We start from the raw sequence: 140052 nt of genomic DNA, 5'->3' as shown, positions 1-140052 counted from the left end.
ATGACAATTCTTTGGATTCAGCTGGTGCATGTGCAATACTCTTTGTGTATGCTTCAATAATCTTTATTTTCTGCAGTAGTGTATTTTCTGTCACCAATTTCCCTCCAGTTTTTTAATTTACTAACTGTTTTATCAATTTCATCATGATTTATGTTAATAATGAGATAAGGAACTAAAAAGATCCATGTCATTTCAAATTTATCTTTAAATGTTGTCATTTGTGAATATTGTTGTGGACCATTTCTCATAGCATCAAAACCCATAACTGCAACAAACAGTTATTATATTTTATAATAATCATATTCAAGATAATTTTATTTTTGATTGTTATTATATGTCAATAATATGGAAACAATATTGATGATTCATTGAAATAACAAATGATAAAATGAATGAAAGACTTACTTGATCTTTGATGGTTTTTCCATGTGGCGCAGCTACGTCACCAATATACAAAATTTTTCAATGAATTTACATACCCACATTTATGTATGGTAGTAACATGAGATTTATATTTTATTTTACAAATAACCACCACATTAATGTGGTGATGAAAATCATGGAAATATGCGTAGAAGCATTTTCACTCGTTTCGACTACCTTTTTTTTCTGTGTATTTTTGGCATACAATAGAAAAAAATAAACAAAATAATAAATTTTGATATTTCAATGGACACACCCAATACATTATAAATAAACAGAAAATCATCTTACAATATAATAAACATTAATGTATTTTAAAATCATAATAACAAATAGAAACAAATATTTATAAATTAAAAACCTTCCAATTATTTTGGAGAAAGAAATTTTAATATTTAATTTTATTTTACAATTTTACTAATTAAAGATACTTTATATAATAAAGAAAAGATTTTTTATAATAAAAAGATAATAACCATGATAATAAACCGTGTATAAATAAAGCTGAGGTCAAACTAAATTAGAAATTATAAACTGTATTAAATCACGTATACAACTTTACAATGAAATACAACAATTTGAAAAATGAAATTTAATAAATTCAACTGTAAATTAATACTACAAAAAATAACAACATTACATATATTAATTTAACTTCAGCACAATATTAAATATATATCGTAATATACCAATCCGTGGACCGAAATTAAATGTTAATCAATGTCATTAATATTTAATAAATATTGTTAAATATAAACTTGATAAATTATCATTAAAACAGAACATTTATTTAATTTAAAACAAAATAATCTAAATGTTGTTTTCAAATTTATTTAATTTAATTAAAATTGAAAATATTTTAGTATTATTATAACACTAATGTTTATATGACAAATCATTGCGTTTGCATAAAAGTTTAAAATTATATATATGAAAAAAAAAAAAAAAAAAAAAAAAATGATTATTATTAATTTTATAAAAGTGGATCGAGTTGATCACTATCTTCAGTGGCATTCATGTGGTTTTGTTCGACAATGAATATTTTGGCACTTTGACCTTCAGTTGGGGCTTGGTAAAAAAATATGTATCCTTCTTGGTTTATCATAAATTCAGAAAACAATAACTTTTCTTCATGACTAAAATCAATTGTCCATGGACGCTGAAATTAATTAAATATTTTTTTTTTAGTTACTACATAATTTTTTATACTTGAATATTAAATCATTTTATTATAATTAAAAATTTCAAACTTACATGGTGCCATAAATATGTATTAAAATTTAGTAAATTCAAGTAAGTTTCAGGCCGTAAGTTTTCTCTTTGGATATAATATTCATAAAACAAGTATGAGTTTACAAGAGTTATTTCAGATATTCTGTGTCTTTGACACATTTGTGCACCTGCAATTATAGTTAGAACATTAATTAATTAATATTTAATATTTCCGTTGACATTGAAGTGTCAGCATTTATAATAATAATTCAAAATAAAAATTATTCATACTTACAAGTCGTTAAAGAACGATCATCATTGCAATTGATATTAGCAATTTTAAAAAGTTTTCTGATAATAATTTTCGAGTTCATTTTGTAATTACGGTTGTATTGAAAATAATTACTATTTTTTTAATTGGATAATAATTAAAAACTAATTATAATATAACTTTAAACAATTTCACAATGTGGCCCAAGTGGTTAAGATATACTTTTAACTGAACTTTATCCTATATAATAATCCGATATATTAATCGATAGCACTACAAAGCGTCGAAAGTTATAGAACTAGAAACAGCAGAAAGACAACTTGCTATGAAGAAATCCTATTTATATATTTGAAATTACAATGTAGCAGTGCTGACACTACGAACATGTGAAATAAACCATAGCCAAGAAATTCTTCATAGTAAGTTTCCAATTTATACGTTAATACGTTTAAATGCCGTTCTTGATTGTTTATCAAATATTACTTTTATTCCATGTTCAGCACGTTTAATATCTATTCTTTTGTACCACCAATATTACTATGTGAATCAAATGATGATACAACTATTTTTGTTGCTGTATTTTTTTCAATTTCATTTAAACGTGACAGTTGTTTACCAAGTATTCAACGAACTTTTTGTATTGTTATATCTTTTTTACCTTGGTTGGATTTTTAAATAACATATCAATTATATAAATGATACTAATAAATAAATAATAATATTTTAATCAGCGTTGATGATACTCATGTTACTCGGTCTCTCGTCTTTAAATCAATTCAATCAATTATAATTATTGCAAAAAATACCCTTTTTTTTTTTTTTTTTAAATTTTTTTTAAAAAAAAACAGCGTCATCTATAACGACAGCATACATACAATCGCATACAAAAATTTGGCAAGCAGTCATTAGATAGTGAAAAATGGATTATTATATGAAAAAAAAAAAAATATGTTTAATCCACCCCTTAAAACTTTATACTATATAAATTTATACTTTTAGGGTAGAAGGATGAAAAAATTTTAAAAAGATTGTTATTGAAATAAAATTATATTTCGAAAATTTTATAAATTATATATCAAATTGCAGAATAATAATAATGTATTGATTTCATGCACAAAAAAATTATTGAAGTTCCATATTTCTTATGAAATATATATTAAAAAAATTGAGTAAACAATTTTTTTTTTTTATTTTAAGTTTATTGTTGAATTTCTTTTACAAAAATTTTTGATGATTTGATGAAAGATTTTATACGGAGATTTTAATAAAAATATTTTTAACAAAACAAAATTTAATTTACACGTCTGCAGACAGAATATTATGAATATAATAATTTTTTTTGTTTAAATAAAATTACACTGAGCGGAAAAATATTGTCGTTTATTTTAAATTAATTTCTAAAAAGTATTTTTGCTTTTTTTATCAATCACTAGTACAGAAATTTTCCTATATATAAAAATTATTCTTTGCTCTATAGAGTTTTAAAAGAACCTTTTTTCAGCCCGGGATAAAAAATCAACCATAGAAGTTAACCGGTGAGACGTTAAATTGCTTCTATGTTTAAGCAGTAAATAGGCCAGTTTCTATGGTTAAGACGTTACTCAAAAAAAAAAAACGCTTGACCATAGAAAAAAAAAAAAAAAAATAGATATAAGCGTTAATTTCTATGGTTTAGCTACTGCTTTTTATACGAATATATATAGAATTTATCGCGTCTGGAGATGCCTTCTTCTTTACATAAATTTATTTCTGTTCTGGTTTGATCCTACAATTTTCTGATTACTAAATCTATACCCTAACGCACGAAGCCCCTTTGACATGTGAAATAAGTTTGAAATTTTGTTCACATAAGCTACAAAGTGATCCATACAAATATAATTTATTTGGAAAATTAAAAAATAGTTCCACTATTGTTATTTTATTAATTGACAGTAGATTATTTGTCAATAGCGTTTCAATCAATTATGTCAAATGTACACGGAGAGAAAAATATATGAAATTTTCATATACAGTATATGAAAGTTGCACCAAATCTGCTCGTATATGAGAATTTCATATATAGTATATGAAAATTTCGTATACTAGCATATGAATACACAAAAAAAATTGAATTTTACGTTTTCAAATCTAGTACATGAAAATTAAAAACCGTATATGAAAATTTCATATGCAGTATACGAGAATTTCATATACGGTATACGAATTTTTCATATACTGCATATGAAAAATTCTATTAGTACAATATATATTAGAAAACAATTAATTTTTCAAATTTAAATTATTTGGGATGGTCTAAATTTATCAAATTTTTTTTCATTTGTCTACTATTTTTATTATTTGTTCCCAATAACTATTAAATTATAATTTTATTACAATATTTCAATAGAATCAACTCATGTAACAGCTAAACTAAGTCTAATATGTTTTCAATAGTAATGGGACTAGTTACTAAATACATTATGACAAGATATAATTCCATATTTTTCAGAAATAAGCCTCAAATATTGACTAGAATAGCAAAATAGACGGAAAAAATATACAATTTCTCTTTACAAAGTTTTTCTTAATCTATACGGGATATGTCACCGAGTAGTGTTTTTTAAATGGATTGATCAAATATTTTAAAGGAGAACAGATTTCAAATATGCCTCTTTCAAGAAGTACCCAAGCTTTTTGCAATGGATAATTGAGTTGAAAACTAAAATTTATACTGCTTTTCTTTTTAATTGTTTTTATGTTTGAACCCTAAATATTGTAAAATGACTCGTCAAAGTACAGTCAATTGCTTTCTAATAATAAACTAATAATCATCAAATTGTTAATTATAAATAATTAATAATAAGGAATATTATAGTACTATCTTGACGTCATTATGGAAGTCTTAAGGTGAATGAGTTTAAAAAACAAAAACTAGCCATTCTACTAAAAGCCAATATATTTTTTTTTTTTTCGTTTTGATATGTGCGTCGAGATTTTCATTTTATTTTTCCCCTTTTTCTTCTCATTTTTCTTTATCAATCAATTTAAAAAAAAAAAGAAAAAAACAATTCTGTAATTAAAATCATGTCCAAAATCTGAGTAAGAATATTCACACATTATCAATGAATAATTTTTTTTTTTTTATTAATTAATAATTATTAACAAAATTATCAAAATTAAAATAAAAAAATTATAAGCAATAATATATATGATAATTATTTCGAAACTTGAAGTATCTAAAAAATTTATTTTTCTTTTTTTTGATATTATATTTATTATTGTTTTCTTATTCGAGCAGAAAAACATTTTGATTATTAATTTTATTATCACTATTATTATTTTAGCTCGGTGTAAAAAACATTCTATAGAAATTTACATCTCAAATTTAAAACAATTTCTTATATTTTATTTAATTTATTTTTTGGTTGATCTTTTTATATAATTAATTCTAAAAATTTTTTCTAATCAATTTTTTCTGGCTAGTATAGTGTGCTTGAATTGACTGAAGGAAAATTATATTCACATCCTTCTCTTTTTAAATTTATAATAATTTTTTTAACTATGAATTCTAGTCATTGAATAAAATTTTTTTCAATCTGATATTTTTGCTTTAAGCCGTTTGATATTGCCAATAAAATGAAGATTAAGTTGTTTAAAAATTTTATTATTAATATTTTTTAAAAGAATTAATCATCACTAAAAATTGTTTATTTTTTTTTATAAATATTTTATTTTCCCTTCAAACCCATGTTTGTTATTGTTTCTATTGTTTAACTATTTATATAATATAATAATTGTATTTTTTTTTTAATGAATTTTAATGCCAATCAATTGAACTCTCATTAAAACTTAAATATTATCGTTTTAAAAATTATTATTATCATATTTTTAATCATTAAAAATTCAGTTGAACTTTTATTATATTTGGATAAAGTATTTTAAAAATAATGAAAAGCTTTTAAAACATACAAATATATACATGACAATGAAGAAACTTTTCAATGTTAAGAAAAACTTGTCATCGAGTTTATACACAATGATTGTGGATTAAATTATTTAGACGTTTCAAAACATCATATTAATTTTCATTTTGAGAAAAATACTAGCTTAAGTGTTTTAAAAGAGACTGAAAATTTTAATTTAGTTTCACATTAATTGTATTATCTAGATACGAATGATTTTTGTATGGAAATGAATATTAGTGAAGATACTGAAAAATTATAGACGACAGAGAAAAAGCTAATGGTGATGTTATTATCATCAATCAAATTTAAAAGAAGAAATAACTCTTTTGTTGTTAAACTATATGACAATTAATTATTACCTCGAGTCAAGGTCACTGAACTTATCGATGATTTGAATTAATTGATAAAACTTGTAGTTAATGGTTTACACACTCAAGTTAATTAACTTTAATTAACTTGAGTAAATTTAAGAAAGTCAACAAATTTTAATGCTTCAAATAATTATTAATCGCATGATGATATTTTTACAAGTTATGATTATTTTTTGAGCAAATTTAAAACTGAGCAGCGAGCTTTTAAATATTTTAAAAATCTTGATACTTTAATTGTACAGGAATCTACGTCTCTACCTGGGTGAGAGATATAAATTTGACAAAGAGAATGATATAATCATTTACAAGAATGTACCAGTTACTGCACAAGTTATTTCAATAAGTGAAACGCTTCAAAGATTTTTTGAAATACCAGGACTTTTTGCAAAAGCATTAAAACATTTAAATTAACTGAAAAACATCACTGAAAATATTATTTCTAATTTTGTACAAGGTTCTTTGTGGAATTGAAATGAAATTCAATAAAAAGCAAATCCAATTTTTATTGTATATATCATACGACGATTATTAAACAATTAATCCACTAGGATCGCATAGAACTATATTGAAATGGTGTGCTGTTCATTTTAAAATAGCTTGTTTGCCTAAAGAGTTACAGTACAAATTAAGAAACATTTTTCTTTTAACGTTATTTCATTTATTAGACAAAAATACTACGAAGTATGGTATATATAATTATAATTTTGACCAAATTATTAATGAATTAGAAAGGTTAGATAAAGAAGGTATTCATGTTCGTATTTCTATTCTATTTATTGAAATATTTGTAATAAAATTATAATTTAATAGTTATTTAACAAATTATAAAAAATGGTAGACAAATGAAAAAAAATTAAATGAATTTATACCATCCTATATAATTTAAATTTAAAAAATTAATTGTTTTTTGATATATATTGTACTAATAGAATTTTCCATATGCAGTATATGAAATTCTCATATGCAGTATATGAAATTCTTATATACTGCATATGAAATTTTCATATACAGTATATGAATTTTTCATATATTAGCTTTGAGCTGAAAAATTCAGAGTATATGATTTTTTCATATGTAGTATATGAAATTTCCATATACAGTATATGAAATTCTCATATACCAGCAGATTTGGTGCAACTTTCATATACTGTATATGAAAATTTCATATATTTTTCTCTCCGTGTATAAATTAACAATCTTGATTTATTCTTCAGCAATATTTTCCATAAGTATATACAATTTATTATGACAGAAATTATTTTAGATTACGAATTCATTTATTTGGCTATCAACGTTTGCCAGAATTAATTAGTTGAATACACGGAGAAAAAAAAAAGGTAAATTTTACGTTTTCCGAGATAAAACTAGTGACAAATTACAAATTCGAATTTGTGTTTATTTTTATATTTATGACTAACTTAAAACTAAATAACATTTTATACATAGTTTTATAACAAGAATACTTTTTACATGTATGTTATTTAAGAAATGATTAATTTTTATTTCAATAATATTTGTTGAGGTAATTTATACTTGTCCCAAGGACTTTTAGTAAATCTAACACATGTGTTTTTTAGTATATCTGGAAGGTTAGTTTTTTCTGTATAAAATTTTTTAGTTAATTCTTTGATATAATCTTTGATTAATAATGTATTTGTATTTTCATGTAATATTTTTATTTTTGTGTAATTGTCTACGTTTAGTATCATTCTTAAGCTTTTATTTTGAATGCGTTGTAATTTATTGTAGTTGGTAGTGGATGTATTGCTCCACACTGGTGCTGCATACACCATAATGGGTCTTATGCATGTGTTGTATATTATTTTTTTATTATTTTCAGTGACATAACTATTTTTGTTTATGAGTGGATAAAGTATAGCGATAGCTGCACTGGTTTTTTTGACTATGCTATTGATATGATATGAAAAATTTAATTTTGTATCAAGAGTAAGGCCTAGATATTTAGCTTTGTTTGTTTTATTTATTTCTTCTTTAAATAATTTCAGTTCAGTTTTACTCTTTTTATTTTTGTGTGTGAAAATGACTAGTTCTGTTTTATTAACATTTATTTTTATTTTCCAGTTATCATAATAAGTTTCAAGTTTGAGTATATGTTTTTGTATGTTGAGTAATAGAATATCCTTGCTCCCTGATGAAGCATATATGGCTGTATCATCAGCAAACAAGGCTAAGTTAGTTTCAGGATGTTTAGGAATGTCGTTTATATATAGCAAAAAGAGTTTGGGTCCAAGTATGGATCCTTGTGGTACTCCAGCTGCTATATTTCTGAATGAACTATTTGCATTATTAATTGAGACTGTAAATTGTCGGTTTGATAAATAATTGTTTATAAATCTGGTTAAGTAATGTGGAGTATTTAATTGGTCAAGTTTATAAATGAGGGCTCTTCTCCTGCATTGGTGTCAAAAGCTTTTTCAATGTCCAGGAGAAGAAGACCCGTGCTTTTATTAATATTAAATTGTGTTGAGATGTGGTCAGTGAGTCGAGTAAGTTGTTGTGTTGTATTATGGTATTTTCTGAAGCCAAACTGCTCTGGTATAATAATATTGTTTTTAATTAGATGGTTATTTAGTCTATTGTTTATTATTATTTCTAGGACTTTACCTAGAGTAGGGAGAAGGCTGATTGGTCTGTAATTTTGAGGTAAATTTGGATTTTTGCCAGGTTTTTTAAATGGAAGAATTTTAGCTTTCTTCCATTGATTTGGAAAGTAAGAATTTTTTAGACATGCATTAAAAATATAGATAATTTGAGCTAAAGCTTTTTTTGATAAATTTTTTAAAATAATATTTTGAATACCATCAAGCCCAGGGGCTTTTTTAGGTTTGAGTTGTTTTAATTTTTCTTTAATTTCTTCAGCTGTGACAAGTTTAATTGAATTTATGTCTATTGGTTTATGTTTTATTAATTTATATTTTAGATTAACTAAATTTTCAGTCTTATCATTACTCAAGTTCTCTGTTAAGTGATGTACTTTTTCAAAGACCTCAGCTATTGCTTCGGCTTTGTCTACATTATCTATGGCTATATGCCATTGTGGCCATGTAAATTTGGGATAGTGTTATCTTTGTTTTTTCTAATTTTTATAGCATTCCAGAGTGTATTATCTTTGGTGCTAAGTGTTTCTAATTTATTTTTTAAAATATTATTTTTCAAGATGCTTATTTCAGTCTTAATTTGTATGTTTAAATTATTTTTTATTATTTTATACCCTATTTTTCTTGTTCTTTGGAATTTTTTGTTAACACTATTTCTAATTTTAATTAATTTTGTTATGTAATCTGGTAATTTATCTAGTGTATGATCTATTTTTGATTTTTTAATTGATTTATTAATCGCTGTTTGAATGTTAGCAGTTAAAAGAGTGATAGTATTTTCTATATCTTCCATATTGCTTATTTTGTTATTTATTTTGATGTCTGATTCTAAACTGTTTCTAAATTTTTTCCAGTCAGCTGTTTTGTAATTTAGTCTTTTTATTGTTTGTATTTACAAGTTTAAATAGTACAAATTTGTGGTCTGAGTCCAGCTTGTTGACCACCTCTGTATCTATTGATGAGTTTATGTTTTTAATCAAGGCTATATCTATTACTGAGGGTCTAGTACTGTTGCTAGGATATAGTGTGAAGTTATCAGGATATGCTATTGAGATGGAGTTGTGGTTTATGAAGTCGTAAAGTGCTTTGCCACTTGGATTATTGTTGTAGCAATGCCAAGATGTGTGTTTGGCGTTGAGATCCCCTGCTATTATTACTTTGTTATTTAATTTTAATAGTTTATTTATTTCATCAATGTTTAGTTTAATTTGTGGAGGTGAATAAAGTGAAATAATTAATGTGTTATTGACTGTAATACCATGTGCTTCTAATTGAGTATTTCCCTGGTGAAAATATTTCTCCGCGATTTTTCCTGAATTTCTCCGCGATTACTCCGAATTTCTCCGCATTTACTCCGAATTTGTCCGTGATTACTCCGAATTTCTCCCAAATTGACCCATGCTGAGAAATGAGTGGAGAAAGGTATCAAAATTTTTTTCCGAATTTTCTCCGAATCGACTTGGGTGGAGAAACGTTCGGAAATATTTTTCCACGATGAGAATACGCGGAGAAACATGTGAAAAAAAAAATTTACCGCGGAGAAATTTTTTACGAATTTTCTCCGAATCGATTTGGGCGGAGAAACGTTCGGAAATATTTTTCCGCGATAAGGGTATGCGGAGAAACGTGTGAAAAAAAAAAAAATTATCACAGAGAAATTCTTCCGAAATCAACGACGAGGAGAAATTTTTCCACTTATTTTCCCACATTCATCAATTTGATGAAACGATCACGGGAGTTTTGTAGACCAAGTACCTCAGGTATATCAACTTTTTGAAAGTGTCTTCGAATTTTCATTTTTAAAAAATGAACATCCTCATGCTTTGCGTTATGTGACAATTGATAATTAGTCATTTTTTTAGGGAAAAATTGAAGATTAAAAAAGTTGGTAAAAAATTAAACAAATGGTGGAGAAAGTTGGAGAAAGGGTGGAGAGATTCGTCCGCCATTTCTCCAACCGTGTAAAAAAATAATTTTACTGCTGAGAAATTTTTTCTAAAATCAACGAAGAGGAGAAATTTTTCTTTCGTTTCTCCGAATCAACTTGGGTAAGGGAACATTCGGAAATATTTCTCCGCAAAAAAAAACACACGCAGAGAAACATGTGAAAAAAATAATTTTACCGCGGGGAAATTCTTCCGAAATCAACGACGAGGAGAAAATTTTTCCACTCATTTCTCCGCATGGGTCAATTTGGGAGAAATTCGGAGTAACCGTGGAGAAATTCGGAGTAATCACGGAGAAATTCGGAAAAATTCGGAGAAATATTTTCACCAGGGTTAATGGGAATTCTTGATGTATAATTCCTTTTTTGACTAGTATAGCTACCCCTCCACCCTTATTGTTACCTGGTCTGTCTTTACGATACATTGTATAATTATTTATATAGCATTTATCTTTATTTATAAGTTTAGTTTCATTGATAAGTAAAATATCTATTTTATATTTGTGTAGAAAATATGGCAGTTCTTGTTTTTTATTTGTAATGCCATTGGCATTCCAGTGTGCTATGATAATGTTTTCTTTATTATGGGTTTTGTGTTCCATGTTGTTGATATGCTTTTGATATGGCTTGAGTTTGTGCTATTAAGTCATTTTCATTATTAATTTCTTTCAATTGTGAATTTAACGTTGTTAAAAAGGAAGTTAATTTGTTAATGTCGCATAATGAGTTTAAAAGTTTGATTTGTTCAAGTAAATTGTTGATATTATTGATATCTCTTACCAAGGTTTCTGGTATATTATTATCAACAATTTACTGATGTGTGCTGTTGTTGATACTGTTGTACATGTGTTGGTTGAACTAATGTTGGTCGACTGAAGCCTGATGGTGTTCTTGTTGATGGTGAAAGTGGTGGATACTGCGTTGATTCGATATTAAATTGCGTTGTGTTTGTTTTTTACTTTGGTAGAATGCTGATCTTTTTTCTCTTGCTTCTTTAACTTTTTCAAGATGTTTCAAGTAGACTTTGCATAGACGATAGTTGGCTGGATGAGCTTCTTGGCAGTTGACACAGTATGCTGGTGTTTTTGTGTCTTTCTTGGTACAGTCCTTGGTTTCGTGTTTACCTGGACATTTTAAGCATCTTGGTATGTTGTTGCAATTTTTGGCTCCGTGACCAAATAGTTGACATCTGTAGCATTGGGTGATCTTTCTTGGATTTTTGAAAGGTTCCCATTTGATGATAATATTAAGTATATCTTTGATTTTGTATACGTTTTTGATTTCAGTAGAAGCATCAAAGTGTGCTAAGAAAGTTACTGATAGTGTTGAATTTTGTTTATTTGATGGTTGTATTTTTTTGATGGTATTTGGACCAAGTTTGTTGGTTAAGTTATTTAGTATTGATGTTGTGTCTAGATTTGGTAAACCCTTGATTACTAGTAGAACGTCTTTTTCATTTTTATTTGTATATGTATGATATGGACATTTTAGTTCTATTAGTAGATTAATTATTTTTGCATGAGTATTCATGCTTTCTGGAAGAATTGTTACTGTTGTTGGTGAAACTTTGAGTTTGGTTTCTTTTGCATTATTATTGATGAAATCGAAAATGGATTTAGCACCTGAGTTTGTATCAGTGAAGTTTTCTTGTTTGATCACTATTGGTGGTATCTTTTGTTTTTTATTTATATTATTATTTTCCTGAGTATTACGGAAGCCGGGTAGTGCCACCATGTACGTATGCGAGTATGCATGTACGTATGCACGTATGCATGTACGTATGCATGTATACATGTACGTATTTGCACATGTGTGTGTACATGTTCGTCTACATGTCCGTTTACATGTTCGTTTACATGTAATCGAACATGTAATTGAACATGTAATCGAACATGTAAATATTAAGCCGCGTTTTTATAAATATAATGTATAGCAGCGCGAGAGAGACTAAAGGGAGGCTATTTTAAATGTATATTCGCAAAAAAATTAAAAAAAATACAATGGCAAGTCAAGTTCGTTTATTTTATTTTTGAAGTGAAACTTCTTTACGGAGGGTAGCAAAAAAATTCGAGGCCCTGCTAGCGTTACGCGCTCGCGTTTACTCTCTGACACACGCTCGCGTTTACTCTCTGTCACACGTACGGAAGCCGGGTAGTGCCACCATGTACGTATGCGAGTATGCATGTATACATGTACGTATTTGCACATGTGTGTGTACATGTTCGTCTACATGTCCGTTTACATGTTCGTTTACATGTATATGCACATGTAATCGAACATGTGATCGAACAAGTAAATATTAAGCCGCGTTTTTATAAATATGATATATAGCTTAAATGTATATTGGCAAAAAAATTAAAAAAAATACAATGGCAAGTCAAGTTTGTTTATTTTATTTTTTATTTATTCAATTAATGTAAATTGCAATAAAATTTGTGTATATTATTTTTCAAATATCAATATTTTTTTTAGTATATAGTATTTTTTTTTTTATCTAATGACATTTTAAATTTAAATAAACATTACATTTTAGTTTTTTTTTTCAATATATTCAAAAGGATCAGACGAATTTTGATATTGCTTGTTATTTATATAAAAAAAGAAATTAATAAATAAACTGTTGAGTTTATTCTTTTGTTGACATTTTTCACCTCACATTTAAATTTATGTCATTAGATAAAAAAATATTGATATTTGAAAAATAATATACACAAATTTTATTGCAATTTACATTAATTAAATAAATAAAAAATAAAATAAACAAACCTGATCTGCCATGTATTTTTTAATTTTTTTGCCAATATACATTTAAATAGCCTCTTTTCGTCTCTCTCACTCTCTGCTATATATCATATTTATAAAAACGCGGCTTAATATTTACTTGTTCGATTACATGTTCGATTACATGTGCATATACATGTAAACAAACATGTAAACGAACATGTAAACGGACATGTAGACGAACATGTACACACACATGTGCAAATACGTACATGTATACATGCATACGTACATGCATACTCGCATACGTACATGGTGGCACTACCCGGCTTCCGTAGTTTTGTGTCTTTTAACGTTGTTGTTGTTAATATCATCCTTTTCAGTACTACTTTCTGATGTTTCTTTCTTTTTATTTTTAACTGTGCACCAAGGACCTTCCATCCTGGTGCTTGGTTGCTAATCGAGCTGATTTTATTTTAGATTTCAACTTTGATGTTCACTGTGTGAAGGTTGGAATCGAACTCCATGATCCGATTTAAAAAATATATAGATTGATAACGTTTAAAAAGTGACATTCCGTGTATGAAAAATTTCACCATTTAGATTTCGCAAATTGTACACTGAAAAAAAAAACTTCTGTCAGATAGAAGTTTTCTTCTTGCAAAAAAATGGATTTGGATTAAGAAAAAGTTGATTTGGATTTTCGAGATCAAATCATAAAAAACTTCTTGAATCATGAAAAAAACGTCTTGGATCAAAACAAATTGTTCATGTTTTTAGAAGTATACTTCTTGGATTATGAACAAAAGTGTCTCGGTCCAAGGCAAATTGTTCATGTTTTAAGAAGTATACTTCTTGGATTATGGATAAATGTGTCTTGGATCGAGACGAACTGTTCATGTTTTTAGAAGTATGCTTCTTGGATTATGGATAAATGTGTCTTGGACCGAGACAAACTGTTCATGTTTTTAGAAGTATACTTCTTGGATTATGAACAAAAGTGTCTCGGTCCAAGGCAAATTGTTCATGTTTTAAGAAGTATACTTCTTGGATTATGGATAAATGTGTCTTGGATCGAGACGAACTGTTCATGTTTTTAGAAGTATGCTTCTTGGATTATGGATAAATGTGTCTTGGACCGAGACAAACTGTTCATGTTTTTAGAAGTATACTTCTTGGATTATGAACAAATGCGTCTTGGACCGAGACAAACTGTTCATGTTTTTAGAAGTATACTTTTTGGATTATGGATAAATGTGTCTTGGATCGAGACGAACTGTTCATGTTTTTAGAAGTATGCTTCTTGGATTATGGATAAATGTGTCTTGGACCGAGACAAACTGTTCATGTTTTTAGAAGTATGCTTCGATTATGAACAAAGTGTCTCGGTTCAAGACATATTGTTCATGTTTTAGAAGTATTCTTCTTGAATTATGAATCGATATGTCTCGGTTCGCAATATTGTTTTTATTTATGAACATTTATTCTCAATAGGATTGAAAATTTTTCAATTACAAACTTGTAATTTGTAATTTTTTTTTTCCTGCAATTTTTATTTTATAATTTTTTCCTACAATTTCCTAACGGGACCCGAACCTATGACCGTAAAACCTATCTAATCTAAACCTGTGCCTTAGCTCGCTTAACCACGGGCGCGATATGGAAACGGAAAGTTATTTGTATTACTTTAGTGACAAGATATTTTTTTTAAAATTTATTATACAAATGAACTGAAACTACACGTATATATATATTTAATTAATTATTAAATTACTATAATATCATTCTTTTGTTATATCGAAACATTTTATGTTTTCCAAATAATTGTTAAACATATAAATAACATTTTATCATTATTATTATTTAAGAATATAAACAACAATAATATGATAGTTAGAATTATTGAAAGATTTAAGATTTACTGACTGTAAAGAAAAACTAAATTATAATCGAAAATTGAAAAAAAATGTATTATTTTTTTTTTAAGTTTTATATCAGTACATTCTAAAAATAAATTAAATCAAATAAATGTTAAATTTAATTTATTAAAATACAAAATGTGTCAATATTGAATCGACTCAAAATACTAGCATTTAAATTGTTTATATTCTTAAATAATAATAATGATAAAATGTTATCTAAATGTTTAATAAAATTTAGAAAACATAAAATAATACAATAGTACACTAAAGTAATACAAATTGATACGTGGTAGTTTTAGTTCATTTGTTCATGTAATAAATTTGAAAAAAAAAAAAATATCTTGTCACTAAAGTAATACAAATAACTTCCCGTTTCCATATCGCGCCCGTGGTTAAGCGAGCTAAGGCACAGGTTTAGATTAGATAGGTTTTATTTATCATAGGTTCGGGGCCCGCGTTAGGTAAAAAAAAAAAAAAATTGTAGGAAAAAAAATTATAAAATAAAAGATGCAGGAAAAAAAAAATTACAAATTACAAGTTTGTAATTGAAAAATTTTTTTTATTTTCAATCCTATTGAGAATAAATGTTCATAAATAAAAACAATATTGCCTTGAACCGAGACATATCGATTCATAATTCAAGAAGAATACTTCTAAAAACATGAACAATATGTCTTGAACCGAGACACTTTTGTTCATAATCCAAGAAGCATACTTCTAAAAACATGAACAGTTTGTCTCGGTCCAAGACACATTTATCCATAATCCAAGAAGCATACTTCTAAAAACATGAACAGTTCGTCTCGATCCAAGACACATTTATCCATAATCCAAGAAGTATACTTCTAAAAACATGAACAGTTTGTCTCGGTCCAAGACGCATTTGTTCATAATCCAAGAAGTATACTTCTAAAAACATGAACAATTTGTTTTGAACCAAGACGTTTTTTTCATGATTCAAGAAGTTTTTTATGATTTGGATTAAGAAGTCTTTGTCTCAATCCAAATCAACTTTTTCTTAATCCAAATCCATTTTTTTGCAAGAAGAAAACTTCTATTATTAAGAACTTTTTGTCTTAAAAATAGAAAAAATTTTTTTCAGTGCACGAGTCAAAATTACTGACATTATTATTGAAGTGAAAAAATTATTAAAACTGGAAGCTATACTAATATTTGAAATCAGTTAACTAATGAAATATCAAAAACTGATTCTCTATGGAAAAAAAATTTATAATTTATATATTTTTTGACGTATATCTGAATTACTCAATTACAAAAAATAAAATAAATCATTTCCGTGCTGGGGGCAATAACTTCTGAATTTATTAACAATATTCATGACAATTGGTTTATTCACCACTGGACAAATTCGAAACTAAACAACGTGCTTTTGAATTTCGTAAATATATATATTTTCCTCGTAATGATTCCGTTTAAATTAGTCCATCAGAAAAAGGACCATGTTTTTATTTGGTATACATTGTATATCATATTAAAAATAGAAAATAAAATTTGTATTGATTTAAAAAAAACAATTGATATTGAATGAGATGAAATTAAATGAGATTTTGTCAGGTAATGCAGTTATTACGTACGTAATAACTTTAAACAATCAGAAAAATTTTATACCTAAGCTGTAATTATACATGTATAAAATGTATAGTTTTTCGATGAATATTTTTTATTTTAAAAAGTAAATAAAAAATATATATTTTTTATATTTGATTTAAAAATTTATCGAATCCCATATATTATTAACATTGTTTTTTCTGAATATTAATATTTATTGAATTTTATCTTCATTATATTATTTAACTAATAGAAAACATTTCAAATATTGAATATAAATTTTTTTTTTTCAATAAACTATAATGTTTTACTTTGTTAAAATATTTTTTTATTTTTTAATTAATTTTTTTTTAAAAAAAGCATAAATTTACTATACTGTATGGTAAAAGATACTATAAGTACAGTTAAATTTACTATATACCAGTATAGTAAATCTGTATAAAATTTTTTTTTTGTTTTACTATACCGGTATAGTTTTAATTACCATACCAGTATAGTAACCTTAACTCTACTTTCTAGTAAATCTAATTATACTTTTGCCGCTGTCCAACTTTACTATAAGTATAGTAAATTTAATCATAAAGCATAGTAATAAAGACTATAAATTTTTTTCCGTGTATTATGATGAAAATTTTTATAGGATGTTAACAACAAGGTGACAAATATATAAGTGTGACTTATAGGATTTTTTTGTACGTGGCAGCAAACACAACCTTTATTTTTCGTAAGTAACGCAATTTTTTCTCACTATAGAAAAAATGAATACCTTGAATAAACTACAAAATTATTTAAATTAATTTTTTTTATTTTTCAGAGTTTAGAAAAATTCCCAGATCTTTACAGATTGACAATGCGTTACTGCAATCTCGACAATATGATTGAAGACATGTACATATCAAAAAAATCAACACTTGATCATCTCGATATTAGAGGCTCTTGGGTGGAGAATAAACCGTGGCCAGTGTTTAATCGACTCGTAAATTTGAAACATATAGACTTACCAGCTATATAGCTTATAATTCTGACATACTCGGAGATGGGGCATTTTGCAAATTGGATCGATCAGAGCCTATAATATTTCACCTGAAAACTGGGTAAACCTTGGAAATTTAGTTCTTTTCGGTATTGGTTGGGAAATTTCTGATGCCTTTGCAACCAAGATGGTAGATTATTGCAAGAAATTAAAATATTTAGATTGCAAAAATATTAATAATCACACTATTATAAAAAAACTGACAAAATTACAAAATCTCGAATGTTTAAAATTGCATGATTGGATTTTTTATTCGGCAGAAACAATAACTGCAATTTCAACCAATTGTAAAAAACTCAAACGGTTAGAAATAGTTTGTAGTGGCATAAATTATGTAAATGGTGTTGCAGATGCGCATGTTTTTAATGAATTATCAAAATTGCAATATCTTGAATATTTAGATTTGTCAAGATTGGAAATTGATCCTTCTATAAATAGTATACAACTTCAAGATGTTACTATTATTCGTATTGCTGATAATTGTAAAAATCTGAAATATTTAAATATCGGAGGATGCATAAGTCTTACTGAAGATGCTTTTAATGCTTTAACAAAATTAAAAAATTTAAAAGAATTAACGGTAGACCACAATACTGCTGTTACAAACAATTTCATTGGAAAATTAAAAGGATTAAAATTTTTTAGTTGTGTGGGTTGCTCGAAACTCGCTGAAGCTTCAGAATATGCACCACCATACTATGGTATCATTCAATTGATAAAAAATTGTCCATATCTGGAGCAACTTGTTCTTGGTTCCATTGATAATAATGAAGCACTTAAGAAGATTATTACTGATGCTGATTCAGCAATTAAAAATCGTTCAAATTCTACTATTTTCAAATTGTATATCCGGATTCCGCAACAGATTTTTAAATCTCTTGAGATTAAAATTAATTCTCGAAAATTGCTGATTATTAATCAGTGATTAATATCTGCTAAATTAATTAATCAGTTGCTAAGTAATTGATTCATCGTCATGAAACGAAACGTCATTGGATTAAATATTTAAATTCAAATAATCTTATAATCAATACTTGCTCTTATTTACATTTTATATTCTTATTTTTATATTGCTATTTTAAGTTTACTATTAAAAATATTTGTCATAAAAATTTACGAATGAAAAAATCAATCATTTTAAACAATTTATTTTATATATCGACTTTAATTTTGAAAAATTACTATGTATGCAAATAGAAAATCGAAAGAGTTATCAGTTCGAATTTAATCATATATAACCATTTAACATAACTAAATTTGTAATTTAAATATAAAAAATAAAAATAAAAACTAAATTGATAAAAAATAAAAAAATAGATACTTTTTTCTAATTACCAATTTGTTTATATAAATTACAAAAGGCATTATTTACATTATTTATGTAATTCAAATTCAAATAATTATTACTAAATAAGTTACGCCATTTTTTCCCTAGAAAAACAGCGTCATCTAACGACAGCATACAAAAATTTATTTCCGCCATCTTAAGTTGATTCTCCTCTCTCTTCATGTCAATAAAAAAAAAATATTTATATTCTCTCTCGTCTCTCTTAAAAAAAAGAGTTTACAAAACACATTATTTGTTTCTTTTTTTCCATTGTTAAATTGTTTTTTGTGCAGAGTGTTAATTATCCAAAGTGCAACATTTATTTTACACATTAAATCAATTACAATTATAAACAATTAATTATTGTGTATGTTTACGAATATCTACGATAACTTGGCAACAATACAATTGCATTTTAAGAGTATACGTGTCATCTCCAACATATGTGTGCATATATCCTATTTACACATTGACAAAAACACATAAATTATTAGAACAATAAATAACAACAATAACCATTGTTTATACCAAGTAAACCGATTCACCAAAATAACATAATTTAGTGATGTTTTTGTTTACTCATTTATCTGTTTTCTGTGCAAACAATATGTACGCCTAAAAAATGTCATCAAAATTTAATATTTTAAAAGTTTGAAATAATTAAAAATCATGAAAATATAATCATTATTATAATGCTACATACAAATATGTTTGCAAAAAAATATAACAAAAATTACATTACCATTTTGAGTAATTAATTATGACAAAAATATATTGAAATAATGACGAAAAGAAAAAAAAGTAAATAAAATACATTACTGTTTTTAATTTACAAACTTTTTATTTTTTTTCTTTTAAATTATAAATAAATATATTTTCTAAATTAATAATGATGTTAAAATTATTAATTATGACGTTAAAGTCAAATAAAAATATAGAAAATCATTATAATGATTTATTTTATTGGAAAAAAACAAAATTGATTGAAAAAAAATGTTGATGGATAAATAATACAAGAGAAAAATAGAGGATAATTTGTTAATTTGATAGTAAAAAAAAAAAATTAAATAATTGAATGATAAAAATAAATTATATTAATGAATAAAAAATATATTGTTGATGATACTGAAAGTCCGCAAAAGGAGGCAACCTCTCATATGAGAAGTTTCATTAATGTCATTACGGATTTTAATGAACAATGAACCATTCGGGTAGCGGTAAACGTCAGGCGAAGGTTTTGGAAGATAATTATTGGGATTGCAGTGTCTGCACGTATAGAAATACAGCAGAAGCATTCAAGTGTCTAATGTGTGACGTCCGCAAAGGTACCTCAACGCGGAAACCCCGCATGAATCCGCAGCTAGTAGCACAACAGGTAAAAAAATCAAATGCCAAATTTAATGATTTAATTATTAATGTAAATTAATTATTTATTACAGGCTGCTCAACAGCAATATGTACCACATTTAAAACCAGGTAAAAAAGAAACTGGTAGTGGTAGCAGTACAACAAGCTCTGGAAATAATAATATTGGACGTGATAAAGAAAGAAAAGTGGATAAACCAAGACGTAAAAATCGTCATCCACCAAGACTTAAAAATATTGATCGTAGTACTGCTGAAACAAATGAAGTTACTGTCAATAATGTCACTGTTATCATTACTGAATATAAACCTAAAATTAAAAAGAATTCTGATCAATCTGGTTTATCAAGTAGTGCATCATCAGAAAATGGCAGTCAACATGATTCAAATCAAGATTCTCGTAGTCTTGATTTAAGTGCTGATGTTTGAATTAATCTTATACATTTTTCCTTTTTTTAATTATAATTTTAATCAATTTATTATTTAATTTAATCATGACTGAATATGACTTAAATATATATTATAATGTCATAATTATTATTAATAATTTAAGTCAATATTTGTATGAATGTTTTTTAGAAATTTAGATTTTATTTAATTGTCAATCATGCAGTTTTTTAATTCGTTTGTTTAGACATTATTTTGGAATTTTTATAATGGGTTTTTGATGATTTTTTTTTTGAACAATGTTGATTGAATGCGCACACCGGTGAAAAATTAATTTTAATTAATATATATACAAATTAAAATTCCAACTAGATTAGTTAATTTTTTTTATTTTTATTTTTTTTGTATACTAATAATTATTGTCAATGCGTATTTGTAATTTATATAATGTTTGAATTATCTGTAAATTATTATCGTGAGTGATAAAAATTAATAATGAATATCGTAATTTTGTAAATAATATTACTTGTCAATTTAAGATTTAATTATTTCATTGATAATTAAAAAAGTAAATGACGACTTTTTTTTTTTTCTTTTTTGTTTATTTTTTATCAATTAAATAATAACATATTTTTTCCATGAATAATTATAACAAATAAATGGGTTTTTAAATAAATAAAAAAAAACATAAAAATAATGTTTTATTGATATTACTTTTATTTATTTTTATTTAAAAGAACTTAATGATTAACATCGATCCTTGAATCTTTCAGCAACTGTAAAAAAAAAAAAATGAAAAACATAAATAATTGATAAATAAAATGTATAAAAATAAGTAAATAAATAAAAACTTACTAATTTCAGTTTCAAATAAATTCCAAACTTTAAAATTATGTGATTTATTATCACCACCAGCAGCAATGATAAATGGACTATCTGGTGATGATGATAAACACTGAAGTTTACCCAAATTTGTTTGATTTTCCCAAACAAGTTGTAGATTATCTGGTTGTATTGCATCCCAAACTTTAACAACACCATCATCAGAACATGTTACAAGAAAACCAGTACAAGTTGAACTCAATGATAAACCAGTTATTTCTTTTTCATGTGCTGATATTTGCCATACATGTTTACCTTGACGTGAATCAATACACTCAAGTATACCATTACTAGTACTAATAAAAAAATAATTTGGATCAAAATGATTCCATAATACACGTTCAACTTCACCACTTGTTTCCCATGATTTAAATGTATCATCAACACGACAATCATATAATCTTGTTATTTTATCTGCTGAACCAGTTAATAATTGATGAGTTTCATTTGGATGCCATTTTATTGATTGTACTTTATCAGTAAATTGATCAAGTTTTGTACTTGGTAAACATGTATCTAAATCCCATAATAATACTGTATTATCAACAGAACCACTTGCTAATACATGACAATAATTTTTATTCCATGCAATATCTAATACAGCATCTTTATGTCCAATTTGTTTAATATTTTTCTTTTTTTTAGCTTTTGAACCAAGTTTAAATACAGGCTCAAAACAATCAATTAAATCTAAATCCCATACTTGTATTATTGGTGTCATATCACCAATTGCACAAAAATTAGCTGGTTTTTCTTGTGATTGATCATATGATAACCACTCAATACACAATGGAAATGATGGTAAAAAAAAATCATGATGACAATAAAATGATCCTTCTTTTTCATTGTATACAAATACTTCTAATATACTTGCATCACCATCAACATGTCCAACAACAACAAGATTATCATCTGGTTTTATAATATCATCATCTTTTTCAGAATCTTCATCTTCATCATCACCAACTGTTACAAATGGATCTTTACCATCTGAATTTATTATTGCAAGACCACTTACACTACAATGAATGTCTCCAGCTTTAAAAAAATTATTAAATTAATATTTATTATCATATTTTTTATTTATAAATATAGTTTATTAAATTTTTTATACCTTCATTGTCGTAGTTGTCGAAATCATACTCATCTGTATCCATTTTTGTTGATGATGAAGATTGATTTTGATTATTGTTAGAACTTGCTGATGCTGATGGTTCATTATCATCAATTTTATCATCATCATTATCATTATCATCATCACCTTCACCTTCATCATTTTCAAGGATTCTATAAATGAAAAAAGAATATGTATATAAACCATTTTATTTATTTAATAAACAAGTACAACTTACTGTAAATCTGACTGTGTTTGTTTAATAATTCCCTCCAATTCTTCAGGAGTCAATTGGACCTAAATAAAAATTAATAAATTTATTATTATAACCTGTATAATTTGCATGAATAAACCAGATGTAATTAAATAATATTTTTAATTTAATTACCTTCTCAGGAACTGCTGCTGCAACTCCTTTTTTGACCCATGTCATACAGGGTATAACATTCATTTTTAACTCTTTTATTTATAATTTATTTAAGATCAAAATTTATGATAACAATTGCTCAAGTTTAATTTTAATTATTATGAACAGGTTATGTTTTATTGAACACGTGCAAACCGTGCAAATGTCATCAAAGGGGGTGGTAAAAAATTTATGAGCTGGGAGAAGAATGGGAGTTAAAAATTTGATACAACGAAAAGTCCCTATAAAAAAACCAAATGATATTCGAAACAATTTAAAATATTTTCAAACAAAAAGACCAAAATTAAATACAATTGAAGAAGTAAAAAAATTTAAAGCTAAGAATTTCAGAGATATCAACAGACAACAAGATGATCCATGAAGACTAGAGTCTAGACAAACTGTCTCAATCTTTTTGGCTTAATCTCTAGTCTTCTTGGATCTATCACCATGATCTCCATTAAAATTATTATGTATGCAAATAAATTTTAAACAATTTTGTATTATATTATTTTTAAAATCTTAATTTTTTATTATTCCATATGTTACATAGTTAAAATTAATAATTAATTCAGCTTGAACTTTAGACTTCCATTGATTTCGATTCTTGTCTTTCTTGTTCACTTTGCCATTGAACCTGTAGAAATAAAAAAATAATTAATTAATATTAATATTATATAAATAAAAATAAAAAATAAATGAAAATGAATATATACCTTTTGTTTGTGTTGTTTAACAGCATCGTTACATTTTTCCATAACCATTTGTTCAGTAAGAACACCATCTGCTGAAGCATATGCAGCTGCTTGCCAAGCAACACCAAGTTTTGATAATTCTCTTCCAGACATACCTTCAGTCATTGATGCCATTTTACTACAAAGAGCACTATAATCAAATTGATCAACTTTAAGCCTTTTATGTCCTTCAGTTGCTGGTTTAAGAACAAATTTCTCAAAATATAATCTAATAAGACGTTCTCTTTCTTGAAGACCAGGTAATTCAAATTGTACCATTTCATCAAGACGATCATTAACAGCCCAATCAAATTGTTCTGGTGTATTTGATGCAAGTACAAGCATAAATTTATTACTTTGTTCACCAGTTCTATATAAAAATGCATTAAGCATTGCTCTAAGATCTTCTGATATATGTTCACTAGAACGTTTTCTTAAAAATGCATCAGCTTCATCAATAAATAATAATAAACCTTTTCTTGATGTTGATGACCAATCAAATACTTTATGTATTGCTGTAACACCATCACGTCCTAATGGTGTTAAATCACCACCAGTTAATATTGCATAATCCATACCAGAATGTTGAGCAAGTTTTTTAGCAAACATTGTTTTACCAGTACCTGGTGGACCATACATTAATATATTTCTAAACATTCCATAATTATGTTTTGTATTTTTAGTTGCAATTGCAATATCACGAAGTTTTTCTTCAAGTTTTGGTGATAATACAACACCACTTAATGCATCACCTGATTTTTCACGTAATTTTTTAACTGTTTTTATTGGATTACGAATTATATCAAGAGCTGAAAAACGTGATGTTTCACGTACCAATGATGGTTTACCTAATCTTGCTTCAATATATCTTGCTGTAATACCTGTTGAACCTTTTGCAGCATATACACCAAGTGCAACTAATGATAAACCACCAGCAGCAGCTAATATTTTATCCCAATCTTGTAATAATGATGTCATACCAGTACCAATAATAGCACCAGTTGTTTTTATTGATTCCATAACTGTTGTTCTATGTTCAGCAGCTTTTAAACTTATTTTTTCTAACATTAAATCTTTATTTTCTCTTTCAACTTTAGCTTTAGCTATATATTTTGCTTGCATTTTTTGTTCATCATTTTTACGTTGTAATTCAGCTTGATATTCCATTGTTGATTTTCTTAATGCTTCTTGTTTAGCAATAGATGCTTCTTGTTGTTTCATTATTTCTTCATTTGATTTTTGTTGTGCAGCTAATTGATCTTGATAACGTTTTCTTGTTAATTGATCTTGATATTGTGAATTATCTTTTTTAATTCTAGCTTCTTCTGCAAGTATTTTTCTTCTTTCTTCACCTTCAATTCTTTTACCTTCTGCTTTAGCTTGTTCAATTCGTACTTCCATATCTTTAACAAGATTTGCTGCTTCATGTTGTTTTGTTATTTCTTGTAATTTTGTTATTTCCAAAAGTTCCTTTGCATGAGCTATAAATTCATCAAACAAAAATCAATTAATTAATCATCATTGTTACATCATTTTTATCATACAATCACATGCTCCTTATCATCTGATTCTAACCTCAAATTTATTACATGTATTATGTAATACTATATAATAACTATTAAAAAATTTAATAAATTTATATAAAAAAATTATCATTAATTCTTACGTGATTGTTCAATTTTTTTAACAGCTTCTGCTGCACGTATAAATGCTTCTGCATTAAATCCAACAGTTGCATTGACATTTTTAGCAGAATCAGAATCTTTGGTGTCATTTTGATTCATTGATTCATTTAAAATTGATGAAAAATCCTCAGGAGTTTGTGGTTTATAACGTGAACCCAAAAACCACGACATTTTTACTCAACAATTGTCTATCAACAATATCAATTTAAATCAAGTCAAAGTTTTTTAATCTAATCAATATTTGCAAGCTAAAAAAATCAAAAATTTATTCAATTAATTGGCAATCAATTACAACAGAATTTATACTTTTAAAAAATTCTAATTATTAGAGTATCGAAATACTTACGTGTGTGCCTTTTTTTTTTTTGTGCAAATATATTGTCTTTAATTATTAATTAATTCTTATTAATTACTCCACATTTACATCTAACTTCTAAGTATCTAACCAAGCCGGCAATTTTCTCATGCAGTCCATGTTAGCATGGTAGAAATCAGAAATGGTAGAAATCATGGAGGTGTATAAGGAGGGTAATCTCTCGAATTTCACTGAAGCTCACAGAATGGAGCAAGTCAGTACGTTTTCTGCCAACTGAAAAATTTATTATAACGAGTGTCCACAAGTCACATGTTGTTTTGTTTAATATTTTTTTTTTATTTATCTCAGTTGATACTATTCTTTTCTGTAAAAAATAATTCAACTCAATATACATTATTTATTTAACAAATAAAATTAAAAAACAATTTATTTTTAATAAACCATAACACCAAAAGGACAAGCAGTGTCTAAGAAAAAGACACTAAAAAAATAATTATGTATATTTGATATATTTCATGATAGTGACAACTATTCTTTGGCTTCATCTTTTTTTTTTGATACTGTTTTCATTTTGGTATTTTTTTATGATAATGAATTACTTTAATGTTAAATAAATAATTTTTATTAAAAAGATCATTCAAATAAATTTTATTTCAATTAGGTACATGTGATGCAAATGTTGACATAAAATAATAATATAGTGGTAAGTATTGAAAAAAAAAAAATGTTTTATGATGACATTAATGGATATGAACCAGGAAAACCAAGTTTTTTAAGAATTATTTGAGGTAAGAAAAAAGACAAAAAACACCAAAAGGTTGAAATTTTGTATGGTGCTGATTGGTGATGGAAAAATCATGTTGATGGATCTCTTTAGGATTATTTAAAAAATAATTTATATCACAATTATTTTTAATAATATATAAATAAATAATTAATAAATATCATTGTTTACAGATTGAAAAAAGAGAACGTGTACATTTTTATTTATTTATGCTAGATGTACATAGTAAAATTCATCAAGTTAAAAAAACAATAAAACGTGTTTATAGTAGTACAAAACTTCAACCATTTGATCCAATACCAGTTCTATATTATTATTGAAAAATAATGGCAATATTATATGTTTTGATGTTGTTGCTGATAAAACGATATTGAAACCATTATTTACTGAATTATTTGATAGTGTAATGTGCAATTATTGGCGCATGTTGTTACAACAAATTAATACAGCTCCTGATGATTTATACGAAAGTGGATTACAAAGAGGAAATTTTTATTCCATTTTATACAAGTGTTAAAAATTATTGTTTAATTGTATCACTTGATTCAGGAATTATTTAAAGATTAAAATTGGACAAGGTAAATTGCATGTTATTTTATCAAAATACAAGACCCAGATGATTCAGTTGGAAAATGGAAAATGTACTATTAGACCAAAAGTTAAGGAATTGATGTGACCAAAGAAATTATTTGGTAAGCAGCATTAATTTTCTTAGCCATTTTACTTGTACACTGCTTGCCCTTGGTATTTTTTATTAAGATATATTGCTATAATTTTGTTGTTTTACTAAATAATAAATACCCAAAGACAAGCAGTGGCCAAGGAAAAAATAAGGAAATATTAATGCTGTATCAATTAGCATGGCTACATTAATTCCTTTGCTCGATACTTTCTTTGGCCACTGTTTGTCAATTGGAATTTTTCTCATTTATTTAACAAATGAAATTGAATTAATACATTATAATATAATTAAAATACCAATTGAAAGCAGTGGCCAAAAAATAACTAACTATAAGGAATTGATGAAGCCACCACATAATTCCTTTTGCTGCATATTTCTTAGCTTGTCTTTTCTTTAGCCTCCTGCTTGTGCTTGGTATTTTTTTATTAAAATACCAGCAATATCATTTACCTATGATTATCAAAATATTAAATTTAATATTTTTAATTCATCATGATTTTATAACTTAATTTTGTCTTGTCTGCAAATTTATCAAAACATAAAAGCCATTATTTTTAATAATCATATCAGCAACTGGTAATTATTGGATCAAATGGTTAAAGTTTTTGTACTACTATAAACACGTTTTATTGTTTTTCAACAATGAATTTTACTATGTACATCTAGCATAAATAAATAAAAATGTACACGTTCTCTTTTTTCAATCTGTAAACAATGATATTTATTAATTATTTATTTATATTATTATTAAAATAATTGTGATATAAATTATGTTACAACAATCCTAAAAGAGATCCATCAACATGATTTTCCATCACCAACAGCACCATACAAATATTAACCCTTTGCATTTTTTTGTCTTTTTTCTTTACCAAATAATTCCTCTAAAAAACTTGGTTTTCCTGGTTCATATCCATTAATGTCATCATGAACATTTTTGTTTTTTTTTTTTTTCAATACTTCAATTGGACTATATTATTATTTTTTATGTCAACATTTGCATCACATATAGTACCTAATTGAAATAAAATTTATTTAAATGATCTTTTTTAATAAAAAATTATTTATTTAACATTAAAGTAATTCATTATATTTAAAAAATACCAAATTGAAAACAGTAGCTAAAAAAAAATATGAATCTAAAAATTGATGTGATTATAAAAAAAATTATATGGTAAGCAACATTAATTCATAAGCTTTATCTTTTTTCTTAGACACTTATGAAATTAAAATAAATTGCTTTTAATTTTACTTGTTAAATAAATGTATTATGTAGTTGTATTATTTTTACATAATGAAGGGAATACTTTTAGCAATAAACTAAAAAATATAAACAGAAACAACATGTACTTTAAACACTCGTCCACTAAAATCATCACCAAGCAGAAAAATGTAATGATTGCTTGCCCATTCCGTGAGCTTCAACAGCTCCCTATGCCAATACACAGTGTGACGTCACAGATTACCCTCCTTGTGAAACTCCATGGTAGAAATATATTTCTAGTACATTTGTACATATATTTCTACCATGATGTAACTTAAAGTTTTTTTTACACCACACACACACACACACACACACACTCAAGGGCAATGTCCACTGTAAAATTACAAATCTTTTTTACCAACTGAAAAATTTTTTTTATTATAAAAACACAGACACACACACACACACGTGCAAAAAAAAAAATCCAACATTGGAAAAAGAATAACAATATTTTTTAATATATTTATCTCTCGTCTGATACTATTTTTTATTAAAGTGAGCAAATTAATATTATTTTTAATTAATAAAAATATAAATTTGCAATATATAAATTGTGTCATTCAGCATAAATAATAATATTGTTATAAATTAATTGTATATATCAAGTGATAATACAAAAAAATAAAAAATAAACAATGGCAGGTATATTTGATATTGAATTGCATGATGGTGACAACGCGGTTCAGGATGATGATTCTGATGATGATGTTATTGATACTGCAAATGCTGATTATGACACATCACCAAATGTAAATGATGTATTGGTAACTGAAGATTGTGAACAAGTACAATTAAGTGAGCAAAATGTTAATCCAGGCAAGGAAAAAGTTGGTCCAAAAGATTTTGAATTATGCAAAATTCTTGGTGAAGGTGGTTATGGAAAAGTATTTCAGGTAATTTATCCTTTTTTATTAAAATATAAACTAATTGTATTTATTTATTTTTTTGAGGATTATTATTAACTTATTGGGGTTATTTAACATTGTTGAAAATTAATTCAACTACGTAGCATGATTTTGATGATTGATCAAAAAATAAAATGGTGCAGACACTCATTAATGATAATAATTAAAAATAGAATTAAAATTGTGTTATCTTGAGTTGATTGGTGAAGTAGAAATCATCGTATGATGTTCTATTTAACTATTTAAAAATATAATATTTTATTCAATGCTAATGAGACGTAGAATATTGCAAAATTAATAATCAAATTCTTCAAGTCATGAATTAATTTAAATTGGTAATATTAAAATTAACAATTTTCAAACTATATATGTTGTATAAAAAATGAAAAAAATTATAATCATTTATATTATCGCGTCTATTTTAAATTTGTACATTTGAACTTTTAGATTATTAATTAAATGTATGAAAAAATTATTGTTAAATGAAATAATGAAATAATTATGTATTCTTTTTGTTGTTTTGATTTGAATAAAAAAAAAAAAAAAAAAACAGGTACGTAAAGTTACTGGAAGTGATAAAGGTAGTATATTTGCTATGAAAGTATTGTGCAAAGCATCAATAATACGTAATCAAAAAGACACAGCACATACAAAAGCTGAACGTAATATATTGGAAGCAGTTAAACATCCATTTATTGTTAATTTAATATATGCATTTCAAACTGGTGGTAAATTATATTTAATATTGGAATATTTATGTGGTGGTGAATTATTTACATATCTTGATCGTGAAGGTATATTTCTTGAGGATACAGCATGTTTTTATTTATCTGAAATAATACTTGCATTACAACATCTTCATAAACTTGGTATAATATATCGTGATTTAAAACCAGAAAATGTATTACTTGATCGTGAAGGACATGTTAAATTAACTGATTTTGGTTTATGTAAAGAACATATTAATGAGGATACAGTAACACATACATTTTGTGGTACAATTGAATATATGGCACCAGAAATATTAACACGTAGTGGACATGGTAAAGCTGTTGATTGGTGGTCACTTGGTGCATTATTTTATGATATGTTAAATGGTACACCACCATTTACTGCTGAAGATCGTAAAAAAACAATTGAAAAAATATTAAAAGGTAAATTAGCATTACCACAATTTTTATCACCAGATGCTAGAGATCTTGTTAGAAAATTATTAAAAAGACAAGTTGCACAAAGACTTGGTTCTGGTATTGATGATGCTGAACAAATTATAAATCATAAATTTTTTAAACATATTAATTGGCAAGATGTTATATCTAAAAAACTTGAACCACCATTTAAACCATCATTAATAAGTCCAGATGATACATCACAATTTGATGAACAATTTACAAGAACAGTACCTGTTGATTCACCAGTTGAAAGTAATTTAAGTGAATCAGCTAATATGATTTTTCAGGTAATTTAAAATATAAATATTATCAAGCTATCATTTTCAACATTTTTCATTAATTTTATCAACAGGGATTTACTTATGTTGCACCAAGTTTATTAGAAGAATTATATAGTCAATCAAAAGCTGGTAATTCACGTTCACCAAGACGTCATTATTCTGGCTCAAGTCGTAGTCGTAAAAGTTTTTCACCAAGAAGAGTACCACAAACTCAACAACAACCTCAACAACAACAACAACAACAACTTAGGTATTTTAATTAATAAATAATATTTATTAATAATAAATTAACTTTAATTATTTTCATGTGATAAATATTTATTATTTAAGATCTCCAATTGATCAATCTAGCCAACACAACAATATGATGGATGTTGTTAATTTATCTGACCAACAATAACCAGATTCATCTGACGATGGCTAATAATAATTTTGCCAAATGAAAATTTATTAACATATTATTATTTAAATCATAATAATCAGCTTTTTTTTTTTAGTTCAATTTAATTTACGCAGTTGATAAACAAACAAATACAAAATCATCAGAATAAAAAATAGTCAAGTTGTTTATTCGAATGCATTATTATTTTTGTGAGAATCATTTAATGGGAAATTATTTTATAAAATTAAATTTGTTTAATAGATAAACAATAGAAAAATAGTAAAGAAAAATAAAAGGCTCAAATTAATATTAACTTTTTTTTATATTTAAAAAATGTTTTTCATTTTTTTTTTTTTCTTTGAGTCTTTGATTTTATTTTAAAACAGTACTTGTGCAAATTGCCCACAGTGTTCATCACAAAAATAAATAAATTGTATCTTTTTTTAATGAAAAGATAAACTAAAAAAAAAATAATAAATAAGTCGAGTTAATATTAGAAAAAAAATAATATCTGTTTTGCAATTATGATAGATTAAGAATTGAAAATTTTTAGCTAAAATAATAATAATAAATTGTGCCCAATTTAATTGTTGCAGTGAAAATAATTAATAATTATTATATGCTCATAAATAATGTAAATAGAATGAAATTTTAACGAAACAAAACATTTTTAATAATAAAAAAACGAAAAAAAAAAAAATCAATAAACAAAAATGTATTTTAAATAAAATCGAAATATTTTACAAAATTAAAATATATATCACGATTAAATAAAAAATGTCAAGTTTATTTAACTATTTTTTTTTTTTTCACGATTATTGCTTAACTGGTTGATTAAAAAAAAAAAAAAATTTACGTCATCATTTACGTTTATCACACTTTTTTCTTTTTTTTTTTTTTTCATATATTTATCATTTTTATTTCCGGGTTTTTTTTTCATTGATAAAACCTAATTATTACACAATTATAACAATAGTTATTTATTTATTTTTAATCAATATACAAACGCTTTTTTTAATCTTCAAATTTATTTAACCATTGTAATAAATAATTTTGGGTTTTTAATATTTTTCTTTTATAGTATATATTTGTAAAATGAATAAATAATTTAAAAATGTTTTAAATTTCAATGGGATATTTTAAAAAATTATTATTTATCATTAAAATATAAATTAAGTAAACAAAAAATTTATATTTTTTTGTTTTTTGTATGCATTTTGATGATGAGTTTTATGATTTTATTAATTTTTCTTTTTCTCTCTCTCGTTTTTTTTTTTTTTCGAAATCATTCACACTTGTGAATTTATAGGAAGATTACTCATCATATTATTTATAATTATATATTTTAAATTGTATTTCTTGTTCATTCATTACTTTGATAAATAATTAATACACTATCGGTGTGTTTTGTATTTTATTATTATTTTTTTTCTTCATATTTTCATTTTGTGCGATTAAATTTTTATTTTCTTCTCTCTTAATTTTTTCCATCAATATTATTATTAACTAATTTATTTATTATATATATTTTTTAATTTGTTTTATTTATTATATAATATTTATCATTTTTTTTTAATTGTTGATGTATTTTTTTTATTTTTTTTTAAATGTCTCAGTCCGTGTATATTTTGTGGCTTTTTTTTATTTATTAATTTTTCTATTTGCTAGACCACTTTACTGCACATACAGCTATATATAATCAACGACATTACGCTAAACGTGTATTTTCTATTTTTTTAAGTTTCATTTATTTTTAATTTACTTGTCTATTTTTATTTAATTTAAATGACGAGACTCTGTGACAACGCATTTTAAATTAAATTCTAAAATTCTAATTTCTATACAACACAACGCTAAACGTCTTACAAAGTGATGGGATAAATATTTATTAAATATTTTTGTTTCATTTAATAATATTATTTACTCGTGTGTATATAATTTTTTTATTTTCCAACGTTATAGATTTACCTAATATATAATTTTAAAACAAAAAAAAAATAAAATAAAAATACTCAATATTTCCCTGAATAAATTTTTGAAAATATTAAATAAATAAATTAAAATAAATACAATTATTTTTTTAATCTCTGATATCTTGAGCAATAATTGTCATAATTGAAATAAAAAAAAAAAATAAAATTCAAGAGAGCAATTGATAAATGAAAAAACAAAAAACAAAAAAAAACCAAATAATCATTTTTACCTATTAAAAAATAAAATGTAAAAATACTAAAATAATTATTTTAATATTAAATATAAATAAAAAATACATATATATACATGAAATTAATTTTACTCTCTCAAAAAATAATAATAAAAATAAAAATATAAATTAAAAATCAAACTACCATTATTATTTTTCGACATCATGTGTAAATTTATAATCACATAATTATTTTTAGTACGTGTATATATATTTTTTTTTTGTTATCTAATTATATATTTTTATGTTTAAATTATATTTTTTGCTAAATAATTTAATTTTTCTTCAATATTTCGTTATTATTATTATTTTTTTTTCTTCATTTTCAAAGTTGGTATAAAAAAATTTGCTGCTGCTGTCGCTGCTGCGGGGCAGTGGGACTGGAGTATAACGAATCTGTTTTAATATATATTAATATTTAAATTATTATTCATTTTTCGATATAATATTTATATTAATTATCGAAAATTATTAATTTCCATCATCATTTGGATATTGAATTTTGTTCTAATTTTCATTTTCTAATTATTTATTCTCACTCGTTTTATATTGTTTTTTTTTTTCAATTCTTTCTCTATTTATTTCTTCATCTTTTTATTGTTTATTAATTGATTATTTTGTGGGCTAATTTCCATTTGTTGATCGTTGAATTGGTGGTATAACAGCTTCACGTTCAGTGCCATATATTTTACCAGCTTTTATTGCCATATTACCAAGCATTTCAGTTGAATTTTTATGTGCTGATCTCAATGACAATGCCCATTCTTTTAAACTTATTTCATCCTTTAAAAAAAAAAACAAGTAAAAATAATATAATACAAGTATTTAATTAAAAAGTTTATTAGTAAACTTACTGGATTTGTTAAAACAATTTTAGCATCTCTTGTTCGTACAACAATACATTGTTCTCCTTTAACATGTTGTAAATCAGCTCCAACTTCTTCAACCTTTAGAAAAAAATAATAATTAAATATTATTATCTTTAGAAAATAATATGTATATTAATTTTTAAAAAATTACTTGATCAAGAAAAACAAGTTCAGTTTTTGTTGCTGATTCAGGATGAAGTTCCAATCTATTTGGATAAAGTTTAGCATATCTTGTTTGCCATGCACTTGCAAATGGACCACCAAGTTTTTTAATATAACCATGAAGTATACAATCAGAGCCTAAAAAAAAATATAAAGCTATATAAATATAATGCTTAATAAAAAAAAAAAAGAAAATACAAAATACCTTTTTCATCAGCATCAAAACGTGATTTTTGTTTAGCTTTTTTTTTATTTTCCATTTTATCAGCTTCATTATTAATTGTTTCAAATACAGTTTCAGCAACTTCACCTTGCCATCTTTCAGATATAACTAATGGAAAATTTTTATAAAGATCCTGATCAGCATCAGTTAATTTAATACCCTTTGTATCTTCTTCATCAAATGAACCAATATCAAATGCATCAGCAGCATTAACTTCACCACGTGGTGGTATTAATGGTGGTGTATATTTTTGTAAATAAACTTGTTGCCAATCAATACCACTAAAAAATGGATGTTCTTTAAGTTCATCAGCACCACCACCACGACAACCAAGTCTATTATTAATATCACGTTGTAATAAATTTTCTAATAATAAACGTAATTCACGTGAAAATGATTCTGGTAATTCAACATTCATTGTTAATGTCATTCTATCAATTTCATGTTTATCTTTTGTTTTATGTTGTCTAAATGGACTATGTCCTTTTAATAATTTATATAACATACAACCAAATGAAAACCAATCAGCACTTGAATCATATGCTGTACCTTTACTTAATACTTCTGGTGCCATATAACCATGTGTACCAACACTTGCATGTGGTTTTTTTTTTGAAAAATCACAAGCAAGACCAAGATCAGATATTCTAACATGTCCATGTTCATCTAATAATATATTTGCTGGTTTTAAATCACGATAAACAATATAACGTCTATGCATATGTTCTAATCCAAGTATAACTTCAGCAGCATAAAATTTCATTTCTGGTTCATTAAATACACCATGTTGACTTAAATGATAATGTAAATCACCACCATTCATTAAATCCAATATAAAACATAATTTATCTGGTGTATGAAATGCATATGTCATACAAACTATAAATGGACAATCAACACCAGTACTAACAAGTGATAACATTATTCTTTCATTTAGTGCTAATGTTTCACCTTGTTTCATTTTAATACGTTTTTTATCTAAACATTTCATTGCATACATTTTACCAGTATCTGCTTTACGACAACCATACACTTCACCAAAACCACCTCTTCCAATAATACGATGTACACTAAAGTCATTCATTGTCAACTAAAAAAAAAATTAATACAGTTTTTTAAATTAATAAATTAATCTACTTATGCAATATGTATTTTTAAAATTCAATAATAAATAAGCTTATCAAATTATTGATTTATTAAATATCATTGTGTATTATAAATTCAATTATTTTATTTAAAAAAATAAACTCGATTCTTTTGAATTATATAGGATTGTAAAGAAAGGAAAAAAAAGCATTTTCCATTGAATTTACTGGATGTATTGTTTAAATTTACCTGAATGTTCAGCTCGAGATTTTTCCACTGACAGAAACGTGTATACTTTTCACTGTAATAATAAAAATAAATAAATAAACCATGAAACATTTGTTAGGGTTTCAATCGATAGATTGGAGTAGAAGAAAGAAAAAAAAAAAGACAAAAAAAAACTGATTGATTTCAATTTTAAAAGGCTTTTATAGCAGAGAAAAAATGTCATTGTTATTTTTTAATAATAATTTAAGTATTGAATTTAAAAAATTTGAATGCTTAAATATTCAACAATGATTGTCAGATAATTATATTAATTTATACTTGAAAATAAATTCTTAGGAATGTATATTTAAATTGTATTATGAAAATATTAAAACAATAAATAGTTACCTCTCAAGAAACTTTCTGAATGGTTCACCCCTCAAGTGATTGAATATTTCTTCAATATAAGGCTGTAATTAAAAATAAACTAGGTTATATATAAACCAATATTTATTTAATTTAAATAATATATTTTTACCTCAAATAGATTAACTGGAACTTCATTTTTCATGAGATATTTGTGAACATGTGAGACTGCATCTGTTGAGTATTCCTAAAAAACAAAATAATAATTATTTTTAATTAAAAATTTTATGTAAAATATTATTTATTTTATGTAGAAATATGAAGAAAAATTAAAAATAATTACATGTGAATGTGCCAAGAGTTCTTTCATTATAAAGTTGTCGTAAATTTCTCTAGCAAGTTTTCGTCTCTCCTCGGGGCACTCAAGTTTCTCGTATGATTTTACCTAAAAGAAAAAAGTTTTATTTAAAATATAACATAAATAAAAATATTATAAATATATTTTTTTAATTTTTTTTTTAAATAAATGTTTACCTCTTCGTAAAATCGAAGTTGAGGAATTGGCTCTTCTGCAACAGTCTCACAAAAATCTTTGAATAAAAGGTAGCCTAGCATTTGATGAAATATTTTATCGAAATTAACTTCATTTTTTTTCTCCAAGTATTTGTGCATTACACTTCTAACACTGTAACAAAATAATAATAATTATATAAATATTTATCGATCAATTTATAGATATTTTAATGAAAAAAATAGTTGAGAAAAAAAATTAAAAGCTTTTTTTTTATCTACTCTCTTTTTTTGTGTAAAAAAAAGTAAAAAAAAAAAATATATCTGATACTCGGTTGGTGAAAATCACTTACTCGATAAGAACTTATTATTACATCAAAGTTTTTCATTTTATTTTTTATCATCAACCCAACTTTTACCCACTTTTATCCATTTTTTCTTTTTTTTTTTTTTTTTTCGATATATTCTGTTGAACAAATTTTTTTCCCTTTTGTTTATTTTATTTTTTATTTATTTTTTTTTCTCTAGATTGTTATTTCTCCTCTCTCATATATATAAATTTTTTTTTTTCTTATTTTATCAACAAACACGCTCAAAAGAATTTATCGAAAAAGCAAAAAACGAAAAATCAAAATTAACATAAATCTAATTTTAAAAATAAAAATTCAGGAAGTTTATTTTCCATTAATTAAATTTTATTCTATATAAATATATAAATTTTTATTCAGGTCATTTAATCAATTAAAATGTAATTTAAAATTGATTAATTATCCCAGTCTAATTGAGTGTCTAATCATCAAGCAGGTAATTTAACACAAACGAAATAAAAAAGTATATAGAAAAAAAATCAATTAACATGGTGTTAAAAATTTCTCTAGCATGTATTGATTAAATAAAAATAAAACTAGTTTAATATAAAAACTATAATATATATTTAAAATAATAAATGAAGCAAATTAAAAATCCTGAAGGACAAGGCCTAGATAAACGTCATCCAACAAAAAAACTGAGGCAGAGAAAAAAAAAAAAAAATATAGTTAACTTTGAACACACGCTCATTGATAATAAGCTTTCATCATGGTAGACTTATGATAATGCGATCACAATATATAATAATAATGACAATAAAAGTATAGTTGGATTATAGCATAATAAAATTTTAAAAAATAAAAAAAATAGCTCATCATTTGAATGCTTTTAAACACACACACATATTTTATTTATGTATACTATTATGACTATTAATAGGTAATGTATATACATACTGACACAAATGATCAAGCTATTTTATATTTTATCTACAAACTGCTGGTCAAGTTTGTTATAATATTATTCTTTTTGTTAAATATAACACGTGGCCTTTTAATGAAATAAATAGTAATTTTTTTAAAAATATTAGCTAAAAGCTTAATTTAGTTTAAATAATTTTAGTAAAATAGTTAATTAAATATTAATTTATAATAATTAAATATTAGCTTTATTTTGACTATATTTTTTTTTTTTTTGTTATTGCAATATTTATTTATTTGTTTACTTGTATTTTTTTTTATTTTTTCGAATGCGTCGTATTTTAATGACGTACATTGTGAATTTTAGTTGTGAATTGCAGTCAAGCGAGACTAAAATTGTAAAACCATTTTTATATTTAATCTTTAATGCGCAATCAAGTGTAATTTATTAATTTTATTATTATTTATAAATTAATGATGAAATTATTATAAATAATAAAGAAAAAGTAAATTATTATTATCTTGTGATTTTTTTTGCGCTGTTAATTTGATGGAAAAGTTGTCATATTATTTTTTTGTTAATTAAAATTTTTTTTTTTTTAAAAAAACTGATGTTTTTTAAATAATTATATATACATTGAATTTGGTTTTGCGCAATTGCCAAGGCCGAGGCCAATATACACAACTATCTCTCTTTGAAAAATTCGAAAAAAAAAAATCATGAAAAAGAAATAAAATTATGACGTCAAAACCAGTATGATTGAAAAAATAAATAAATTGTTAATAAATCTTGAGCATGAAAATTAAATATTATTTATTGATTAATTAATTAAATATTTGACGTTTTTTTTATATAAATAATTGAGTAAAATGAGCTTAAATTTTTTACGTTATCCAGACAGAAAAATTATGTTGCATTGCAATAAGAGTCAAATCTATTTTCGAAATGAAATAACATACATGACAGAGTCAAAAACTAGTTGCTGTAAAAAAAAGGTAATAATAATACACAAGCAGAATTATAAATTGTATATAAATAATAATTAAATTTACCAGAAAAAAATATAAATCATTTTTTATTTCTACAATATGTAGAGAAGAAAAAACGTTGATGATTTTATTTGCTTGTTTAAGATTTAAGCTTGTTGGATTTAATATAATTTATGCTTATTTTTATTAAAAACTTATTGTATTTTCTTAATAAAGAAATTTTGTTTTTATAAAATATCGTTGAACATAAACCACAGTGGCAATAACCCCGTCGACAATATCGATTTATCTTTCAACCATTTTACTGTTTCTTCCTTCATTTTATCCACAAAATATCAAGAAAAAAAAAACAATATAAATTAATTAATTAAAGAAAATTTATAAGGAATATTTTATTTAAAATAATCTTTAAAGATTGATTAAAAGTTAAAATTATTTCTTCATCATCAAGTTTAAAATAGACTATTTAAATCCTCCAGGGATTTCGAGCCCTTTAAACTTTTTTTTTTTTTTTCGAATTATTTTCTATAGATATGCTTTTTTTTTTTTTTATAAATGATAGTTGAATATTTAAAAAAGTGTTTTAAAGAGAACCAAGACGACTTGCATAGAAAGAGGCTCATTAAAATGCAGCTTTAAAGCGATGAGATTGAAAAAAATAAAAAATTGAAGAATTGAAATGGAGCAATAAATAATCTCTTTTTTCCTTTCAATTTAAAATGAAAAAGACGAATAAAAAAAAAAATAATAATAATTGATGTTATAACAAGAGCTAAAAAAATATATATTTTGATAAAAAAATTTAATAGATTTTTTATATTATCTATTGAACAATCGAAATCGAAATAATAGAAATAATTTCGAAATAAAAAAACTGCAATGAAATTTTTGCGCTTGCGTAATAAATATAGTCCTGTGGGACAACTCCTAGTCATTGATAACAAATTTTTCTTTCTCTCTCGTTGAGACAATATTTACTCTTTTCTTAAAAAAAAAAAAAATCGAGAAAAGTTCTATTTTTTATCGTAAAAAAAAAGTGATATTTGAATAAATTTATTTTAAAATAAATAAGTCAATAAATTCAATGTTGACTTTGATGAATATAAATCTAATATATTCATGAATTAATAAATGATTTATGTGAGAAAATTATTTCTCTTTTTTTTTTTTTTAATGAAAAAAATAACAACAATATTATCTGTCTTTGTTATGAGGAAGTCATCGTAACTGAATCTTTGACTTTGCGTCAAAAGATCGATGAACCCAATTCCTCTGTTTGTAAACAAAACGTAAATATATATATTTTTTTTTTTATAATTATTACTAATTTTCTTTGTATTTATATTTTTATTAATAATTTATTTAATTAATTTATCTTATTTTTATAAACAAGCTGATATTCGAAAAAAAATTATTCAACTAAAAGATGAGAAATTTTTACTCCAAAAAATCGAAAAAATTCAAATGAATTGTTGTTTCGATTTTTTTAAGTTATTAATATATTAATGAGATATTAAAATTAATTATTTATTTAACATGATTCACATGAGCTTTGTGAATCGCTAAAAATCATGGAAAAAATTACATGACTCATGTGAGTCATAGTAAATGACAAAAAGTGATTCAAAAAATTATTCGAAAATAAAAGAATAAACTTATCAATGAATCAGTCAATAAATATAATAAATAAATATTATTTTTTAATTTTTTTTTTTCACCTTAAATCATACAACTCATCAGATAAATTTATTGAAAAATAATCAACTCGTAAATTAATAATTTTATGACTCAAAAGAATTATTACCACAAAAAAAAAAAAGCGAAAATAAATTTTCGATTTCTCTTTCGAAATGATCTACAAAAAATAAACAAAAAATTTTGTAAATTTATAAAAAATATTATAGTTTAATAAACAAAGAATAAAAAAAAATTAATTACAACAATTTTGTTTATAATAAATTAATTAGATTAAAAAAAAAAAAAAAAAAAATTTATTTATAATTCTTTTTATCTCGTTTGACCCAGAAATAAATTAAAAAAAAAAATTTATTTTTATAATTAACATAGTTGTTTACCTGGGATCTGGAAGTACAATTTTTTTACTTGCTCGTGCAGCAGGTGTGCACTTGCTCTTTTCCATGGCCATGAGGTAGCTAACATCCGCGAGGACAGCCTCGAGGTCGGCCATTTTTGCAAAATAATATCTTAAATTTTTTTTTTAATAATAAATAATATATTTAATTTATAATTCAATCTATCCCCACTTTCAACACTAAATAAATATATTTATAATTAATTAAAAATAAACAACAATTGCTAAATCAACAATGACACATTATCCTTCAAAAAAATTTATATATTAATAACATAATAAAATAATAATAAACAATTAAATATCCTCATGTATTTTTATGACATATATTATTTTTATCCCAATGACATCCCAAAACTTTAAACATTTTTTACTCTATTTTTTTTTTTTTATATCAATATTATCAATATTGACATGTTATTTATCACACAACACAATTATTTGTTTGCTTGTCATTTTTATTTTCACTTAAACAAAAAATATATATATTATTTTTTTTCTTTTTTCACCAACAAAAACACACTTTTCCTTTTTTTTTTTTTTGCTCTTTTTTTTGATAAACAAAATGTCGGATATTGTTGAGTTATTGAATTTGCCAAATTATTGATAAAAAAAAAAAATATACTTGTTATTGTGTGTTGAACAAATTATGTATTTTATTTTTTTGTTATTTTTTAATAATTTGGAGCACAAGTGATGGTACTTGGCCTCTACCGATGGCTTGACTCCCCTCGCACAGTCCTTGGGTGAAATTTTTTTTTATTTTTTAATTTCTTATTATTATTATTTTTTTTTTTTATCAGTGTTTATGTATTCGCAGTTAGAAACTACTGCGAAGTGTTCGATTCGCTGATTGGCCAAAGACTGTGTGTGTAATTCAAGAAAGTGGGAGGAAATTTTATTTTTTTTATTGTGACCTTTCAATGACATTGTATCGACAGTCGGTAGGGTAGGACACTTGAAAAAGAGGCAAAATTTTTGAATGAAAATAACTGAACAAAAAAAAAAAACAAGTTTTTTTTAGTTGTAATCAGTTAGCCGACAATTGACGGGCCGACATAAAACTAATGATTGTAAATAATTGTAATCGATTTGTACTTCAATGTAATGTATTTGTAATTATTTGTAACCCCCCTCATTAATTGTAAATTGTAATTAATTGATTAAAATTCTATGTTGCACTTAGCCGACAAATTATAAGGAACAGCTGTAAAAATTAATTTATGATTGTATTTTATAGGAAATCATTTGTACATTCCAAATATATATTTGTAATGTTTGTCCGAGGTCAACATTTTTTTTAATTAATTGAATGAACATTTAAAATTAATTGCCTAATTAATGAACATATTTTTTTTATAAAATTAAATACAAAAAAAATTGATATATTTTTTTAGAAAATTTATTTTACAATTAATTTTTATATTTTTGTTATTTAATTTTTTTTTTAAATACCGCTTTCAAATTTCAATCTGCCATAAATACTTATTTTTTATATCGACGTATGGATATATAAAAAAAAAAAAAAAAAAGCGGGAATTTATAGTTTTTTTTCTTGAAAATTAAAATAAATTAAATACTTGTTAGTTGTCAATAACCAAGGGTTAATCTTTAAATTGTTTATTTATTTATTCTTTAAATAAAATCAAAAATTAAATATAATTTTAATTGAAAACAGTTATGAATTTTTTGTTTTTTTTTTTAATCTATACTATGAATATAGTCAGTTATCAATAAAGTTTGTCAATTATCTACTTTTTTTAATAAACAAATATTAATTTTAAAATATGGCGATTCATATTGTTTTTTATCAGCTACGAATGAAACACTTAAAGTCATATATTGTTTTCGATTTCTTGATACTTCTGCTGCTTTTTTGATAAATTCAACAGTTACACTTGTGTTCAGAACAAACAATGCTTCTAGCTTTGGTGAATTTTCGAGAACTTCCATGGCTACATTATCAGTAGTTTTACTGCTGCGTGGTAACATTAATCTAGTCAAGTTTTTGAGCAATTTGATTGATGAAGAATCAATGCTGTCATTGAAGCCGGAAAAACAGAGATGTGTTAAGTTATTCATCTTTGAAATGGCTACTATACCATCATTAGTTATCCATTCGCAATTTATTTTGAGCGTTGTTAATTGCTCCAAGGTATTGGCAACAGTATACAAAGTATCATCTGAAACTTTGTATCTCAACAAATCCAATGTAGTTATACTCATTAACTGATTTGGCTCAATAACATCTTTGTTTATGTAATGATCATAAGAAATAACTTCTAGTGTGCGATTATTTCTCAGATACTTTTCTAACTTCGGGAACATTTCAATACCACCAAATTCAAATCTTTTCAGAGCCTTTAGTTGACGAAGCACCTGCAGAAGAAAATATTCATAAGTATGTGCGTATAAAATAAAAAGAATATTTTCTTCAATTTTTTTTTTTGTAATAGATATAAAGTTTAACTTACATAAATGGTGTCCGCTGGAAATCTACAGGGTAAATATGGAAGAAATCTATCTGTACAGGGTTCGTCAGTTTCCCAATTGAACAGAGTCAGATCAGTCAATGTATCAGCAAGCGATTCCAATGCATGTACTAACTCATTAAGCTTAGCGTGGTGTTTTAGATGATTTTGAAATATAACTGTTAATACCTTGAGCTTAGATAGACGTGAAAATGATTTCCAATATAGCCTATGGTTATCATAGGTAAATCTCAATCGAAGTTCCACGAGGTTTGGACAATATTCATTAATAACCGACACTATGTCACTATGACCATAAGCTGTCAAGTCTAATTGTGTTAAATAACGACCACATTTATTAAGCAATGAGTTCAAAAAGCTTAATTTTCCATCGGGTGTTGTAAATTTCTTCAAACAATTTGGATACTCAGCTCGTTCCCAGTGAGTGAGTTGAAGTTTTTTGACTCTACCCCAAGAATAATCAAGGACTCTATTCCATTTTTGACATACTACGAAATAAATAAATAATACAAACATATTAATTATTATAATTAAATTATTTTATTAATCAATTAATTGATATTGTACGTATCACATACCCACTGCAATTTTAGGTCTTTCCCATGCTGGCACATACATGAATATTTCAGCAAGACAATCGTCGTTAACACAGTCAATTTTTATACTTCTAGCGTGGTCAATTATTATATTTTCGGCGTATGAATGATCATGATGCTGATAGTATATCTAAAAAGAATAATGAATATTTATATTTTACAACAGAAATTTAATAATGAATCTACAAGCAGGGGTGGGCATGTATAGAACAATGTTTTAAACTCCCTAGTAGAAATAATCTCTCCAGATTTTCTCCGGATTTTTTTTGAAAAAAATTTTATTAACAACTGCATGGCTCCTCGGATAATAAATAATGATAAGTAGATAATTTTTTTTTAAGAAAGTCGTAAGTTTATTTGAATTAATGAAAGCAGGATTCGTACTTTAAGAATATTCAAAAAAAAATAATTTACTGCAGAATTTAAATTTACAATACTTTGTTATTGTTACTCAAGTACAATCAAAAATATTCATTGTCAAAGGCACCATGCATCTGTGTATATAATCATTTTTGAGTAAATTTTTTTTTTTTTGTTATTCTCGAGTAAAAAAAAAAAAAAAATGAAAGCGCAAATAAACTACCGAGCCTTAATATACATCAAATAGAGGTAACCTCATCCCTCGCAAATTTTCAAAATTTATTTAAAATATGATGGTGACGATAGAAGTTAATGATTTTTATAATTTAACATTATATAGTATCAAGCTTTATTTTAAAAAAAAAACCGAATTATTTAGTAGTTCAATTTTTAATAATTAAATAAATTTTTCAACTGTGCGTTTTTAGGACAGAAAAAATTTCATCTCTCTCATACTTTTTTATTACTCGTTATATCTCTCTCTCTCCTTCTTTATATTTTATCAATATCTTTTGTTTCTTTGATGACTTTGAAAATATTTTATATATACAAAACAAATGAGTAAATGTGTCAAAGTTACAAAACAATAATTTTGAGGCTGGATCTATTAAATTTGATATGACCAAATGACTTCGCGAAAAGATGTGATATCACAACAAAAACAAGTTATTTTCTACAAAATTTATATCAAGTTTTTTCAGATATCATTATAATTTAAAGTATTTAATTTAGATATGACACTAAAATTCAAAAGAAAGAAATATATGTTTTTGACGCATATAATTAAGTCTAAAATATATTTCTTTCTTGAATTTTAATGTCATATCTAAATAAATACTTATATATTTATTCAAGCTACTCAACTCTTTATAAGAAAAACTGTTAAAATACTCAAATACTCACATTATGCCCATCCTTGTATACAAGCATGTTTTGACTGCAGTTGTACTCCCAGTTCACCTTATTTTCTTTTTTGTTATAGGAAGGTGTTGACATTTCACTTGTAACTTTATATTTTTTAGAAAAAAGATTTCGCGACTCTGGTTTACGTTTTCTTTTAAACTCACTCATATTTGATAACATGAAAATTTGGTATTCACTGCTATATCAAGTTTTGGTTTAATATTTTTTTTTATCTTAAAATATTATACTTCTGATATATAATACTTTTAAAAAACAGAAACTTGGAAAAAAGTTCCCCCGTCGGGATTCGAACCCGAGTATTTTGCTTTCGGAGCAAATGTCTTTACCTATGTACGTGTCGACTCAAGTTGCTGCATCTTTTATCAGTGTACTCGCGCATGCGCAAGTTCTAATTAACAGGGGGATGAATAGTACAATGGTTTTTAAATAATATTTAAAAAAATAAAAATTATTGAACAATGACAAACGAAAAATAATGATGTACAAACGATTTGCTATCGATTAAGCATCTTATTACTATAAAAATATCAGCCATTTGAAAATTATAAATTGTCGGCTATCTGGCAACTCCAAATATTCATTAATTAATTAAAATTAATGAGGGGGTTGACAAACAAAACTAAATATATTACAATCATCTACAATCCAAGTACAATCAGCTGCAATTATTGTTTTTTTGTCGGCCCATTACTTGTCGGCTAACTGTTCATAAACCAGTGCAAGTTCAGTGTTTTCAGTCGATAATGTGATGGTAAAAGCGAAAATACAGTCGACTTAGAAATCTTTTTTACCTACTACAAAAATAATCTCATGGTATAGAATATAAATATTTTTAATTGTTTTTAGATAATTTCAAGGCTGATTGTTAATGTTAAAATATCCATTGCGTTTTTGGAAATTCTTCGAGGTGTTTTACAAGGCTCCAGTAGTAAATTTGAGTCCTGGAGAATAGACTCCAGGGGAATATCTTCAACGAAAAATCTAAAAAGTGTCAAGTAATTAATTTTGTTAATTAAAAAAAAATAGATTATTAAATTTATTTTTTATGGAAATTACTGGAGAGTAAGATTTTTTGTTTCTGGAGAATATTCTCTAAATATTTCAATTTCAAAAGTTATTTTACTTAGACCTGGAAATACTCCAAATTCTGGTTGAATTTTTAAAAATTTATTTTTCATGTTTTCTTTGATTTTCCAGTGATAAAAAATATCAATTTCACTTGTATTTGATAGCGTAAATGACACTAAATTTTGATCATTTAAAAATACAATTTTTAAATCTTCAAAATTTTCATTTTCATCATTTGATAAATTATCAGATAAATTATTTTCAAAATATATAAAATTTGAATTAAAGAAAATTCCATCTCCAAGTATTTCAAATTCTTTAATTTTTTTATTTTCACATATTATTAAAAATTTTTCGCCATGAAAACCAGATAAAACTGGAGTGAATTTCGCATTTAAAATAACTGATTGATTTTTTTTAATATCAAAATTTGTTGGATTGATTTTAAAACAACTGAGAATTAATTCATTTTCATCAAAAATATCCTTTGAAAAAAAAAGATTTAAATATTACCACGGTTTAATTAACTTTTTTATTTTTACTTACATTATTTTCTTTGGAGTACCAATCATCTTCACTGATTAACTGAAAATTTCCAGGACCACCGTAATTAATTAATCGCAATTTAACATGAATTTCTTCACCAATAAAACACATTTTACAATCCAGTTCATCAAAAATTGTCGTGTCAGCACGTGAAACATTTTTCTCCAATTTCAAATCTAATTTTTCATCATCTTTTTGATTGAATAAATGATTATTTATTGGAAATTCAATATTATCTTTAATAATTTCAGCTAAAAAATAAATATTATTAAAAATTTTTCAAATATTTTTAATTTTATTTTTCATACCAGTCAACTGTGGTGGCTCTCTGAATGCAAATAATTTAATAATTATTGATTTACCATTTTCAACATTAAGTATCAAACCCTCAATAAAATTATTAACTTTATTTGTTTTAAATTTAATTGTCAATATAGCATGCATACCAGGTGCTAAATTTTCTCTTTCAAATATTCCTTTAGCTGTTGATAACTCCATCAAAAAAAATGATTTATCAAGACATTTTTTAAATCCATATCTTGCAACATTATTGCTAATATTTTTAATAATAATTCGTGATTTATATTCTTTATTTAATTCATAATTTTTAAATTCAATTTTCATTGGTTTTACTGATAATATATTTTTTAAATTTATTAATTTCATTGATCTACTATTATTATTTATTTTTCTAACACCTGATATATTTTTATCAACAAAAAATAATGTATTTTTTTTAATTAAAGATTCTTTAACACCTAAAGTATCAATTGATAAATTATTTCTTGTTAAAAAATAATATTTATCAGCATTTTCATCATTGTAAAAATTTTCAATATCATTAATTTCATCAATATTTGATTGATAAATCTTAAATTCCTGTTAAATCATCAATTTAATTAATAAATTAATTTTTTAATTTTAAATTTTTACCTTTGTCTTTAAAAATAATTCATCAAATGTTAAAAATTTCATGTATTTTTCAAGCAAATCATTGATTAAATCTTCAATATTTAATAAATCAATCCAATTAGTTTCCATAACCAGCCAAAAAAAAAAATAAATGATGTTCAATTATTAAATAAAAACAAACAAATATTATTAATTGAAATAATAATTAAATAAATAGACAATATATATATTTATTTTCTTCATATATTTAAATGTTTTGTGTAAGAATTATTGGACTCGTACATTATTTTGTATAGATCCGCACCCCGCTCTTATTATTATCTATTAATTTAACTTTCAATTAAAATTAATCATCCTATTATGAATATTCATTAATTTTCTTAATATTCTTTTTAATTTTAACGTTTACAAATTCACCATTTAGGATGCATTTGTCACTTGGTGAAGAAATAATTAATTTACCAATTAAACACATTAAAGATTTATTTTTACTTTAGTAAAAACACTAATTTAATATCAAGCTACATGTATTTTTATTTTTAATAATATATTTAAATTAAAATGTTTATTTTCTACATAATTCAAATAGTCAAATATCGTTGTTAATTTAATGAAGAATTTTTTTTTTTTAAATTCTTTTTATCAACGTGGCTTCATACCGTGTTTAATGTAAATTATTTAATCGCTTGATTAATGCCAATTATCATCGTTTTGAACCAGCTGAATATGGGAATGAATTGATAATTTTTTTGTTAATTAATTTTTTGCAATAAATTTTTTTTTAAACGAAGACAATAATATATTATATATGATTTTTATATATAAATATGCAACTGGTCTTTTGTATAATAATTTCAAAATGAAAAATAATAAAAAAGAAAAAAAATAAAAAAGATTATTGATACACTTAGAAATACAGTTTTGCTTAATGATTATATTGATAATTTTTTTTTCGTTATTTTTTAATTATTTTCGTGCTTATGCATTGTGTATTTTATTTTTTTTTTTTTCCTTCATTTATATTATATTTTTAAAACTGTTATTTTAACATCTGCTAATGATAATCAAACTGTTTTTTTTTTTTACTATTTATCAAAGTGATAAATATTAAATAAAAATATTTAAAAAAAAAAAAAAAAAAATTGATATATTATCGTCTTTACACATTGATGATATATAAGAACGTCTAAAATACATATTTTTTTTTTTTTTTTTCTTTTTAATAATATATTTTCTATAAACTATAGATTGTGAGAATTTTAAATTTTTCGTTAATCATTTGATCATAGATGTCATAATTTGTCTTCGATATTTTTTAAAATTTTCAATCTTTTTTTTTTTTTAGTTAATTATTCATATTTTGTTTTTTGTTTTTTTTTACAAGAGATCTGATAAATTGGTACCTGCACAGCCGGTAGTGTTCAGACCATCTTCTTAATTTTTTTTTTTTTTTTATGTTATTCTGTAGGGCGCTGGAGCATTCTTACATATATACAATATCAATGAATTTTTTTAGTTTTTTTTTTGTTTCTTTTTATTAAATTTTTTTCATCTTATTATTTTAAATTTTATTTTTCGTCAAATCTGTAAGTTTTAGTAGAATTATTTATTTACGCTTTCATTGCTAGTTGAATATTCACTTGTCAAGTTCGAGTGCAGCATACTGTTCTTCATCAACTTCAGTCATCATGAGATTGCCATCAGGAAGAAGAAGGACAACTCTCCTCGTGCCACCTTTTTGTTTAAAAATAAAAATAAATAAATTAATAATCAAACATACATATAATATTATTTAAAAATGAAAAAATATAAATTAATTACCAGGTGTTGGTTCATCAGCTTGTACAACTTGTGCAACAACTTGTGCTTGACTATCAGAATCTTCTTGTCCAGATGCAGCTGAATCCATAATTGACATAACCATTTGTTGTTCATTGTTACTATCTTCACCTTCTTTAACATAAAATTGTGATTGTAAACCACCTTGTCCATCTGGTATTAATTGTGCAACAGCTTCAGCAACAGCATGATCAAGTGTCAATACACCACCTTCAACTTGTTGATCAGTTGTTACATAAACACATTGTTGTTCACCATCAGCACCATGTGCAACAAGTACTGTTTGTCCATCTGGTGCTTGTCCAGCTACTTGATAAACAACACCATCTTCACCAGTTATTGTTACTAAATTTGATCCATCATCAACAATATTTGTATTATTATCGTCATTTGTTTTTTCAATATCTGTTGTTTTTTCATTATTTATATTATTATCAGTATCATCATTTGTAACTGTTGACGTTGATGTTGTTGTCGTTGATGCTGCTGTCGTTGTTATCGTTGCTGATGTTAATGCTACATCTGTTGCTGTTGTTATTGTTGTATCTTCTGATGTTATTGTTGGTGTTGTTACTGTTGTGTCAATTGTTTTATTAATTGTATCATTTATTGTTGTATTTGTATCTGTAATATTACATGAAGATGTGATTGTTGTTGGTAGCGTTGGTAATATACTTGTTTCTTCTGTTATTGATGTTGTTGGTGTTTCTAATGTTGTTGTTGTTGCTGTTGTTGTTGTGGCTGTTGCTGATGTTGTTATTGTTGTATCATCAAGACATGGTAAACCTTGTTCAACATTAATTTCCATTGGTGTTTGTTCTTGTATTGTATTATTTGTTGTTTGTACAACAGTACCAGATGTACCACCAGGTGACATTTCAACTCTCATAATACCACCCTCACTAATACCATCTAATGATGGCATTACAATTTCAGCAGTTGTTGATGATTGCATTGTTGTTGTTGTTGTTGTTGATGTATCCATTGGTGTTGAATCAAGTGTTGGTAATGATAATGATACTGTTGGTGTTGTTGATAACGCTAAGTTTGATGATGTTGTTATTACATCAGTTGTTTGTATTGACATTGGTGTACTAATTGTTATAGGTATTGTTGTTGTTTGTGCTGATTCTTGTGTTGTAACAATAATTGGTTCTGATGTATCCATTGGTTCACCATCTGGACCAATAATACGTCCAGTTAATGGACACAATGAATATTCTGGTTGTGGACTTTCAGATTGTGGTGGTTGACAATTATCTTCAATAATTGTTGTTGTTGTTGATGTTGTCGTTGTTGTTGTTTGTGATGATTCAATATCATCACTTTCATCCTCAGAACCACCAACTTCATGAAATTCCATATGTATACCATCACCTTCAACAATTTTTGTTTCTTTTTGTTTTGGTAGAGTTGTTGTTTGTGGTGTTGTTGATGGTCTACCACGTACTCTTGATTGTAATGGAGTTTTAACTGTTGCTGTTGTTGCTGTTGTTGTACCAACACGTGGTGATAATGTTGTTTTACTTGAATTTGCTGCAGCTTCAGCTTGTATTTTTTTTTTAGCCATTAATATTTTTTGTTGTGGTGATATTATACTTTGTTGTGTTGATGATGTTGGTGTTTTTTGTTGTGCTATTTTTTGTATTTGTTTTGTTTGCATTGGTGATACAACTGATGAATTTGATGCTGTTGTTGTTGTCATTATTTGTTGTTTAACAATTTGTCCTTGTGGTGATGATGATACTGTTAATTTTTGACGTAATTGTTGTCCACCAGCTGTTTGTGTTGGTGATGATTGTGGTGAATTTGTTGATATAATACGTTTTTGTACCATTTGTTGTTGTCGTTGTTGTTGTAGCTGCATTGTTTGTTGTTGTTTTGAAATTGGTGTACGTACTGTTTGTGTACGTGTACCAAGTACAGATGTTGGTGTTTGTCCACGTACATTTGTACGTGGTAATAATTGTGGTGTTCTTTGTACTTGTCCAGTTGTTTGTTGTCTTATTGTTGGTGTTGTTGACATACGTGGTTGCACTTGACCTGGTACTGTTGTGACAATTTGTAATTGTTGTACTTGTTGTTGCTGCTGCTGTTGTTGTTGTTGTTGTAGTTGATGTTCTGGTTTTGGTTGTATTTTAACGGGTTCATTTTTTTGTACTATACCAACAACACGATGTTGTTGTTGTTGTTGTTGTAATGTTGGTGTTAATTGTTGTATTTTTGGTTGACCAGGTTTAGCAACAACTTTCATTTGTGTTACAACTTGTGTACCATCTGATTTTGATACAACTTTAACTGGTGTCATTGAAGTTGTTGATGTTGACATACCAATAACTTGTTTTCTAACAACTCCTGTACCATCACGATTTTGTACCATAAGTACACCACCAACACCAACACCACCACTACCACCACTACCACCACTAGTAATATTATTTTGTGAATTTTTAACATTCATTTTATTACCAGTTGGTGATGCTGATTCAAATTTAAGCATACCGTCTCTTTTATGCATCATATAAACACCAGATGCTAATTGTGGTATTTTATTACCATCAAGTTTAACACCTTTTGAATTTGTAACCATAACTGGTGATTGTTGTATTTTAGTTGTATCAATTGTTTGTTGTACACCACTTGATGTATTTATTAAATGTGATAAATCAGTTGTTGTAACCATTGTTGTTGCTGTCGTTGTTTTATTATTATTACTATTATTATTATTTGAACCATTTGATTGTACATTTGTTGCACGATTAAATGCACGTTGTATAACATCACTACGTCCACCAACCATACTTCTATCATCCATATCTGATTCACCAGTCCAATCTTCATCACTACATGCTTCAACTTTAACTTTTTTATGCATAACAGCATCCTCATCATCACTATCAGTATTATCAATACTACGTTTACCAGATAATTCATTTTCTTCTTCTTTCATTGAACCACACCATTGTTTAACTTGATCCATTGCTTTTGTTTTACTATTACGTGGTGGACGTCCTGGTGTTGTTGCTGTTGATGGTCCTGGTTTATTAATTGGTTCTTGTTTTATAGTTGCTGTTGCTGTTGATGTTGATGATGATGATCCTGCTTGTTGTGCTTGACGTACAACTTTTTTACCTTGTTGTACTTGTTGTCCTTGTTGTGCTAATAGTGCTTCTTTTAATGCTTTTGCTTCTTTTTGTTTAGCTAAATTTCTATCAAATTCTTCAAGTAAATATTTACATTTATAAACACAATCAGTTGATTCCCATGTATTAAAATCTTGATGAATACCTTCCCATTTTATCTGATATTCAGCAATACGTTTTTTAGTATTAAAACGTTTAGCCATTATTTTTTCAACTGGAAATTCTTCAGTATTTTCTGGTTCATTTTCACCAGGTGGTTTACCAGGTTTATATCTTGGTACAATACAACATCTTGGTCTTACAAATGGTCCAGATTTTTTAACTTGTTTTTGTTGTGGTTGTTGTTGTTGTGGTTGTTGTTGTTGTTGTTCATTTTGTTGTTTATTATGTATAACTTTTTGATTTGTTGGTACTAATGGTGGTGGTTCAATTTTATTTTCTTTTTTAACATCAACAATTTCATTTTGTCCATTACGCATTACTTTACGCATCACCATTGTTGTTTGTTTAGGTGTTTCATTTGTTGATGATAATGGTGATGATGTTTGTGAATTTATAATACGTGGTGAATCTGGTATTTTAGCATTACTTAATTTTGTAAATGTTTGTATTGTTTTACCAGCTGATATCCATGATTCACGTATATTTGATGCCATTTTACACCATTTTTGATATAATTCCCATGATTCTGTTTGTGCTGCTTCACGATCTGGATTTTCTTTACGTATTTGTGAATCTTTCCACAATAAAAATGCCCATACTTGGGCTTTTTGTTCATTCTATAAAATACATTAGAAAAAAAATTAATATTAACAAATAAAAATAAAGCATTTTAAAACAAATTAAATAATCAATAATATTTACATTTCCATTGTCACGAAAATTTGATGCATTTGAACAAACTCCAGCGACATTTTTGTGTTCAAGAAATTCTTCAACAAAATGTGATACAGTATGACAATTTCCACATACAAGAACATCAAGTCGTCCTATAGCATCTTGAGCTGTTTTAATTGTACTTGGATCAATTGATATAGCTTTCTGGCCATCCTGGCCTTCCATTTTAATTTATTTTAATGTCCCTTATTGGACCTGTAACATTTAACAATAAAATTTACATTAAACAATATTACAAACAAATGAACAATAACCATCAAAAGAAAAAAAAAAAAAAGAAAGCGTGGTACTCAAAATTTTACATTTAATCAAACTTTTTTGTTTAGAAAATTCTTGAGAAAAAATATTTTTCAACAATCACTTTTGTCAACTAATTAATCACTCTTATTAATTATTTATTTCTATTTTTTTTTTTAATTTTATTTATAAATATAAATCAACTAATATTGGCACCGGTCAGACAAAACATTTTTGGTTGTAAAATTCACCGTAACTGGCTACTATGATGGAACACCTTTTTTTTTTTTTTTTCAGCTTTTGTTGCTTGTTTAATTATTTATTTACTTATTTGAATAAACAAAACATACCTATGCAAAACAAAAAAAAAAATACTGTTAATGTATATGTGTTGTGATAATCTTTTATTATTATTTATTTTTTTTTTTTTTACTTTTTTTTATTTCACTATTTTGTATGCTGCCGCTACCGAGCGTAGAAGCCGCCGCTGCCGTTTTTTTTTTTTTTTTTTTTTTAATTTTATGGTCTCTCTTCTCTCCTCTCTCTCAAATGCAAAATACTGCGCGAATCAAAAACGGCACTCTGCCAACAATCAGCACCCCCCAAAATTCATTAAATATAAAAAAAAAAAATAAAAAATTTTTATAAATATATTGCCTTAAATGCAACTTAAAACACACACATACACAATATTAATATAAAAAAGAAACAAAATGGCGATTTACCTTGTGATTAATTTTGATATTTATTATTAATAAATAATATTAATTTGTTATAAATTTAAAATAAAATTATCAAATTTTTTTTCAATAGGTATACTGTTTTAAAATTTGTATTTTAGTAATTTTGTAATTTTCAAATGATATTTATGATGATTAATATTTACCCGGGAATGTTCCGGTGTTAATTTGGATGCCCAAAATGCAATGGTGGTTGTGTTAAAATCACACAATAATGTTAACGCGCAGAGCGTCTGTTGTCACTCGCGCAATATGCGTCACATGGGAATTTTTATTGTAAAATAAAATGGCGATTTGATTGGCTACACCTGGCGTCTATTTTCCACCATCTTTTTCACATTTTATTATTTATTATTTATTTATTAAACAATCACTATATTATTTTATTAAATAACCAATTAAAATAATTATTATTTATTTTTATTTATTTAATTTTCATAATTATTTTATTAACTTTTTTCTTATTTTTTAAATTAAAAATTTACAATTTAAACACGTGTCTGCTCATAAATTTATTTTTAAAATTAATAATAATAATTTTATAATATAAATAATTTTTTAATTAAATTATTATAATTTATAATTTTTAATTTATATTTTTAACTATAATAAATATTTTTTTTTTTTATTATTAACTTTTAAATTGCCCGGCGAATTAACCGGAAATGCCTAGAGATTTTTCCATGTAAATTAATTATAAATAATTATAAATTAATTACAATAATAAAAATTGCTTGTAATTAAAATAAAATAATTGATATTTGTATTTTATTTTTGAATATATATTTAATAATTATTATCTATTTTTTTTTTTTCGATTTTCTATTGCAATTATGGCGGCCATTTTGATACCTCAATGTTTTGAAATTTCGACTGTTGATATTGTTATTTTTTATCAAAAAAAAAAACAAAAAAAAACCGTTTTAATGTTAACCTAGCAAAATGAATTGATATATTTATAATTTAATTATATTTTAATGTTGTTGTTTATAGCCTGTTAGAAAAAATGATTAATGCAAATCCAATAACAAATGTACATGTCGAAAAACTTGGTAATTACTATGCTCCAATGACTCCAATTATTTAAACAATTATCAGTCAATGTTTACACATTTATTTATTAAAATTTAATATGTAATTTCAGGTCATAAATTAAATGAAATTCGTTCACGAGCTTTGGACAATATAATATCAAAACTTGATCATGGTTTTGGTTGCAGTTGTGAAGCTGTAAAACGTGAGTTATTCAATAAATTATTTACCTGGTTTACTTTTGATACAGTTCCTCATCAAGACAAAGTTCTTGACCTGATAAAACGTCTAATAATTAATAATTTTATAAATATTGAATCATATGGTAAACAACGTTTTCAAAATGAAATTGATGTATTACGTTCAAAGCTAAAACCAATTTGGCATGAAAAACTTGATCAAATTGAAGAATCAGCAATTAAACAAAGACCAAATAATCAAACATACAGAATAGAATCAACAGTTAATCAAAAACAACAACAACAAACTACCAATTATGATCAAGATAATTTCGAAACTATGCAAAATGATTATCAAGATAATTATCATCATCAACCTGATGACAATGATCTAACAATAAATTTAGAAGACACAATAACAACAGAACCAGGTACACCAATATCAAAAAGTACAGATGGTGCAATAAAATGGCTTGTAATGCCTTGGCAACCATTAGTAACATCAGACATTGGTGTACTATCAACAGTTGAAGAAGCACTTAAAAATCAACAAGATAAAAATATAATAATTCATACATGTCAATTAATAAGTGATGTTATGCTACAAGATTTTCCAGCAGAAGTATTTCTTCAACGACCAACAATAATAACAATACTACAAAATATAATAAATATATCAAATAAAAAAAATGATAAACAACTTATTATAACAGTATTACGTGTTGTATTAAAATTAACAAGATCATTAAGATATCGTATTTATTATTATTGTGAACCAAGTATTGCAAATAAACGTCAACGTGTACTTGGTGGTTTATTAGATAGTTGTTGTTCATCAACATCATCAACATCAGCATCAACATCAACAAGACCAACAGAAAATATTGATAATAGAAAAAATAATTTTAATAATTATCAGCATAGTCAAACAACAGATAGAAGTCAAAGTTTTGATACAACTGATGATTCAATATTACAGTTACAACAAATATTATTACCTGGTTATTGTATTGAAACAATGGGTTATATATTAAAATTATTAATACAACAAGATGATAATTATCGACAACTTGAAATAACAAAATTAATCATGGATGTATTATTTGAACTTGTTGAGTTGCTGAATGTCATACTGATGCCATCAATATGGCTATGTAATAATGAATTGTCAATGAAAATACATCATGATTTAAAAACACTTATGATATTGTATGCTGATGTACTTGAAATATATAGAAATTATTGTACAATTGATTATTTAAAAATAACATATTTATATACACTGAGTTTAGTTATGAAAATGTTGAGCTCATTGGTACCACTTGAAATTGCTGATTTTGTATTACCTAAAAAGCTAAAGCTTGAACTAACATTGACAATAATTGATGCAACAATATATTTAAATTATCCAAATTTTCATTTAAATATACAAAATTATACTAGAAAATTTAATGATAATGATGAAATTGAATTATTAAAGCTATTTGATGAAACAAAAGTTATAACAAAGTCAATGAAATCAGCAATATTAATACTCAAAAATGATGATACAATTATTGATAAAAATATAATTAAAATAATGTATAATTCAAAACGTTCAATAATATATCATAAAAATTTTGCTATAATTAAAAAATATTTTTATTATTTTTCAATTATTAATGATGATATTGATGATGATGATAAAAGTTTGATAAATAAGCTATTACTTTATTTATTGGCAAATTCAGATGATGATATTAGATATGAAAGTTACAAAGAATGTCTTAAAATTATATCATTAATATTAGGATTAGAATTACCAGTAAATAATAAAGATTGGAAATCAATATCATGCTTATTTGATTCAAAAATATTAACTGAAATAATATGTCATGGTTTAAATGATGATGTTGAAAATATAAAAAATATTGCACAAGATATAATGATTCTGCTGTTAAAAGGTAAATTACAAATGGGTAATAATGGTTGGATGAATTTTTTAAATTCATTACTACCAATAATATCATTATTACAATGTCATGCTGATAATATTACAATACTTGGTAAATGTATTTTAAAAATGTTTGATCCAGATATATCAGAAGAATTAAATATTGAATTACTTGATGTATTAAAATGTAATATTAGATTTTTATATTCATCAAATGATAAAATAAGAGATGAAGCTATTTATCGTTTAATTTATCTTCTTGGTATTGATAAAAATTCAAGTCAAAAATTACCAAAATTATTAACGCTACATGGTTTACCATTATCATCAATATTTATAATAAATACACCATCATTTATTTATAAATTTATTGGTAATTATCAAGAAAATAATTTACTATCTTTATTAGATATGTTAAAATATGATAATATTGAACCAAGTACTAAAAAATCAGCAATTGTACAAATTAATGTTATGCTAACAGATAAAAAATTACATAAATTATTTTTATCAAACAATGGATTAAGTATAATATTAACAATATTTGATAAATGTTTAATTGATAATAATTATGATTATCATACTGATACAGTTATTCCAATTATTGGTATTATTAAATTGTTATTGCTATCAACGAATATTATAATACATGATTTATCAATGCGTATTGATGTATTATTTAATATATTAAGAACAATATTTTTATATCCAAATAATGATGTTGTTAAAAATGATGTTAGTCAGGTGTTATTTATATTATTATACAGTGAATTTATTATGAAAAATTTTGATAATGAAAAAGGCTCACCATCATTACCAGCAATTATTATAAATAATATGTTGCCACCATTTATTTGTAAAACACATTGGAAATTAAGTCCTAATAATACGAAAAATATAGACTTTATTAAAATTAGTTCGAATCAATTGTCGATGGAATTTATACGTCAATATTGGATATGGGAATGGTACAATGGTGATGATGTATTATGGACTGATTTTGATATTATAAATAAACAAAATATATCAGATAATTTAATGATAAACAATGATGAATTTATAAATTTAAAATTATCATCAACTGGCTACTGTTCACATAATCAATTGACAATAATACAAAATTCAAATAGTCACATTGAAGTTACAAATTCAATTGATTATTTATGGATGTATATTAAATTAACAAATATCATTAAATCAAATAATAATTTATTAATTTTGAAAACATTAAAATGGGAATATACATTTGAAAAATTTTTATTATCACATCCAACTTGTAAAGATGATTGTGATTTATTTGTTGATGTACTTGATTATTTAAATTTATTAATAAATATTATAAATGATGATAACATTATTATTTGGTTAAGTAAAACAATGAAAAATATGACAAAATCATTGTCTGATTTATTGAAAAATTTAGATAAAAATTATCAAAATATACATTATTCAGTATTAAAACTTGTACGTTCATGTTCAAGTTTAGAAAAAAATTTATCAATTGATAATAACAGCAATGATAATGATGATGATAATAATTGGAGTAATTTTATTGAACTTGTTATATCAAATTTATCACCAGGTGATCAACAACATTTTTATAATTTAGTATATCTTGATTGGTTATTAACATCACTTGCATATTTAACATCAAAATGTCAATGGAAAACTAAAAAAAAAAATTTAATTAATCTAGGTAATTCATTGATTGAGCTAATAATGAGTTTTCATTTAAATGGTGCATTTAGTTTTATGGGTTTATCAATGACTAAAAATTCAATAATATGTTTAAATCATGTATTACAACATGTAACATATAATTATGATGATTCATCAATATTTTGGTATAATGATAATAGAACATTAACATGGTTACCAACATTATGGATTAACAGAGATCCACTTGTACGTGCATCAGCATTACAATTTTTAGCTGGTTTATTAAGAACCCAACATACAGCTGAACAATTATTACATGCACTTGCATTAGCACCAAGTGAATTATGTCAATCATTAATTAAATTTATAATTAATCGTGATGAAGCATCAATTGTTAGAGAACAAGCATGTCTTGCATTATCAAGTATTATTAAAAATTCAAACAACGATAAAGCAAAATATACTGAATCATTAAAAACAAATGCAATTTTAATTTATATTGAACAAAATAATGTTTATCATGAAATATCAATTATTTTAGCAAATATATTTTTACCACAAAGTCTTGATGATATTAATTACAACGAAAAATCATATGAATCATCTGTTAAATCTTTATCATCATCATCAACAACAACACCAACTGCAACAATAACAAGTGATAAAACTTGGTCATTTACAACAAAATCAGTACTACAATATTATCATTGTATTGATGAATTATCTGATAAATTAAATGACAATAATGACAGTAATAATTTACCTCAATTATTAGCAACACCATCACTTGTAACATCAATATGTAATTTTTTAAATAATTTAATAATCATTGGTGAACGTGATGTTGTTGATAAAATATATGAAAATTCATTGGATAAATATTTTATTGGTTGTTTTATGGATATTAAAAAAATATATGAAACAATAATAACATCATCATGTATTGATAATATTATTGAAATGTTTATTGGTATTATAACAGTATTAACAAATTGTATAACATATTGTGAAGAATTTGCAACAATTATTAATTTTAGTCCTGATTTTTTTTATCAATTATTTGATTTTTTAAATGATAAAAAATATAGTTATACAAATAATAATAATATGGAGTATATAAAAAGTCTTAAAATTAAATTAAAAACAGAAATATTTAATTTTATAAGTATCATGTCATTGACTGATAGTCAACATATTGAAAGTATAAAAACAGCAATTGATCTAATTGGATCAGATGTATTATTTAAATCAATAGCTAATTCAATATCTTGTGATAATAATAACTTACGTATGAGTTGTATTGCATGTCTTGGTTATTTATTATCACAAGAAATAACAAATAATATTAATAATAATAATAATGAATTATCATTTAGTAAAATAATGGATAATACAATTATACAAGAATATTATGATGATGATAATAAGCTATGTCAAGTACTTGTTAATATAAATAAATTAACAATTAAAAAAAATGATGTTAATAATGAAAAAATAAATATTAAAGAATCAACAGTATCTGGTAAAATTTGTAAAACATTAATACATTTATTAATTGCTCATAATTATGCAAAAACTAAAAAAATTAATAAAAAATTACAACGTGATAAAGATTTAATAATATCATGTTTAACAAATTTATTATGTGTATCAATTGAAGCTAAAAAAATATCAATTGATAATAATTTACCTGATACATGTTTACTTATACTTAAAGAAATATTTACTGAATTAAATTTACAACCATATCATATACAACGTACAAGCTCAGAAAAAAAACAAAATCCATTATTTAATGAATTAAAAAAATATTTTAATTTATTAATGAATTTTTCGAGTAATTATTGTGATGGTAAAATAATTTTAGCTAAAAATGGAATAACAGATATGATACATAAATTATGGGCTTGGATTGGATTAAATGATTCAACACTTGTATCTGTACTTAAATTAATAGCAACATTAACAACAAATTGTCCAGAAGGTATTTATATTTTTCTATTTATTTTTTTAATTTTTATATATACTTTTAACTTAGGGGGAAAATATAATAAGGATGTTAGAGTTTTGCTTGAATAAAAAAAAGGGGAAAGAAAATATGCATGATATAGTTGATTGATAATAATTATAATACATGATTTATCAATACGTATTGATGGGTTATTTAATATATTAAGAACAATATTTTTATATCCAAATAATGATGTTGTTAAAAATGATGTTAGCCAGGTGTTATTTATATTATTATACAGTGAATTTATTATGAAAAATTTTGATAATGAAAAAGGCTCACCATCATTACCAGCAATTATTATAAATAATATGTTGCCACCATTTATTTGTAAAACACATTGGAAATTAAGTCCTAATAATACGAAAAATATAGACTTTATTAAAATTAGTTCGAATCAATTGTCGATGGAATTTATACGTCAATATTGGATATGGGAATGGTACAATGGTGATGATGTATTATGGACTGATTTTGATATTATAAATAAACAAAATATATCAGATAATTTAATGATAAACAATGATGAATTTATAAATTTAAAATTATCATCAACTGGCTACTGTTCACATAATCAATTGACAATAATACAAAATTCAAATAGTCACATTGAAGTTACAAATTCAATTGATTATTTATGGATGTATATTAAATTAACAAATATCATTAAATCAAATAATAATTTATTAATTTTGAAAAGATTAAAATGGGAATATACATTTGAAAAATTTTTATTATCACATCCAACTTGTAATGTTAATGTTGACGTATTTGATTATTTATAAATTGTAACGATTATAGATTAGCTTAATTATATTTAACTAATATACTGTTATTTAATTTATTTTCTTGTTTTTTATTTTCAGCTGCTCAATCATTGACCTTGACAACAACACTTCCAGGAACAGGTTTACGTAAAACACCAAATACAATATCATTATTAAACGTAATAATAAATTTAGTAACACGTGAAATTGATAAATCAAGTCAATTTTTTAATAACGAAAAATTACATTATTCATTTCATATATTACGTAATTCAGTTCATGTACATGAATGTCGTATTGTCATAACAAAAAGTAATTTATTACAATTTTTTACAAAAATTCATCCATTAACAACAAAACGTATTAAACCATGGCCACTAATTGAAATATATTGTTTAGAATTTTTAATTGATTTTACATATTACGATGAAGGACAATTAATTGTACCAAAAATTATTGATGGTTTTGATGTTATAATTGAGCTAACAAAATGTAAAACAATAACAACTAAATTATTATCATTATCAATATTACGAAATTTAGTATTTAATATATCAAATCGTCCAAGAATATTGGGTTCAATTGAATTTATAAATATTTTACGTGATATACTTAAGAGTGGTAGTGTTGCAGAAATTGGTATTGTTGGATCAATTTTGTGGTCATTAATTACAAATAATCATAAGGGTAAATTAATTATAAAATCAGCTGGTTTTTTACAATATATTAAAGAATGTCTTGGTCGTTTAACATTATTTAAAGATCAAAATAATTGTCAAGAACTTGGAAAAATGTTACAATATGTTATTAGTATTCTCAGTAATTCAGATTCAAATGACGTTGATTAATTTAAATTGTTAAATAATAATACAATTTGTAAATAACAATTTTTTTTTTTTATTTAAAAATAAATATATTTATATTTTTTTTCAACTTTATAATTAATAAAATTGTCAATTTGTTTTTTTGTTTTTTTAAATATTTAAATATTTATTTTTTAAGGAAAAAAAAAAGGTGAGTTTATTTTTATAAAATTAATTCAAAATTATATGATAATTAATTATGTAATTTGTGGTTTTCAGATTATTTACTTGATAGTGAATTTTAAATAATAAATAATTATAATACTCCAGATGTTTATGACGTAAAAGACCACATGGAAATTGAAAAAAATAAAATAAATATATCAAGACTATAAATATATATACATCAAGACAAGGAGTCATCAGAATGCTGCATTCATTGATATATTCTCTTTTCGAATAATGAAAAATAATTCAACATGATAAGTACGTGAGTTAATTTTATTTACAATACTTAAAAGTACATTTTCGAAACACTTGAGTGTTTCGAAAATTTTACTTGTCAGTAATATTCATAATTAACGTCGCAAAAACTAACAAACATTAGAAAAAAAAAATACACACACTGTGTTAACTTGTTCCTCGACAAATACACTACATATTTTTCATTAAAATTATATAAAAATTAATTAATTAAATTAATTAACAATGAAAAATAAGTAAAATTTTTTAATTTATTTTCTCGGCTCTTTAACGTTTCATTAATCAACCGATAATAATAACAATAATAACAATAATAATAAACAAAGTTTTTCATAAAATACAGAATAATAAAAAGTATAAAAAAAAAAAAATTATTATTAACAAATATACGTTAACAAAACGTGAGTAAATAAATTAAAACTAAAAATATTTAGAAAAAAAAAAAATGAAAAATAAAATTTTTTGATAAATTTATTTTTACAATAAATTAATGATAAATAAAATTTATTTATAAAATAGTTAATTAGTTAATTAATATAGTTGTTATATAATTAATTTATAAAAAAAAAAATTCATTATTTATATTTATTTTCAATGAAAAACATTGAATTTTCAAAAAATTATATTTTTCATTTTTTTTATTGTTTTAAAAAGAAAGTGTTTTATATTAATTTGATAATAATTTATTATTAAACCATATAATGTTTGAATATATGTATTTTGTTACTGTAAGTTTCTCGTGTTCATTTATGTACCCGTTTTGGAAAGAGGTCACGTGACATCGGATGGATTTGCGTCAATGCTGACCTCCGAAGAGCTCGGTATCCACGCATACGGCATACCTAGAGAGAGAAAGAGAGAGACCGGCTTCATTTTTATTTATTTATTTATTTTTTTTTTTAAATAATTATTATTATTATTTTTCCAACTCATTATGTTTAATATCACACATCACACCAGCATTACTATCAGCTTAATCTTTTTCGACTCATCCCAACGAGAAAAGCCTCTCAATTTTTTTTTTTTTTTTTCTTATTTTCCTTTTTCATTGATTCACTTTTTATTTACGTCTTTTTTTTATTCACTTTTTATTTTATAACAAACATAAATTATAACAATATAATAATAAAATTATTATGTTAAATTAGTTTTTTTTTTTTTCATATTTATTTTGAGAAAGTAATTAAAAATTAAATATTGCAAATTTTAAGTAAGCTGATTGTGTCTGGCATTTGTCTATTTATAAATAATTTCACACGATGGAATTTTCATCGAAATTATTATTTTCTAATAGGAGAAAGATAGAAGTATAGAAATTTATTTTTTTTTTTCATTTTTTTTTAGTTTTACTGAGTGATAGTTGAAATTGTTTCGATAGACATTGGGCAAATTTTTTCAAGTAATTTCTTTAGTTTTTTCGATTAATGAATGGATTTATTTAAAAATTTATTTTAATATTATTGTTGTTGTTTTTTTTTTGTTGAATTATATTTATTATCATTTTATAATTTCACTGGTTTGTGGCCCTCAGGCAACACATTATGTGTTCACGAGTTGTGACGCAAATTGCTGCGTGCCATCCGACAAATCAGCAAAGATAAAAATCATGAAATTCTTTTAACATTTATTATAATAATTTTTAATAATTATTTAAACAATATCTAATGATAAATATAAAATATACAAATATCTTCTCAACTTTTCCACAATTTTTTTTTTTTGCATTAACATAAATATTAATGTTAATAATTTAGATAAATATTTAGTTTATTTATTTAGTTAACTTGTGAAAATATGATAAATTTATTTTTTTATTTAAATAATAAATCACACTAGGTATACTTCAATTCAAAAAAAAAAAAAAAAAAGGATAAACTTTCTGTTTGATTATTAGTTAGTTAAATATTCGAAAAAAAAATTTCTCATCAATTTCGATTTTCGAATAATATTTTTTGAGCAAAAGTATTTTATAGAAATGAAAAAAAAATTTTTTATTTTAAACAAACAATTGTTAATGAATGATGAATAAATTTTTCTTGTATTTTGTCCTTCGTGAATGATGATTTTTTGCATTCTGATGACCACGCCTCGATTGAAAAATAAAAAAAAATAAATAAAATAACAGTTCAGAATAATAATATACAATTTATCAATAAATGAAATTCAATCGGTTGAATGCCATCATTTTGCACCAATAACAAAAAAAAATACTACATAAACATAAACGTAATTTTGTAAACATTATATGACAACAACAAATGTAAACAAATAATACACCTGTTTATTTATCTCACTTATAAATTAACCTCAGTGTTTTATTTAATTATTTAATTTTTAATTAACAATCATTATTCATATTTATATAAAGTCAATTTATTCCATATATTTTTTTTTTTTTTTAAATCATTTATTTAAAAAGAAATAAAACAAATTGGTGAATCATCATTGACATAACATTTCGCTATATTTAAATTGAATTATTCGAAAAAAAAAAAAAGTAAAATTGATAACAATATTATCGAAAAGAAAGAGAAAAAAGCCAGAAAATAAATCGAATAAATTAACATGTTTGTAGACGTCACAGTGAAATCGTTTCTTTGTTTATTTATTTATATTTTTTTGCTCGACGAAATAATTTAACAATCGAAAAAAATATATTATTTCGAAATTTCGATTGCTGTTAATTTCGATACAGGGAAATTATATATATTTTTTTTTCGATTTATTTTTTTTTTCTTTTAATGAATTGATAATTAAATAAATAATAGTATAATGTTATAAATAATAGTATGAAATTTTTTTTTTTTAATAGTAAACTTGTCTACGTGTTGAAAAAAAAATTGTCATTGTGAGTCAAATTATAATAAGTATATCATTGAAATTTAATACAAAAAAAAAATAATTTTTTTTTTATTTTAATCTTACATAAAGTAATTAAAATAAAAATAAATAAAATAAACGGTACAATTACATTGTAGTGAATTTATTTTTAGCATTTAATTAACATTTAAATGATTTGAAATTCTTGAACAACTAAATTTAGATTTTGTTCTAATTAAATGCTGAGTAGAAAATAAAAAAACATAAATAAGCAAAAATTAGTCAACTTAGTTATTTATCAATTCTTTTATTATAAATAAATTTTTATTACTAATTTTTATTAATAATTTAATATTTTATCAGCAACAATATTTATCATCTCACCTTGAATATTTTTTTCATTTCATTTTTCGTTTAATACCTTTTGATGCTGATAACAAATTATCTGGCTTCCTGACAATGTTATAAATAATGAGTATAATTAGATGACAAAAAAAAAATAAAAATAATAATAATTTATTAAAATAAAAATTTATACAGGAGCTTTATAAAAAGATCATTTGTTTTTTGTTATTTTTTGCTTATTAATTTTTTTTTTTTTCGTTTATATTAAATACTTGTTTAACATGGAATTAATTCATGATCATTTGGTAAAATGATATTATCTTATTCGTGATGATGTAACAAGAAATTAAGGAAATTTTTTTTTTATTTTTTTTCTATATAGATAAAGCTCAGATAATTTTTTTTTTTCATATTTTGGTGAATTTTGTAGCTTATGATTACGTTTTATCTGATATTTCGAAATAAATATTACAAAAGAAAATTCAACTGACGTCAATGAAAATCTGATTATTATATTTTTGGATGATTTTAATTTTTTTTTTTAGGACAAACCCCATTGTAACGTAAACTTTTTTGTCAAGTTTTTGTTAAATTTTGTTCAATTGACGTCAATGAAAAAAGCCTCGAGCTAAATCATTCCCAAATAATCATTTGTCATTAAGCTTATCATACTTTCATAAAACCTGTAAATAAAATGTTCATATTTTCTAAAAATAAAAATATTATTTTCATATAAAAATTATTAATTGAAAGAAAAAAAGGAATAAACGCTTTTTTTTTTTATGATAAATTTATTAATTATTCAATAAAAAAATATGACAGTTAATTTGTTTTTTTTTTTATTTTTCGCAAATCAACAAACTTTGCGTCAGATATTCAAATAAATTTCAAAAAAAAAATATTATTTTCTTTATTTTTTTTTTTGTTATATACAGCTGAGAAAATAAATTTATCAGATGTATTATTAATGATATCATACTTGAATCACCAATTTTCATCATAAATTTACTCTTCATTTAATATCAATTTGTAAATACTTGTCATCTGACTCAAAAGTTAATTATAAAAAAATAAAAATAAAAGAATAATTAACAGTAGAATTTTAAATACCAAGAAATAAAAAATTTTAAAAAAGTAGAACAAATAAGTGGAACAGTAAAACTCCAGCTCTATTCTCAATAGTAAATTTAAAAAAATAAAAAAAACTATTATCATTTTAAAAAGAAAAAAATAATCAAGCTGGCTTTTATAATCGTTTTAAAAAAAAAAAAAAAACATTAATAATTGTTATTCATAAAAAAAAACAACAGCATAATTGAGCTAGAAAAAAAAAAATGGAAAAAAATCTTTGATTTCGATTAAAACTGTAATTTTAGAAAAAATATAATTGTTGAATAGCTTTAAACACAAGTATTTATTATTTTTAAATTAAAAATATATAATTTAAAATTATTAAATTTATTTTTAGAATTTAATTTAGATATTTTAATGGTATTTGAAAAATGCAGTATAATATACAAGACACCTACTTTCGCGTTGATGAGAATGAGCAAGCCCACGTAGGCTTTTATAATAAAAAAAAAAAAAAAAAAAATTATATATATATATATATATTAATCTTGGTTTATAATAATTATTATTATTGATATTATTATTGTAGAACGTAAATGTGAAGGGGTATAGTGGTTAACCGAGACGATAAAATAACATCAGAGAACTTTTTCCTGTTCAGTAGTTGTTTGTTGTTGGTGCTCGTCACAACTCATTTTTCAAATGATCATTTTACAATTTGATTTTTTAAATTCACTTTAATATAATCAAGCAATTTTCATTCATATATTATTTTTAATATTAAAAAATTAAAGTGCCAGAAAAAAAACAAAAATAAAAAAAAGTGGTTAATTGTTTTATAAAAGTGATATAATTATTGTTTTGTATTTTGAAGTTTTTTAAATTAAATAATCATTCATGCTTGTTGGATATTAACATTTTTATATTGTTTATTTTTAAATATAATTAATTAAAATGAGTAGCAGTGTGTGTCCATTACCAGCAAGGATGGAAGCATTCACAACGAGAATGTGTCTACGTGCTGCTGATCAATACGAACGATTATTACAAGTACATTTCAACAAGGTACATAAAACTATAATAAAAAACAAAAAAAAAAAAAAAAAATATCCATTAAACAAATAGAAATATTTATTACTTATTCGAAAAAAAAAAAAACATTACTACTAATGTAAATTAATTTTTTTTCATCACAAGAAAAATGTTGTTTCTTATTTTTTAAAAATCATTTTTCTTGATTTTTAAAATGAAAAATAAAATATTAAAGGAAAAAAAAAAAATTTTTTATATTCGAATCAATGGACTACACTTGTCGACCCTGAATTTAACAAAATATCAAGATCACCTCTTTTTATCCTCTAAAAAAAATCAAGGGGAATTTTAAAAAAAAAAAATTAAAATTCTCGTAAATTTGTAATTTATTTTTCAGTATTTACACAAAATTAAATAAATAACAGAAAAATTATTTATCATTTTTATTTGTTTGAATTGAATTATGATATGAAAATATACTTGATAATATTTCTCTTATCTTGAAGTTTAAAAATTCCAACACTGTTTTTTTTTTAAATATAGAGAGACTTTTAACTTGTAATTTAAATTTCGATTTGTTATTTTTTTAAAAATTAATATAACTTAATTTTAATTTATTTAAAGATTGTAAATTATTTATTAATTTAATTGGCAATATAAAAGCACATGTCTTTTCAACTGTATCGAAAATTAAACCAATGGATTTTCTCTCTCCACGGTTTCCATGTGGACCATGTGTTTTCCATTTTCATCCCCATCTTTTTCTTTCCCTCGTGTTCGTTTATCAGTTGAGCCATGACTTTTGCCTGCTTTTGCCTGCTTTTGCCAAGGGATAATTTATAAACAAATATTTCAACAATTATCTTCAATAAAATACTAAAATTATCATAATATTTATAACAAATAAATACCAACAAAATATATTACAAAAAACAATTTAAAAAATAAAAAAGTTTGGGAAAATTACAATAGCATCAAACTATCGTTATTGATTTTTCAACAACAGACGTAAATATACACAAAATAATAATAACAATATCATTACTAGAAAGTTTATTTAATAAATCGTAAAATATAATTTAAATAATAACAAAAAAAATTATTTAAATATATGTAATTTGATGATAATAGAATTTTTTTTTTTTTTTTATAAAAATACAATTACGACGTTGTTAAAATGATAATTAACATTTAAATATCAAAACTATAAATCAATTTTAAAAATTTATAAATAATTATTATGAAAGATTAAATGTCACTATTTTTAATTAATGACATTGATGATTAATAATAATAGAAAATAAAAAAAAAAACAATTGTATGTTACAGACAGGAAAAAATCATCATCCAAGGACAAATAAAGAAATTGAATTTTCAAATAAAAATCAATATAAAAATAATGAAATAATTAATAATGATATTAATTGTTCATCAATAATAGCATTTCGTAAATGGAAAAAAAGTGATTGTATTAATAAAAAACAATTAAATAATATTAAAAATATTAATAAAAATAATATGGAAAATTTTCCACTTGCAATATCTGATACAACCATGATGGATGTTGATGTATCACTAAAATATTTAGCACTTGTAAGTAAAATTAATAAAAAGAAACAAAATAAACAATATGATTTATTAATAATTATTATTTTATTTTTTGTCAACAGAATGCTCTTGATTTAACAGTTCCAGCAAGTGATATATTATTAAAAAATCGTTTAAAATCATGGTTTCAATTATCTGGACATCCAGATGGTTTTGCACCAGCTGGTCCTGGTACAGTATGGAAACGTTTAACTGGTGATTGTGATAATAATGAAATAAAAGTATATGAAGAATTAACAAATGATGATAATATTAATATTTATATACCAAAATATTATCGTCAAGTTAATTTTAAAAATGATAAATTTATTGAATTACAAGATTTATTATTTGGTTTTAATGATCCATATGTTATGGATATTAAACTTGGTACACGTACATTTTTAGAAACAGAAGTATCAAAAAAAATTGCTAGAAATGATTTATATGAAAAAATGATTGCTGTTGATCCAAATGAACCAAGTTATAATGAACATTGTTGTAAAGCTATTACAAAATTACGTTATATGTTATTTCGTGAACAACAAAGTTCAACATGTTCACATGGTTTTCGTATTGAAGCTATGAAGCTAGCTGGTAAAGAACCAATTACAAATTTAAAAACAGTTAAACATCATAGTCATGTTTTTGATACAATGAGCTCATTTATTGGTAATAGAAAAAAAACATGTCATGATATTTTAATTAAACTCAATGATTTAAGATCTCGTGTTGAAGCATCAAATTATTTTCAAACACATGAGGTAAATATATTATTTTTTTCATCAATTAATTTTTTTAATATTGTGAATTGTTTAATTTATTATTTTGTTCTTTTTATTTATTTTTTTTTAGATAATTGGTAGCAGTATTTTTATGATTTTTGATAATGAAAAAGTTGGTATTTGGCTTATTGATTTTGCTAAAACTCAAAATGCTCCTGATGGAAAACGCTTGAATCATCGTACACCATGGGAAAATGGTAATCATGAAGATGGATTTCTTTTTGGTCTTGATAATTTAATTAATATTATTCAACAAGTTTATGATGATATTTAAATTAACTTTTATATTTCTAGACAATATTGCGAATTTAAATTTTTTTTTTATACAATATTTTTATAAACTGATTAACGTACAACCGTTTTATATTATTTTATTTATCTTTTAACGAACAAATTATTATTTTTATTTATAAAACAAAAAAATGTTCGATGTACAAAGTCTGCTTAGTGATAAAAAGTATTATGTAAAAAAAAAAAAACAATAAAAAACAATGTTTTGTAATAAAAAAAAAATACTCTTATAAATAGATTTAATTAAATTTAATTATTTTAATTAACCTGGTAAATTATTATGTAAATTTTTCTATGATATTTGGTTTTATAAAAAGAAGAAAAAATTATTTTTCATATTGATAAATTTATTCTTTTTTTGTTAAAATTAATTATTATGTTAATAAATTTTGATTCAAATGTTAAATGATAAATCACATTTAATAAATTTCGATTTTTTTCTGATATAAAAATAAGTAAAAATTTCATTCTTATAATTATAATTTTTTTAAATTATATATTATTATTTATCGACAATAATAATTCTTAATATTTAACACATAAATTTACTGATAATTATCAGTTTTTACATTAAAACATTAAGAAGTTTATATTTATTATTAAAATGATTTTAAAAAACAAATAAAATGGCACTATAAAATTGAAGAATTACATGATGATAAAAATAAAAAAATAAAATTTTTAATATTCTCCACATGTGTGTATGTAATTAAGAAGAAAAAATGTTAATCATTTGAATTTTCTTCTTCGATTTTAACCATTTCATTTTTAACATTATCAATATTATTAATTTTTGAAGTTTTATTTTCAACAATATCATCATCATCATCTGTTTTATCTGCTTTATCAATTTTATCTCCAACAATATTTGGATAATTATTTTCAGCTTTAATTGGTAATGATTGTTTTCTTGTTTTATTTTTTTTATTTAAAACATTTTTATCATCATCATCTCTATCTCTTTCATACATAAATGTTTTACGTTTTCTTTTTGTTGGTTTGCATACTTTTTTATAAAGTACTTTCATTTCTTTAATACGACTTGTTGGTACTGTCCAATCCATAATTATTGATGAAGTATCTGGATCACGTGTTGGATCATTTTCACTGTTATATCCTGGTATTTCAAGACCAATTTTTTTCATAACATTTGTCATTATTTCTTCAACATTACCATTGATAATAAGATCAGCTTTTTTATCCTATAAATATTCAAAATTAATTAACAAACTTGATTATTCATTCAAAATAAAAATAGTAAAATTTATTTTTACATGTTTTGTTGGTTGTAAATTACAGATTACAAGTCTACCACCATATTTTTTTGTATAAAGTGGCAAATTACCACTTGGAATAATTTGCAATGTTGTACCAAGACATATACTCAAATCAGCAACACTAAAAATAAATAAACAAATAAACATTATCGAAATACTGTTAATGGTTAAATTAAAAAAAATTTAATTATTAACCTGGAATGAAGATCAGATAATGCTAAATCATTATCTGGTAAATTATGTTCCCAATCAAGAATTGTATCATGAAGTTTACCACGACATGGACGACCTCCAATTGATTCTGATCGACAAACAGTATCAAGTGATTTTTTTCCAACACTTGTTGTTGCAAAATTACGAATAAATTGTCTAAACAAAAAGCAATACAAAGTGACATTAATTTAATTGATCTTTATGTATTATTAATTTATAATTACCTTCCACATTTGTCACACTGTTCAACAAACATATTACCATGTAACTCAGCAAGATTTTGACGTGAAATACCAGATCTCAAATGAAGCCCATCAATATTTTGGCTTATGATAAATTTTACTTTTTCTAAAAAATATATTTTCATTAGTTTAGAGTATTATTAAGAGTATTATTATCAATTAAATATTAACTTACGATTATCAATTAGTGTTTTTAATGCCATGTGAGTTTTTGTTGGTACAGCATCATCAAATGATATACTTTTTTCTGGTTTGAGACCTTTTTGCTCCAATGTCCAGACACCAGTTGGTCCACTAATTAACAAATAATAAATTTAAATAATAGCTATAATTTTAATTGATTATTATTAATGATAAATAATTTATTTAAATACCGAAAATCTGGAATTCCAGCAGCAGTACTTATACCAGCACCAGTATGAACAACAACATGTCTTGATGATTTAATCCAATCAGCAAGTAATCCACATTTTATTCTCAATGTTTCACCACTTTCATATTTCTATAAATAAATATTATATGTTAATTAATTTTATTAGATAATAATAAATTTTATTAGCTATTTATTACCTCTTCTAAGCCTAAAATTCCTTTGTTTTGATAAGGTGATAAACCATCAGCATAACTGCAAGACATTTTAACTCCAAAATAGTGTTAAACAAATTTTTAATTTGTAAATAATTTATTTATTTTTTTTTATAATTAATAAATGAGTAATTAGAATAATAAATTTATAAAAAATTTAATTGAAAGATTGTTTATTTATAAAACAATATATTAAAAATTTAATTTTTTTTTTTTTAATTGTAATGTAAACAAATATGTTCGAAATAATAATAATAATAGGCGCGTTAAATATATAGCTGTATTTATATTCCACGAATTACATTAAATTGTAGAGAAACTCGTTATAAAAGCTAGTTACACATTATATATCGCGAAATGCTAAAATTTTATGGTGATAAATGATAATAAATACACACAAGAAGAATGAAGATTCGTTTCTCTCTCTCTCTTTTGTGTTACCCTTTTGATTATCGCTTATCTAGGGGATATTGTTAGAAAAAGAGAAAAAGAAATATGAATAATTTGTGGTTTTAGTGTTGGCAAAACTGGAATATTGTTAACAGCTCCAATTTGGTAACTGTGGAGTCGAGACGAACTTATTTTTAATGTTTTTAATATAAAAAAAAAAATTTTAATATAAATTATAAACGAAAAATTAAATATAATTAATAATTTCTGTTCTTTTAACAGTTGTTAATTAATTGTTTGATACATTCGAATGAATAACATAAATATGAATTTTCAATATTTGGGGATTGATATTTAAATTATAAGAAAATTGAAGGGGACCTATGTTTTAAATTTAATGGATACGCATGGCGTCATATGATCTATTGAAAAATGTTGTGTACCACTTGCTGTTGGATTTTAATTAATTAAAGAAATATGCTAAATGTTTAATTAATTGTTTTTATGATTTTGTTAATATAATAAAAGACCACTCAGAATACCCAACTTTCCAGGCCTCTTGCACATAATGCAAAAGGTGAACGATCATCGATGACTGAATAATTGACCAATTAAATGTCAATTAAACAAGTCGTCCTCACGCTCAGGAAAGAGGATTATTCCTCTTCATCATGGCTGCATCAACTCAACTGTTAAGTAGAGAGAATGTGAAGATATACTACAGAAATGATCCTGTGAAGTATGATCTTAAATTTTCTTCACTTTTTTCGGGTAGTATATGACCATCGTAATTTATCATTTAACATGAGAAAAAATATTTTCTACAATACACACCTAGTGACTAAAATAATAACCAATCAGTATTTTTTTTTCTAAATTTTTTTAATTATTAATTTTAAAATTAAGTATCTATTTTATTTTTCATTCATTTAAATTTCATAAAATAATAAATGAATGTTTGATGAAAATTTAAATTTTTTTTATTTTATTTTTTTGTATTTTATAAAGTATAACTATATTGTGCTATTTTGTTGATAAACTTTTTATAAAAATAATATTTGTGGTAATTACTTATGATAAAAAAAAAAAAGTAATTAATTCGCAATCAACAAATTATTATTGGCCTTCATATTTAGATACGAAAAAAATATTATTATTTTTTCCAATGTATACGAATATATTATTCGATAACAAACAAAGAAAACAATTTGTGTATAAAATAACGTTGATAATTTTTTTTCTAACTCATTACTATAACTGTAATTTTGTAAAAACATTGAAATTTTTTTCCGATTTGAAAGAAAAATAATAAAAAAATTCAATATGAAATTGAAAAAAATTTTTTGTCTTTTTATAATAATTGCTTTGGTAAATTATCCAGTTTCATCATTTTTTTTTGCTGTAATAGCTGGTCTTAAAGATTTTTGGGAAGTTGTTACTGGTGTTATTGACAAGGCAACAGAAGCCGCAAATAAAGCCGCTGGTATTCATCCAAGATTTGAAACAGATTTATTTGGTGATAAAACTGAAGCAGTACTTGATTATTTGGTTGATAAAGTTGATGAAATATCACAAGACATTAAAGATATGGAAAAACATATGGAGGAAGGATTTTCAAAACTTGAAGAACTTATAACAGATGTTGAAGATAAAGTACATGCAAATACACTTATGGATCGTGTTATACAATCAGCTGATAGAATAAAAGATAACTTTGACACAATCCAAAATTATCAAAAAAGAAGAAAACCAACAAAAAAAAGACTTGAAGCATTTATTGAAACATTTATACGTGGCAAAGGACCAAAAAGTGTTGAAAGTGATTTAAAAACTATATTTCAATCTGTTACTCGTGGTTCATTTTCTAAGAATGAAAAAAATCTTTTAACACTTATGATACAATCTGAAAATGTAAGTTTAAATATATAACTCTATATATATATTTATAAGCTTATATTTATTAATTTTTTTTTACTTTTCTCTGAAAATAGAAACGTTTTTACACAAAATGCGGTGAAAAAAAATCAGCTCAATCAACATTATACCAATTTTTTTTTTCAATAGCAAACATTGAAATGGTTGGATTGTCAACACTGGCATATGGTTTTGTTTTGAATGAAGCAGAAAAATCTGCTGACAATATAAGTATGTATATTATAAAAAATAGCGATAATTAATTATATATCCCAACCGAGGGGGAAGTCACTCCAAAATTTAGTGTACACCAGATTACAGATTACCAGTATAATCATGTAATCTTTCCAATGATTACACAAGATTACTTTTTTTGTAATCACGAAGAATCCCAGTAATTTTTTATGATTACACTTAAAAAATTCAAAAGTTTAAAAGATTTTAGAGATTATTGAAGATTATTGAAGATTACACCAGATTACAGATTACCTGTAATCATGCAATATTCCTAATGATTACACAAGATGACTTTTTTTTTTGGTAATCACAAAGATTCCCTGTAATCTTTTATGATTACACTTAAAATTCAAAGAAGAAAAAAAAAATTAATGAAAAATGAATAAAGAAAAAAAAAATTTTCGCATGCGCGATCTGAAAACAGAGAAGGGAAGATTACTGAGATTTTCTGTAAGCATCCCTGGTGGAAATATTACTCCGGCATTATTCCGGCATTACTCCGGCATTTCTCCGTTTTTGGCCCATTTCCGGAGAAATTACTCCGGCATGAAATTGATGGCGGAGAAAATATTCCGGCACCAATCTCATGCCGGAGTAATTTCTCCGCCATCAACCTCATGCCGGAATAATTTCTCCGCCATCAATTTCATGCCGGAGTAATTTCTCCGCCACCAACCTCATGCCGGAGTAGTTTCTCCGGAAATGGGCCAAAACGGAGTAATGCCAGAGAAAGCCGGAGTAATGCCGGAAAAAGCCGGAGTAACGGCGGAGAAATATTTCTACCAGGGATATCAAGATCACAAGAAATTTTTGCAGATTATAAAGATATACGACGTAAGATTACTGGTGATTACATAAAATTTTTGAAGATTATTGATGATTATAAAAGATTACAAGAGTATCTTAGATTACATCGATTACACGATTTTTTCGTAATCATTTCTGTAAGATTACAAGAGATTATTGAAGATTCTTCTCCCGATGTACACCAGATTACACAAGTGACTTTTCCCCTCGATCCCAACATAATTATTTACTTATTAACAATAAAATTAAATATTTAATTTAGCTGAGCTAGCTTCTGATGAGTATCCAATTTTGATTGATCAATTGACTGATCGATTGAATACCTATTCAGAACAATTTATCCAAGCAATGAGATCTGTATCACGTCAATTTCGTACATGTGATCCACCTATGCATCAACACTCAAGAAGTATTAACAAATTATATATATAATTTAAATAATATAAATGCTAATTAAATAATTTTATTTACAGATGAAACATTCACAGAAATGTCAGGACTTATGCAAGAAGTATTGTATTCAGAATATAAAATACAAGGACATGATACCTGTAGCTCAAGTTGTGAACAAGTTAGGAGAATTGATACATCAGGAAATCAAGATTGTTGGGTATCACCACCAGGCTCATATGGTGCTGATAAAACAAGAATATTACCTGGTGGTATACCAGAATCAGATTATTATTGTACAACACCAAGAACATGTATGGGAGAAATAAGTCATTGTTTTACAGTATGGAGTGTGCGATATTGTTTTTCGGTAAATATATATTTATGATAATATTATGTAAAAAAATGTTAATACTGTATAATTTATAATTTTTAGGATCAACCATATAAACGTTATGATTGGGTAACTTCTAGAGATCATAAAGACAAATATGGTGTTGTTGATAATTGTGAAGGTAGATTGCTAAATGATTGGGAATGGCAGAGATATTGGGCTTATGATTGTGGTTATTGTATGTGTCTTTGTTATGATGATGCACCTGAATCAAAATCAGTTCATACTGTTAGCCTTAAACCAGCTCGTAGTGATACTAAAAATAACAAGTTATTATTATTATTTTTAATTATTATGCATGTTTTATTTGATTTAAATGATTGATAAAAAAAAATAATCTTTATTTATATAGAGTTGTTGTTGGTGTAAGATTTCAAGTTCATGATGATGTACTTCATATACAAATTAAACAAGATACAATTGATACTTTTTATAATATTAAAAATGAATCACATGGTGAAACATGGATTGATTTACCATCAATGAAAAAAAATGTATATGAAGCTCGTATGGGCATTAATGATAAACTTGTTGATGAGGAAGACTTTGCTACTGTTACTCGTAGAACTGGATTTAATTTTGATGAAATTGAATTTCCATATGGACGTGTGTTGACTGGTATGATTATATAATATTAGTTTTCTATATTTTCCATATATATCGTATTGGTTAAGATTAAGGGACTTAGAAAATTTTTTGGGGGGGTGTCTACCATGGTTGAGATTAAAGGACTTAGAAAATTTTAGTGTCTACCATGGTTGTCAGAAGAAATAGTTAAAATTCCCTAAAAATAGAAAAAATAAAAATGTGTATATACTTGTTAATAATATTTTTTTATTTTGAATTAAGGTGTTAAATTTGGATTAGTTAAGTTGGATAAGGGAGAAGACACAAGACGTATTCAAATTCAAGCTGAATCAATGGAATATAATCGTACATCTGGTGAATTAATACAGGGAACTGAAGAATGGACAAAACCACCTTCTGATAATCATGAGTATTTTATATAATTTAATTTTAAATTGTTAACTTGAAAAATAAATTTAATATAATTTTTTTAATTTAATTGTATTGATAATTTTATAGTGAAGAGTATCAATTTTTGGTTGAAAAACGACCAGACAATACAAAAGAAAAGTTTACTATGGATTCAAAAACAAATCAATATTCGAAATTTTCAAAAAGCAATGTTGTTGATGATATGGGTCAATATACAGTACCATTTTTTGATATACAAACTGTTGAAAGTTATCCACGTACACCATTTGCTGGTGTTGGATTTCATCATCGTGGTACATCAGATTCACCTGGTTTTTATGGTTTAACTGGTTATTCAATTAGCTATGCTGATTTTTTGGAAGAAAATTATTCAATACAACAAGCTAATCAAATTAAAGATCAATATAAAAAAAAATAAAACAATTACTGAATGTTCTTTTCCATTTTGTCAATATAATCAGAAATTTAAATGTATTCGATTATTTAGCGTTAATATCATATAATGAAAAATGTTGTGTACCACTTGCTGTTGGATTTTAATTAATTAAAGAAATATGCTAAATGTTTAATTAATTGTTTTTATGATTTTGTTAATATAATAAGAGACCACTCAGAATACCCAACTTTCCAGGCCTCTTGCACATAATGCAAAAGGTGAACGATCATCGATGACTGAATAATTGACCAATTAAATGTCAATTAAACAAGTCGTCCTCACGCTCAGGAAAGAGGATTATTCCTCTTCATCATGGCTGCATCAACTCAACTGTTAAGTAGAGAGAATGTGAAGATATACTACAGAAATGATCCTGTGAAGTATGATCTTAAATTTTTTTCTTTTTTTCGGGTAGTATATGACTATCGTAATTTATCATTTAACATGAGAAAAAATATTTTCTACAATACACACCTAGTGACTAAAATAATAACCAATCAGTATTTTTTTTTCTAAATTTTTTTTCGCCAAAATTCTTATTCTGTAAATTTTTTTAATTATTAATTTTAAAATTATCTATTTTATTTTTCATTTATTTAAATTTCATGGAATAATACTTGAATTTAATTTCAAATTTAAGTGTTTTTTATTTTTTTGTATTTTATAAAGTATAATTATTATATTATTTTGTTGATAAACTTTTTTATAAAAATAATATTTATCGCAATTATTTACGAAACAACGTAACACATAAAAATAAAGTAATTAATTCGTAATCAACATATTATTACTGGCCTTCATATTTATATAGATAGATAGGAAAATTATTAAATTTTTTTTTAAATAATGTTATTATAAGAGTAGTAATTTTATTCCAGTGTTATTTATTATTGGAGGTTATGTTTATAAGTTCAAAGGTGAAAAAAACGTAATGTAAAAAAATTATTAATCCATCAAAGTTGCTCCGACATTAATAAACAAATTATTAAATATTAATTGACAAATTCAAGGTAAATCATTCACTAAATAATATTAATTATTTAATAAATTATTTCAAACTAAAATTATCTTACTCAAATAAAAAATACATATTGAGAATTTAATTTGTTGTTTTTAAATTATAATATAATTAATGTAAATATTATTCATAATTTTTCATTGTAAAAATAATTTTAACCTACATATTTACTTGATCTATTTCTACAATAAATTAATGTATTTCTAATGAATATTATTTTTTTTATTGACAGATAACAACTTGCTATATTTTTGGTAAACAAAAATGTCAAAAACTGGAATATTGATACTAACAAATCCAGCAAGAGTAGGAAAACTTTTGCCAGTTATAAAAAATCACGTTCTCAAGACTCTTTACATTCAATATTATCCAGATAAAACATCATTATCATCAAATTTATCAGTGACATCATTAAAATGGCAGAAACCACATCAATCAAATTTCATTTCAAGTATATATGCAATGGCAACATCAATGGCAACAACAATTGACGTACGTGTTTTAATAACAAACATAAAAAATTCATTAATAAATACAAAAAAACCAATTGAACTTGTTATATTTGATAAAAATTATAGCAAAGATGAAGCTAATAGCTTTATTAAAAATTATTTAAATAATTCAACTAAAAATTGTCAATATATTGCAATTGTTGATACTGATGATGAAGAGACAAATAACATACCTGAAAAATCAACAAATGAGCTTGATAAAAATGCTGATAAAATATATGAAAATGTAGTACTAGGTGGTACATTTGATCGTCTTCATAATGGTCATAAAATATTATTAACTGAAGCAATAATAAGATGTAAAAATAAATTAACAATTGGTGTTACTGATGAATCAATGATACGTTCAAAAATACTATGGGAATTAATTGAACCAGTTGAAAACAGAATAGATAATGTTAAAAATTTTATACAAGATATTGATTCAACTTTGACATATGAAATTGTTGCTATATCTGATGTTTATGGACCAACAAAAATAGATCCAAATATGAATATGATTGTTGTTAGTGAAGAGACAGAAAAAGGTGCTATTAAAATAAATGAATTACGTAAAAATAATAATTTAAATGTTCTTGATGTTTGTACTGTTAAATTGGCTAATGATGAACATCATGATGATCATGAAGAAGCTAAAATAAGTTCAAGTAATCAAAGAATAAGATTACTAGGATCAAGACTAAAAGAACCTGTAATAAATAATTATTTAGCATAAAGAAAAATTAAATTTGTTATGTTAAAGGTATTTTCTATTTTTTAGGATCTTCATGATAAATCATTAAAACCATATATTGTTGGTTTAACTGGTGGTATTGCAAGTGGTAAATCATCAGTTGCAACTAAGTTACAATCACTTGGTGCTGGTGTTGTACATTGTGATAAATTAGCCCATGATCTTTATGAACCAGGAAAAAAATGTTTTAATATTATAATTGATATTTTTGGTAGTAAAATATTGACAAAAGATGGTAAAATTGATAGAAAAATTCTTGGAAATATTGTTTTCAATGACAAGGTATGAAAAAAAAAATGCAATTAATAAAATTTATACAATTGAGACTTGTTTATGTTTAAAATTTGTAATTTCTTTTTTAAGGAACAATTGGATAAGCTGAATAATATTGTTTGGCCAGCAATATTAGAATTAGCAATTGAAGAAATAAAAAATTTACATGATAAAGGTTGTGATATTATTGTTATGGAAGCTGCTGTACTAATTCAAGCTAAATGGCAATTTGCATGTCATGAAATATGGACATGTATTGTGCCACATAATGAAGCTGTTAAAAGATTAATTGAAAGAAATTGTTTGACAAATGATGAAGCTGAATCAAGAATAAGTGTACAGCCAAGTAATGTACAACAAGTCAATGAAGCAACTGTTGTATTTTCTACAATTTGGAGTCATGATGTTACACTTGAACAAGTTACCAAAGCATGGAATGATCTTAATAATTTTATAAATGAAAAAAAAATTAATTGTAATTAATTTAAGATGGGATATTAGAAGCTAATTGTTTTATTTTTCATTGGATATTGTTGATGATAAAAAAAAATTTATAATTCATTATTTTTCAATAGATTTATTGTCAATTATTATAAATAAATTTTTAAATTTAAATTTACTTTTTTTAATTTATATTTTATTATCCCCGAAGAATTTGATTTTCTTCTTGTTCAAATTTTTCTTGTATTTTTGTCATCAGTGTTGTTAGAAATGATTGAAAATCAGCTCGAAGTTTATTTCCACCTTCTTCAACATTACAATTAACTTGTGATATTTTAGCAAAAGTATTTGCTAAAAAAAAAAATGATAATATTAGTAAATAATGTTGATTGATTGAAGGATTAATTAATGTTTTTTAATTAAAAAATTTACATATTTGTTTTGGAGCATAAATTGGTGATTTATCAGCATCGAAATAAAAAATTACACAATTTTTATCCTGAATTTTCATTTTAGTTACAAAATAATCATATAATTTTTCCATTGCTCGTACATTGTCATCATTTTTTTTATTATAAACAAATATTATACCTTGTGCATCTTTTCCCATAGCTGGCCAACAATTTTCATATCTAAAAAAACACAAATTAAATTTTAAAAAGCAATTTATTCGAATCATATAAATTCTAAATGAATTTACTTTTTATCACCACTGCAATCCCATAGCTCAACATCAACATTTATTGATTTATTTTTAACACTAACATTTTCAACTTCAAATTCAAGTATTCTAACACCTTTTGTTGGTCTATAATCGTAAGATATATCAGTTGCATCAGCAAGAAAATTAGATATTGTTGTTTTACCAGTCTAAAAATAAAACAAACAAACAATAAATTTTATTCAACAATGTATTATTATTTATTCATTACTTGTTGTGGTCCTATAACAATCAACTTGACTGCTTGCATTTTACAATCAACTACTTGTTAAAAAAAAAAATAAACCAACACACAAAAAAACTTGGTTGTCATAGTTTCCAATTTGGAAAACAAATATCTTTATTACATATTTAATGAATTATTTATTTGACATTGTAGTAGTAGTACAGATAATTATTGTTTATTTTTAATTTCAATTTATTATCAATATTGATAAATTCTAAATATTTAAATGCTAAAAATTTATTTGTCAGTCTAATGAAAATCAATTAAAATCATGCAATTATATATTGCCATTACAATAAAAACTTAAAAATAAAAATTACAATTGCTTTTAAAACACAATGATTGAATTATTGATAATTTTTAATTATTATCATCATATAAATTACTATGATGTTTTAAGTAATTTTAAAATGCAAATTAATCAGTTAACTGGATTTGTTGTTTCTTGTTTTTGTGGTACAACAAAACCATCAAGTACACCATTATTTTCTTTTTCAATAGTAATATCCATACTGTCATTTTTATTTTTATCATCATCTGGATAAACAACATTATAAAGTACTTTTAATGCATTAATAGCAACATTTTTTTTAGCTTCTTTTTTATTTTTAGCTGTACCAGTAAATGTTTGTCCATCAGTATCAACAGCAAGTGTAAATAATATATTTGGTGAATTACCAGTACGTTGTAATTCTTTATATGTTATACCTGGACGCATTTGATTCAACAACATAACTGGATGTATTTTATCTGGATTTTCTGGTAGTTCTTTAACAGTTGGTTGTTTTTGTACTTCAGCTTTTGGTGGTTGTTGTGATAATACACCATTTTTAGGCATTAAAACAACAGTACCTTGATTTTGCCATTCATTTAATAATTTATATAATGCAAAATTTGCTAATGCACGCCATGGTATATCATCTTTTTCATCAATACCATTTGTACAATCCATCATTGATGACATACTACTAATATTATCATTTTGTTCTTGATTTGTTGATGATGACATTGATGTTTGTAATGATTGTAATGATGTATCAGCTGTTGAAGGTTTTGTTTTATCATTTTCTTCACGTAATTTTGCTGCTGTTTCCATTTTTTCAAGTACAAGACATTTTAATGCATTTTCAGCAGCATTTTGACGTGCTAATGGCTTTGATAAACCTTGACCAACATATGTTTTACCATCAAGCTAATACAAAAAAACAGAAATAGCATTATTAATTATCAAAAAAATTGGTTTTTTTTTATTTGTTTAATTACCTGTGCATGAACGAGAAATAATGAATTTTGTGTTGGAGTTTCTGGAAATACAAATTGAACACCAGATTTCATTTCATTTAAAACCATTATTGCATTTTTAGGCATTAATGTTTTTTTCAAACGTTGATCCATTCTCAATCTTTTTAATTTTCTATTAACTTTAACTGAAATTAAAAAATTTTATTATTAAAAACATTGAAGTAATATTTAATTAAAAATTTAAATTAAATATTAAAATTAATTTCAGTAACACTATTCACATTGATTTCTCTAGGTAATATTTAATATCTCAACAGTTATCTGGAAATAATTAAATATCACCGAAAAATCTTCAAATTTGCGCAGTGATTTGTCATCATAATGATAAATTAATTTATGTAAAAAATTAAATATATAAAATACTAACTTCCTGGAACTTTTTTACGTTTCCATTTTGGTTCATCATTTGTTGAATCCATTGAAACATCATTATCTTGATTATTAGTTGTTAATTTATCTGATGTTGATATTTCATTTTGTGAAAATACTGGTGATGGTGTTGCTAATACATTATTAGCATTATTTTGTTGACCAATTGCTTGAATTGTTTTTCCTTGTTGTTGATTAATTTGTTCAACCTGTTGAACATTGGATTGTTGTTGATGTTGCTGAGATAATCCAGGAATAACTGCTTGCTGTTGATTGTACTGTAAAATTGATTGGATTGGGTTCTAGTTAGCTACACAAGCAACCTCGACGGTTGTTACTCTCTTATCAGGCCCCAAAATGTATTTATTATTCACTTGAAGGCAATATAAATCAACCTCATCATAACTCATAACACACATCATCCAAATTAATTAATAAATAAATATAAAATTTAAATTATTATTAATTATTAATAATAATTTATTTTCATTTTGATAATCATGTTTTGTTTATACAATTAATCTTGTCTTCTCTTTTTTTTTTGTGTTAATGGCTAGATGAGGTAAAATGACACAGTGGGCCCTGATAAAATATGCACGACCTCGGTAATATTGTATAGCTACTTTTTCGTGCCTACTTATTGACAAGGATCAAGGATAGGATCAAATTTTCATCTAATTAGTACTCATGCATATAAAAAAATCATCACAAGACTAAATTAAAAATTAGGTAAACAATCAAGTTACATTTTTTTTCTTTTTTATCAATTTAAACAATTAAAATTTTATTCAAAGTGAGAGATAAAAAAAAATTAACTCTCAGTGCAGGAATAATTAATAAATTTTTTTTTTTTAATAATAATAACTTACCGCTCGATTTCCAGGTGGAAATTGAGGAGCTTGATTGTTACTAGCTACATTTCCTCTTTCTGGTACTATTAAATGAAAAAAAAAAACAATAATTAATATTGTTAAAATATTTATAATTTATAATTAAATAGTAATTAATATATACACTAATTATTATATCTCAATTTATTATTATTGTCGGCCATTTTAGACCAATCGAAAAAAAAAAAAAAACTAACAATTTTATTGATTTTTTAGTTAGCCTCCTCAACTTTTAATTTTGAAGTTAAAATAATTTTTAATTGTTATTATAATTAAGAAATATAGAAAGTTAAATTTAAAATAAACTAAATAAAAATTATTATTATTTATAATAATTAAAAATACGTAGAAACAAATGCTTACCAAAACTTTGATTGATTGTTGTATTTCGATTATTGGTATACATATTGTTTTTGTTGTTATAATTTTAATTAATTTATGTAATATTAATAATATTAATATTTTTAAATTATATCAATATTTGTTTATGAATGATTAATCAAAATATTAAATGCAAGCTTTGTTTCTAGAACGGAGCAGAAATTCCAGAATGATGGAGGATTTTTTTTCTTACAACTGCGCAGGATCTGAGTAATGATTAAGAGAGAAAGAGAGAGAGAGATTCAGAGAGAGGTTACGTCAATTGACAAAAATATTTTTGTGTTTATTTTCATGTGTCACATACTTGATAATAATGTTTAGAAAAAATTAATCTCAACACTGTTTAAATATAATAAAAATGTGGACAATTAAATCACCATCATTGAGAGTTGACGAGGCTGATTTAAAATGTAAAAATGGATGTGGATTTTATGGTAATGAACAATGGGAAGGATATTGCAGTAAATGTTATCGTGAACATGTACAAAAAACAAGAGCATCAAAAGAACGACATAATCGTGTAAAGAACAGTCATCATCAACATCATCATCATCATGAAAAGTATGAAATTAATCATAGAAATTTCTTTAATTTTCAATCAAATAATCCAATTTAATTTATAAATTACAGTGAAGGTACATCAAGACAAAATCAGACATCAAATTCACCACGTACTGATGAAAAAAATCGTCATCATAATGAAAAAAAAACAAAACTTCTAAGTATACCATCATTTTTAAAACAATCAATGAAAAATCAAGGTAATGATGAGCTGTTGAAAGAATTAACACATAATAATGAAGATCTTGATAAAGTAAAATATGATAATCGTGATTTATTATTAAAATTAACAAAACAAACTGATAAAGATATTAAAAAATGTATACATTCATTAGTTAGTAATATATTACAAAATCGAAATGTCAAAAAAATTGATGAATTATCAGAAATAACACAAAATTTCTATCAAATATTTTCGAAACGTATGGATAATAGTGATAATTATAATAACATACAACAAGATATTAAAGAAAAATTATTAGATTATGTTGAACGTTATACAATGACATTATTATATAGTTTATTATTTTGTCCACAATCAACAAATGATGAAGAAAAAGATTTAATAATACAAAATAGAATACGTCAATTAAATTGGGTAACATGTCATAATCTTGAATGTAAAATATCAGAAAAAAGTTCAGATGTACGTGAACTTGTTTATACATCAATAACTGATTTATTAAATATGGATTCAGTTAAAGCACCACAAGAAAAACTATTATCAATTATAAATTGTTGTAATAATATATTTAAATTATTACAGCTATCAGTTGGTGGACCAGCATCTGCTGATGAATTTTTACCAGCATTAATATTTATTGTACTAAAAGCAAATCCATCAAGATTAAAAAGTAATATTAATTATATAACAAGATTTTGTAATTCAAGTAAACTAATGACTGGTGAAGGTGGTTATTATTTTACAAATTTATGTTGTGCTGTATCATTTATTGAAAATTTAACAGCTGAATCATTAAATATGTCTGATAAAGAATTTAATTTATACATGTCTGGTAAATGTTTACCAGCAAATACATGGAATTCAGCATTAACAATATGTGAAAATTTACATTTTATTTGTGATGATAATATATTATTAGATGAATTAAAAGATAAAAATAATTATGTTATTGAAGAATGTTTATTGCTTAAAAATAGTATTAAAGAATTTCAAGATAATGTTAAAGAACAAGTTGAAAATACTATTGATAAATTTCCATTGATAATAACTAAAAGTCAAAGAGTACCAACTAATTTTGATTGTGATGATGTTGAAATTTATAAATTACCACCACCAATTATACCACAGGTAATTAAAAGATCATTTTATCATCAATCAATCAATCAATTAATCATTGTATTTTATTTTTCTTACAGGTTTATTCAGGCAAATTGGACAATGATGATAATGATGTTAAAAATAATTTAATTGATGAATCTGTAACACCATCACCGACATTTGATTTTCCATCATTTATGGATTGTTCATTGGACAAAAATAAACAAGATGATAATACAAGTTTAATTAGTCTTGATGCACAATGTGATTATTCAAGTGGTGATAATGATAATAACATTTTTCAAGGTGGATCAACAGCTCAACAAATTGATAGTAATGATTATCATGGTTTTACATTACAAGGCTCAACTATTCCAACAATACCATGTAATACTGGTGATTTATCAAGTGATCATGAAGCTGATAATTATTCATCATATTTTCATAATATTTAAATATAATTATTACATTTTCTTTTTTGTTAATTTTCAACAACAAAAAACAAAAATATCAAAGCTCTTTTTAAGTTATTTATTTAGCTAATTATTATAGAGATATATTTGCTAATTAAAATTAATTAATTAGTTTTAATTTTTAAATAATATAATTCCAATTTTGTTTTAGTTTTTAATTGAGAAAAATATTATTAAACTTTGTTGTCTTGTAATTATCAAACAATATTATGTAATATTTTTTTTTTTTTGGACACTATAATTATTTTTTTTTCAGACAAACATTTTACAAAAAAAAAACTACTTTTCGTGTACTCTAAAAATCCCACACAATTGGTTTTTTTTTTTTTTCTTTTTTGTTCAATTCAATATTAAATTCTGGATAATAAATATCATCAATAGGACTTTTGATAAATTGATTATTAAATTATTAAAATAATGAAAAATTGTTTTTGTGTTGTCTAAATTATAATTAAAAAATAAAAAAATAACAATAAAAATGGCCAGCAGAGATTCCAGTTCAACAAATACTCGTACACCAGGTGATGAGTACAGTGTCGAGGTTAGTATTATTAATTAAAAACCAATAACAAATTTGACAATATAAAAAAATAATAATTACTTTTAATTTATTTGTTAAAAAATATATTAAAAAATGATTGATATTAATAAAAATTATTGTTGCAGACATTGGCTGAAGTATTTCGTTGTTTTATTTGTATGGAAAAATTACGTGATGCACATTTATGTCCTCATTGTAGTAAATTATGTTGTTATAATTGCATAAGAAGATGGCTTACTGAACAACGTTCACAATGTCCACATTGTCGTGCATCATTACATTTACATGAATTAGTTAATTGTCGTTGGGTTGAAGAAGTAACACAACAATTAGATACATTACAAGCAACTGGTTTAACAAATATACGTATTGATGAAACACGTGATAGATGTACAATACATCGTGAAAAATTAACAGTATATTGTTGGACATGTGGACGTTGTATTTGTCATCAATGTGCATTATGGGGTGGTACACATTCTGGTCATACATTTAAACCACTTGAAGAAGTATATGAACAACATGTTACACAAATAACAAATGAAATTGGACAATTAAAACGTCGTTTAATTGAACTTGTTAATATAATACAAGATGTTGATAAAAATGTTGAATGTATTAGACAAGCTAAAGATGAACGTGTACGTGAAATACGTAATGCAATTGAACTTATGATATCACGTTTAGATTCACAATTAAAAGCTAAATTATTAATATTAATGGGACAAAAAAATTCATTAACACTTGAATCAGAACAACTTGAATTGTTATTACAAGAAATTGAAAATCAATTAACAACAAGTACAAGATCTGAATTAATTATAAAAAGTTCAGAATTAACAAGAATGATACATCAAATTAGAAAAAAACCAATAACAAGTTTTTTAACACCACAAATACCAGCTGATTTTAATAGTGAAATTGTACCAACATATGATTGTTCAACATTTGTCATGCAAAATTTTACACAATTACAATTAAAAGCTGATCCAGTATATTCATTACCATTACATGTTAATGGTCTTTGTTGGCGTTTAAAAGTATATCCAGATGGTAATGGTGTTGTACGTGGTAATTATTTATCAGTATTTCTTGAATTAAGTGCTGGTTTACCTGAAATATCAAAATATGAATATAGAGTTGAAATGATACATCAAGGTTCACGTGATACTAGTAAAAATATTGTACGTGAATTTGCATCGGAATTTGAAATTGGTGAATGTTGGGGTTATAATAGATTTTTTCGTCTTGATTTATTAGCAACTGAAGGATATTTAAATACATCATTAGATACATTAATTTTACGTTTTCAAGTTAGACCACCAACATTTTATCAACGTTGTCGTGATCAACAATGGTACATTTCACAATTAATAACAGTACAAAATCAATATTCAACACAAATTAATGAATTAAAAGAAAGGCTAACAATTGAAATATCAAAAAATAATATTAATAAAAATAAAACAAATAATCAAAATAATTTATTATCATCAGTTTCACATCAACAACAACATCAAATTGATAAACAAGATGACAATGAAACTGTTGATACATCTGAACAAAATATTAATTTAAATTGTCGTGATAATAATACAAGTAATTTATTAAATAATGATAGCAACAATTCAATACCAAATAGATTAGAAATGACAATTGATTCAACACCAATTAATTTAATTGGACATCATCATAATGATGTTAATCAATTAACAGTACCAACATTGTTGCCACAACAATCATTAGATTTATCATCAAGTAGCAGCAGTGAAAGTGGTGTAAATATATCTATTAAATATATTTTTTTTTAACTTGAAAACTTTGTAATGAATGTAAATTTATTTCTATGTTTTTTACAGGATATTAGTGAACATGATGTATTTCTTGATGAAGCTGATCATGATGATTTAAATTTGACACTTATTGATGACAATTCAAATGATGAAAATGATGTTGATGAATCAATGACAGGTTTGTTTGTATTTTTTTTCTTTAAATTAATACACAATTAATTGTTGATTTGGCTTTATTTTAAATTAGGTGTAGATGATAATTATTCCCAGTCAATTAAACTTAAAGATGTATGACAATAAAATATAGATATTAAAATTCAAGAAATTGTTAAATAAATTTTGTAAATTTATTTTATTTTTTTTCAGGTGAAAATGATGTTGAAACTGCTGAAGCATTAAGACCTTGGTATAATAATAAAAATACTTGTAAAAATCAAATTGAAGAAAATGCATGTGCAGCTAATCCCCGAAGGTATTTATAAATGTAAAAATAAATAGCAAGTTTATTTTTAATATATATATATATATTTTGTTGTTAGATTGAGAACAAGTGAAGTACTTGATGATGAAATAATGCTGCTGCATTTATTTGAATTGCAAGAAAGAAATGCAGGCTGGTGTTTGCCATGTTTGAAGCATCATTTATCAAATAAACATGATGAAACACACGGTGCAACAACATCATCATCATCATCATCAACAACAACAATACCAACCTGTTTATCAACATGTCCTCATTTATCATCTCATACACAATTTAATGGTGTTGCATCGAAGCCAGATCAATTACCATCATCACCATCATCACCACCAAATACATTGCAAAATTCATTTTCACCATTATCAAATTATTCAGATGCAATGAGACGATTAAATTTATCACAAACAATATCACCATTAAAAAATCCAGTTATAAAATTACAAAATAATCAATCAAATATTAAAAATTTACATAAAGACAATGAAGTAAATAAAAAACATGAAAAAAATTTTTTTACTGATACGACAATTGCAAGTAGAGATGATGATGATAATAATAATTCAGATATAAAACTTCCAAATGTTGCTATTAATATTAGAAAAAGTGGAATTGTTAAGTCTTCATCATGTACATCTGATGTTGTTAATCGTCGTCAATCAATTGGTTCAGAAATCGATAAAATGTATGAATTTAAACAGCTACTAGAATCAATACAATCACCAATGTCAAAAAAAGATGCTGCTGTTTGTTATTTAAAATTAAAGTAATTATTAAATTATTTATTTAATAATACTATTTTTTAATTAATAAACTAATAATATATTTATTTTTTATAGAAATAATTTATGGATGGATGAAGATAATGATAATAAAAATAGTCAAAATTATTTATCAAGTGTTAAGACACCTCCAATGTCATCACTGGCATCTACCTCAATGATTGGACAATCTGATGGAATTTCAGAACCAGTTAATTACAGCTGGGTACCACCAGTTTATCAACCTAGACCTGGTAAATTAATATATACATTCAAATAGCATGGTTAATTTATATTAATTCTTGTTTTTTTCTATTTGTTTCAGAACGTAAAAAAAATACAAAATCACTGCCAGGACTTCAATTGCCATTATCAAAACCAACAAGTAGTGATAATAATTCTATAGATAAATCTGAAGATGATAAAAATTAATTATTCATTAAGAAATTATTATAATTGGTACTCTTTTTCGTTTGACAAAATCAATTTGATTAATTATATATTTTATTTTATTATTTATATTTTTTACCAAGAGAGTATTTAACAGATAAAAAAACAAAACAAATTTAAAAAATTTATGTGATTTATGTGAGTTTGTATTAAGTATGATTTTAAAAAATTATTATTGTTCAATAAATTTAGAATAATAATACAGATGAATTATTAAATGTTGACTTTTTATTTAACTAGTTTTGCTTTCGGTTTTTGTTTCGAAAGTTTTCGATTAATTTTTAAAATCATTCGAAATAAATTGTCTAGAAAATTCAAATACCTTTTTGCTCATTTTATAATCTTATTATAGATCAGCAGGAGTGATTTGCAATTTTTTTACGACGATAATTAAATTTGCAGATCATTCAAAGAAATAATTTTAGAAAATTTTCATTTTATTTTTTTTTAATTCTCAATACAATTTTTAGCAAATTTAAATTTGCTACTATTATTTATGTCATTAAAATTAATTATTAAATCACAATAATTGTGCAGTTGATTATTTAAAATAATAATAACATACTAAAATTAAAAATTTAGATAATTTATTGTAAAAAATGAAAAAAATACTTGAATAATTTCATCTTGGTTTAAATTTTTTTTATGATTATTATTTTTTTCAAATTATTTATAACAAAAGACTAGTTGTTATTATGCATATAATACCTGTTATAAATACGTATTAATTGAAAGATATTATAAACTAATTGCAAAAATATTATAATAAATAAAATAATTCTAAAATTACATAGAATACATTTTCTTTTAAGTAAATATCACTAATTATTTCGGGTATTGATAGTTAATATAATATATTAAAAAATAAAGTTAAATAATTATAAATCGAGTGAAATATGAAAATAGTCATCATGTATTTGATCATCAGTTGGATATTCTTTTTGTTTCTCAGCATTTGGCAAATAATGTGTGATACAATATTTATAAAAAAATCTACCAATTTCATCGTGACAAACCAAATTAGGATTTGGTGCAACTGTTAAATTTTCTGTTGATAATAAATTAATAAAATTAATAAAACAATCATCATATAAAGTAAATAAAATATAATAATTACCTTCAGCAGCATAACGAATTGATCCATCATCAGCAAAAAGATGATAAAATGGTTGATTTTGACCATTTAATAATTCATCAATGCCCATTTCATTCATCCAATCTGGTGTTGCTTCACATTTTTCATCCCATCCAGTTATAACACATAAATAACCATAGCTACGATGTCTCATAATCATACCAACAGCATATTTTACCTTCTCTGGATGTATTTTAGGTACAGTGTCCTCCTTAAATACCAAAACAAAATTAATTTCAATTTGTTTTGCTAAATATTTAAATTAAATACCTCATTAATAACTATCGTGTGATTTTCATAATCTTCAAGCATTCGAAGAATATGATTGACTTGTCCTTTTGATGCTAAATCAAGATTCTAAAAAAAAAAAAAAACAAATATGAATAATCAATTGAGCAAAAAAAAAATTAGTAAATAAAAAACTTTTACCTTTTCCATGTTACGTAATATAACAACCAATTCAGCTAAATCCATTTGATGAAGAATATAAAATCTAGCAAGATGTAATATTGTATTTGGATCATATGGACGTACAAGATATAATAAATCAAGTGCTGATCTTAAACGTGCTGCACGTCCATTTAAATGTGTTCTTTGTCTACCAGCAATTTCTAAATTATTAGCCATACGTTGTACAACTTCAATAGCTGATGTTGCTTTATGTACATTATGTCTTTCAATTGGACATCTTGATATACCACTTATTTTTGGACAACTATTTTTAGTTAAAAATTGTCCACCATTAAATACATCAATATAAAAATTTTCACATTCATCTTGATTATCACATGTATAACTTTCTTTCCAACGTAATAAAAAATGTGATGGAAAACTAACAGCTTCACAACGTACACCTAAACGTCTAGCAACACTTTCAAATACAATTGCTAATGTTATTGGTATACCACGACGTTTTTCCAATACTTGATCAATAAATGAATTAACTGATGAATAATACATTTCACTATTACCATGAAATAACATTTTTTTAAACATAACATCACATAGAACAGTCATTATTTCTCTTGTATCATTTGAATTCCATTGATTATCATATATATTTGTATCTTTCCATTCATTTAAAACATCAATTGGTGTTGAATATATTGGATGACATGGATTTTTATCATGTAGTAATTTTTTAGTTGTATCAGCAATATTATCTAGTTGTGATTTAACAATTAAATCAGATACACGTTTTTCTGGTTGACTCCATTGTGATACTAATATTGCACCACGTTCAAGAGTTTGTTTATTTTCAGGTAAATTTATAAATTTATTCCATTCATTTGCTAAATAACATTGACGTATATATCTTATGACTTTATAAGCATAATATTTATGTGTTAAATTACTTGTTAATGGTGATTCATCAATGATACTTATTAATTCATCAATTATTGAATAATAAGCATAAGGTGGAGCACCAAGTTCTTGTCGAAATAATCTATCATAATTTTGTAATTTCGAATGTGATAATTCTTGTTTTTTATAGTGTAATGATGACATTAATGACAGTTCTTTCATTAATTCTCTACGATATTCTAAACTAATTCGATATTCACCAAGCCAATTTCTAACTTCATAACCATGTATTTCGTTTTTTTCATAATTTTCTTTTAAATTTGGCCATCTGAAATTATTAATTTATTATTAATTGTATTATAAGTTATTTTTTTTATTAAATTTTTTTTTACCTTTTAAATAATTTTGTACGCCATATTTTATTACTACTTGTAATTGTTTTGTAAAATAATTTACAAGTTTTACCAAAATTTATTAAATCATTTACTGTTAAATTATCATTTATTAATATGTATTCAATAACTTCACAGGGCAAAAATGATATCAACACGTCAGCTGCCATTTTTAGCTTGTATGTTTATTTTTTTTTTTTTATTATTCAACACAAAATTTTCCTTTGTTATACTCTCTTCAAGGTCTGTTTGATGTTTGCTTCTCTTCAATTAATTTATTTGTTTATTGATAACGAAATTTGTAAATATTAATTTGCGTTACATTTTATTGATAATTATAAAACAAGTTTTTATTTATTTATAAAGTTTATATTTATTTTAACAGATGATAAACAAGTCGCGTATTTTTTTATGCAGGTTATGAACGTTTACACAAATAATGATAACAGTTCTGCAAACAGGGGAGAGATTGGGAGGGATTTATTATATTGACTATAGTTTTTTATGACCAAACTGTACTACTTTGTTTTTCTCAATCAAATATGAAAATAAAAAATTTATATCTCTAATCTTTTTTAAATAAATATAGGTAATAAATTATTACAACTTGAATGATGTAAAAGAAAAAAGAAAAAAAAAAAACACTTTTAAATCAATAGGTATAAACAAAAGTGTTAAAAAAATATTAACGTTACTATAGAAATGAAAAATTGTTTACTATAATATAAAAAATATTTTGCAATTATCTAAAAAAACGTAATTTGTTTATTAATTATTGATAAATAAATTTTAAAAAATACAATGAATAGAAAAGTTCATAAATTTTCTAGTAATATGGAAATTCTTCCACCATTGCCACAAAGATTTACAATTGATGATTGGCATTTAAACAATCAATCAAGGTAAGAAAAATAAAACAATTAAATTTAAAAATAATACTAATTAATTATAAATATTTTTAAATAGATTAAGAAGCTGTCAAACTCATTGTAAACTTGTTGAAAGTATTATTGAAGAATCCGATCGTGTTTGTAATTCAACATGTGAGCTAATAAAAAACAATAAATTAACAAGTGATTATAAATTAGAAGAGAAGCTATCACATATAAAATTTTGTAGAGAAGAATTATTACGTACAAGAAAAGAAACTTGTCTTGAAATTGATGGATTATTAACATATAAAACACGTCTCATTGATGCACTGTCATCAATAAGAAGAAATGCACTATTAATATGTCAAAAATGTTTAATTGCCAGGTAATTAAATGACACTAATTAAACACCAACAACTTGATTAATTAATATTGTTATTTTAATAATTAGAGAACATCGTTTAGGTATTGATTTAACAATTGATGAAGTTGAAAAACAATTGAGAATTGAACACAAAGTAATACAAGGTGTTGAAAGTACTGTTGTTAAAACATTAGAAAAATTAAAAGAACAAATACGTGTATTAAAATCAAGTTTATATTTTATTGATAAAGATTTAAATGATAAAGATGATAATTATCGTATTGATAGACATAATAAATTACTAAAAGAAACAAGTATGAATCTTAGTGTCTATCATGGTGCAGCTCCACTTGATCCATCGTAATTATTTAATTTTTCTATAGAAAAATAAATACAATGTTGATTATAATTGATCATTTTTATTTATAGAACAATAACAATTCAAGAATGGGAACTTCAAAGTCATGAAAATATACTTGAAGCTATGAAACAAATTAATTCTGGTAAAATATTACGTAATTATATTGATACAATATTAAAACAAATTGTTGATGATTTAAATTCACAAGTTGATAAAACAAATGAGGCATTTGATAAACGTATTTGTGAAACAAAAGAAATTAAATCAACTTTTGAAACACAACATGCTGATGTAATTAGAAATATTATTTATTATTTTTCTTCTCGCATTTTTGAATGATAAATTAATTAGATAAATATTTATTAAAGATTATTAAAAAAGTCAATGAAATGAGTAAAAATATAAATCGTTTAGAAGTTATGATTGCTGAGAAGGAAGGTTTTATTGCATTGGCACATACACGTTTAGGTAATCGTTGTAAACGTCGTAATCTTGAAATGACACGTGACAATGTTGAAGAACAATTGGTTAATGAAGTTGCAAATATACGTGATAATGTTGAAAAATTACAACAAACATTATGTGATGTAAGTTAATGAAAAATAATTATAAATTAATTTTAAACTATTATTTATTTTTTTCTAGGCACAAGCAAGTTTACGTTGTATATTAAAAATGCAAATTCAACTTGAAGAAGATATTAATGTCAAAGTAAATACATTAAAAATTGATGAAGTTGAATGTATGACAATGCGTCAAAGTCTCAACTTTAATGCCTATTAAATAACAAATTTTGTAATCAAAAGAAAACAAAACAATCAATAAATTACACTGAATTTATATTTGAATTAATTGCACGTACTTCTATGCTAGGTTTTTCTAACAGTCTTTTTGTACTTTTGCATTCACTAAAATAACAAAAAACAATAAATTAATTTAATCATTATGTAATCATGAAATTTGCAATGGAAATTTAATAAATACATACTCATTTTTGTTTGTTGAAACTGTATTGACATGAAGAATATACCAAAGTAATGATCCAACAAGTAAAACAAGATAAAATATTGTTACTGTCCATTGTCCAATTGTCACAATAAATCTCCAAGTTGATTCAACTTCATGAAGATCAAAATATGCTGTTCGAATGAGTGTAGTATTTTTTAAAGTTGATAATTCAATACGACATATCCATGTTCCCTTGTCATTTTCTTTGGTATCTGTTGAAAATAATAATACAAAAATTATCATTAAACAATCGTAATTATTATCAATAATTTGTTAATTTATTTACCTTTAATTCGCAAACTGCAAGTTTCATTATTTGAATGAATTATATATTTATCATGATCTCTTAAATCATCTCCATTTGGATGTTCCCATATGCATTTTTCAATTCGTTCATCACCATCATCAGAAAATGGCATTGCTTCAAGAATTGTTTCTTTTTTTTTATCAACTATTTCATGTTTTATAATTGGTACCACTTTGTCTTCTATATAATAAATAAATATATTAAATAAATAGCTAATAAATTTAACAAAAAGCAATACGTACTTGTTATTTTTACTGAAAATATTTTTTTAGTTTCAGTAACACCATCAGAATTTAATATTTTACATGTCCAATTACCAGTATGTTTTAATTTAGCTTCATTTATTTTTATACCACATGTATTTAATATTGATTTATTTTTTTTATTATAAATATCAATTTTACCATCTGGATGTTGTAATGAACACGATTGCCATTCATTATTTTCTGTACAGTTGATCTGTCGAATTAAAATAAATATTATTTGTTGTTTCGATTGCTGATATCAAATTACTCACATTAAATTCTTGATAAATTGTTTTAAACATGTAATTTATTGATGTCATTGATTGATCATTCATAAATAATGTTTGATTAACAGTGTGAATATCATCACGTAATGAACACTTCCATGATCCAGAATCTCGAGTTGTTAAATTGTAAATAGTTAATTCACATTTCGATAAATCATCTGAGGTTTCTATTTTATTTAACACTTCAATATTATATCTAAAATTACAAAGTACAATTAGTTATTTAATACAAAGCATTTATCATTAATTTATACCTTGAATTTTCAGCTGTAACTTGTTCATTGACTACTGTACCATGTGGTCCTTCAAATGTGCATTGTTTTAAGCTTTCAAATTGAATTTTGCATCCAATTTTAGCCATTGTCCTGTTGTTATTTATAAAAATATCAACAAAAACTTCTGGTTTATCTAAATAAAGAAAAGAATTTAATAACAATTCACTCTGTTTTTTTTTTTTTCTAAGAAAACAAAAATGATTTAGAATACCTTCAACAGTGACTTGATAAATTTTTGTATGAATCAACTCTTCAGCATCTTCATCACCATTTAAATTGTTGTAATATTCAACTTCCCATTTACCTTCATTCGATTTATCAATATTTTCTATAAAATATTCTAACCCATAGTATTTTTTTTTAGTATTTGGTCTTTTAATTTTACAAAATGATTTATCAAATGAATCAAGAGGTATTACAGCACTTGTGTTATCATAAAACTGTTAAAAAAAATTCATATAAATAATTATACTGTTTTTATTATAAATACTCACACTTAGTTTGACTGGTATTGTAGTTTTTCTAATGGAAATATCGAATGATCCATGTCTCAAATAATGCCTCGTTTGTTGACTGATCAACCAGCTGGATGATTCATCAGCACGTACACGAAAACCACATGCTCCAACTCTTTGAAATTTCTTTTAAAAAAAAGAAAATATAATTAAATAAAATACAATTAATTAATTAATTACTATTGTTTATTTATTTACCACGAGATTTGATTGTTGGTTACATTCAACGTGGCATATTTTTTTAATCGTGCAACTTGAATTTTCACGGTGTTCAACATTCAATGACACTGTTAAATATTCACCAAAAACTGCATATAAATTTTTACTTGGTAATGGATCCATTTGTTCAGTGATAAATACATTTTGTTCTGTAAAAAAAAATTATTTATCAAGCTTCTTTTAATTTATCTTTATATTTTTTTTTCTTCAAATATTTTTTATGTAATTTTTACCAGACCAATTGCAGCAAAATAATATGAAAATTATGAAAGAATAATTTATATGATTCATGATGATTTAAAAAAAAAATAACATCATCACACTTTGCTTGATGGAAATAGAATGAAAAAATTTTTTACTTTTATAGACTTGAAAAGAATTAGGCTGATCAAAGGTGGGAACTTTTTTATTTTTAATTTTGGTGATGTGTTAAAAATGAGGTAAAATAGTCAGTCATTGTTCCCTAGTTTGAATTCCATGAATTTTCTAAAATAGACATTTGTAATAATAATATTTTTTATCTTGAAAATAAAAAAAAAAAAAAACCCCACGGAGTGATGATAAAAATTTAAAAATAATTAATCATATGTCTGGGCTGTGTTTGACGAAAATAAAATATAAAAATATGTATTATTAGACGCAACAAAGTTCATTAAATTTAAGAAAAAAAAATAGACATTTGTTAATTAAAAACTGAGTTTCGAAATTTTTAATTTTAATTTTTAATTTTAATTAACAAAAATTTTAAAACAACAACTATCTTGAATATTACAATTTTTAATATCATCATCATCTTCAAATGTTGTGTTCCATTTGTACTTTTTAATCAGCTAAGAAATATTTTAAAAAATTAATAATAATATAGTCTTAATTTCAACAAATATATTACCTTATTATTATGATAAATTTTACAATCATCATTGTCATTAAATTCATATTGAATAAAAACATTGACATTTTTATTATTTTCCATTGATATTAAATCTGATGGCCTTGGTTGAATATTCTAAAAAAAAAATTAAAATTATTAATAAAACAGCTTATATTTATAAATAAATAAATAAAGAAATTAAAAACCTTTGTTGCATTAATTATAAATATATCCCAAATTAATTTAAATTCATTCCTTTCATTGAAATGAGTGACAATTATAAAATAACCAACTAATTCAATTTGAACATTCGAAATAATCATTGAACAAGATGATCCAACTTCATCATTAATATCATCATCAAATAATTTCCAAACTGTTCCATTTGTTATTTTATCAATTATCATATTTTTATTATTTTTTATTCTAACTGCATAACAATTGTTAATCTTTTCTTTAATTTTAGTTGAATTCAACATTATTTTACTACCAATTTTAGAATTTATTATAATTTTTGTTTCGTTTAATTTTTTCATGTCATAGTTGTATAAATTTACTATTGTATTTTCAATTTCATCTTTTATATATTCTAAAAAAAAATTATAAATAAATAAACAACATAATTATTAATATGATAATAATAACAGTTTATTATTACTAAATAACATGGCTTACAATATAATTATTAACAATGCACAAATTTATCATATTTTAAGCTGCAATTGTAATAGAAAATTTTTAAAAAATATATAATTAATTTTTCTTTTATCCTACTTGATTATTTGTGTCATCATTCGATAAAGTACAAATTTCTAAACGATATAAATAAATTAATAAAATCAACAACACCAATAAAAACACAGCAAAACCAAAAATAATAAAAAATACTAAAAAAAAAATTTTTTCATCTATTGGTAATTCATTTTGTTCTATTTTTAAATCATAAATTGCTTCGTATAAATTATTATCAGAGCCATTAAGCCTCACAATACATTTCCATTGACCAACGTCTTCCTTATTTCTATCTAAAAAAAACCATTAAATCATCCATTAATATAAATTGAAAATACCATAAAAAAATAATAATAATATAAATAATAATTACAGGCAAATTTAATTGTAAAATTTTCAATATCAATTGAGTATTTTCCATCGTCTGTTTCAATAGATTTTCGAGCTGGATGTTCCCATTGGCAGTAAGCAATTTCTTCATCAATTGGAAACACATGGCATTTGAGTTTTGTATAATTTTTTAATGATGATTCATCAATTGTAATATTGACAGTAATATCTTTATTAAAATATTAATTAATTAGTTTAAATTGTTGATAAATTAAAATAGAAATTAAATAGCATATACCTCTGACAATAACTGGAATGATTTTTTTAAATTTCGATTTTTTACCAATACGATAAACACAAGTCCAGTTACCATTATCTTGATAACTAGCATTTTCAATGACACCACCACAATCACCATTGTCATAACCATCACCAAAATATTGTAAACTATTTGATGTTTTTATTTCATTAGTTACTTGATAATACGTACCATTTGGACTTTGTATTTGACAATAATTAATTTTAGTTTTAATCTGACATTTTATCTGTTAAAAAAATATATTAATTAATATTTTTTATTTGATAAATTTATATTTTAATAGCTACCTTGAAATTTGTTCCAATTTTTACGTAAATATATTTAGATTTATTTTCATTATCATCATAGAAATCAACAGTTTCATTATCATGATTATTTTTATGAATAAATACATCAGTTGTATAATTATTATTATCATATTGTAAATAACAAATCCATTTTTTATAATCATCATCTAATGGATTATTTATTGTTAGTCCACATTCAGGAAATTGATCGTTTGATAAATTTTTTAAGCCAATGCCAAAGTAGTTATATCTAAAACAAAAGGAAATAATTTAAACATGTTTATCTAATTTTTTTTTCTTCTGATTGTTATTGTTTATACTTGTTATTTTTTATAACACTTGGAAATGTTATTATTGTATTATCAAATTTTTTAAATTCACATTTTATCATGTCTTTTTTGATTGGTCCTTTGCAAAGGATATTTATCGAATTTTCAGTTTCGTTAACACCAACAGTAACACCATTTTTATCTTGGAAATAATAAAAAAACAATTAGTTTATTTTTGAATTGTTATTGTTAATTTTTAAATTTTTTACCTTTTATTTCAATTATGTAATTTTCTTTTATATACCATTTTGGATAACCAACATAGTAATATGCTAAGAAATTTCCAACATCAGACATGGTTACATTCTCAACTCGGTATTTACAGTCAAATGATTTTAATAAAATATCAGAGTTATACAATTGATGCAATTGACATAAATAATTTTCATATGAATCCATTGTTATTTCACCAATTGAGCCTTCATTCCATAATTTATAAATCTAATGAATGAAAAAATAAATAAATATGCAAAAAGAAAAATTAATTTAGGATAATTATTGATAAATATTTTACCATTTTATTTGAGGTATCATCAACATCATTTGTATGATTAATATTACGCAGTTTAATGTCACCATTTATTGTTAAATGTTCATTTTTTTTTTCAATAAACCAATTGCCAATTGTATTATTATTAACAAAAATTTTAAAACAACAACTATCTTGAATATTACAATTTTTAATATCATCATCATCTTCAAATGTTGTGTTCCATTTGTACCTTTTAATCAGCTAAGAAATATTTTAAAAAATTAATAATAATATAGTCTTAATTTCAACAGATATATTACCTTATTATTATGATGAATTTTACAATCATCATTGTCATTAAATTCATATTGAATAAAAACATTGACATTTTTATTATTTTCCATTGATATTAAATCTGATGGCCTTGGTTGAATATTCTAAAAAAAAAATTAAAATTATTAATAAAACAGCTTATATTTATAAATAAATAAATAAAGAAATTAAAAACCTTTGTTGCATTAATTATAAATATATCCCAAATTAATTTAAATTCATTCCTTTCATTGAAATGAGTGACAATTATAAAATAACCAACTAATTCAATTTGAACATTCGAAATAATCATTGAACAAGATGATCCAACTTCATCATTAATATCATCATCAAATAATTTCCAAACTGTTCCATTTGTTATTTTATCAATTATCATATTTTTATTATTTTTTATTCTAACTGCATAACAATTGTTAATCTTTTCTTTAATTTTAGTTGAATTCAACATTATTTTACTACCAATTTTAGAATTTATTATAATTTTTGTTTCGTTTAATTTTTTCATGTCATAGTTGTATAAATTTACTATTGTATTTTCAATTTCATCTTTTATATATTCTAAAAAAAAGTTATAAATAAATAAACAATACAATTATTAACATAATAATAATAAATTTATATTTTTTTTTTTATTTTTTTTTTGTTTTATCTTACCATTCATGACATCGGTTTGATTTATTGTCTAAAACAAAAAAATATATATACATATAAATTACTATTATAAACAATGATTATTTAAATAAATAAATTTACCAGTTTATTGTGTATTGTAAAAAAATTATCAACAATATTCCAGTCATTTGTTTGTGGGTCAGTGAAATTTGTTCTTATTAACCATTTTGTAAAATGATCTCTATATAAACGTGGAATTTCAAATGTGCAATTATCATAATTTCCTTTGTAATCAAATAAATCATTTGCCAAAATTTCATAATAAAAATCTTCTTTTTCTGTATTATCCTTTTTTATATTATGCTGTATTGCAATACAATTTAATAATTTACCATTTGGTGGTTGAATATTTATCAATAATTTATCTTTTAAAAATCCAATTAATCGTTTATTTTTTCTAACATGATTTTTGTAATATTCTTCGTAATCCATTGAACCTGTGAGATTTAAATATTTTTTATTTATTTAATACAATGATTATTTAGTTAAAAAAAAATTTAATTTACCATGAACATTGATGTTGATGTAGTTAACTAAAATAATACACAAAAAAAAATAACCTGGTTTAGTCATTTTTAGTGTTTTCGATTTTTCTACGACACGTGCCTGTATATCTTATCAATTCACTTGAAAATAATTTTAAAAAATAAAAATTTCTATATTTTTTTTTTGTCATTAACAGATAAATAAAAAAAAAAAAAAAAATGGACACGTTGATGAGTCAAATATCTTACATGACCTTCAAATTAAAACATTAATTTTTTTAATTTCAAAAAAAAAAAATTAACATTTGATTCAATTTTTTATCACTTTTTTCAAAAATAAAATTAATATTTTATAATCAATTTGTATACCATTATTTTTTTTTAATATAAAAATTAAATCATATCATTATCACGTGTTTTTTCTTGGTCATAAATTAATTTTACAAATAAAGAAAAAAAAAAAAAATTAAAAATAATTTTAAAAATGTAAAAATAAAACAGCTAGACAACCAAACCTAGACGATAAAAATGAACACCACCGAATAAAATAGATAGTTAAGATGTGTTTATTTTTTGAGTATCCAAAAATTGAAAAAAAAATATATATATTTATAAATATATTCATAGAAATCATAGCGTTGATATCGAATTCAGTGCCGTGGCACTTTGTGGTGCCTACCCAAAACTACTGTAATTAAAAAAAAAATAAAAATCACGTTAAATAAATTCTATTCCAAAGTCTATAATAAAGGTATTAACTAATCATTTTTTTTTATTTTTTCACAGGCCAAGTAATTGATTACAAAAACGCATTAACTTGCAACAATCAATTAACGCATTTCACTTATCTATCTCGATTGTTTTTAAAACAAAAGATAAAAAAAAAATAAATAAATAAACAAATTAACAAAAAAGGTAAATCATTAAAAAAATAATAATAAAAATTATTTATAAATAAATAAAAATAATATTTATTATTCAATTAATTTAATTTAATTTATTTCTATAGAAATTTTATATTATTTCTACAGATACAGTTGGTATTTCGATTTGTGTTTTTAACATGTTATTTTTAAATTTTAGCAAATGCAATTGAAGAAAAAAATAACAGACAAATTCATCAAAGAGATTTTTATATTGGACAAACAATGGATGATCTATCTGAAGCTGATATATTGATGACATAAAAGCCAGAGATCATTTTACAAGTGAAGAAACTCGTGCACTTGATCGAATACCAATTGATATTTTTATAATGAAGCTAGACAATTTGCTGAAACTAACCGTTAAACAGTTAAATATTTAACAAAAGGTAAATATAATTTAATCATTTTTTTGTTTATATAATCATCTTTAATTATATAAATATATTTTCTTGTTGTTTTTAATTTTTTAATCTATTTTTATTATTATTCATAATTATCATTATGTGTTAGATAGACTCTTCACAACTCTCTCCTTCTCTTTCAGACAAAAATAAAAATAAAAAAAAAACGAAATTGGGGCATCAATGTACATAGCCATCGGACACAACGCATGCGTATTTAATATAATTTCTAATCTTTTAAATATACATGTGAATGCAATACATGGAAACATTACGAGTATTATAAAATAAAGAAAATAAAATTTTTCTGATCAGTAGTAATATTACAACTGCATAATAAAATAATTATTAAAAATCATTAAAAATGACATCAATTGATTCAAATTGCATGACATTAACACGTTTTGTACTTGCTGAACAACGGAAAGTACCATCAGCAACTGGTGATTTAACACAACTATTAAATTCTATTCAAACAGCTGTTAAGGCTGTTAGTTCGGCTGTTAGAAAAGCCGGAATTGCAAATATGTAAGTTTAAAAAAAATATAAATTTTATTTTTTAAAAAATTATTTTAAATATTTTAAATATTTTATTGCATTTATTTATATTTTTTTTGTATTTTAATAATAATGTTTTGTCTGACCCTCTTTGATAATTTTGATAGCCTCTTGCTAATAGTTCACAGACAGTCAATATATTTATTTTAACAACAACAAAAACAACAACAACATGATAATTAAATTAATTAAAAAAGAGAAAAAAAATACAACAAACAAGATTAAGATTTAAAAATTAATTTAGCATAATTATTGATAAATATTTTACCAATTTATTTGAGGTATCATCAACATCACTTGTATAATTAATATTACGCAGTTTAATGTCACCATTTATTGTTAAATGTTCATTTTTTTTTTCAATAAACCAATTGCCAATTGTATTATTATTAACAAAAATTTTAAAACAACAACTATCTTGAATATTACAATTTTTAATATCATCATCATCTTCAAATGTTGTGTTCCATTTGTACCTTTTAATCAGCTAAGAAATATTTTAAAAAATTAATAATAATATAGTCTTAATTTCAACAAATATATTACCTTATTATTATGATAAATTTTACAATCATCATTGTCATTAAATTCATATTGAATAAAAACATTGACATTTTTATTATTTTCCATTGATATTAAATCTGATGGCCTTGGTTGAATATTCTAAAAAAAAAATTAAAATTATTAATAAAACAGCTTATATTTATAAATAAATAAATAAAGAAATTAAAAACCTTTGTTGCATTAATTATAAATATATCCCAAATTAATTTAAATTCATTCCTTTCATTGAAATGAGTGACAATTATAAAATAACCAACTAATTCAATTTGAACATTTGAAATAATCATTGAACAAGATGATCCAACTTCATCATTAATATCATCATCAAATAATTTCCAAACTGTTCCATTTGTTATTTTATCAATTATCATATTTTTATTATTTTTTATTCTAACTGCATAACAATTGTTAATCTTTTCTTTAATTTTAGTTGAATTTACCATTATTTTACTACCAATTTTATAATTTAATTTAAAACTTATTAAATATTAAATAAATGATTTTTTTTTTGAATTTTCAGGTATGGAATTGCTGGTAACATTAATGTACAAGGTGAAGAAGTTAAAAAACTTGATATATTATCAAATGAATTATTTATAAATATGTTAACATCATCATACACAACATGTTTATTAGTCAGTGAAGAAAATGAAAATATCATTGAAGTTGAAACAGATAAACAAGGAAAATATATTGTTTGTTTTGATCCACTTGATGGTTCATCAAATATTGATTGTCTAGTATCTGTTGGTTCAATATTTGGTATTTATAAAAAATCAGATAACAAAGAATCAAATATTAATCATGCATTACAACATGGAAGAAATTTAGTTGCATCTGGTTATGCACTTTATGGATCAGCAACAATGATTGTATTATCAATTGGTAGTGGTGTTAATGGATTTATGTATGATCCATCAATTGGTGAATTTATATTGACTGAAAAAAATATGAAAATACCAAGTAGAGGAAAAATTTACAGGTATTTTTTATTAAATTAATTTTTCTTTTGAAATTTTTGGCACTTAAATTTAGAAGGATTCTTTCATTGAGAAGACTTTGTCGACAAATAATATATAATTTATAAAATATATTAAAAATAATTTGAAAATAATGATCAACAAGATGCCAAGACATTTGATAATTTGCCAATAATTATTATTTAATATATATATTTTAAATTATGATTAAAAATTAATTTGATTATTTTTTTAGATTAAATTTCAACTGATAATTAAGTTTATTTATTTTTATTTTCAAGTATCAATGAAGGATATGAATCACTCTGGGATCCAGCAATAAAAGAATACATACAATCGAAAAAATATCCTAAAAATGGTAAACCATATGGAGCTAGATATGTTGGATCAATGGTTGCTGATGTTCATAGAACAATTAAATATGGTGGTATTTTTTTGTATCCAGCAAGTATAGATAATCCAACTGGAAAGGTAAATATCAATTAAAATATTGAATCACTCGTTGAGGAGAGACGTTTTTCTCTATTTCTAGCACAAAAATTAAATATTAAAAATTCATAATTTAAATGCACATTTACACGTAAACTTTTTTGGCAAATTTTTTTTTGTCTCAGATTTGTTAAAATGTAAACTTATCTGTGAAATTAATTTCAACAATTTACCATGAAAATTAATAATAAATAAATGCCATTTAAAATAAAAAAAGAAACGTCAATTAAACGTAGAAAAATAATTTCGATTTTTAATTAGTAATTGTTAATTTTTTTGGGTTAATTTTTCAAATAAATTTCTTTAAATTAATTACAAAAATAAGATTGTATTTTAACTAACTCGTTGCAAAAAAAAAATCAGTCAAAAATGTTTATTAGTAAACGTACGAATGGAATTTGAAGTTTTGGTTTTTTACTGTCATCACAGTATGCGATATGTCTATTATATTTCCCAGACCGTGATGGCAAAAAAATTTAAAAAAATAATAAAAATCTCATTCCTACACTTAAAAATAGACTTTAACATCTGTTTTTTTATTTTGCATCAAGTTTCGATAACTGACCTTGAAGAAAAACAACAATTACTTTTAAAAATTTAACTTTTTTTAACATCTATAAATAAATGTTGATTTTTTAAATTTTAATTGTTAATTATTTATCGTTATTTGTTGGAATTAATTATCAAAATTATCTAGAACAATAAGTTCATATTCTAAAGAATCATATGCAAAAAAAATTAGTTGAAAAAGTTTATTTGTAAACGTTGACTTCATTAAACAATTTGTATAATTAATTTTTTTTTTTGCCACCATGATGACTTGAATCAGACTCAACTAAATATTATCATAATAATATACAAATAAATTTAATTAATAAATTTAAAAATTCAATTTCAGCTACGTTTACTTTATGAATGCATACCAATGGCTCATATCATCAATGAAGCTGGTGGCAAAACATCAAATGGAAAAATAGATATACTCGATATTGTGCCAGAAAATATTCATCAAAGATCTCCAATATATTTAGGCTCCAAAGATGATGTCAATGATTTATTAAATTGCATTGAAAAACATGATAAAAAAATGAAAATGTAATTAATTTTTTTAACCATAAAAAATACAATTACTATTAGTTATTCCAATAGCATTTCGAAAAAAACAAATTTATATTTTTTCAAATAATTTGATAAATTTTTAAATAAAAAAAAAATTTATAAATAATTTTTATAATTGCAGTGTTTATTTATTATTATATTATGTATATGTTTTTTTTTAAAAATTTTGTAACTGTAAATATTTGTATTTAAAAAAAAAACATTGACTCGTGAAAAAATATTTGGCAGTTGAGCTACTAAAGATTACTATGAATCAACGAATTTTGTTGTGCCTGGGCAATAAATATATTTAACATTGGGTTATCTTGCCAGTGTCGAATAAAAACATAACTGGGCAAATTGCCGATTTTCATTTACGTTGATCTTGAAGTTTGTCTGGAATATTTATTTATTTTTTTAGCAATTTATAATATAACTAAAATTCAATTATATTTTTCTAATCCAAATTAAATTTAAAAATTTATTAATTTTTTTCGAATTAAGAAATTTATTTGAAATTAATTTATATATTTTTATTATTTGTCAATGATCAATATAAAAATATACTTGTTGATTAATTTTATTTTTTTATTATTGCCAAATGAAATACAATGAATTCAAATTTCAACACAATTTTTATGCTCGTCTCTTCTGAGTCATTTTAAAAAATAAAATTCAATCGAAATATGTCTGACCAATGGTAGTTCTGTTCTACTAATAAATTCCAAACGAAAAAATAAAATTCAATTTCAATTCAATTCATTAATACAATTATTTAGTAAAAAAAAAAAAACAAAAAATAAAAAAATCATGTCTGACTATTCATTGTACTGTTCTACTGACTTTTCAAAGTTTAATAAAAAAAAATAATTAATATTCAATTGAACAATTTAAAAAGTCCTCAAAGAGATAATATTTATGACAAATAAAAAGAGAATTTATCTGCTTAATTAATCATTTGATTGAGTTGAACAGTAATTTCTTTTGAACAAGTCAAAGAAATAATTAAAAAATTGATTTTTTGTGTAATTTTTTCTACGTTTGTTTCTACGTTTGATATTGATCATGATAGCAATAAATTTATGGATTATTTTTATACAATTAATTTGATAAATAATTTAAAAGATTTGTAAGTTAAACACGTGTTTAATATGCACGTGGTTAAATAAGAATATCCGGTGTACGAATTGGTTCCGCAATGCACTGAACATTCTGGGGCAACAACTCAAGGTCTTGTGATATTTCTACAATGTTTTATTTAACATCTAAAATATTCTAATATCCTTACATCATATTTCAATTAAAATTATCATCTTATCAATCTTGAAAATTTGTAATTTTGGCATTATAAATTATGCTAAATTAAAAAAAATATATATCAAAAATATCTGTCAACTAGTTGTTATTTATTTTTTTTCATTTATTGCTATTTTTTTTTATTTGTAATAAATATACCTTTTTTTTTTTTTCTTCAACGCTGAGTAATATACAATTAAAAATATTTCAGTTTAAATACATGTTTAAAATTATTACCAACGAAACCCGATATTGTATTTGTAAATAATGCATAAAAATTTTTGAAATTATTTCTGTTATTTTCAGCTCACTATACTAAAAAAGAAAATAAAAAAAAAAAAAAAAAAAATACAAAATCCCAGAAATAAAAAACGAAAAATTCAATGCACTAAAATAAATTTACTAAAAAAAGACAAATTAAATTAAAATAGTATGAAAATTAATTAAAAAAATTTTTTTTTTTTAAAAATAATATTTAATAACTGTATGCTTAATTTAAAAAAAAAAAAAAAATAAAATTTTTTTTCACTATTTATTAAGTTTAAAAAACCATAAATAAATATTGAAAAAAAAATTTTTTTCTTTTATTTAATTTTAAATATTAAAAAAATCAAATAAATAAATGAAATTTTTTTTTTTAAATTTTAAGAAGTAGATTACTTTGATTGTCTAAAGTAAAATATAAAAAAAGAAAATGTTTTTTTATTTTTTTTAACGTTAACTTCTATCTCACTCAGCATCTATTTTCATCTAAACTAAAAATCCCGTTGCAGGGTGTTAAAACAGAGCATTTTCGTATGGTCTCGCCCCTGTCACACATTTTGGGTATCATCTCCACCTAAAAAGGTAGATTGGAGCAAGAAGTAACGAAACATATTATTGGTTGTGCCAAGTAACCAATCAAATAACTTGTTATATATCAGGATCACGTTGCACGTGCTTATATTGGGAGGCTCCGTACGTTTCCGCGACAGAACGGCTCTCTAACGTAAGTGCATCACGTCGGTTACATCTTTATTTAAAAAAAAAAAAAAAAAAAAGAAAAACAACAATAATTTATATATATTTTAAGTAACAAATTATTTCAACAATAAGTCAAATTATATTTTTAAAATTACGTGCGTGAAATTACATAACAATACATCGAACGAAAAAGAAAATTTCAAAAATACATATATCGAAGTAAATAATTGATTTTTTTTTACCTTTTTTTTTTCTTTACAAGGATTATTACGGTTTTATTTATTTAAAAATTCAATTTTTTGGGTGAATGAGTGTGTGGCTGTGTGTGTGAATGTGTTTAAAAAAAAAAAAAATTTAAATTTTCTAATTTTCCAAAATTAATTAACGATTATATTTCGTTAATTTTTTTATTTTTTTTTTCTCTCCTTCATTTTGCTTTTTGAATTTTAAAAATAAAAAGTGTTTTTCATTATTTCAAATTTATTTTTTCAAAATTTTTCTTATTCAAGTTCAACGATTATATGTGAAAGTGGAAAATTTAAAAAAAAATTCATTTCAAGTTTTTTTTTATCATATAGAAGAAGCTAAATATTCAAAGTGTTTAAATTAATAAATTTAATTAATTAAAGTGAAGTGAGAAAATGAGGAAAAAAAAAGAAATTAAACGAAAAAAAAAAATCAGTTTTATTTGATTATTTAAATGTTTAAATTAATAATACCATAAATAGAATTTTTTTTTTTTTTTGTGTTAAAATACCTATATCAAATGATAATAAAAATAATTTAAAAAATTTTTAATTAATAATTTGTATGTACAGGGCCACACACAACGTGCCGCCAGAAGTAGTCAGTCCGACTCCGAAGCTTTGCAAAATTGCACGAAACTGACGACTACTTGGCTTCTGAGTAGAGAATACAAAAAAATCAGGGTGTTATTCCCTCAATACTAAAGGAGATATTATTTAAAAAAAAAGCATATACATATTATTTATAAATAAATATAAATAAAACGCAAAAAAAAAAAACGGCAGAAATTTTAATTAAAAAAACATTATTATTATTATTAATAAAATAATAATAATAATATAAAAAAGAGTATATTTTATTTGAAATAAAAAATATAATAAATTAATTAATTTATAAAAATGCCGAGACCAGTAGTACAAGAGGGTGAAGATCCAGATCCAGCACCATATCTTTATGTAACTCTTGAGCAGAAAAGAATCGACCAGTCTAAGCCTTATGATGGTAAAAAGGCTTGCTGGGTACCTGATGAAAAAGAAGGACATGTACTTGGTGAAATTAAAGCCACCAAGGGTGACATTGTCTCTGTTGTTTTGCCAGGTGGTGAGGTGTGTATTTAAATTAATTTAAAAAAAAAAAATCATTTAAAAATTATTTTTTAAACAATTTTCTATTAATTATAAATAATTTTTTTTAATTTTATATATTATTTATAATTACTTATAGATAATATGTATTATTTTGAAATTATTTACAATATTTTAATTGTTTATTTAATAATTTAAAAATGTTATAATAATAATCATGTTTAAAATTTATTTTCAAGTAAAATTTTCAATCGTTATTTATATATGATGATAATTTTATTTGGTATTTAGTATGTGAGTTAAAATTGTATATAAGATATACAAAAAAAAAAAATAGTCGAGAAACTTTGGCGTTGCCGTATCGGGCAGCTGTTACTATTTCTAGAACAGAATAGCGTTTTGAGTATCGTGAGACGCCATATCCAGATCGTGCCAACCCATATTGGAACATACAAATTCTTAATTTAATTTCGGAACTTTCAATTGGCTGAAACATAATCCCTATTTTTAAAAATAATATAAACAAAAATAAAAAAAAAAAAAACTTTTAAATTTACTCGAAATTATATGGCTTATAATTTTAGCAGAAAATTTTTTCAATTTAAAAAATGAATAAAATTAATGGCTTTGATAAAAAAATTAATAAAATTGTTTTTTTTTAATTTTTATTTATTAAGCTACATCGGGTAACAATTTGTAAATTTTATTTTTATTTTTCGGTGAATTTATTTGGTGTTATATAACAGTTCACCAAACCCGGTTCATCAGTTATGCCTAAATTCTATTGTTAGAAATGTTAGCAAGCAACGGATCATCCGGGTATAATAATAACGCTTGCAACTTAATGAAAACGTCAGGTCAATGTATTTTTGGAACAGAGCCCAGTATAAAAAAAAAAACTTTTAAATCTAAGCATCAGTAACGACAAGAAAAAATAAAAATAAAATACCAAGTTAGAACAGAAAATAAATAGAATGAATTAAAAATAAAAAAATTTAAATACACTAATGGCTTTTAATAAATTTATGCAATTATAAATTAAATTAAATATTTAAAAATACAATATTAATTAAATTTAATAATAATTATTAATTAATTATTATTTTTAAATTAAACATAAATAAATGAAAAAAAAAATATGCAGATAAAAAACTTTCATAAAGATCAACTGAATCAAGTTAATCCACCAAAATTTGAAAAAAGTGAAGATATGGCAGATTTAACGTTTCTCAATGAGGCTGCTGTTATGCACAATTTGAAACAACGTTACTACGCAAAATTAATATACGTAAGTTTTTAATTATACAAAATGTACTAATGTTTTTTTTTTTTCTTCTCTTTTTTATCTCTCTATCGCTATCTCGTCAATTGGGGGATTTAAATAAACGAAAAATCGGAAAATATATTATTTAAAAAAACGAAAAACGGAATAAAATAAAAAACATAGACCAAGGACTTCAAGAAGGATCTACTCCAGCAGGTCAATCCACCAAAATATGAAAAAGCTGAGGATATGTCAAATTTGACATACCTCAATGATGCTTCTGTACTTCACAACTTGAAGCAGCGTTATTATCACAAACTCATCTACGTAAGAAATTCGAAATGATCACAATGTTGATCGTGTGCCATCCGCGTGAATTATTTTTTTTTTTTTATTTTGTTATTTTTAGTCGTTGGATTTAAAGCCTGTTTATCACTTGGCACATCCACAGACAAAAATTTGTTTTACTTTTTTTTTTTAAACTGAAAAAACAACAACAAAATTGATCAGTCATTTTTTTTTTTTCTATTATTAAATTTACTGTGTTTATTTAATTTTTTTTTTAAAATTTTTTAACGTTTGTTGTTAATTTTTTTTACATGAAAACTCTCGAACAAGACATGAGATGTTTTTTTTTTTTTAAATAATAATAAAAAATAAAATCTGTAAATGAGTTTTACGAATGTTTTTTTTGGAAAAATGAAAAGAAAATCGACATGGGATTAAAAAGAAAAATTTTCAAATTGCATGTAACTTGTTTTTTTAAAAATTAATTTTATGATTTTTATATTTTTTTATCTTTTGTATGATTTTACTGTTTATTTGGTTTAAATTTTTTTATGTAATTGGTTTTGGGTTTTTTGTAATAATTTATTGATGAATTTCAGACATACTCTGGCCTCTTTTGTGTGGCTATCAATCCTTACAAGAGATACCCTGTCTATACAACACGTTGTGCCAAGTTATACCGTGGTAAAAGACGTAGTGAAGTACCACCCCATATTTTTGCCATTTCTGATGGTGCCTATGTCAACATGTTGACCAGTAAGTTTATTTAAATATCATAAATTTTATAAACAAAAAGAAAGTTTATTAAAAATTTTTTTTTTATATAGAAAATATACAATTTTTATCCACAAAAATATCCAATTTTTCTCCAAAGAAATTTCCAATTTTTATCAACAAAAAACTCCAATTTTTATCAACAAAAATCTTTAATTTTTATCCACAAAAATATTCAATTTTTATTCAGAGAAATCTTCAATTTTTATCAATAAAAAACTCCAATTTTTATCCACAAAAAGATCTAATTTTTATCTAAAGAAATCTCCAATTTTTATCCACAAAAATATCCAATTTTTATCCAGAGAAATCTTCAATTTTCATCAACAAAAATATCCAATTATAATCCACAAAAATCTCCAATTGTTATCCACAATAATCTTCAATTTTTATTCACTAAAAACTCCAATTTCTATCAACGAAAATCTTCAATTTTTATTAATAAAAAACTCCAATTTTTCTCCAAAGAAATCTCAAATTTTTATCAACAAAAAACTCCAATTTTTATCAACAAAAATCTTTAATTTTTATCCACAAAAAAATCCTATTTTTATCCATAGAAATCTTCAATTTTCATTCACAAAAATATTCAATTATAATCCACAAAAATCTCCAATTGTTATCCACAATAATCTTCAATTTTTATCAACAAAAAGATCCAATTTTTATCAACAAAAAGATCCAATTTTTATCAACAAAAATATCCAACTTTTTCGTCCCAAATTTTTATCAAATACCACTCAATTTATGAACAATAAAATTAATTCTATTTATCTAATTTTTAGACTCGGAAAATCAATCTATGTTGATTACCGGTGAATCTGGTGCTGGTAAAACTGAAAATACAAAGAAAGTAATTGCGTACTTCGCAACTGTTGGTGCATCAACTAAAAAACCAAGTGAAGCTGATAAAAAGAAAGGATCACTTGAAGATCAAGTTGTACAAACAAATCCTGTACTTGAAGCTTTTGGTAATGCCAAAACTGTCCGTAACGATAACTCTTCTCGTTTCGTAAGTTTTAATTCATCAATTAATTCATCATTCAATTCATCATAAATAAATATTAAAATATTAAATTATTTTGTAAACAGGGTAAATTTATTCGTATTCATTTTGGACCATCCGGAAAATTAGCTGGAGCTGATATCGAAACTTGTAAGTTAAATAATCATTCAAATAATTAATTAATATTTTAAATATATTTAATTGTTTATTATTATTTCTATTTTTAATGATAGATCTATTGGAAAAAGCTCGTGTTATTTCTCAACAAGCATTGGAACGTTCTTACCACATTTTCTACCAGATCATGTCTGGTTCCGTCAAGGGATTAAAAGGTAATGTTTATTATTTTTAATTAAATTTATCATTAGCTTTAACCAACAATGTCCTGTCTTGGATTCAACAAATCATCAAAAGATACCATTACTATTGTTAAGTTAAATATATTGTCCTAGTTTTATTATTTCGAGCGAAAAAAATATTTAAAACAGATGTATCATCATCAAGCTGGTTCGAGTCCTGAGAATATCAATCTATAAAAATTAAAATAATCATAAAGTAAATTTAAATTACCAAATTAATTTCTTAGAAATGTGCTGTTTATCGGACGACATCCATGATTACTACTTCGTCTCACAAGGAAAAACAACAATTCCAAATGTCGATGATGGCGAGGAATTGTCGCTTACCGACGTAAGAACCGACGCAAATTCAACGCGAAGGAATTTTTTGTTTATTTTGAAAAAATTTTTTTTCTGCTATTTTCATAGTTAAACAATTTATTTATAAATTTTTTTTGTAATATTTAAATCCCTAATTACGGGCACAGCAAAAATTTCTAATTAATTTTTTTAGATTTTTTTTTAAAATTTAATTTAAAAGCTGGTAGATTATATTGTTTGTTTAAAAATTGTTGATCGTTATGACCGATTAAACAATTACGTAGTGACCCTTAATCCTTGAAAAAAAAAAAAAAAAACGCTTGTACGTTTTTCAACCAAAAAAAAACCATGAAAATATTCAAATATGAAAAAGAACCAGGCGAAAAAAAAAAAACCTGATGCGGTTGATTGATGGTTCATTGGTTTATCACCTGCATGTGTGTTATATTATTATTTTTTTTTTTGTTGATTTACATTGTCAATGCAGAGATGTTACTGTTGAGCAACAACATCAATGACTATTACTTCGTATCGCAAGGCAAAACAACCATCCCTGGATTGGACGATGGCGAAGAATTGCTTATTACCGATGTAAGTGCATGCAAACCCGCAAGTAAATATGATGAAACGATTTATCAATTGTCTCTTTTATCATTTTAAAATTAAATACTCAAAAAATGATTTAAAAACATCAATAGACAATAAATTTATCGTTCATCATTCATTGAAAATATCATATTTTCAATTTAGTTTTTTTCAAGTGTTTTCTTTGCGTCATGATTGTTAAGTATATTTTTTTTCTTTGCAATCATCCAATATTGTTTTCAGCTGTCATCATTTTTCAATCAGCTAATTATTATTATTTTTATAATGCAGCAATACATACGCTCTTTGATGGAAGCCTATCCTCTTATAATTTTATAATTTAACTATTTAATTCTAGCACAACTGAGTAATAATAATCACACTATCAAATTTAATTTTCAGATAATTTTCACTTCTTCTTCTTCTTCTTCTTCTTCTTTTTTCTATTATTAATACAATCATTATTTTTATTATAATATTCTTCTTCTATCTTTCTATCTATCTCTTTCTATCTATAATTTCTTTCAAATTCATTTCATTATCAACAACAAATTAATCAATCTACGCAAAAAAAAAAAAAAAAATGCAAATTTATATCGTTATCTTCCCGCTTGAGAGACAAAATCAAATAGATGATTTATTTTTTTATTTTTTTTGTATTATTAAGGGGTATATAGAAAGAAAGTATTATTATAAAATATATATGCCAACATGATTATTAAAAAAAAAATCATGGATAATGTTAGAAATGTGTCTGCTGTCGAACCGGATCGGTGACTACTTCTACATTAGCCAGGGTAAGACAAGAATACCGGGAGTCAACGATAGTACAGACATGGAAGAAACGGACGTAAGTCCTTTTCATCGTGATAATTAAAAAAAAAAATAAACAAAAAAGCAAAAAAATTAAACTTTAATTAAATGATTTTTCTTTTCTTTTTTTCGAAATAATAATTTTTCGAAATAATATTTCGAAATAATTTTTCGAAATAATATTTCGAAATAATTTTTCGAAATAATATTTTTTCGAAATAATTTTTCGAAATAATATTTTTTCGAAATAATTTTTCGAAATAATATTTTTTCGAAATAATTTTTCGAAATAATATTATTTATTTTTAATTATAATTATTAATAATTAATAATTATAATAATAATATTTATAATTAAACTATTTTTAATTAAAGTTTTGTTATTTTTATTTTTTTTTCTTAATTTTTTATCTTCATCATAACGCAATGGCACTGGCATTCTCTGCCCCCCGCTGCTGCGCATTTTCCTGCTGCTGGTACCGGGGGGCGGGGAATTTAGGGGGATTAATAATTTTTTTTACAATTATATTATTATTAATAAATTCACAGATATATTCCCCTGAAATACTCGCTCCCCGTATACAGCTATATCCAAAATTAATTATTTTCCAATTTAGAAACAGCTTGATATGAATTTTATATATATTTAGGAATAAATTATTGTATATTTTTATCATGTTTTATTATCAATGATTAGATGTGAATATAAAAATTTTATTTAATTTGTTTTTTTATTTTTTAAATAATGTTATTCACAGAGATGTGTTTCTTGTCGAATGACATTCATGACTATCACAATGTGGCACAAGGAAAAATTACAATCCCAAATGTTGATGATGGCGAAGAATTGTCGCTTACCGACGTAAGTCCTTTTTTAAAAAATGAAAAAAAAACAAGAAAATAAACCCCAAATTGTTTCCCAATTATTATCTGTTAATTGTTAATATTTAATTTTATTGATCAACAATCAAATTTGATTATTCAATAATTTTTTTTTCACTTTTTTTTCAACCCATTGTTCCCAAATGTACTATTAAAATTTATCAAATTATCAAATTATTTTTCCCTTTTATTTATTTTTTATTATTACTCCTAAAAAAAAAAAAGCCCCGGATATTATTTCCGTGAAAATGTTACACACAAAATGGCAACAATGAAAACACAAAAATATTTTTTACAAACACAAATATTGCGAATATAATTTTTATCAAAAAAATCATTAACAATTTTGAAATTGGATAAACTTTCCAATTTTTTTTGTAGACTGGAACAACAAATACATGGTAAATAAGGTGATGATTTTAGTGATAAAATCAGATAATGAATTATCATTTATCACTTGATTTTAATAGAAAAAAAAAAAAAACGAAAAAATAGAGCTCAGGGAAGAAGCGGCTTTCTAACACAAGCTGTGCTTCTGCTTTTGCTCATTGCATGTTTAAGCATTCTCCAAAGCTTTTGAAAAAAAAAAAATTTTTTTTATACTCAACACTGTGCTTCCTCTAAAACAGCTTGTTTCATATCCAATAAAAAAAATCATCAGCTCTTTCATTGATGCTTGACTAAATGACAATGAAATTTGTCGAAAAATTTTTTTCTAAAAATTTATCGAAATAAAAATCAATAATTAACACAGTAATATTTTTTAAATAATAATATAGGAAGCTTTCAACGTTCTTGGTTTCACTCAAGAAGAGAAAAATGATATTTACAAGATTACCGCTGCTGTTATGCACATGGGTGGTATGAAATTCAAACAACGTGGTCGTGAAGAACAAGCTGAAGCTGATGGCACAGAGGTAATTTATTTAAAAGAAAAAATATATATAATTAAAATTAAATAATTATTTAATATGAATTTTAGGAAGGTGAACGTGTTGCCAAACTTCTTGGTGTTGACTGTGTTGATTTATACAAGAATTTATTGAAACCAAGAATCAAGGTCGGTAATGAATTCGTAACACAAGGACGTAACATGAATCAAGTATCATACTCTGTTGGTGCCATGTCAAAAGCTATGTTTGACAGAATATTCAAATGGCTTGTCAAAAAGTGTAATGAAACACTTGACACACAACAAAAACGTCAACACTTTATTGGTGTATTAGATATTGCTGGTTTCGAAATTTTCGACGTGAGTATTTTTTCATTCAATTATTTAAATACAAAAAAAAATATATTATTTACATATTTTTAATACAATTTTTTACTATAAAATATATTAAATTCAATTTTAAATAATTTATATCAATCTAAAAAAAAAAAAATATAAAAATTGTATTAAATATAGTAAACAAATTAATTTTAAGAAAAAAAAAGTAAAAAATCAAAAAAATCGAATTTCATATTTAAATTTCGATTTTTTATTAAACAATAATTCGATTTTTTTTTTTTTTTACTTTTTTTTAAATTAGATAATTAATTTAGATTCCAGTAGATAATTCGTATATTTTTTCCCATAAAATCAAACCCGTCTAGAAAAAATATTCCACAAAAAAGAAAAAAAAAAAATAAATTCCCAAGCCCCTTTTTTTATAATTTAAAAAAAAAATAAAAATAAATATTAAAAAATAATGCCCATATAGTACAATGGGTTTGAGCAACTTTGTATCAACTTTACCAATGAAAAACTTCAACAATTCTTCAATCATCACATGTTTGTACTCGAACAAGAAGAATACAAAAAAGAAGGAATTAATTGGGCATTCATTGATTTTGGAATGGATTTACTTGCCTGTATTGAGCTCATTGAAAAGGTGACTCATCAAAGACCCTTATCCTATTATTTTAAATTCAGAATATTCATTATCATCATGAATTTTAATACTGAATTTATTTTTATCAATTTATTATTATCTCAATTAAAGGGTCTTGCAAGCGCAAATTCGTAATTATTCCAAATATTTTTTGAATGATTTTTTTGATCCAAAACAAACAATACTACCTTGTTTGACCCCCCCCCCCCTACCACCACCCACAAACCATCTATTTGTATTTTGATGGTTTTTTTTTTATTTGTTTCAAGATCGTATATGAATATACGATAAATTTTGTGAATTTATTGTTTTTTTAAATTTCTGATTTTATTTGGTTAATTGATTTACCCCTTTTTTTACAATTGAAATTTAATTTTATACATGTTTTTTGAGTGTCCCCTTTGTTATATATTTTTCCACAATTTTTTTGTTACCCTTTTGGATCATTGTTCCATCATCAATTGTCATTGACATATCAATCATTTTCAAACATCAAAAAAAACAAAGAAACAAACAAACAAATTCAGTTGTTTCAAAACAGTGGACGTTTTTTTTTTTACATTTTATATTTAACATGTAGATTAATCGAAATATATTGACATTATTTCGATGAATTATTTTCCACAAAATTGAATATTTTGTGAGGATTTAATTATCAAAAAAAAAAAACACAAAAACACAGTTAAAATATGAGTGAGTTTTATTTAAAAAATTAATTTAACAATTTTTGTATATTTTTTTTTAATTGAAAAATTAATTACATGAAAAAATTACTGGGTAATTAATTTAGAATTGAAAAAAAAAAACAGAAAAAAATATCTATAAAGATATAATTTTTTTAAACAAAAAAAAACTAATAATAAATTAGTGTAATTAAGTGTTTTATAAAAATGAAAACAATTAAAACATGAACAAAATAAATTTAAAAAATATACATACATAAAAAACAATGTTATTATGAACGTTGTCTGGCATTTGCACAAACAGTTTAACAGCTTTGAACAACTATGCATCAACTTTACGAACGAGAAACTTCAACAATTCTTCAATCATCATATGTTTGTTCTTGAACAAGAAGAATACACTCGTGAGGGCATTGAGTGGTCATTCATTGATTTTGGCATGGATCTTCTTGCTTGTATCGAACTCATTGAGAAGGTATAAATTTCCAACAGGAAAAAAATCAAGACTGATTAAACAGACCAGAACAATCTGTTAAAAAACAAACAAAAACAAACAAACAAAAATTTAATACAATTGTTTTTAATAACACAGCATACGTATTTGTAACTAAAAAAAATTTTTATGAATGCTTTAACTTTTTTTTTTTTTTTCATGACGAAAGTAATTGTCCACTGTTTTATTTGTGATAACATTTTTTTTTTTTTTTTACTTTTCACAACATCATTTCAACATGTCGATCATAGGTATTCAAAATATAAAATTAAGAACTTTTTTTTTTTTTTTTAAATATAATTCCAATTGTTTTTAAAAATTCAATGAGTTTATAAATATTATTTTTTTATATTGATTTTATATCATTGAATTGTTTGAAAAAAAAATTGAAACAATTGGAATTTATCAAGTATTTTTTTAAGTCACAAACAAGGCATGTTTTATTCCATTTATTGTTTTTTTTTTTTTTACCTTGTTTTGAATTTTGCAAACAAAAAAACAAACATAAAATTGAATAAAATAGTTCAATGGGTTTGAGCAACTTTGCATCAACTTTACCAACGAGAAACTTCAACAATTTTTCAATCATCACATGTTTGTTCTTGAACAAGAAGAATATAAAAGAGAAGGAATTGATTGGGCATTCATTGATTTTGGAATGGATCTGCTCGCATGTATCGAACTCATTGAGAAGGTATTTTTTTAAACAAAAAATAGACAAAAACAATTCAACAATAAACAAATCACAATTGTGAATTCATCAAAAGGAAAATAAAAAATCATAATAATTCCATGATAAATCTGGTAATTGTTTGACAGTGTTTTTGCTGATATTATTTTCAAAAAAACAATAAGAACAATGAAAATAATCAATTGACATTTGCAGTTTAATATATACATTTTTCTGGTGTTTTTAAAAATATTTATTCTACGTTGAAAATTATACTCCACATTGTTGACATTCATAAATTCATACAATCGATTATTTCCATTAAAAAAAAACAAAAAACAATTGGACATTCCGGTACGAAATCCGAGCTCCAATATCCAATAAATTCAACAAAAAAAAACCCTATGATTTGAAAAATTCAAGTCACCATCATACCCAAGTCCTGAACAATGAAAAAAATTTTTTTTTCAAACAAAAATATACCATAATTAAAAAGCCAAATTTACTAACAATTTAAAATAATTATAAATACATTTAATTATTTTAAAAACTAATTATAAAAAAAAAAATATTAGCAGTCGGCATAAAACAGTAAATTGACAACTGTCTTGCCTTTTTTTTTTCCAAAAAAAATTATCACAATACAATTACACAATCCTGCATCATCATCATCATCATCATGACTCACAACAGTTCAACAGTTTTGAACAACTCTGCATTAACTTCACCAACGAGAAATTGCAACAATTTTTCAATCATCATATGTTTATTCTTGAACAAGAAGAGTACACACGTGAGGGCATTGAATGGACATTCATTGACTTTGGCATGGATCTTCAACAAACAATTGATTTGCTTGAAAAGGTACACGACGATATTGATGATTATAATTACTGTTTGTATTTACATTCAGTATTCATCATTGACATCGTGAAAAATACAATACGTTACTTTTTTTAAGCATGTCATTTAGCCTCTTTCTCTTTCTCTATTTTTTAAATTTAATTACTATCTTTAGTACTTGATACAAAAACAAATACTATATCTATTCCTTTGACTAACAAAAAACAAGAAAAAAAATAATTTTTCTTCAACACACCTAAGTAGATAATTAAAAAAAAAAAAAATCAAAAAAAGATTATTTTTTTATTGTTGTTTATAAATTTATTTTGTAATCTTTTTTTGGTTTTTTTTTTTTCAAATTATTGATATTTAAATAACGAATTAATTGAATGACAAATATTCGTTGTTATTTAAATTTTTATGTTTTTGTTTTGCTGTGTGTGTGTGTGTATTGAAAAAAAAAAAAAAATACTATTCTTGGATACGCATGCCAACCTGATGACCTGATGGATTTGAAAAAAAATTATTAAAATAGTTGAATAGTTTTGAGCAACTATGTATCAACTTTACGAACGAAAAATTGCAACAATATTTTAATCATCACATGTTTGTTATTGAACAAGAGGAATATGAGAGGGAAGGTATTAAATGGGCATTTATTGATTTTGGTATGGATTTACAATCGACAATAAATCTCATTGAAAAGGTAAGATAATTTGCATGATACAAATTGCTTTTTGCATTTATTAATTGCTTATTGCGCACTTGCAAGACTGTTAATCATCATCAATAATAATAATTTAATTTTTTTCAAATTTCAAGCTCGTAAATATTAAGGATCATCATCACAAAGTATCGAAATTATATTGATTCATTTTTACACTATTTTTAAAATCATTATTAAATTTGTTTAAAAAAAAATTCGTTAATATCATTATTTATCATTAGTAAAATCAATAATTATTCAAATTAAATTTTCATATTAAAAAAATAAATGAAAAAAAATTTTTTTTCTGTAGAATTTTGAAGTAGATAATTTAATATAAATAAATAAATAAAAAATTAATTAATAGTAGTTAAATTAAAGAAAGAAAAATTCAGTTTAAATTTCAATGAATATTCAGATAATAAAAAAAAAAAATATATAAACAAAGAAAATTAAAAACATTAATTAATTATGTATTTTTTTTTTTGTTTTTTTTTTAAATTTATTAATTTAGCCAATGGGTATTCTTTCAATTCTTGAAGAAGAGTCTATGTTCCCAAAAGCCACGGATGCAACATTTGTTGAAAAATTAAACAACAATCATCTTGGTAAAAGTAACAACTTCCTCAAGCCAAAACCACCAAAGCCAGGTCAACAAGCTGCTCACTTTGCTATTGGCCATTATGCTGGCAACGTTAGTAAAATATTTTATAAACAGCAATTAAATATAATAAAAATAAAAATTAATTAAAAAAATAATTTAGGTACCATACAACATTACTGGATGGTTAGAAAAGAACAAGGATCCATTGAATGACACAGTTGTTGATCAATTTAAAAAATCATCAAATAAATTATTGATTGAAATATTTGCTGATCATCCAGGACAATCTGGTGGTGGTGGTGATGCTAAAGGTGGACGTGGTAAAAAAGGTGGTGGTTTTGCAACAGTATCATCAGCTTACAAAGATCAATTGAATAATTTAATGACAACATTAAAAGCAACTCAACCACATTTCGTACGTTGTATTATTCCAAATGAAATGAAACAACCTGGTGTTATTGATTCACATCTTGTTATGCACCAACTTACATGTAATGGTGTACTTGAAGGAATTCGTATTTGTCGTAAAGGTTTTCCAAACAGAATGAATTATCCTGATTTTAAACTTCGGTAAGTTATCATTCTTATTTTTATTAATTTAAAAAAACTCCCCATGAAACAAACGAAACAATTATTCAATTATTAATAATATTTTTTCAAGCAGAAAGTCAATATTATTCTTTTTCTATTTTTTCATTTAATTTAAACAAATATATATAATAATTTATTGTCTTGTTGGCAAACAGTTACTTGATCTTAGCACCACAAGCTATGACTGAAGAATCAGACCCTAAAAAATCAGCTCAAATTTGTTTCGATTCATGCGGACTTGATCCAGACTTTTATAGGATTGGTCATACAAAGGCTAGTTTATTCTTAAAAAAAAAAAAAAAAATGAAGAATTACCCTGAATTTTTACAATTAATTTTGAACCCTTTTGACCCTTGAACCTGATTTTTTAATTGAATTTATTGTAAATCTCCAAGTAGTTAAACAATACCATCAGTCAGACACAAAATTGAATCATCATTTTATCAGAGTGAACCCTGTATTTAATTGTTTTTTTTATTTATTTAAAATATTGTTTTAATTGACCCTTATTATGTTGAACCCTTGAATTTTTTTTTACAAGTAGATTTTGTATATTAATTTAAATACTGGTGACGATCGAGAACTGATTATGCTGAATATTATCAACACTGAAGATGTTTTTTTTAATTTATTTGTAAAATTTTGTAGATAATCAAAGAAATCTATTTTGTTCCTATTTTGTGTGATGTGGTAATTTAGATACAAGATCATTGCACCAGCAGCTTGTGATGCAATTGGAGCTGATCCTAATAAATGTGCTGCTGCTATTTTGGAAGCATCTGGTCTTGATGCTGATCAATATCGTCTTGGACATACCAAGGCACGTCATTTGTGACAAAAAAAATATTGAAATTTATAAAATATAACATTATTCATCAGGAATACTTGTATTATTGTGTGATAATCTAACAATAATTTAATGTTTTTTTTAAATGTATCAACTAATTTTCTAAAATTAGATCAACAAATGCCGTCTCAACGTGTCATCTTTGATTGAAATTTAATCCTTCAAAAATGCAAATTATTATTGTCACAATAATGAAGGATTATTTATCATTTTTTTTTTGTAGATCATTTATTTATTTATGTTATTTATGTCATGTATATTTGTTTTATTATTTATTATGTCTCAATTATGACTATGAGATTATTTTGTTGCATGAATTTTGTTTTCATTATTATTTTATTTTTTTTGTTTATCGACACTGTAAAACAGATATAGAATTCTGTGTGCCGCTGCTGTTAAAGATATTTATGATCCAAAAAAAGCAACTGAAAAAATTCTTGAAACAATCACTCTGGAACCAGAACAATATCGAATGGGTGCTACCAAGGTATAATGACACCTTTTGGTACAACTGAACAAATTTTTTTTTAATATTTTTTCACTTCAAAAGAAAAACATTCATTTGCTTTGCATGAAAAAAAAAAATCATTAATTTCATTATCTTTCTTTGTTAATAATTGTCTGATTTAAAAATTAATATTCCAAAAAAAAAAATTTAAATACCAATCATAAACATTGGAGCATTTTAAACTTGAAGAAAAAAAAATTTAACAGTTAAATTATAAACCTATGCATGTTTTAAACAAATAAAAGAACATACTCAATTTAAAAAAAAATAATATACAGAATAAATTTTAAATGACATGTTAATTAATAGAAAAAATTGTTATATTATTTTTAAAAAATTGAGTATGATTCTTAGTGATTGAAGTAGAAATGTAAATGTAATGTATGATAATTAATAAATTAGGTATTCTTCCGTGCTGGAGTCCTCGGTCAAATGGAGGAATTCCGTGACGAACGTCTTAGCAAGATTTGTGCATGGATGCAAGCTTACATTCGTGGTTATCTTGCACGTGAAGACTTTAAAAAATTGCAAGAGCAACGTTTGGCACTTCAAGTTGTTCAACGTAACTTGCGAAGATACCTTAAATTACGTACCTGGCCATGGTGGAAATTGTGGCAAAAGGTCAAACCTCTACTCAATGCTACACGTATTGAAGATGAATTGGCCGTACGTATAAATTTTTTTTTTTAAACATTTATATAATTTTTCAAAAAAATAACACATTTATCATAATTAATACTCAAAAATTCAACAAATTTATTTAATTTTAATCAGACCATAAATTTATGTAATTCAAGCTGACTCAATTTTAGAATTTTAATTTTATAAACTCTGGATTTATTTATTTTAAAAAAAATTATAATAATAATTATATATTTTTTTTTTTATACATGATGTAGCTCTATAATCGGATACGTGAAAAAAATAAATAACATTTTTTTTTTTATTAAATGGAGAAGCTGGAGCATATCATAATACTGGAAATTTTATTTTTAGTATAAAACTCCCACTGTCGAAATATTTAAGCTGCCTAAATTCGACATATGATATAAATATTTTTCTGCAGATATTTTGGATTGGAATTGTAATGAGTGGGGATTTTCGCGACTTTCCGTTGACTTGGAGAATTTATAACATCCTTTTTTTTTTTTTATAAATATTAATTTTTCGGGGTAGAGATTATTCGACATCAGTAGCCAACGTGTGAGCACTTGAACGACAACTCGAATAAAATCGAATTGATAAATACGAATAATTAAATAAATAATTTTAAATTAAAAATAAATTTGTTGATAAAAGTTTGTGAATTTTTTTTGTGATATAAATTTTTGAATTTATTAAATAATGGAAGATCCAGTTGTTGATGAAAATTTTGATGAACAAGATAAATTTTTGGAAAATATTAATATGGATAATAATATAAAATTACAGGAGCTCACTGAAAGAGCACGTATTTCACAAGAAAATTTTGAACGTGAAGAAAAAGCACGTAAAGAACTTGAAGCTGTTCATGCTGTTGTGCTGAAAGAAAAAAATGATCTTCAAAGACAACTTGAAGGTGAAAAAGGTTCTTTAACTGAGTATCAAGAAAGAGCAATTAAACTTGCTGCACAAAAAATGGATCTTGAGTCTCAACTTTTGGTAAGTTTCTATAGAAATTTAATTTTAATTATTTTTTATCAATCTGTGAATTATTCGATAGACTTTTTTAAATATAAAATAAATTCTACTTAATGAAAATACATGTATAAATTTATTAAAAATTAAATTTCATTTATTTTTACAATTAAATTATCAAGTAGAAAAAAGAGCAGTAAAGTTTAAATAGCTATAGAAAATAAAACTGTCAGTTTAAAAAAAAAATTAAATGATTAAATTTATAGTCAGTTAAAATTGTCATCAAGTTTTAAAATGAATTTATAGGTGAAAATAATGATAAAATTTTTGTATAATTAATGATGAAAATGTCATAAAAGTTAGTGTAATTATGTCTATATTTATATTCTGGAATATTTTCTAGTTAGTGCATAAAATTATTATAGTTGAGCCAAAAATTAAATGAAGCATAAATTTAATTTATTGACATTAATAAACTATTTAAAGCGTATAATCATGATATTCATCGTCACTAAAAATGTCATGATAAATTGGCAAAAATTATCAAAATTGACCCATCAAAATCACCAGTTAGAAATTAAAAGTAGCAATTTTTAAAATTTCGTAAATTATATATTTTTTTTTTTTGGCAAACCATTTAGGGTTTGCTTTGCGTTAACAAGTCATCTTTCATACATATTTTTTTTTTATTTTTCGAAATAGCTAAATTTAGAAACCAAGAAATTCCAGGTTATTAAAAGTTTTGTTTTTTTATTTTTTTTTTTATACATCGTGAACGTGATGTATCACTGGAAAAAAAAAAAAAACAGGTCGAGTGTATTTTTATTTTACAGGGTCAAATTTAATGATTCATCGATCATTTCATGACGAAATTGTTGTGATATTTTAAATATTTTATTTATAATAATTTATTAAACTTCAAAAAAAAAGATTTATAAATATTTTTTTTTAAACATTAAAACTTCATTCGAATTGACAAGATATTTCCAGCTTGTTAGTGAAAAATTTTAACGATGATTCACAGGTGTTAAAATAATTAAAAATAAATTATATATCAAGTAATGTGCCAAGTCCAACATTGAGCCAATAAATTAATTAAAAATATATTCCAGGATGTCAGTGATAGATTACAACAAGAAGAAGATGCCCGTAATAACTTGTTCCAAAATAAGAAAAAATTAGAACAAGAAATATCTGGACTTAAAAAAGATGTTGAAGATCTTGAATTGGCTATTCAAAAATCCGAACAAGACAAAGCAACAAAAGATCATCAAATAAGAAATTTGAATGATGAAATTGCTCATCAAGATGAATTAATAAACAAGCTCAATAAAGAAAAGAAAAATCAAGGTGAAGTTAATCAAAAAACAGCTGAAGAACTTCAAGCAGCTGAAGACAAAGTTAATCATCTTAACAAAGTTAAAGTTAAACTTGAACAGACACTTGATGAACTTGAAGATACTTTGGAACGTGAAAAGAAACTCCGGTATGTTTTGTTAAATTGTTTTTTAAATTTTATTAATTTACTTTAATATAATAAATGAAATTTAAATTTTTTTGTTTTAATAGTGCTGATGTTGAAAAAGGCAAAAGAAAAACAGAGGGTGATCTTAAATTAACCCAAGAAGCTGTTGCTGATCTTGAACGTAATAAAAAAGAACTTGAACAAACAATTCAACGTAAAGACAAAGAATTATCATCATTAACAGCAAAACTTGAAGATGAACAATCACTTGTTGGTAAATTATCAAAACAAATTAAAGAATTACAAGCACGTATTGAAGAACTTGAAGAAGAAGTTGAAGCTGAACGTCAAGCACGTGCTAAAGCTGAAAAACAACGTACTGATCTTGCACGTGAACTTGAAGAATTAGGTGAACGTCTTGAAGAAGCTGGTGGTGCAACATCAGCACAAGTTGAACTTAATAAAAAAAGAGAAGCTGAACTTGCTAAATTACGTAGAGATCTTGAAGAAGCTAATATTCAACATGAAACATCACTTGCTATTCTCAGAAAGAAACACAATGATGCTGTTGCTGAAATGGGCGAACAAATTGATACACTCAACAAGCTTAAGGCTAGGTAATTAATTAATTTATATTTATTTATTTAGAAAAACAAATTCAATATATTTCCCCTTTGAAAGAAAAACAATTAGCTTAATTAAAAATAGAATTTCAAATTAGTATATAAAAAGAAACAAAAAACAAATTAGATTTTTAAATTAAATCGTAAATTTATTAGAGCTGAAAAAGGTCGTCATGACATCCACGCGGATTTGAATACCGCACGTGCAGCTGTTGACCAAGTTGGAAGAGAAAAGGTACCATTACCTTGGAAAATAAATATGATCGTTTTAATAATTGTTTCCAATATTCGTTGATAATTTAAAAATAGTATATTTCGTTACAAGTGCCCACTCAGAGAGTGCTCTCAACGAATTTGGAGGGGCAAGCACGAGCCTTGGCGAGTGTTTCCCCTCCAAATGAGTTTGGAGCGGGCTCTCTGATTGGGCACATGTAACGAACCATATTTTATGTTACTAGGGACAGTGGTAATAATGTGTGAATTTCCAAAAAGCGCACTACCCCTCTTACGCTTTGGAAATTCACACATTATTCCCACTGCCCTCGTAACATAAATTATTTTCCAATTGATTTGTTGTGATATAATCAAAATATTTTTTACAGTTATTTTTTAATTAAAAAACAATCCCCCTCAATTATTATCTAAATGTTACATGTTTTTTAAAATTTAATTTCTACAAATCCTGCATTTTATGTGTATTTTTTTGTTGTTTATTACGTCAATAGGACTGAAAAAGAAAAGGTTCAGTACTTTAGCGAATTGAATGATATGCGTGGATCCGTTGATCACTTGAGCAACGAAAAGGTAAAATTAATTTGGGATTTAGTAAAGAAAAAATAAAAAAAAAAAAAATGAAACAGCTTTACTAATGCAGAAAATTAATTTTAAAATGAATTATTAATTAAGGTGCTTTGAGCTGTGTTAACATAAATTTAATTCCTTGTTGATTAATAATAATGATAATATAAATGAATAAAATTTCAAGTGTGTTTAACAATAATTATAAATAGTTGAAAACAAAATTTTAAATGAAATAAAAATTGTTTAAATATAGGCTGCCCAAGAAAAGATTGCCAAACAACTTCAACATCAATTGAATGAAGCACAGGGTAAACTTGAAGAATTAAATCGTACAGTAAATGACTTTGATGCAGCAAAGAAAAAGTTGTCAATTGAAAATAGTGATCTTCTTCGTCAACTTGAAGAGGCTGAATCACAAGTAAGCCAATTATCAAAGATTAAAATATCATTGACAACTCAATTGGAAGATACAAAGAGATTAGCTGATGAAGAAGGACGTGAACGTGCAACACTTCTTGGTAAATTCCGTAATTTAGAACATGATCTTGATAATATACGTGAACAAGTTGAAGAAGAAGCTGAGGGTAAAGCTGATTTACAACGACAATTAAGTAAAGCAAATGCTGAATCACAATTATGGCGTACAAAATATGAATCAGAAGGTGTTGCAAGAGCTGAAGAACTTGAAGAAGCTAAACGTAAATTACAAGCACGTCTTGCTGAAGCTGAAGAAACAATTGAATCACTTAATCAAAAAGTTATTGCATTGGAAAAAACAAAACAACGTCTTGCAACTGAAGTTGAAGATTTACAAATTGAAGTTGATAGAGCAACAGCAATTGCAAATGCTGCTGAAAAAAAACAAAAAGCATTTGATAAAATTATTGGTGAATGGAAACTTAAAGTTGATGATTTGGCTGCTGAACTTGATGCAAGTCAAAAAGAATGTCGTAATTATAGCACTGAATTATTCCGTCTTAAGGGAGCATATGAAGAAAGTCAAGAACAACTTGAAGCTGTACGTCGTGAAAATAAAAATCTTGCTGATGAAGTTAAAGATTTACTTGATCAAATTGGTGAAGGTGGACGTAATATTCATGAAGTTGAAAAAGCTAGAAAAAGATTGGAAGCTGAAAAAGATGAATTACAAGCTGCATTGGAAGAAGCTGAAGCTGCACTTGAACAAGAAGAAAATAAAGTATTACGTGCACAACTTGAACTTAGTCAAGTTAGACAAGAAATTGATCGTCGTATTCAAGAAAAAGAAGAAGAATTTGAAAATACAAGAAAAAATCATCAACGTACACTTGACTCCATGCAAGCTTCCCTCGAAGCCGAAGCCAAGGTAAATATTTTATTATAAAATTTTTCTATTTTCATTATAATTTATAATTTATCATTTTTTTTTTTGTCAATTAAAATTATTAGGGTAAGGCTGAGGCGTTACGCATGAAGAAAAAACTTGAAGCTGATATAAATGAGCTTGAAATAGCACTTGATCATGCAAATAAAGCAAATGCTGAAGCACAAAAAAATATCAAGAGATATCAACAACAACTTAAGGATGTACAAGCAGCACTTGAAGAAGAACAACGTTCACGTGATGAAGCACGTGAATTACTTGGTATATCTGAACGTCGTGCAAATGCATTACAAAATGAACTTGAAGAATCACGTACATTATTAGAACAAGCTGATCGTGGTCGTCGTCAAGCTGAACAAGAATTAGCTGATGCACATGAACAATTAAATGATATTGCAGCTCAAAATGCATCAATATCAGCTGCTAAAAGAAAACTTGAAGCTGAACTTCAGACACTTCATTCCGATCTTGATGAATTACTTAATGAAGCTAAAAATTCTGAAGAAAAAGCTAAAAAAGCTATGGTTGATGCAGCAAGACTTGCTGATGAACTTAGAGCTGAACAAGATCATGCTCAAACACAAGAAAAATTACGTAAAGCACTTGAAGCACAAATTAAAGAATTACAAGTACGTCTTGATGAAGCTGAAGCAAATGCACTTAAAGGTGGTAAAAAAGCTATACAAAAACTTGAACAACGTGTACGTGAACTTGAAAATGAACTTGATGGTGAACAAAGAAGACATGCTGATGCACAGAAAAATCTACGTAAAGCTGAACGTCGTATTAAGGAACTTAGCTTCCAAGTAAGTTGTTTAAAATTTAATATTTAAAAACTTGTTTTATATGTATTTAATTTTAATTTTTTTTTCATCAAATAGGCTGATGAAGATCGTAAAAATCATGAACGTATGCAAGATCTTGTTGATAAATTACAACAAAAAATTAAAACATACAAGAGACAAATTGAAGAAGCTGAAGAAATTGCAGCACTTAATCTTGCTAAATTCCGCAAGGCACAACAAGAACTTGAAGAAGCTGAAGAAAGAGCTGATCTTGCTGAACAAGCAATTACAAAGTTCCGTACTAAGGGAGGACGTGGAGGAAGTGCTGCACGTGGTCTTAGCCCAGCGGTAAGATAAACTAAAATTTAAAAAATTATTTTTAAAAAAAAATATATAAAAAGATGATTGATTAAAAAAAAAAAAGACATAAAAAAATTATATAAAAACGCGATGATGACTTTAACATGTCTACCCTGTGTATAGCCCCAGAAGGCACGTAAGCCTGCTGCTGCCTCGGAGTAAATCACCCCCCATTGGTTACATGTAAGTGCGTGTGTACGTGTTAATCATGCACATTATTATACTGTGTTTTAATTCACAGTTACACATGCATTAAAATCGTATATCCCAAAAAAAAATAAAAAAAATAAATATTCAATTAATTTTTATAAATCATAAATAAACAACAAAAACAACAACACGAATCATCATCATCTTCATCAATATAATAACAATCCTTTGATGAAATTTTAAATGATTTTTTTCAAAATTAAAATTTTTTAATTCAATACAATTAAATCATAATTAAAACACAAAAATAAAATGGAATTATAACCCTGAAATATCAATTAATTTTCATGTAAATATTATTTTTTTTTTAAATTAAAATTTATCATTTTTTAATTTAGTATTCACACAAAAAATGTGCTGAAATTATCATCGTAATTTTTTTTTAATTGTTATAATTGTTTAATAATAACTGTTTTAATATTTTTGATTAAAATTTATAATTTTTTGATGATAATTAATTATGTATTTAAAAATTTTCTTTACAGCCACACCGACAAGCGTTCAAACCCCAATTCGATGGTTCCGCATTCCCGCCACGATTCGATCTCATGCCTGACGGTGAATTTTAAATTCAATGAATTTTATTATCATCCTGTTATTCATCATAAATTATATAATAATAATAATATCAAACATCATATTCCTTTCGACACGATCATCAAACATTCTCTGATGCATGTCAACGATATGTTGTCTCGTTAATGAGATAATTTTATCAATGAAGATTTAAATATCAACTAAATCAATTTAGGATATGCAATAATTACATTTTTTTTTTCTCTCTCTTTTTTCAATTGGACACAGTTTTAGCTATTTATTAATTGCCAATTATTAAATATTAATCAAAATTTATTTATTTAGATGAAAAATAAAAATTTGTTAACGTCATTTTTTTTTTTTTTTTTGAATTTAAATATTCATTGTTATTATTAAATTATTACGAGTTAAATTTGTTATTATTTTTTTTTTCTTTTGTTCAATTATGAAATGAAATATTGAAAAATAGTAAAAAATTTTTTATAGTTTAACTGTGTCCATATCGCTATCCTTCATGATAAATTAATTTAATTTATAAAAAAAAAATATAAAAATAAAAAAAACGAAAACATGTATTTATTAAAATAAATAAGCAATAAATCTAAAAATTGAGTGTTATTATTTTTCCTATCCTAGATAAATCCTAAATCAATTAGATTATAAATTTCTTTTTTTTTTAAATAAGAATAAAACAAGATGTACTTATTAGAAAAAAAAATTAAATAAATAAATGTGTTTAATCAAGGACACTCAATGATAAAAAAATAAAAAAAAAAAAAAAACTTGTTGAGATTATTCTATTTTAAGTTGAATTTTTCTCATCAATCATCAGCATGTCATCAAGAAGAGACAAAAAAAAAAAAAATCTGATAAGTTTCGATTGAGTTCAAGAAACTTGGAAATATAATTCAATGATTTCAATCAAAAGAATAAGAAAGAAAAAAAAGTGGCAAATGTAATTATGCAGATAAAAATTTAAAAAAAATCAGATAAATGTCTTAAATTCAATGTTATCATTTAAATTATTATTTGAAAGCTATATCATATAAAATAATAGAGATCACATTAATCAATCATTTTTCGAGATATAGATTTTCTTTGTTTGATCATGATTTTCCATATTTTTACATCTGATAGTCAGCTAATCTTGATCTCAAAATAAAAATTTCAGAGAGCAATGATTCTTAATACAGTAGATTTTTCATATAAAAGATGAGAATTAATTTTAAATTGTCATACAGTCACTAAACGTCAATTAAAATGCAAGCAATTATTACTTTCGGTGTTTTATGCATTCTTGCATTTTCAAGGACATCAGGTAAAAAAAAATTATATATATATTTAATATTTATCTAGTTGTAAAATAGATCATTCAATTTTAAATTGTTGAATATTTATTATTTATTTGATTTTATTTAAAAGCTCGAGAAATTCCAAGAGTTGTTGGTGGAAGTGTTGCATCAGAGGGTTCCCATCCCTATCAAGTATCATTGAGAACAAAAAGTGGATCTCATTTTTGTGGTGGTGTTATCATTGATAAACGTTGGATTTTAACAGCTGCTCATTGTATTGTTGGGTAATTGAAAAATTCTATTCAATCAATAATTGTTGTTGTCACACTGATAATTTATTTAATTAAATTGTATATGTTGATAAACCATTTCAGTGATCAACCATCATCAGTATTTGTAGTGACTGGAACAATTAGTCTCTCACAAGGTGGTACAAAATACGAAACAGATTTGTTGATTGCTCACAAAAATTACAACAGTGCTGCATTTTCAAATGACATTGGTTTAATTCGTGTTAAAATTGATATTGAATTTAGCGAAACAGTTGGCTCAATAAGTTTACCAACAAGTGATTTTGATAAAGAAAATTATCCATGCAAATTATCTGGCTGGGGATCAACAAGTATGGGAAGTTCATTACCTGATAAACTTCAAGAACTTGATTTACTTGTTATTGCACAAAATGAATGTAAGACTGTTCACAATATGATTACAACTGATCACATTTGCACTTATACTAAATCTGGTGAAGGTGCTTGCCACGTAAGTATTTTATTAGTTTTTGTTTTTTTTTTTTTTATATCAAAATAATATTGTACCTATTATCCCGAGTAGAAATTCAGTTCAGGATATGATCAAAACTTGATCAGGCAACTTGAATTGAAATCAAGTTTTGATCAGACAACTTGATGATTCATTGATCAGGATTTGACCAGGTTCACTTGATCAGGATGTGATCAAGATACTTGATCCTATCTTGAACAGGGAAACTTGTTTTAAAAAAATATTTATTTGAAATCATCCAACTTGATGATGTTTTGATCAAGATTTGACCAGGCTCACTTGATCAGGATGTATTAAGGTTACTTGATGCTATCTTGACCAAGTTAACTTGAAATTGAACGCAAAAAAATATCTTGATCAAATCCTGATCAGGATTCAATCAAGCTTTCTGAAATAAGGTAACTTGATCAATTTTTGATCAGGATCGGATATCAAATCCGTCGATCCTGACCAGATTTCTACTCGAGATACTTTAACTTGTTTTTTTTTCTTTAATTTCTACAGGGTGATTCAGGTGGTCCATTGACATCCGATGGAACATTGATTGGTTTGGTTTCATTTGGAAGACCATGTGCTCTTGGTTATCCAGGTTTGTTAAATTGTTTAAAATCATTTTTTTATATAATAAGAATAATAATAAAAAACCATTTTTAAATATTTTTATTTTTTTAATTTATTTGTTTTTTCAGATGTTTTTACTCGTGTATGGACATTTATCGAATGGATTCAAACCAACATTCAAGAAAATAGTGTTTACTAAATTCACAAAAAAATTATTACCCATTAATTATAAACAAATGTCAAATGTACCTTATTATAAGTACAAAAAAATAATTAAAACTTGATTAAATAATTAATTTGAGTTTTATATGTATAATAAAAATTATTAATTATACTCACTGAACGATAGATGTTTTTTTCTTTACACTTAGTAGAAGTGTTTGAAATTTCTACATGAAAAAAAAAATCTTCAACAGACAGCTATATTTAATAATATCTTTTTTTTATCACACTATACTTTTTATATATCACACATAAAGAAAGTGTAAAAAAATCTTTTCATATTTTCTTGATGAAAATAAAAATTTTATATAGATAATTTAATTAACTTATTTTCAAACGAAAGGCCAACATTTTCAAAATTTCGAGCATCATTTATTGTAATGATTTTGGTATGTATATGTATAATAAAATATCACAATATTTATCAAAAATTAATTATTGCATAAGTGGAAACTTTAAAATATTTTATGACATTGATGTTAATTAATTTCTACAGTGTTCAACAATATTGAGTTTCATATATAACTTGATAGTTATTGGTAACTGTGCTCAAATTTCAGAATTTGCTGATATTTTAGTTGCCATAAATTGTTGTTATTTAGGAATATTTCAAATTATTAATCAACTTACGGAAAAAAAAAAAATGTCATTTATTCTTCAATCAATTATTGATGATTGGGAAAAAGTAGTAAATGAAAAATCTCGTGTTTTTATGAAAAAAATTGCTTACTATGGAAGAACTGCATTTTTAATACAAATCAATGGTTGTTATGTATTGATAATACAAGTTATTTTTATTGAACCATTAATAACTATTTGGAATAGTGATAAAGACTATGAGAATTTAAAACAAAATTTTAGAGTAATGCCAATTAAACCAGTTTGTTGGGTACAAAAAAAAATATCATTTAATTTTTATATTATTTCCTATATTTATGAAACAATAGAAATGATTTCCATTACAATTGTAACAATACCATGTTTTTTTTTCTTTTGTAACATTGCGATTCATTTATATGGACAATATATGATACTTTTTAATAATCTTAAAAACATTAAAAATATTAATGATACAAACACTAAATTAAAACAAAAAAAATTTATTTATGAATTTTTAAAACGTCACAATGATTTACTTGAAATATCAAAAAATTTTGAAGAAATTTACAATAAAATAATCCTCATTGATGTTGGCACTGTGATTTTACTGACATGTATTCCAGGTTTTGTTATATTTTTCAGTTTTTCAGTATATTAATTGTATAATAACAATTAATTTTTTTGTTGTTTTTTAATTAAAGGAATTGGACTTTTACTAGCATTCAATTATA

At 24.2% G+C, this 140052-nt stretch overlaps 23 protein-coding genes, 1 long non-coding RNA gene and 2 other non-coding genes across 67 annotated transcripts; 12 read left to right on the top strand and 14 right to left on the bottom strand.

Annotated features, from left to right (window-relative positions):
- Positions 1 to 19528: 19528 nt before the first annotated feature.
- On the top strand, positions 19529 to 21156 carry LOC122848922 (YY1-associated factor 2). Its single transcript, XM_044147373.1, has 2 exons — positions 19529 to 20731; positions 20796 to 21156. Exons 1-2 carry the CDS (start codon positions 20555 to 20557, stop codon positions 21147 to 21149), a joined length of 531 nt encoding a protein of 176 aa, XP_044003308.1. The 5' UTR covers positions 19529 to 20554; the 3' UTR covers positions 21150 to 21156.
- A 610-nt stretch (positions 21157 to 21766) lies between these two features.
- LOC122848921 (periodic tryptophan protein 1 homolog) lies at positions 21767 to 23668 on the bottom strand. The gene is made up of 5 exons (XM_044147372.1): positions 23492 to 23668; positions 23342 to 23400; positions 23104 to 23276; positions 21963 to 23027; positions 21767 to 21883 (listed from the first exon to the last, which is right to left on the bottom strand). Exons 1-5 carry the CDS (start codon positions 23552 to 23554, stop codon positions 21855 to 21857), a joined length of 1389 nt encoding a protein of 462 aa, XP_044003307.1. The 5' UTR covers positions 23555 to 23668; the 3' UTR covers positions 21767 to 21854.
- Positions 23669 to 24005: 337 nt separating this feature from the next.
- Positions 24006 to 26428, bottom strand: LOC122848919 (ATPase family AAA domain-containing protein 3A homolog). The gene is made up of 4 exons (XM_044147370.1): positions 26275 to 26428; positions 25910 to 26176; positions 24226 to 25724; positions 24006 to 24146 (listed from the first exon to the last, which is right to left on the bottom strand). The coding sequence occupies exons 2-4, from the start codon at positions 26097 to 26099 to the stop codon at positions 24093 to 24095; spliced, it is 1743 nt and encodes a 580-aa protein (XP_044003305.1). The 5' UTR covers positions 26100 to 26176; positions 26275 to 26428; the 3' UTR covers positions 24006 to 24092.
- Positions 26429 to 29196: 2768 nt separating this feature from the next.
- Positions 29197 to 32503, top strand: LOC122848920 (ribosomal protein S6 kinase beta-1). The gene is made up of 4 exons (XM_044147371.1): positions 29197 to 29867; positions 30433 to 31338; positions 31404 to 31582; positions 31663 to 32503. The coding sequence occupies exons 1-4, from the start codon at positions 29610 to 29612 to the stop codon at positions 31730 to 31732; spliced, it is 1413 nt and encodes a 470-aa protein (XP_044003306.1). The 5' UTR covers positions 29197 to 29609; the 3' UTR covers positions 31733 to 32503.
- Positions 32504 to 33289: 786 nt separating this feature from the next.
- Positions 33290 to 42520, bottom strand: LOC122848918 (G protein-coupled receptor kinase 1). Its single transcript, XM_044147367.1, has 10 exons — positions 41635 to 42520; positions 37365 to 37515; positions 37174 to 37275; positions 37003 to 37077; positions 36873 to 36934; positions 36507 to 36558; positions 35154 to 36261; positions 34938 to 35086; positions 34772 to 34864; positions 33290 to 34700 (listed from the first exon to the last, which is right to left on the bottom strand). The coding sequence occupies exons 1-10, from the start codon at positions 41745 to 41747 to the stop codon at positions 34542 to 34544; spliced, it is 2064 nt and encodes a 687-aa protein (XP_044003302.1). The 5' UTR covers positions 41748 to 42520; the 3' UTR covers positions 33290 to 34541.
- A 1596-nt stretch (positions 42521 to 44116) lies between these two features.
- Positions 44117 to 46029, bottom strand: LOC122849453. The gene is made up of 3 exons (XM_044148154.1): positions 46003 to 46029; positions 44722 to 44869; positions 44117 to 44631 (listed from the first exon to the last, which is right to left on the bottom strand). Exons 1-3 carry the CDS (start codon positions 46027 to 46029, stop codon positions 44117 to 44119), a joined length of 690 nt encoding a protein of 229 aa, XP_044004089.1.
- An 863-nt stretch (positions 46030 to 46892) lies between these two features.
- On the bottom strand, positions 46893 to 48201 carry LOC122848917. The gene is made up of 3 exons (XM_044147366.1): positions 47946 to 48201; positions 47638 to 47888; positions 46893 to 47004 (listed from the first exon to the last, which is right to left on the bottom strand). The coding sequence occupies exons 1-3, from the start codon at positions 48133 to 48135 to the stop codon at positions 46993 to 46995; spliced, it is 453 nt and encodes a 150-aa protein (XP_044003301.1). The 5' UTR covers positions 48136 to 48201; the 3' UTR covers positions 46893 to 46992.
- A 1655-nt stretch (positions 48202 to 49856) lies between these two features.
- LOC122848915 (mucin-5AC-like) lies at positions 49857 to 55662 on the bottom strand. Of its 3 annotated transcripts, none has more exons than XM_044147364.1 (4): positions 55552 to 55662; positions 54396 to 54623; positions 50371 to 54310; positions 49857 to 50283 (listed from the first exon to the last, which is right to left on the bottom strand). In XM_044147364.1, the coding sequence occupies exons 2-4, from the start codon at positions 54591 to 54593 to the stop codon at positions 50186 to 50188; spliced, it is 4236 nt and encodes a 1411-aa protein (XP_044003299.1). In that variant the 5' UTR covers positions 54594 to 54623; positions 55552 to 55662; the 3' UTR covers positions 49857 to 50185. The 3 variants fall into 3 exon arrangements, with proteins under 3 accessions (XP_044003299.1, XP_044003298.1, XP_044003300.1); XM_044147363.1 differs by having other exon boundaries at positions 55391 to 55605; XM_044147365.1 differs by lacking the exon at positions 55552 to 55662 and adding an exon at positions 55016 to 55135.
- A 660-nt stretch (positions 55663 to 56322) lies between these two features.
- LOC122848913 (rotatin) lies at positions 56323 to 70924 on the top strand. Its single transcript, XM_044147361.1, has 4 exons — positions 56323 to 56457; positions 56550 to 62192; positions 63086 to 64275; positions 70870 to 70924. Exons 1-3 carry the CDS (start codon positions 56412 to 56414, stop codon positions 63832 to 63834), a joined length of 6438 nt encoding a protein of 2145 aa, XP_044003296.1. The 5' UTR covers positions 56323 to 56411; the 3' UTR covers positions 63835 to 64275; positions 70870 to 70924.
- Positions 70925 to 71058: 134 nt separating this feature from the next.
- LOC122849452 (inositol-trisphosphate 3-kinase homolog) lies at positions 71059 to 72224 on the top strand. The gene is made up of 4 exons (XM_044148153.1): positions 71059 to 71133; positions 71211 to 71349; positions 71470 to 71858; positions 72207 to 72224. Exons 1-4 carry the CDS (start codon positions 71059 to 71061, stop codon positions 72222 to 72224), a joined length of 621 nt encoding a protein of 206 aa, XP_044004088.1.
- On the bottom strand, positions 72173 to 74908 carry LOC122848914 (NAD-dependent protein deacetylase Sirt6). The gene is made up of 7 exons (XM_044147362.1): positions 74506 to 74908; positions 74310 to 74437; positions 74111 to 74229; positions 73918 to 74041; positions 73676 to 73849; positions 73478 to 73601; positions 72173 to 73405 (listed from the first exon to the last, which is right to left on the bottom strand). Exons 1-7 carry the CDS (start codon positions 74569 to 74571, stop codon positions 72929 to 72931), a joined length of 1212 nt encoding a protein of 403 aa, XP_044003297.1. The 5' UTR covers positions 74572 to 74908; the 3' UTR covers positions 72173 to 72928.
- A 530-nt stretch (positions 74909 to 75438) lies between these two features.
- On the bottom strand, positions 75439 to 75659 carry LOC122850737. The gene has a single exon (XR_006373645.1). It is a non-coding gene; the product is annotated as a small nucleolar RNA U3 (small nucleolar RNA).
- Positions 75660 to 76152: 493 nt separating this feature from the next.
- LOC122849451 lies at positions 76153 to 80537 on the top strand. The gene is made up of 8 exons (XM_044148152.1): positions 76153 to 76821; positions 76902 to 77055; positions 78131 to 78277; positions 78342 to 78628; positions 78695 to 78921; positions 79005 to 79270; positions 79502 to 79649; positions 79739 to 80537. The coding sequence occupies exons 1-8, from the start codon at positions 76234 to 76236 to the stop codon at positions 80067 to 80069; spliced, it is 2148 nt and encodes a 715-aa protein (XP_044004087.1). The 5' UTR covers positions 76153 to 76233; the 3' UTR covers positions 80070 to 80537.
- LOC122850736 lies at positions 80257 to 80477 on the bottom strand. Its single transcript, XR_006373644.1, has one exon. It is a non-coding gene; the product is annotated as a small nucleolar RNA U3 (small nucleolar RNA).
- A 22-nt stretch (positions 80538 to 80559) lies between the features above and the next one.
- On the top strand, positions 80560 to 83242 carry LOC122848911 (bifunctional coenzyme A synthase). 2 transcript variants are annotated; one of them, XM_044147359.1, is made up of 4 exons: positions 80560 to 81097; positions 81338 to 82308; positions 82378 to 82632; positions 82714 to 83242. In XM_044147359.1, exons 2-4 carry the CDS (start codon positions 81370 to 81372, stop codon positions 83104 to 83106), a joined length of 1587 nt encoding a protein of 528 aa, XP_044003294.1. In that variant the 5' UTR covers positions 80560 to 81097; positions 81338 to 81369; the 3' UTR covers positions 83107 to 83242. The 2 variants fall into 2 exon arrangements, with proteins under 2 accessions (XP_044003294.1, XP_044003293.1); XM_044147358.1 differs by having other exon boundaries at positions 80912 to 81093; positions 81335 to 82308.
- Positions 83243 to 83263: 21 nt separating this feature from the next.
- LOC122849450 (intraflagellar transport protein 22 homolog) lies at positions 83264 to 84064 on the bottom strand. The gene is made up of 4 exons (XM_044148151.1): positions 83997 to 84064; positions 83765 to 83934; positions 83497 to 83696; positions 83264 to 83415 (listed from the first exon to the last, which is right to left on the bottom strand). Exons 1-4 carry the CDS (start codon positions 84033 to 84035, stop codon positions 83264 to 83266), a joined length of 561 nt encoding a protein of 186 aa, XP_044004086.1. The 5' UTR covers positions 84036 to 84064.
- On the bottom strand, positions 83788 to 87160 carry LOC122848912 (spermatid perinuclear RNA-binding protein-like). The gene is made up of 5 exons (XM_044147360.1): positions 86936 to 87160; positions 86552 to 86616; positions 85681 to 85960; positions 85275 to 85438; positions 83788 to 85203 (listed from the first exon to the last, which is right to left on the bottom strand). Exons 1-5 carry the CDS (start codon positions 86976 to 86978, stop codon positions 84433 to 84435), a joined length of 1323 nt encoding a protein of 440 aa, XP_044003295.1. The 5' UTR covers positions 86979 to 87160; the 3' UTR covers positions 83788 to 84432.
- A 17-nt stretch (positions 87161 to 87177) lies between these two features.
- On the top strand, positions 87178 to 89497 carry LOC122848910 (rab5 GDP/GTP exchange factor-like). Its single transcript, XM_044147357.1, has 3 exons — positions 87178 to 87514; positions 87584 to 88826; positions 88895 to 89497. Exons 1-3 carry the CDS (start codon positions 87312 to 87314, stop codon positions 89249 to 89251), a joined length of 1803 nt encoding a protein of 600 aa, XP_044003292.1. The 5' UTR covers positions 87178 to 87311; the 3' UTR covers positions 89252 to 89497.
- Positions 89498 to 89550: 53 nt separating this feature from the next.
- On the top strand, positions 89551 to 93294 carry LOC122848908 (E3 ubiquitin-protein ligase TRIM37-like). Its single transcript, XM_044147354.1, has 7 exons — positions 89551 to 89810; positions 89936 to 91588; positions 91670 to 91781; positions 91970 to 92075; positions 92143 to 92847; positions 92921 to 93096; positions 93168 to 93294. Exons 1-7 carry the CDS (start codon positions 89748 to 89750, stop codon positions 93272 to 93274), a joined length of 2922 nt encoding a protein of 973 aa, XP_044003289.1. The 5' UTR covers positions 89551 to 89747; the 3' UTR covers positions 93275 to 93294.
- An 873-nt stretch (positions 93295 to 94167) lies between these two features.
- Positions 94168 to 96743, bottom strand: LOC122848909 (F-box only protein 21-like). Its single transcript, XM_044147355.1, has 5 exons — positions 96125 to 96743; positions 94857 to 96060; positions 94698 to 94784; positions 94410 to 94638; positions 94168 to 94340 (listed from the first exon to the last, which is right to left on the bottom strand). The coding sequence occupies exons 1-5, from the start codon at positions 96292 to 96294 to the stop codon at positions 94171 to 94173; spliced, it is 1860 nt and encodes a 619-aa protein (XP_044003290.1). The 5' UTR covers positions 96295 to 96743; the 3' UTR covers positions 94168 to 94170.
- A 137-nt stretch (positions 96744 to 96880) lies between these two features.
- On the top strand, positions 96881 to 98504 carry LOC122848907 (tektin-1). The gene is made up of 6 exons (XM_044147353.1): positions 96881 to 97026; positions 97091 to 97381; positions 97448 to 97720; positions 97790 to 98012; positions 98090 to 98308; positions 98367 to 98504. Exons 1-6 carry the CDS (start codon positions 96926 to 96928, stop codon positions 98502 to 98504), a joined length of 1245 nt encoding a protein of 414 aa, XP_044003288.1. The 5' UTR covers positions 96881 to 96925.
- On the bottom strand, positions 97766 to 100720 carry LOC122848906. Its single transcript, XM_044147352.1, has 9 exons — positions 100557 to 100720; positions 100338 to 100484; positions 100055 to 100283; positions 99823 to 99976; positions 99554 to 99764; positions 99279 to 99495; positions 99016 to 99216; positions 98710 to 98941; positions 97766 to 98629 (listed from the first exon to the last, which is right to left on the bottom strand). Exons 1-9 carry the CDS (start codon positions 100698 to 100700, stop codon positions 98548 to 98550), a joined length of 1617 nt encoding a protein of 538 aa, XP_044003287.1. The 5' UTR covers positions 100701 to 100720; the 3' UTR covers positions 97766 to 98547.
- A 1641-nt stretch (positions 100721 to 102361) lies between these two features.
- On the bottom strand, positions 102362 to 103207 carry LOC122848905. The gene is made up of 4 exons (XR_006373489.1): positions 103117 to 103207; positions 102809 to 103055; positions 102554 to 102739; positions 102362 to 102473 (listed from the first exon to the last, which is right to left on the bottom strand). It is a non-coding gene; the product is annotated as an uncharacterized LOC122848905 (long non-coding RNA).
- A 3670-nt stretch (positions 103208 to 106877) lies between these two features.
- LOC122848904 (fructose-1,6-bisphosphatase 1) lies at positions 106878 to 110564 on the top strand. The gene is made up of 4 exons (XM_044147351.1): positions 106878 to 107262; positions 108377 to 108838; positions 109118 to 109307; positions 110224 to 110564. The coding sequence occupies exons 1-4, from the start codon at positions 107099 to 107101 to the stop codon at positions 110422 to 110424; spliced, it is 1017 nt and encodes a 338-aa protein (XP_044003286.1). The 5' UTR covers positions 106878 to 107098; the 3' UTR covers positions 110425 to 110564.
- Positions 110565 to 112669: 2105 nt separating this feature from the next.
- LOC122848892 (myosin heavy chain, muscle) lies at positions 112670 to 136033 on the top strand. 39 transcript variants are annotated; one of them, XM_044147340.1, is made up of 24 exons: positions 112767 to 112901; positions 113501 to 114034; positions 115461 to 115604; positions 116165 to 116321; positions 117125 to 117351; positions 117432 to 117495; positions 117579 to 117677; positions 120160 to 120263; positions 121063 to 121200; positions 121266 to 121535; positions 121987 to 122157; positions 126067 to 126246; positions 126317 to 126726; positions 127447 to 127567; positions 128505 to 128768; positions 129534 to 129743; positions 130832 to 131205; positions 131289 to 131801; positions 132533 to 132611; positions 132862 to 133953; positions 134037 to 134777; positions 134853 to 135104; positions 135240 to 135299; positions 135812 to 135876. In XM_044147340.1, the coding sequence occupies exons 2-23, from the start codon at positions 113828 to 113830 to the stop codon at positions 135276 to 135278; spliced, it is 5856 nt and encodes a 1951-aa protein (XP_044003275.1). In that variant the 5' UTR covers positions 112767 to 112901; positions 113501 to 113827; the 3' UTR covers positions 135279 to 135299; positions 135812 to 135876. The 39 variants fall into 39 exon arrangements, with proteins under 39 accessions (XP_044003248.1, XP_044003246.1, XP_044003253.1 ...); XM_044147313.1 differs by lacking the exons at positions 112767 to 112901; positions 120160 to 120263; positions 121987 to 122157; positions 135240 to 135299 and adding exons at positions 112670 to 112707; positions 118492 to 118595; positions 124697 to 124867 and having other exon boundaries at positions 135812 to 136033; XM_044147311.1 differs by lacking the exons at positions 112767 to 112901; positions 120160 to 120263; positions 135240 to 135299 and adding exons at positions 112670 to 112707; positions 118492 to 118595 and having other exon boundaries at positions 135812 to 136033.
- A 1090-nt stretch (positions 136034 to 137123) lies between these two features.
- On the top strand, positions 137124 to 138703 carry LOC122849449 (chymotrypsin-2-like). Its single transcript, XM_044148149.1, has 5 exons — positions 137124 to 137181; positions 137277 to 137439; positions 137530 to 137917; positions 138443 to 138527; positions 138628 to 138703. Exons 1-5 carry the CDS (start codon positions 137124 to 137126, stop codon positions 138696 to 138698), a joined length of 765 nt encoding a protein of 254 aa, XP_044004084.1. The 3' UTR covers positions 138699 to 138703.
- Positions 138704 to 140052: the final 1349 nt, after the last annotated feature.

Source organism: Aphidius gifuensis, linkage group LG2 (genome assembly GCF_014905175.1).
Source record: "Aphidius gifuensis isolate YNYX2018 linkage group LG2, ASM1490517v1, whole genome shotgun sequence".
Classification (NCBI taxonomy): Eukaryota; Metazoa; Arthropoda; class Insecta; order Hymenoptera; family Braconidae; genus Aphidius; species Aphidius gifuensis.
This window is presented reverse-complemented; position numbering and strand designations above follow the sequence as displayed.

Excerpts from the sequence above, each read along its gene's own strand:
- LOC122848922 (XM_044147373.1), top strand. The coding sequence starts at position 20,555 with ATGAACCATTCGGGTAGCGGTAAACGTCAGGCGAAGGTTTTGGAAGAT. Across the intron at positions 20,732-20,795 it reads CGCAGCTAGTAGCACAACAG|GCTGCTCAACAGCAATATGT; the intron begins GTAAAAAAATCA and ends TATTTATTACAG.
- LOC122848921 (XM_044147372.1), bottom strand. The coding sequence starts at position 23,554 with ATGAATGTTATACCCTGTATGACATGGGTCAAAAAAGGAGTTGCAGCA. Across the intron at positions 23,028-23,103 it reads CGACAACTACGACAATGAAG|CTGGAGACATTCATTGTAGT; the intron begins GTATAAAAAATT and ends ATTTTTTTAAAG. Across the intron at positions 21,884-21,962 it reads TTTATTTGAAACTGAAATTA|TTGCTGAAAGATTCAAGGAT; the intron begins GTAAGTTTTTAT and ends TTTTTTTTACAG.
- LOC122848919 (XM_044147370.1), bottom strand. The coding sequence starts at position 26,099 with ATGTCGTGGTTTTTGGGTTCACGTTATAAACCACAAACTCCTGAGGAT. Across the intron at positions 25,725-25,909 it reads TAAAAAAATTGAACAATCAC|CTCATGCAAAGGAACTTTTG; the intron begins GTAAGAATTAAT and ends ATGAATTTATAG. Across the intron at positions 24,147-24,225 it reads TTAAACAACACAAACAAAAG|GTTCAATGGCAAAGTGAACA; the intron begins GTATATATTCAT and ends TTATTTCTACAG.
- LOC122848920 (XM_044147371.1), top strand. The coding sequence starts at position 29,610 with ATGGCAGGTATATTTGATATTGAATTGCATGATGGTGACAACGCGGTT. Across the intron at positions 29,868-30,432 it reads GTTATGGAAAAGTATTTCAG|GTACGTAAAGTTACTGGAAG; the intron begins GTAATTTATCCT and ends AAAAAAAAACAG. Across the intron at positions 31,339-31,403 it reads CAGCTAATATGATTTTTCAG|GGATTTACTTATGTTGCACC; the intron begins GTAATTTAAAAT and ends TTTTATCAACAG.
- LOC122848918 (XM_044147367.1), bottom strand. The coding sequence starts at position 41,747 with ATGGCCGACCTCGAGGCTGTCCTCGCGGATGTTAGCTACCTCATGGCC. Across the intron at positions 36,262-36,506 it reads ATCTCGAGCTGAACATTCAG|TTGACAATGAATGACTTTAG; the intron begins GTAAATTTAAAC and ends TTTTTTTTTTAG. Across the intron at positions 35,087-35,153 it reads TTTTGATGCTGATGAAAAAG|GCTCTGATTGTATACTTCAT; the intron begins GTATTTTGTATT and ends ATTTTTTTTTAG.
- LOC122849453 (XM_044148154.1), bottom strand. The coding sequence starts at position 46,029 with ATGCTTGTATACAAGGATGGGCATAAT. Across the intron at positions 44,870-46,002 it reads TATACAAGGATGGGCATAAT|ATATACTATCAGCATCATGA; the intron begins GTGAGTATTTGA and ends TATTCTTTTTAG. Across the intron at positions 44,632-44,721 it reads AAGACCTAAAATTGCAGTGG|TATGTCAAAAATGGAATAGA; the intron begins GTATGTGATACG and ends TTTATTTCGTAG.
- LOC122848917 (XM_044147366.1), bottom strand. The coding sequence starts at position 48,135 with ATGGAGTTATCAACAGCTAAAGGAATATTTGAAAGAGAAAATTTAGCA. Across the intron at positions 47,889-47,945 it reads AGAGCCACCACAGTTGACTG|CTGAAATTATTAAAGATAAT; the intron begins GTATGAAAAATA and ends TTTATTTTTTAG.
- LOC122848915 (XM_044147364.1), bottom strand. The coding sequence starts at position 54,593 with ATGGAAGGCCAGGATGGCCAGAAAGCTATATCAATTGATCCAAGTACA. Across the intron at positions 54,311-54,395 it reads ATTTTCGTGACAATGGAAAT|AATGAACAAAAAGCCCAAGT; the intron begins GTAAATATTATT and ends TGTATTTTATAG. Across the intron at positions 50,284-50,370 it reads AGCTGATGAACCAACACCTG|GTGGCACGAGGAGAGTTGTC; the intron begins GTAATTAATTTA and ends TTAAACAAAAAG.
- LOC122848913 (XM_044147361.1), top strand. The coding sequence starts at position 56,412 with ATGATTAATGCAAATCCAATAACAAATGTACATGTCGAAAAACTTG. Across the intron at positions 56,458-56,549 it reads TGTACATGTCGAAAAACTTG|GTCATAAATTAAATGAAATT; the intron begins GTAATTACTATG and ends ATGTAATTTCAG. Across the intron at positions 62,193-63,085 it reads AACAACAAATTGTCCAGAAG|CTGCTCAATCATTGACCTTG; the intron begins GTATTTATATTT and ends TTTTATTTTCAG.
- LOC122849452 (XM_044148153.1), top strand. The coding sequence starts at position 71,059 with ATGGAAAATTTTCCACTTGCAATATCTGATACAACCATGATGGATGTT. Across the intron at positions 71,134-71,210 it reads CACTAAAATATTTAGCACTT|AATGCTCTTGATTTAACAGT; the intron begins GTAAGTAAAATT and ends TTTTGTCAACAG. Across the intron at positions 71,350-71,469 it reads GAAACGTTTAACTGGTGATT|ATTTATTATTTGGTTTTAAT; the intron begins GTGATAATAATG and ends TTGAATTACAAG.
- LOC122848914 (XM_044147362.1), bottom strand. The coding sequence starts at position 74,571 with ATGTCTTGCAGTTATGCTGATGGTTTATCACCTTATCAAAACAAAGGA. Across the intron at positions 74,438-74,505 it reads GAATTTTAGGCTTAGAAGAG|AAATATGAAAGTGGTGAAAC; the intron begins GTAATAAATAGC and ends ATTTATTTATAG. Across the intron at positions 73,406-73,477 it reads ATTTACAACCAACAAAACAT|GATAAAAAAGCTGATCTTAT; the intron begins GTAAAAATAAAT and ends GAATATTTATAG.
- LOC122849451 (XM_044148152.1), top strand. The coding sequence starts at position 76,234 with ATGAAATTGAAAAAAATTTTTTGTCTTTTTATAATAATTGCTTTGGTA. Across the intron at positions 78,278-78,341 it reads TATGCATCAACACTCAAGAA|ATGAAACATTCACAGAAATG; the intron begins GTATTAACAAAT and ends TTTTATTTACAG. Across the intron at positions 78,922-79,004 it reads AGTGATACTAAAAATAACAA|AGTTGTTGTTGGTGTAAGAT; the intron begins GTTATTATTATT and ends TTATTTATATAG.
- LOC122848911 (XM_044147359.1), top strand. The coding sequence starts at position 81,370 with ATGTCAAAAACTGGAATATTGATACTAACAAATCCAGCAAGAGTAGGA. Across the intron at positions 82,309-82,377 it reads GATCAAGACTAAAAGAACCT|GATCTTCATGATAAATCATT; the intron begins GTAATAAATAAT and ends TCTATTTTTTAG. Across the intron at positions 82,633-82,713 it reads ATATTGTTTTCAATGACAAG|GAACAATTGGATAAGCTGAA; the intron begins GTATGAAAAAAA and ends TTCTTTTTTAAG.
- LOC122849450 (XM_044148151.1), bottom strand. The coding sequence starts at position 84,035 with ATGCAAGCAGTCAAGTTGATTGTTATAGGACCACAACAA. Across the intron at positions 83,935-83,996 it reads TTGTTATAGGACCACAACAA|ACTGGTAAAACAACAATATC; the intron begins GTAATGAATAAA and ends TTTTATTTTTAG. Across the intron at positions 83,697-83,764 it reads GATTGCAGTGGTGATAAAAA|ATATGAAAATTGTTGGCCAG; the intron begins GTAAATTCATTT and ends GTGTTTTTTTAG.
- LOC122848912 (XM_044147360.1), bottom strand. The coding sequence starts at position 86,978 with ATGTATACCAATAATCGAAATACAACAATCAATCAAAGTTTTG. Across the intron at positions 85,961-86,551 it reads TTCCACCTGGAAATCGAGCG|TACAATCAACAGCAAGCAGT; the intron begins GTAAGTTATTAT and ends TCAATTTTACAG. Across the intron at positions 85,439-85,680 it reads ACGTAAAAAAGTTCCAGGAA|TTAAAGTTAATAGAAAATTA; the intron begins GTTAGTATTTTA and ends TTTTAATTTCAG.
- LOC122848910 (XM_044147357.1), top strand. The coding sequence starts at position 87,312 with ATGTGGACAATTAAATCACCATCATTGAGAGTTGACGAGGCTGATTTA. Across the intron at positions 87,515-87,583 it reads CATCATCATCATCATGAAAA|TGAAGGTACATCAAGACAAA; the intron begins GTATGAAATTAA and ends TATAAATTACAG. Across the intron at positions 88,827-88,894 it reads CACCACCAATTATACCACAG|GTTTATTCAGGCAAATTGGA; the intron begins GTAATTAAAAGA and ends TTTTTCTTACAG.
- LOC122848908 (XM_044147354.1), top strand. The coding sequence starts at position 89,748 with ATGGCCAGCAGAGATTCCAGTTCAACAAATACTCGTACACCAGGTGAT. Across the intron at positions 91,782-91,969 it reads TGTTGATGAATCAATGACAG|GTGAAAATGATGTTGAAACT; the intron begins GTTTGTTTGTAT and ends ATTTTTTTTCAG. Across the intron at positions 92,076-92,142 it reads TGTGCAGCTAATCCCCGAAG|ATTGAGAACAAGTGAAGTAC; the intron begins GTATTTATAAAT and ends TTTTGTTGTTAG.
- LOC122848909 (XM_044147355.1), bottom strand. The coding sequence starts at position 96,294 with ATGGCAGCTGACGTGTTGATATCATTTTTGCCCTGTGAAGTTATTGAA. Across the intron at positions 94,785-94,856 it reads TATTACGTAACATGGAAAAG|AATCTTGATTTAGCATCAAA; the intron begins GTAAAAGTTTTT and ends TTTTTTTTTTAG. Across the intron at positions 94,341-94,409 it reads AATTCGTTATGCTGCTGAAG|AAAATTTAACAGTTGCACCA; the intron begins GTAATTATTATA and ends TATTATCAACAG.
- LOC122848907 (XM_044147353.1), top strand. The coding sequence starts at position 96,926 with ATGAATAGAAAAGTTCATAAATTTTCTAGTAATATGGAAATTCTTCCA. Across the intron at positions 97,382-97,447 it reads CAAAAATGTTTAATTGCCAG|AGAACATCGTTTAGGTATTG; the intron begins GTAATTAAATGA and ends TTTAATAATTAG. Across the intron at positions 98,013-98,089 it reads TTGAAACACAACATGCTGAT|ATTATTAAAAAAGTCAATGA; the intron begins GTAATTAGAAAT and ends TATTTATTAAAG.
- LOC122848906 (XM_044147352.1), bottom strand. The coding sequence starts at position 100,700 with ATGGATCCATTACCAAGTAAAAATTTATATGCAGTTTTTGGTGAATAT. Across the intron at positions 99,496-99,553 it reads CAATTTATCAAGAATTTAAT|ATCAACTGTACAGAAAATAA; the intron begins GTGAGTAATTTG and ends TTAATTCGACAG. Across the intron at positions 98,630-98,709 it reads GTTTCAACAAACAAAAATGA|TGAATGCAAAAGTACAAAAA; the intron begins GTATGTATTTAT and ends TTGTTATTTTAG.
- LOC122848904 (XM_044147351.1), top strand. The coding sequence starts at position 107,099 with ATGACATCAATTGATTCAAATTGCATGACATTAACACGTTTTGTACTT. Across the intron at positions 108,839-109,117 it reads AGTAGAGGAAAAATTTACAG|TATCAATGAAGGATATGAAT; the intron begins GTATTTTTTATT and ends TTTATTTTCAAG. Across the intron at positions 109,308-110,223 it reads TAGATAATCCAACTGGAAAG|CTACGTTTACTTTATGAATG; the intron begins GTAAATATCAAT and ends ATTCAATTTCAG.
- LOC122848892 (XM_044147313.1), top strand. The coding sequence starts at position 113,828 with ATGCCGAGACCAGTAGTACAAGAGGGTGAAGATCCAGATCCAGCACCA. Across the intron at positions 114,035-115,460 it reads TTGTTTTGCCAGGTGGTGAG|ACCAAGGACTTCAAGAAGGA; the intron begins GTGTGTATTTAA and ends TAAAAAACATAG. Across the intron at positions 117,352-117,431 it reads ACGATAACTCTTCTCGTTTC|GGTAAATTTATTCGTATTCA; the intron begins GTAAGTTTTAAT and ends TTTTGTAAACAG.
- LOC122849449 (XM_044148149.1), top strand. The coding sequence starts at position 137,124 with ATGCAAGCAATTATTACTTTCGGTGTTTTATGCATTCTTGCATTTTCA. Across the intron at positions 137,182-137,276 it reads TGCATTTTCAAGGACATCAG|ATTTAAAAGCTCGAGAAATT; the intron begins GTAAAAAAAAAT and ends TTATTTGATTTT. Across the intron at positions 137,440-137,529 it reads GCTGCTCATTGTATTGTTGG|TGATCAACCATCATCAGTAT; the intron begins GTAATTGAAAAA and ends AAACCATTTCAG.